Source organism: Scardinius erythrophthalmus (assembly GCF_964197995.2).
Source record: "Scardinius erythrophthalmus genome assembly, chromosome: 2".
Taxonomy (NCBI): domain Eukaryota; kingdom Metazoa; phylum Chordata; class Actinopteri; order Cypriniformes; family Leuciscidae; genus Scardinius; species Scardinius erythrophthalmus.
In genome coordinates, this window is record NC_138222.1 from 5789078 (window position 1) to 5922617 (window position 133540).

General features: G+C 38.4%; 3 protein-coding genes across 5 annotated transcripts; 1 reads left to right on the top strand and 2 right to left on the bottom strand.

The window, feature by feature from the left end:
• Positions 1-51364: 51364 nt before the first annotated feature.
• tpcn2 (two pore segment channel 2) lies at positions 51365-82673 on the bottom strand. 2 transcript variants are annotated; one of them, XM_081359552.1, is made up of 25 exons: positions 81979-82673; positions 79700-79758; positions 79519-79595; positions 77476-77653; positions 74793-74909; positions 72549-72592; positions 72300-72372; positions 65998-66097; positions 65610-65675; positions 65427-65491; positions 64046-64155; positions 63878-63959; positions 63720-63806; positions 61531-61650; positions 60798-60857; positions 60465-60593; positions 60305-60354; positions 60114-60213; positions 58469-58540; positions 58299-58372; positions 57473-57572; positions 56783-56865; positions 55454-55535; positions 54893-54984; positions 51365-52827 (listed from the first exon to the last, which is right to left on the bottom strand). In XM_081359552.1, the coding sequence occupies exons 1-25, from the start codon at positions 82112-82114 to the stop codon at positions 52749-52751; spliced, it is 2235 nt and encodes a 744-aa protein (XP_081215678.1). In that variant the 5' UTR covers positions 82115-82673; the 3' UTR covers positions 51365-52748. The 2 variants fall into 2 exon arrangements, with proteins under 2 accessions (XP_081215678.1, XP_081215677.1); XM_081359551.1 differs by having other exon boundaries at positions 72549-72655.
• Positions 82674-83531: 858 nt separating this feature from the next.
• Positions 83532-104581, bottom strand: nadsyn1 (NAD synthetase 1). 2 transcript variants are annotated; one of them, XM_081351707.1, is made up of 21 exons: positions 104364-104581; positions 104179-104239; positions 103808-103924; positions 103668-103721; positions 103461-103550; positions 103337-103388; positions 103116-103204; positions 100802-100919; positions 100286-100417; positions 100127-100198; positions 98983-99107; positions 98100-98148; positions 97843-97945; positions 97586-97754; positions 96938-97073; positions 93585-93691; positions 93355-93486; positions 91067-91136; positions 87504-87632; positions 86045-86221; positions 83532-85949 (listed from the first exon to the last, which is right to left on the bottom strand). In XM_081351707.1, exons 1-21 carry the CDS (start codon positions 104446-104448, stop codon positions 85932-85934), a joined length of 2085 nt encoding a protein of 694 aa, XP_081207833.1. In that variant the 5' UTR covers positions 104449-104581; the 3' UTR covers positions 83532-85931. The 2 variants fall into 2 exon arrangements, with proteins under 2 accessions (XP_081207833.1, XP_081207834.1); XM_081351708.1 differs by having other exon boundaries at positions 84022-85949; positions 86037-86221.
• Positions 104582-105491: 910 nt separating this feature from the next.
• Positions 105492-121381, top strand: dhcr7 (7-dehydrocholesterol reductase). Its single transcript, XM_081355271.1, has 8 exons — positions 105492-105598; positions 107113-107225; positions 109280-109502; positions 109586-109676; positions 110581-110794; positions 111648-111852; positions 112471-112602; positions 120011-121381. Exons 2-8 carry the CDS (start codon positions 107122-107124, stop codon positions 120473-120475), a joined length of 1434 nt encoding a protein of 477 aa, XP_081211397.1. The 5' UTR covers positions 105492-105598; positions 107113-107121; the 3' UTR covers positions 120476-121381.
• The last annotated feature ends 12159 nt before the right edge of the window (positions 121382-133540 follow it).

Here is a 133540-nt window from a genome sequence, read left to right on the forward strand (position 1 = left end):
CAGGTCCCATCCAGGATCAACTCATCCAGCAAGGAGAAGTATGAGCCGGCCACTGGTTTGGAGTCAGCTGTTAGCGGTGAGCAATGGGACAGTTGAAACCTCTGCATGACCTTGGGAAGATGTATGGGACCAGATAGGGAGGGGTGACTTGTCTGCCACGATTGTTATGGCTTACCTCAGGCCGGCACCCTGTGGGCCTCTGGACACACAACAGTGGAAAAAGCAGCTGCATACAATTATGAACAGCCACCAAGGAAGAGGGTATACCTTACCCCTAAAACCAGGTGCAATCTGTCACAGCGAAGGTCTAAAGGCTGACCTGGGATCAGGCCCTTGTTTGCATGACCAAGAACCTGAGTCATTTGTCAAAGAGGGATCTTTGAGATGGACAAAGCCGCCGGTTCTGTTTAGGCTGGTCTGCCCTTCCGTTTACTCGTAGCTGAGTTTAACGTGCATATCATCATTCAACTTGTGAAAGAATACAAGAGAAGGTGATGAGAGACCCCTTCATCATTAATGCGTTGTGTAAATATGACAGGGATTTTCTTTTCTCTCAAGACAGACTTGTACATACACAATTACATGGCTCCGTGTGAACACACCCCAAAGTAAAACATTCCTCCAAGAAGACACAGAAAACTGGCTTTGTTCATAATAAAGCTACAGTATACGCATTTGAAAAAGCTCCACACAGTGCTATCATAAGACTGAAGGTCGTATGGATATTCTTATGGAAATTCTAAAGATAATCCTTTCAAGGATTGACGCTTGCCTTTTTTAAAAGAGATATATGCAATGCCTTCGTTCAAAGCTGTGGCTGTGATGTTGCCCTATATCACTTGAACTGCATCTCAGTTTCCTCAGGAGTGTGTAAGAGGAAATGATGAGCTGTTTACATTGTTCTTTTTGTTAATCAGGTACACTCAGTGGTAAATGAACCATAGGTAAACATTAATAATAGCGCCGAACGTTTAAGTTCCTCTATGTTGCCATCCGCCCCTGTTTGAACAGTTTAGGTCAGGTGACTGATGGTATAAACATTTCTGAATGAAAGAACGAGCTGCTGATATGAAGAGGCCTCCATTCATGCATTCCAGCCTCTTAGGGAAACATGAGCCAAGGGCAGAGGGAGGGATCAGGATCCTGCTGTACAGGCACAAGGCTATTATCCACACTCAACATCACATGGGCAACCGCTAAAATTAAGAGCTGATAATGAATAAATGAATGATTGAATAACTGAATGAATGAATGAATGAGTCAATGGATGAATGAATGGTCAGGCAATGCATGAGTGAGTAAGTGACTGAGTGATTGATTCTTACATACATCAATGAATGAACAGTCAAGCAATGAGTGAGAAATAAATGAATGCAATTTAATACATGGATACGTAAGCGAGTGAGCAGGCATTCAATTCAATTTCTTTCTTTTTTTCAGTCAGGATTTGAGTGAGAGACTACATAAATGATTGCAATTAAATTAATGGATAAGGCAGTGATTGAATGAATTCAAACAGTCTGAATGAATGAGTGCAGTTGAATGAATGAATGAATGAATGAATGAATGAATGAATGAATGAATGAATGAATGAATGCAATTTAATCAATGATTTTATAAATGAATGAACAGTCAGGCAAAACTGAATGAAAAGTAAGTGAATGAAGGAATTACAATTTAAAATGAGTGAGTGAATAACTGGTTTAACAATCAGTTAAAGGAAAGGACAAATGAATGAATGAATGAATGAATGAATGAATGAATGAATGAATGAATGAATGATCAGACATTCAATGAGTGAGTGAGTGAGTGAGTGAGTGAGTGAGTGAGTGAGTGAGTGAGTGAGTGAGTGAGTGAGTGAGTGAGTGAGTGAGTGAGTGAGTGAGTGAGTGTGCGTGCGTGCGTGCGTGCGTGCGTGCGTGCGTGCGTGCTGTGTGTGTGTGTGTGTGTGTGTGTGTAAATGAATTAATGAATTAATTAATGAATGAATTAGTGTTGCTTAATCAAAAGATGAATATAAGACTAAACAGTCCAGATGAATGAATGAATGAATGAATCTATGAATAAATGCAATTTAATCAATGATTTAATAAATGAATGAATGAATGAACAGTCAGGCAAAACTGAATGAAGGAATTAAATTTAAAGAATGAGTGAGTGAATAACTGGTTTAACAATCAGTTAAAGGACAGGACAGATGAATGGACAAATGAATGATTGATTGAATAAATGAATGAATAAATATGAACAGACATTCAATGAGTAAATGAATGAATGGGTAGATGACTGAATAAATGACTTGTCAGTCTAGGTGAACTAAATGAATGAATGAATGAATGAATGAATGATCAGACATTCAATAAGTGAGTGAGTGTGTGTGTGTGTGTGTGTGTGTGTGTGTGTGTAAATGAATGAATGAATGAATGAATGTATGAATGATCAGACATTCAATGAGTGAGTGAGTGAGTGAGTGTGTGTGTGTGTGTGTGTGTGTGTGTGTGTGTGTGTGTGTGTGTGTGTGTGTGTGTGTGTGTGTGTGTGTGTGTAAATGAATGAATGAATGAATGAATGAATGAATGAGTGTTGCTTAATCAAAAGATGAATATAAGACTAAACAGTCCAGATGAATGAATGAAAGAATGAATGAAATTTAATGGATGACAAGTGAATGAAAGGTCAAGCAATCCAGATGAACCGAATAAACAAACAAACAAAAATGAATAAATCCAAAATGGATATAAATAAATAAATCGGGCAACGAGAGTAGATGTAGATCTTTTGTCAGAGCCTCGATAAATAAATGTTTGCGGCTCTTCCTGTCTAGGACTAACAAATGAGTGTGTTTATGGCATGAACATCTGTCTGCATATGCTTGACAGCGCTGGCTTGTCTATTGTACAGTATGAAGAAGGTAACCCAACTCCACAGCCAGCTGTTGCTCAATGGGTGTTCTGATGTCAGGAGAACATTACTCTTCACACTGGCCCCCTTCAGCCAGCACTTCTGAGGAGCAGTTTATAAAAACTGAGGCACCGTCTCAACAAACCAGCTCATTCCTGCACTCCTGCCTGACCTCTCCAAATTTAACCTTTGGCCCGGAAGGCCAATATTAACTCTTGGCCAATTGTGGGGGTCTCCTGACTTCCCCTGCGCAGCCCGTGAGAACATTCCAAGAGCGGTTGCCTGGCAAGATTGGGTGTTAGAGCGCTGACCTCCAATATGTCCCGGGTTACCCTTGATCTTCTCGGCTACCCCCCGCGGGTAAACCCCCTGCTACCACCACCGTTTAGAGGAACTACTATTCAGACACCTTCACAATCATCCAATTATCATTTGACACCTGCAGACATTTTCTGATAATCATAATCACCATTAGACTCAACTTGCAGACCAGCCGTTATTTGTTAAAGGGATAGTTCACCCAAAATGAAAATTCTGTCAGTAATTACTCGCCCTCATGTTGTTCCAACCCCGTGAGACTTTCGTTCATCTTCAGAACAGAAATTAAGATATTTTTGATGAAATCTGAGAGCTGGCTCACTCCTGGCTCACTCACGGGGTCGGCCCAACATGAGGGTGAGTAATTACTGACAGAATTTTCATTGTTGGGCGAACTAACCCTTTAACATCTAGCGTTAATAAAAACTTGTCTGTCTGTATAAAATATATCCATGCAAAAAAAAAAAACTAAGTATGCATGTTCGATCTATACACTTCAATAGGAGCTCATAATTTCACCTGGAGTGAGATTATCTGCACTGATATAATTCACTTTCCATTAGATAATTACAAGTAAACGAGTCTCTTCGGTCACTTGGCGATCGCAGGATCTGTGGGAGGAGATGTTTTGCCAAGTCACTTTCTGCCTCAGACTGGGAAGGACCTCGGAGAACAAAGGCCATCGCCGCTCTATCGCTATGTGGGAGGATGAAAGGCTAGTCCCTATCGGGCCTGAGCTAAGGGCAGCTGAATTCAGCTGAAAAGAAAATATAGCAATGCGTATTGCAACACAAGCAGTCCAGCAGTCAGCTGACAGAAGTTTGCCTTTGAAAAAACAATATACAAACGGTCAGCGCCACAGTGGAAGGTTTCCCTCAAAGTGACAAGCTGGGAAACAAACCATCAGAGGTGGGCTATGCGCTAATCAAGTTTTCCTCATTAGCTTGACAAGCAGACAGGGGCCGGTATCTGAAGAGAACAATAGAGCACTGACAAATTAGCAGCACTAAATGTTCATTTGTCACGTAAATAATCAATGATGCCAGGCTTAAGATTAATGTTATCAGAGGACGGCACGGTTCCGTTTCAAGTCAAGGCCCATGCAGATTAGCTGCAAGCCCATTCAAAGAAGAGGTGAGAAGAGGGAGGTTGTGTAAAAACTCATATGCGTGAATATCAGAAAAGACATTCTAGTGTAAACCACACAGAAAAGTATGACTTCATGTATTACTAGTCGATAAATAGAGTCAACAAAAATTCTATAGGCTTGCAGAACTCAAGCCAAATCTAGAAACTTGGAAATTAATCAGAAAGCACATTACACACTGCACTAAAATCATGCAAAACGTCTTAGCAATCACTTAGAAACTGACAACCGCCACATTGTGGCACCACTTACATTTTGTTCAGAAAATGCAAAAAAAAAAAAAAAAAAAAAAATTGCATACTGTTTTTAAGACAACATTGACAATGTAGGACAAATTACACAATCATCTTATCAATCCAGTGGTGATATCAATATGAGCTGGTTTCTTATCAGAATATAAAATGATTTGTCATGTTCCCTTGCACCTAAATATCAATTTGGAGTGATTAAAGATCTCTTATTCACAATTCAGAAGTTTTAAAAACATCTGTACAATATATGTGTTAGAGTTATGTTTGGTTTAGTTGTCTTTTCATTTCTGTTTCTTGTGCTTCATTGCAGTTTAGTTCTGTTTCCTTCATTGTTTATTATGTACTTGTTTGTTACTATGGTTACCTATGATTGTCTTGGACTGTGTGTTCCTGTATCTCTCCTATGATCTCCTAAATATTTTGGTTTGTTTATTTAAAAAAATATGATTCGATATGATTCATATGATTCGAGTCTGACACAACGTGACACTATGCTGTATAGCTACCTTTGATTTGTTTTACACATTTTCAAACACCTTCTACAAACACTGGGCCAAATATTAGCCATATCAAATGACAGATGAAATTGTGCCAAAATACCATAAAGTTTGACTGACTGTGACCTTTGATTTTAAACAAACAAAAGCTATGGAAGCATTTTCTCCTCTCTTTTAATTGTTGATGAGCATATTTCTTTAGTTATACTAACTATGCATGATTATATGGTTAGTGGCATTGCATTATTTGTTTACCCAAAAAATGTAAATTCTGTCATTAATTACCCTTATTTCGTTCCAAACCCATAAGACTTTCATTTATCTTTGGAAGACAAATGAAGATATTTTTAATGAAATCTGAGATATTTCTGTCCCTCCATTGACAGTTTAAGCAACTACCACTTTGTCACTTCAAAAAGTTCATTAAGAGACCATATGAATTTAGCTGAGAGACTCAATCACTTTATATGATGAACAGATTGGATTTAGCCTTTTATTCACATATAAACACTCATCAACTCACACATCAGTTGTGGTAAACAGAAGTTCAATTATGTTCGCTTGTGACCAATGAGGTTCATTCTTGTGTTACGCAGCACGTTTGAGCTTCAGCAAGAACCAATGAGGTTCATAAAGCGATCGAGTCTCTTCAGAAAATATTGGACTAAACCGCTCAGTTCCTATGTATTCGTTTTACGATCTCTTTATGAACATTTTGAAGCATCAAAGTGGTAGTTGCGCAGCTGTCAATGGACGGACAGAAATCTCTCAGATTTCATCAAAAACATCTCTATATGTGTTTCCCAAAGATGAACGAAAGACTTACGGGTTTGGAATGACATGAGGGTGAGCATTTTCATTTTTTGGCCTATCCCTTTAACATTTTTCCTGTTATCTGCTGGCAGAACAGACTCCCACCAGTTCTAGAAAAAAAAAACGAACCTCTAAAACATGCACTGCTATGCTAAACTCAGAGCCAATCAACCTCTCAGCACATGCTCAAACTCATGACTCGTCAATCTATGACATTTACACAGCAGCCCAGTCAGTCATTTACACTTCAGCTTCAGCTTCCGCATAATAGAAATATCTTCAAAGACTTTTATAAAGGTTAGTTAATGATCACAGATGTGGGTGAGTGGCTCAGATATCATGAGCACAGGTCGATCATTCGGTGAGAAAAGAGTGAAATCTGCAATAACGAAACTAAACGTATCATAAGGTGCAGGATGTCGCAACGACTTGTTGATAGTGTAAATGAATATCTAACTGTATTTGATTGTGCAGTGGTTACTGGCCAAATCTCACTATTTCATAATGCTGCTGAATTTTCACATGGAAGAATCTTTTTGAATTTGTGACTCATGCTCAAACAAGTCATAACTTCCTTCCTCGCAATTTGAACAAGAACAAAAACATGACAAAAGAATGAATCATTTTAAGGGAGAACGATAGCCAGAAATGCATCTATCCTGCTGCTTCCCTGCCTATCCTAGGCTTTTTAAATTTAAAACGCTTGTAAATCCCCTCAGGATAAGATTTAACATGACTAAAACTAAAACATAATTATATTATATTAAGTATATATTTTTTATTATTCTTTGAAGACTGGAATAATTGCTGATGGATCAATTTTCCACAAAGAAAGCGGAGTGATGTGTTTGCAATATACCTTCTGACAAGTTAAATAGGTAAAATTGGGTTCATTTTAGGTCAAAGGGTAGTTAAATAGGTGGAATTAAAGCAGCAGTCTTTACTTGCCCAGAAAGCATACTAAAAGTAAAATGGACCATCGGTGTGCAGCGTTTACATATTTAGTCATGAATATCCAATAATTCCACTGCCAAAAATTAATTGCAGTAATATGTAATGACTTTATCAGAAATATGAATACAATCTGAAGTATGATCTTTGAGGATTTTTGTTGAGTGAAAAAAACGTGAGTTTACTAACTAACTTTAGATGTTGAAAAGAATCAAAAGTATGAGGTGTGATCCATGTTTTAATAGAGTGAGTCATTCACACTTTCCTTTATAGGCCGCACAGGAAGATTAACAATGGAACACATTCCCTGCAAAACAATGCTATGAGACATTCGAACTCAAAAAAGGTCAAACTATTTTAAAAAGCTGGTGATTCAATGTTGTATTTTGGAGTGCTTACTCAAGCAAGTGTGAACTGGAAGCATGGGATCCGATTCGTTCTGTTTGTCATTTCTACATTACATCTGGAAGGGCTACAAAGACTCTTGCGGTCAGGCCGGATCGATCACAGGGGAATGACCGTCAGGGTGACACAGCGGTTCTGACTGACGGCTTTCTGAAGGGGACTGTGAGTCAGCAAAACCCTCCATTCATTCCTCCGGAGCAGTGATACGATCATAGACAGGAAGGTGGGCTGAAGAGACTGGTGTAAAGTGACCGCTTGAGGTTTCTTTCCCTGATGTATAATCATACGCTAAAAGCAACAACAAAAAAATCCTGAATTATAGTTCCATCAGCTGACAGCCTCAAGAATTTTTCCAAACACGATTCCTAGAAAACAAAGCTGCACACACTTCCACACAACCAGTGAAACGTTTGGACGCACATACTTATAACTAAACTCTTCAAAAATGTGGAAAACCACAATTGGAATTTCTGGAATTATGTACAAAAAATCTAACCAAAAGTTTAACACTCTGAAATATAGGGGAGAGCGGGGCACAAAGTAACGCTTTTTGATTTTCTCAGTTTGTGTAAATCTACTTATGGTTCAGAGTATTTATTTTTTTCCCACATTAATTTCCCACATGTCTAGTACAATTATGTGGTTTTGTTTTATTAATACAGTATATACTTTTTTTCTTGATATACCCCGAAAGAATGGAAGTGAAATGTGACAACATGCCCCATAGGTGGGGTACATTGTAACATAACATATGACAGCTTAAAATGTTATCTGATCTAATAAAAAATCATCTAAAATAAAATAAATCTAAATAAAATACAATTAAAAAACTTTTTCATATAAAATAATGGCAATTTTTAATAATTAAATATAAACTCATTTTTGAGTTTTGACTACGAACACATAAAGACTCAGTCTTTATTCACCTTTTTCTCACGTTTTCTCAATAAAATTAATAAAAGTATAGAATATAATAGCATATTTCTAATAGGGGCACATTGTAACGCAGTGTTACAACATGCCCCCGCCTGCACAACTGGGATTTAAACCCTGCTAGTGTCTTCTGCTAGTTGGCGAAGTATTAAATAACAATCTCAACTGTTAAATAACATCTTGGAGATTAAAATAATATCAGATTTGTCTTATTTTAAATAAACACAAAAAATTGAGATGAAAAATTAACTTAAGTAAGAAATGTACTTTTGCTATGGTTTAATAAAGGTCTATGGATATCTTCCAAAAAAAAAATATTTTTGGCGGATTTTTTTTTTCTATATAGTGTTGATATGGCAACTAGTAAATACACAAAGTTTCGTCATCCAAGCATGTGCGGAAGTATTTAAAACAAGCGTGTTACAACTAACCCCGCGTTCCCCTAATTCAATAAATTAGCATAATACATTAGGTACTATATGTATATACAAATATACATATATACTAAACAATAAAATAAACACACAATTGCTGATTTTTAATTCAAGTTTGTTCATAATGAAGTAACTAATGTTAATTTACACATCTTGAAATGTTCATGTATATGTAGAAACTAACATTATATCAATACATGCATTAAAAGTATTTTATGGTATATTGCAATTACTAATGTTATATTATATTGTAATGAACCATACATTAATATCTTATATTCACAACACCAACTTCTTGAGGTGCATCCTAGGATGCTATTGAACAGTATTAATGTGCCCCTTTTAGTTAAAAAAATATATATTACCTTTAATGCAGTGTGTAATAAAGCTGTTTGTGAATGTAAAATGTCTGCAAAGTTTTGAAGATCAAAGTGCACGATAAATAAAGTTTTCAGAAAGACTTGATTCTGAACTGTTAAAACGAGTCGTCAGCAATTCCAGTCTCACTTCCTGTTACATATCTGTTTAACATTGAACAAATTTGCACAAGGTCAGCCTGTGGTCTTCATTGGCTGACGGTGAACAACATCTACTGTGCTTTGACCCGCCGTCAAACACTGTAGGTGTAGCTGAGACTGGAAGAGTTTGGTTCATGTTGTTGAAATAATGAAAAACTGTTTCAGATATAATTCATATATGGTAATAGGCGTGATTCATTAACCAATCACAACAGACGGGGCCGTCTGACCAATCAGAGCAGAGTAGGCTTGTGGAAAGGAAGGGTTTAGAGAGACTGAATCCTTCATTGAACTGTTTTCACACTCTTTGAGAAATTAGTTGATGTGCAATGTATATTATGAGAAAATCAAAGTGTTTTTTGACCTAAGATGCATGTAAAACAGCATAATAGCAAATAGGGACACCTTAAAGTGTCTTTGTATGCTGGACACTGCTACTATCTGGTCCAATGTGGCTATTAAATAAAAAATAAATCAAATTAATTTATTAATTTATAAAGAAGAAATTCATCCATAGGCATCTAGGCACTATTCATATTGGCCAACAAAATAAATGTCACGCTTTTAAGCATAAGTTTTTAGATCATAAGTCTGTACTGATCATGAGAAACAGTGTCTGCTGTTGTACACAGGGCAACTTTTTGAGCAATTGTTGCTTGGGCACTTGGGCAATACATTTCTATCTGGATAATTTAGATCGGCCATGGGCCCTGTGTCTCATCCGGTTGCCCGTTGACGGCAACATTGCCCAGCAACATTGCTCAAAAAGTTGCCCTGTGTATCATCACCTAGTGTGTCCAGACGTTTGACTGGTAATGGATGAATTTCCAGTTGATTTTTGGTTCTCATGTTAAGGCATTGAAGTGTGAGAAGAGGGAGTGACTCGGAGACGGCCGATTAAAGTGCAAAGGGCTTCCGCAGCGCCGATAGAGAAAGCTTCGACCCATGTTTGTTCAGCCAAGAATTCACTGGCCAGGTGAGAAATACACAGCTCTGACAACCACACAGCGGCTGTAAGAAAGACATTCCTGTAGTGAATGATTGAAAGACCGGTGGCTTTCGTGGCTTCGCCTGAGCCTGCAACTTTCATTCCCCCGTTTCACACCGGGCTCGCTCAGGCTGAGGGTTAATGTGCACAACTCTTTTGATCACATTTTATAGATACGGCAACAAGTAACCTTGTTTTGCCTTATTTTCCCTGAGCTTGAACATTAACCTCCAAATAACCAGACAAGAACCTGACTGACAAATGGGCAAAGTCAAGCTTTGTTTTGGAGAGAAAGGCTTTCTGTCAGCTGCTGTTTACTTAAGGTCTCTTGGGGGGGGGGGGAGCAATGTTTTGTGAATGCCTCAGCATTAGTAGATTCCATAGGCTTTTGCAGCAATGGTCATTAGCTGACCTGCTTTTAAGCAGCATGAAACACAATGACGGACAAACAGCAAAAGATCCAAAAACTCACATCTAACATATAATAAGAGGTGGGTCAACCTCCCAAGATAAAGGTTGGTGTATAACTAGAGGTCAAACCCGATTACAAGACAGACAGAAAAAAAAAAATGCATGATGGCCATCTGTGGGAATCCTTTGAGCAATGTTTGTACATCGTTTTATGTAATACCTACCCATTTCTACATTATGTTCTTCCCACTGACCAATCATAAAAGTGGCAGGGAAATGAAAGGAGTCTAATTGAGAGGGTGTCGAGATCCCACCCCTCTCATGTTCAGAGTTAAGTGGTCCACATGGCCAGCTGTTCGTGTGTAGAACCTGATAATCATGGACCACCCCCTCTTCTGGGCCAGAGATACCACAGACAAGCCCCATGATCCCAGATGAAAGGCGTAGGTGGAGAACTTCAAGCTTCACAATGCGACTGTGCGATATACACCTTATCATCCAAAATGCATCAGCTGTCCGTTGGCGGCAAGAAAAAGAAAGACAGAAAGAAAAAAAGAAAGAAAGAAAGAAAAGGCGTCCGTGGGCAAGCCAGCAAAAGGCAGTGAAGTTGCAGGCCTTCTGTTATAGGACGCTTAATCCTGACTCTGAGAGGCTTTTGCAATAGGTCGGAAAATATACTTAACCCTGTAAAGCCTGAAATGATATATATATGTGGAACAGTTTAATGAACCTTTTTATAAAAGCTTAAAAAAAAAAAACATCAGGATTTTATAGCTCAAATAGTATGATATAGGAGAATATGGAGCTCATACTGGGGGGATGAGCAAAAAATGCATGCAATTTGGTGCAGTTGCTGATATTTATATGGCCAAAAAGTGAAATTCTGATAGCTTGTAATCTATATCAATGAGATCTTTATAACAGTATAGAAAACTTTTTACATAAAATGCTTATTAAAAACAGTTGTATGTCCTAATAATATGTTTTAGTAAGATGATATTTTAAATGCTTAGTTTTTTTATCAAAGCTCTGAAATGTTTATTGTGCGGGACAGAACATAAAATGCAATGCAATACAATAATGAGTGATACAGTAGATGTACAAATAAATGTTCCTCAAGAGCCTGATGGATCATACTTACGGAAGGGACATTGTGATTGGAAAAAAATTGAAATCACAGGGGAAAAAAATCAGTTCATTGCTTTTGCGTTCTTGTCCCAAAATATTTGCGTTCCCCTGAGAAACTTTGCATTCGCTCGCAAAACCAAAAGGTTTTTTGGGGGAATGCAAAACTTTTGCAAGAGAAATACAAAAGCATTGACATATAAATGTTCCTCCCATCTCATATTTTATTCCATCACCATGTGGTACATACTTGATGCTCACATTTTAACAATTTTTCTGAAAAATGATGTATGGATAATCAAGTAAAGCTTGATTTTAAACAATTCTGAAACCATTTTCAACAATATTCTAACAATATAAATGTTTTATATATATATATGATCAAATCTGTTTACCTAAAAAGATGCATGAACCACAACCCGAAGGTGGACATTTTTACAATTATACTAAAATGCATTTTACCTGCTAAAAAAGTGTAAACTATCAATCGGTTGACAGAAGACATTTGGAAGATTGTGGACAACAGGTTGTTGATAATGTTTATAATTTAAAAGCTTTAGAAATCTGCACATTAAATATAATACAGTAGGCTTTATAGGGTTAAAAATGTAAATATCAGGTTGGAGCTTTGTTTTGTTTTTGTTTTCCTAATTTTCTTCATACAAATTGTTACTTATGTAGGAGATCTTTTCCATAAAAAAATTAATGCATATAATTTCAACATTCTATGATTCTCTGAGCGGTGTACACACTGTAGATAGAAGTACAGACCTGGCAAGAGTTTATGTTGATTTCTTTCAGTGTATTGTACATTTCTGTTTTATCTTTAGTAAAACAAAGGCATACACTTTAATAATGTGTGTATACTGTGATTATTAGATTAGGGGAACCAATAAAAGTCAAACTAAAAAAGAAAAAAAAAAAAGATTAATTATTTATACTGTAAATTATTTTAATAACTACATCATCTGGAAATATTATAAATATTATAAGGAAACATGGAATTAGTTTCCATTGTTATGCTGATGACACTCAAATATATATTTTATCACGGCCGGATGAAAACGCTAAATTATCCAAATTGACAGAGTGTGTAAAAGATATAAAAGATTGGATGACGCGCAATTTTCTTTTATTAAATCCAGATAAGACAGAGGTAATACTTATCGGTTCAAAAAAACGCCCACAAAACCTCTCACTATACAACTTTAACATAGTAGGATGTCCTGTTACTTTATCCTCTACAGTAAAAGACCTGGGTGTTATACTAGACTGCAACCTGTCTTTTGAAAATCGTATTTCATATGTTACAAAAACAGCCTTTTTCCACCTTAGAAACATTGCGAAGCTACGTAACATGCTATCTGTTTCTGATGCAGAAAAGTTAGTTCATGCGTTCATGACCTCGAGACTAGATTACTGTAATGCTTCATTAGCTGGTTGTCCTGCATCCTCAATAAACAAGCTACAGTTAGTCCAAAATGCCGCCGCTAGAGTTCTTACTAGATCAAGAAAATATGATCATATTACACCAATTTTATCATCACTACATTGGTTACCTATAAAGTTCCGTATTAATTACAAGGTATTGCTACTGACTTATAAAGCCCTAAACGGCTTAGCTCCAGTTTATTTAACGGATCTTCTATCGCCCTATAATCCATCGCACTCTTTAAGATCACTAAATTCGAGGCTTTTGGTCATTCCTAGGATATCTAGGTCCACCAAAGGAGGGAGAGCATTTTCACATTTAGCTCCAAAACTCTGGAATAGCCTTCCTGATACTGTTCGTTGCTCAGACTCGCTCTCCCAGTTTAAAACTAGATTAAAGACGCATCTCTTCAGCCAGGCATTCATATAATATTTTTAATCTTACAGTTAAATCCGGTCTCTAGTTCATAAACGCCAGAGGAGAACTGGCCCCCGACTGAGCCTGGGTTCTCCCAAGGTTTTTTTTTCTCCATTAGGTCACCTGATGGAGTTTTCCGGTTCCTTGCCACTGTTGCCTTTGGCTTGCTTAATATATACTTAATTTAATTAATCAATCAACAATACTATTGATCAGCATTACCAAACGTGGACGTTTTACACTAGAAACAAACACTGATGTACTATTTTATTTAATACTGTGAAGCTGCTTTGATACAATCTGTATTGTGAAAAGCGCTATATAAATAAAGTTGACTTGACTTGACTTGACTTGACTTGACCCAAAATATAAAAACGCTAAAGTCATTCTCAACAGAAAGAGTTAAAGCAACATATGGTTTGTTACATATATGTAATAATTTTAAGTTTAATGTTTGATATGCACATGATATTGAATGGCTGAATGAATCCACAGAATTAATCTCACCTTCTGACCAATTACTGTTCAGATATGGGCCGGTTAAAACCGGAAGTTGAGGTTGAGGTGAACCCTCATAAATATTCATGTATGATCTAATTAATTACATTATTCTTGTACTGTAGGGTCAACTGATTAAAGAAAATGAAAATGTAAAAATCGTTAGAAAATGTGAAAATCCAGCTGTAATATTTTGAAATGAAGTGAGGAGGAGGAACAGCGTTAGGCTGATTGTGAGCTCTTAATACGACACTGTGGCTCTGTTCACACCTGGTATTAAGCGATTAGGATCTAAAGCGTTTTGAGCTCATCCACTTTTGACCTCTTCCAGAGGTTGTGGAAAACGCATTCGACCGGATTGCTTTCATAGTGTAAACGCTCATGTGGTCGAATGTGTTCAAACAGCCACAAAAGACCGTCTTCTCTCCGTCTACTGATCTAATGCGGGAACATTATGGGAAGAGCTCTAGCCAGACGGGATTTAAACTTTGACGCCTGAAGAATCAAGTTTGGTTTGAAGATGAAAAATGTACCAAGCACAATGTTCTCTCGCCATTCCTGATTTCTTACACACACTCGCGGCTTCAGAGCAGAAACGAAAGCTGATGCTCTCTGTGTGTTTTTCTGTCGTCTCTGAACTTATTTCGTCCATTACATTGAAAGATCTGAAAAAAGCCCATACATTTATCCGTCCTTAGACTCTCCCCTCGAAGAAATCAAGCCAGAAGTGGTGGAAAGTGGACAAAAGAGACGGATTAAAACACCAGGTGTGAACGGGGAATGTGTCTCCGACGTCTACTTGTGATCCGATCGACCAAATGCAAATCTTAATACAAGGTGTAATGTGAAAAGCAACATCATATAATAAAATAAATAAACAACTGTTTCCTTATCTCATGCAGTGAGCAGGACGGGATCTAGTTTGACCTCCTGCTGGCTCACTGAGAAAACGCAGCAGTGCATGAGTGAATGAGAGAAATGCGTCCCAGTGTCTGAAAGAGGACCATCCTGAGGACCAGTGACCCAGAGCAGGAAAGACTGCAGGTCAAAGGTCGTGACCTAAACTCACCCACAGCATGTAGACACAGCGAGAAGGTTCCTGAGCAGCTCAGACTGCCGTTGTGTCCGGATGTACAGATGAACTTCATTTGTCCTGTAAGAAAACATTAAACATGCAAAGCCAAATATGTGAATTCAACAAGCAAGGCTTTTTAACAATAGCAATATGTCATCCCATAGTTGTGGTGACATTTACATCTAATAATAATAATAATAAATAATAACTATTATTATTATTTTTTATGGTCACACTAAATAATTTAGGATTTTATAACTATATTTAAAGGGATAGTTCACTCAAAAATAAATATTTAAATCTGTTCATCATTTAAAGTGATCAAATCTCTTTGGAAAATTTGGACTAAACCGATAAATTCACATGGCTTAGTTTTACGATCTCTTTATGAACTTTTTGAAGAGTCAAAGAGGAAAGTTGCGTTGCTGTCAATGGAGGGACAGAAATCTCTCAGATTTCATCAAAAAGATCTTCATTTGTGTTTCAAAGATTAACGAAAGTTTTGCAGGTTTGGAACGACATAAGGGTGAGTAATACATTTTCATTTTTGGGTGAACTATCCCTTCAATGTACCATTTGCTTAAATGCTCTTATACGCGTGTTATATGGAGTTAAGTAAGGAATATCGTTATAACAAAAACAAAAACGCTATCATTTATCTCTATACCAAATATTTACCAAACTTTCCAGGAGATTTAATGGAGATTTTTTGATTACATAACAGCATAACACCATGTATAACCTCTAAAAATTACCCTTCAAATAATTTTTTTTCCAATTCAGTTTTCCTCCCCTCAATGCAAAAAACCTTCATCCTCAGAAAAGAGTTGTTATAAAACCACTGAAATTAAAAATATTATTATTATTTAATATTATAATATTAATAATGATTAATGTTTTCATATGCATATCAAAAACATTTGGTTACACTTTACTTAAAGCCTTTATCCATGATATATGTTATAATGCATTATATACTTCCTAAAGGTTTATTGATGCATAGATAAGTATTATAATGTATTATAACTGGTTGCAATTATTCAAGAGAGCAAACAATACATAATTCATTATGAGGCATAATTAAGGCATTAAACATACATATATATATATATATATATATATAGGCTTTGTGTAAATTGTTCTTAAATATGTTAAATCATTTAATTTTGAACATATTTAGAGTTAAGTACTGACATTTGTAGAATGACCCAATTATCCTCAATATGGATTTTTTTCCTGCCTTCATGCGTTACTGAACATCCTTTTGACTGTTAAAAAAGTTGATCCCCTTCCCAGCCTTTATTTGTTCAGCAAGCACGTCTTTAAAAACTTCCGCTGTTCAAGAGGCACTAAAGGACAGATGGCAAGCGCTTATAGGTAGAATTATGAAGTTGTTAAGAGGAGAGTTTGACATTTATATTTTAAACTCATGGTCTCTCTTTCAGTTGGGAATTTACTTATCTGGATTTACACATCTGCATTTGGATTCATAAGCTGGAGGTAATTCTTAATGGGCATGTGTGGCAAACTGTGAGGAACCACCTTTATTGACACAACACTGATTCATCAGATAAAACATGTCTTACAATTTTACCTGCAATTTGTTATGAAAACAGCAGCAATTCCTCCTTGAAATTAATCGTTAGTGTGCTCATACATGTTATATTTTGTTTCCTCTTTATCAAAGTTATGACATTCAACACTCCATACCTGAATACTTTATAAATATACAAAATATTTCTTATAATTATTATTATTAAATATAATTAAATTTTTTATATAGTTTCACATTTGTTTGCATGTCTCTTGTCAACATGGTCAGATATTTATAAAATATTAAAGTTAGCTTTTATCTTTAAGGTTCTTTTCACAAATATTTTACATGCAATATGTTTAAAAATTTGACACAGGCTTATGTCATTCATTCATTCATTCATTCATTCATTCATTCATTCACTCATACATTCATTCATTCATTCATACATTCGTTCATGCATGCATGCATATATTGTAGTTATGATGAACCAACTTCATCATACAAACTGTAAAGAAATTGATTGTAATTTCATATAATTTGCCTAATTTTAAGTAAGTCCTATTAGTAACAACCAACAATTGACATGACATTATGCAACGGGAACTGGAAACATACTTGAACGATAGCAAGGAAAACACACATTTTGTGAAAAACAATGGAAAAGTAGCGCTAGTGGATTGAAAAAAATGCAATCAACAGATTAATCTAAAACTATTCTCGGTACATCGACTTATTTTTTGTTGCGTAACTGCTGAATGCAATGTCTACTATTGTTATTGTTTTTATAACTATGTTTATTGAACTGGATAAATGAAACAAATGTGTTTGATCTGCAAAAAAAAAGGAAAATAAAAATTAAAGCCACATAAGTGCATATTACAGCTATATCTGCTTTATTATTTGTAAGGAGAAGAAAAAAGTGCCCCAACACAGATTTCAGGGTACAAAAACAGTTTGTTAAACATTCATTAAAAAGTCTATCCACTGACTCACGATCACACTGATGCCAAACTGTGCTGGTCTCTCAGAGACTTTAATATAATGCCTAACGCTGACCAGATCATGGTGGTTTAATCCTGTTATGAACTACAGTATACATTCATTTACTCTCAGCCACCTCAACCACACACTGTGAGAGACAGAGAGAATGATTCACAGGGCAAAGTTTCCCGCTTTCCCCAACACAATTCAAATTGTCATTTTAATTTCCAGATCCACGCTATGGAAGATTACTTCTAGCTCAGTGGCTGTGATCAACAGGTTGCGCTGGTTCATAGGTGGCATGTCTCGAAAAGGACAGTCTCTCACACACACACACACACACACACACACACACACACGTGATGTCAGCGATCCTCACAGAGAGGAGTCCCGCGGAGTGCGCCTTTTCTGGCCAGCTGTACCCTTGCTGCATTTGCGAGTGTGTGTTTGTACGTGTGGATAGAGTCGGCAATCGGGGGCCGCATGCCACTCATATGTCAGGGGACAATACGAGGGCCAGGACAGATATTGGTGAACAATGGTCATCTGTTTGGTAGCCCCGAGACAACGCACCCATAAAAAGGAGCTGTCAAAATTATTCAAACAAACCCCACGGTCAGACAAGCCTTTGTTTTTGTGAATGGACAAGGTTGAGAATAATGAAATGTTGCCCTCATTTTCAAACTGAAATTGAATTACATATTCAACATATACTTGTACGTCTTCAAGCAGCATTCTATACAACTGTCGTACATTCACGTCAATCTCTTACAAAAGAATTAATAAAACTGCCATAATGCAGGCAGGCTTGCTAACACAGCTGTCCTTAGCACAAAAGCCAGGCTCATCATGCATCGCCACACCAACCTGTACTGTACAAGGTCCCGAATAAATCAAAATCTCTATGGAGCGCCATGCGGCAGGCTTGCCTCGTTACTGAAAGGTAAAAAGGTGATCTCACTCACAAGTATTGCATAATCGTCTACATGCGATGGGAACGGAGGTTAGGACGGGGCCACGGATCCCTGCTCTGTCTTCAGTGGCAGGTAGCGGAGGTGGGGTGGGAATCATTCCTTTCCTGGAAACACGATCCGCGAGGAATGTCTCTCTCCATAACTGAAAGCATCCGTAGCCTCTGAACCTGGAGAGGCAGTCAACCCGATTCAATTCACCCGTGATTTGCAGCACAGATCCCTCTATTGTCTGAACCGCTCCGCTTCAAAAGAGCACTCGGGGGCAAAAGGAGCACAGACCGATGTTGACCAGGTTTACAGAACTGTCATTTGCTTTGCGGGGAAACGATAAGCATTTAAGAATCTCTAGGCAGGGTGTCCAAAATGGGGGGTTTGTGAGCTGATGAAAAGCTAAGGTAACACTTTACTTTAGTGTCCTTGTTACATTACATGTATACAGTAATAACAGTCAGTTTGGCATAATTACATGCAACTAACCCTCAACCAAATTCTAATCCTACCCTAACCCTATAGTAAGCACATGTAGTTAATTAATATTACTCAGTACTTAAATATATAATTACACCGTAACAACACCTAAAAATAGAGTAACCAAAACTAATAATTAATCAAAAGTACACAATGTAACTTTTGGCCCTCTAGTGGTTAAAAAACAAAACTGCATGCATTTTGTGGAAGAACATTGTTTTGGTTGTGCTTTAGCTCTGCAAATCTGCTAGAGAGCTACATATGGCAATTTATCTGTTCAATAAAATACCTTACTCACCTGTTCAGTAATAAAAACGGCAATACTTGCATTCCTTAACAACATTTATTTTAACTTAAATGTTAAAAAAAAGTTTGTTATTTGAAGACTTCCACATTTTGTGGCAATAATGTTATTTAATAATTAATTCTCTCTCTCTCTCTCTTTTAAAACACAACAGATGCTTTTCAGTTTTGTAGCTGATTGTGACCAAATTCTTTTTTTTTTTTTTATCAGTCCTACACAAAAATATGGCCTATGCAAGAGTGAATTATGTTTACTGCATAGTGCTTAATACACTAAAGGAGGCTGAACTGTACCAACTACCTCAGGGGGTCTAAACGCCGCTAGGTGGAACAAACTGTAATTTGGACAATTGTCTGTTCAAATTAAATGAAAAGAAACCTAGCATTGGGGATTTGTTGCTTTTTCCTGTTGTACTTATCGAACCGTTACTCAAAACCGAGGTACGTACCGAACCGGGACTTCTGTGTACTATTACATCCCTATTATACAATTCTTTCCATTAGCAGAGTATTTTTATTTTCTGTCCCACGATGTCCCAGCAGTAGCAATTGTGTGTGTGTGTGTGTGTGTGTGTGTGTGTGTGTGTGTGTGTGTGTGTGTGTGTGTGTGTGTGTGTGAGAGAGATTTTAAAATAAAAAGAATTTCAAACCTGTGTCCAGACTTTTTTGGTCTAGGAATAATAATAATAAATGTTTTCTGTTCTCAGTTATCATTTCTTCAAATAATTAATTATTAAATAACATTATTGCCACAAAATGTGGAAGTCTTCAAATAACATTTTTTTTAACATTTAAGTTTAAATAAATGTTGTTAACGAATGCAAGTTTTGGTGTTTTAATTTTCATTCCTCATTATTTCATCAATTTTCATTTTCATCTTTTTTTTTTTTTTTTTTTTTTTTTTTGAGCTTCACAGCCTGTGATCGCAATGATTTTCCATATACTGGCACAAAGAACTTTTTAAAATGTTACAACATATAAAACCCAACTCCCATCCATTGCATCCATCATGGATCAACCTGCTAGTTGTTTTTCCCCAATATTATGAGGTCCAATTAGGGTCCAATCTGGAAAGCCATTCAATGGACAGAAGGACCTTAGTTCCAACTAATTGAGCACCTTCAAACTTCTCTGATGCTGTTTTTGTTTGAAAGTTCTCTGACATGATGTGAGGCCAGCGCGTGTCCCTCATTAACTTTGTAGACCCTGCCAAGCATCTGCTCGTTTTGCCGCAAGCCCAAACTCCGAGCTCCATAACACCAAATGACTCTGGCCACTGCCCGCCCGGAAGAGTTGCCACCTCCTGTGACCAAACCAAACTGGACCCTCCACCAACAAGGGGTGCTTGGCCGGTCTGGTGTCTGTTCCACCTTCTCCTCATCTGCCATCTGTTTCGGACTGCGGCCGCACGCTCCAGCAGCCCGCCAACCGTGCCAGAACCTCACGGCCATTCATACACACCAGCTTTGATTCCCTTTGTTGCTCCTAACTGTACTGAGGGGCTGACATTTGTTCTGGAATAAAAGAGGTCCTTGTATCTTTACTCAAGGGTGGGGCCAGGGTGCAGCAGAGGGAGTGAGACACTGGACTTGTGTTTGTTTTACGTTTGTTTACCAGCACTTCAGACTAGTGTGCACCCCCCCCCCCCAGCCGACACTTACAGCTAGTGTCTCTGTATAGTTCTGGCAATGCCCTCTCAACCAGAGATGCACTTCAGCAATTATTCTATTCAGGCACAGTTCAAAGGCTGCCATCACCGTAAACAAGGCAGGCGGACAAGATGACTAGATAACTTGTGTTTTGAACCATTTATCGCTGACTATAATGGCCATTAGCACACAAAAGGTGGCAGAAGGGTTGTTTGTTTTCCACATGGTCAGGCAAACACTGAATGGATACAAAGTTGGTAAGCTTGGTATGTGCATAAGCTATGCATGACAATTGCAGACAATCCTCAAATATATGTCTATTGTTAGTGTTTTTTGCTAAGGCAAGCATCACTATACCATCACTTTTATCAAAAGTTTGGGTTTTAAACAAAATTTGCTGCATAACTCGCCCCGAACCGTTTTGTTCTATGGCGGTTGAGGAGAAGTGAGAAATTACTCTTTCAAGGGATTTCACATGGATTATAAAACTGGGGAAAAATCTCACATATTTATATTAATATAGAGCACCCTAGCAACCACACATACCACCCTAGCAACTACACAGCAACCCCTAGTAATTCCTTTGCCAACACCAACAACCGAAGCAACTACCAGATCTCTATTGCAATAACATAGCAACACCTTGGCAACCACTCAGAACACCCTAGCAACTACATGGCAACATGCTAAAACCATTCAGAATTCCACACCCTAAAGGCCCGTTCACACCAAGGACGATAACTATAAAGATAACGATAAAGATATAATTCTAAAAATCGTTCTCCATATTAAAGAATAACAGAGTTCACACCACAACTATAACGATAAAGATATGAGGAACGATATCGTTGGGATCACTTTCAGAACGATTTTTTTTCAGCTGTCAAACGATAAAACACTGACAGTCAATCAGAATCCATTCTAATTTAAAGGTCTCGCGCATTTAAAATGGGGCGCGCGCGCGCGTGCTTAGAATAAAAAGACCGTTATCGTTCGTTGGTGTGGACGCATATATAGTTATCTTTATAGTTATCGTGCTTGGTGTGAACGGGCCTTAACAACTACACTGTAACATGATAAAACCACTCTGAAATTCTTTGGTAACTCTTTCGCATTGACATACCAACACTTTAGAGACACCCTAGAATCTACATACTGTACAGTAGCAAAATCCTAAAACCATTCGGAACTCCTTTTACACTGCATAGCAACCCCCCGGCAACAGTTAAACTTTTCATTGGCACTTAGTTGTAAAAAAAAATACTACCAGTAATACTAACAGTAATGGCTTTCAAAGTAAAAAGTATCTGCAATGGATTATCTCGGAACTGGTGCCTCACTAGACTAAAGCATCCAAAATAAAAAAAAGTGTCTTTGGAAATTAAGCGCAGTAGGCTATAATATTCTTGTGATAGAGGTTCCTAACTGACAAATGTTACATATGAGATGTGGAAACTTCAAAATGACTACGGGTGGTCAACCCAAACAGTCTTCGCGTCCATAAAGGATTTAAGAGTCCCGCTCACAAGGCGCAAAACAAGTGCAGCTGATGCAATGCACCACCGCTCCCCCCACCCCTTTCGGCTTTCTTTCCCTTTAAACTTTTATTTTTCTACAGCTGGTGGAAGGGACTCGGGGCTTAGGGAGACGGCTAGTAAGTGTTTGGAAGGGCAAGGGGGCACAAGAAATGAGGACAACAGGACGAGCCACTATTAAGGAGTTCTGACAGGCCACTGTCTTGGACTGAGCATTGGCCGCGATCCCCCACTGGGCTCTGTCAAATCTGTTGGAGAGGGAACTCATCAAGTGGCATATTGGGGCTGAGAGAGTCTGTCTTATTATGAAAGTGGACGGGGGATTACCAGTGAGAGAGACACTTTGGACTTGTTTTACTCGTTTTCCCTCCTTTAACAAGCTTGACAATCTGTGGGCAAGACCGTTTGAGTATCACCTGCCTGATGAAAGTTTCTGATAAATCTAGCCAGGTGCAAGATCACATACAGCAATAAGACCTGAGGTTGTGCATTACTGCAAATGCAGGTATGATGTTGTCATCTAGGTTATGCAGGAAAATACTTTCTACGGCGATGCCTGCACATGTAATGTGCCTTTTTTGATTTGTAGAGCTGTGTATAGGTTACAATGAAATTTAAACAAGATAAGCAATATCTTATATAAATAGCAAACTTATATGCATACTATATAAGTCTACTGAAAACAAAAGATGCTATTCCCTGAACTAAATTATATTTTCTGAGCTATTTTGAAGTTACAGAACTTTTAACCAATTGTTTTAGTGGCTATACTGTATGAAGTCAGTTCCTCTCAAGTTCATGCAGGTGTCCTGGCAAAGTAGGGTGTAGACCATCACCTCATTTAATGTTTGAACAAGAAAGTGTCTAAATGCTATTTGTTCATTTTGAACAATCTATTCTTTTATATGCAAACTTTAAAAAAAAAAAAAAAAAAAAACATGTTAAAACTGATTATTTAAAAAGTGAGCTTTGATATTTTGTTATTTAATGCCAACAAACTCATTCATTTTTGAAGTGCGGCTAAAGCGTTTCAAACATGTATGACACTCTTTCTTCTATGAAACACAAAAGGAAATATTTTGAATACTGTTTTAGTGACCGCTGACTTCCATTGTATAGACAAAAAGTGTTTTCTCTCAAAATATCTTATTTTGTATTCTGCATAAGAAAGAAATACATACAGGGTTGGAACGAAACAAGGGTTAGATAAGAATGACATCCTTTTCAGTTTTGGGCACATTATCACTTTTTGAGGCTACTAATATTTGCATAAAAAAAAACACATTAATTCTATTTGGCTCTTTTCATTCATAATTCACTTGATTCTGGTGTCACCTACATGAGATTATCTCAGTTCTAAAAGCTTCTGTGTCCGGTACGCCCAAGGCCTTCACAAACGACACATCAGCGAGTACAGCGACAGGGTCAGGGCCATTGTCTGCAATCAATTCCCTTGAAACAAAAGAAGCACCTGTCAGATTAGTTCCCTGATGACCCATCAGCGAGCATGAGCATCCCCCCCCCCACACACACACACTGGCCAGCCATGCGCCGGACACAAGGCCCCCTTGTTAACCCAACCACCCAGTTCCACAATTCCAGGAAACCCCAGGGGACTGAGTTTAGCACGTTACACCCCAGGGTCATACTGTTGGCATACAACGTACAGTATGTGGCTTCATATCAGCTCTACTGTCTACACTCCAGGAAAACAGGTCCCCCTGGGCCATGGACACAGCGGGGAGCGCAGAACACATGCACACGTCCTCCATCTATAACAAGCAATAAAGGATGCATTATGAGAGCTTTTACTGTACAAGTGGCCAATCTGTCCATGGCCCTGCTCATTGAGCCCAGGCCCAGAACCATCGCATTCAGGTGCAGGTGTCATTTTCTCAGGCTACTGCCAAAAAGGGCAGCATGGACCAAAGGACATATGGCGCAGGATTTGGCATGAGGCTTTCCAAAGGAAATATGTCAGACACTTGTTGCACATCTGTCTTAGGCTCCAATGCTTTAGTTTGTAAGACTCTCTCTTATTGCCTGTGCTCAGTTTGCTTGAGTACTTGTTAATCGATGAAGGATCTTAATCTTCATGTTAATTAACAAGAAGGATCTGTGCAAACTTGCTTATACCTTCCAGTAAAATAACTTTGTTAAAGCATGCCATGAATGTCCACACATAGCCGGAGGATCGCTGAGACGAAATCCTCTGGATGTACTACACAAGATCGAACGCATAAATCAAGCTCAACATCTGTGGAGAATGCAAACAGATCACCATAACTTTTCTTTTAAGCTTATGTAAAATTAAAACCACACCCATTTATAGTTGTTTTTTAATAGGCTGTAACCATGCCTTGCATTGCATGAATGCTTTTTCATCCCCCGCGAGGGTGTTCCTCTTTAATCTTATTGCGATTTTCTCACAGTGGTGATTTTCATGCCACAATAGAGAGCTCCTTTACATAGCGATACCAGTTTGACACTCATGTGAGGAAATGGTGTGAGAATAATCTATATCATTATTCAGATATCACATAATGTTAAACACTCAGTCCTGTCATGCAGTGCTTCAAAGCAGTGCACACATGACCTGAAAAAAGTGTGTGGGTGAAAGTAAAGTAGTGTAACCATAAAATGCTATAATGGATTGCAGTCTGTCGGCTATTTCAATCAACAAAGCCGGCTATTTGGTAACAAAGTGGCAGAGTGCATCAGCTGATAAGGATGAACACAGGTCAGCACGCTCCACAGCAAACTCAGGTACATGTGCTGCACTGCATTCTGACGCCCACGCCGTGATCACAGGTTAGAGGGTGCCGTCAGTGCGGAGCCGCCTCAGCAGAATGCCTATTTGTTTTGGAGTGTAAATAGAGACCAATTACCATGCGATAACTTTGATCAGCCCTCAATGTTGTTTGGGGAAAAAGAGACTTGGTTATAATTTTCCCACGTCTAACTTGATGGATACCTCGTTGGTGTTTGGAAGTATATGACAAAAGAATAGCCATCGAAATGAATTAGATGTGTTTTCAATTTTCATTATTTCAAAAGTGGTACAGATGAAACAGTAACAATTTAGAAAATGTTGAACAAATTTGAAAATACCAAACATTTATGTATGTGTATGTATATATACTGTATATATATGAGACAATGCCTATCAGAAAGCAACCTAGTAACACAAAATATGAGCACATATAAACAAAGTAGATGCATGCAGAATTTCCACAATTAGAGACAGCAGTTCTTTTGTAAGTGAGCGCCACCCATTGGTAAATGAAGGCACTGACCAGGATTCAATTTCCAAAGGATACAAATTAAGAGGGACATCACTTCTGAGCTTTATCCCGCACTACTCGCAGAATCCGTACACAAAGCTTTCTTCACTCTAAGACACATTTAAAGAAACTGAGGTCTCATCAGAGACTGAATGAAGGCAACAGCTAACCAGACAAGCATGCTTTCACGAGAGGGAGTTGCTGAACGCGTAAATCCGCCATGCTCTTTTTGATAGAGCTTCAATTCAGAGGCCAATCGTGTAACAACAAAAGCAGAAACAACCTCAGGACCCCCGCCACCACCTCGTGAAAAACACAAGATCTTACGACAGGCTTGAGAAGATGGGCGAAAAAGAAGGCCATCTTGTATTTCTCTCACAATCAAATTACTCTAATGCAAGTGGACAGGCAACCTCCATGCTATAGTTAGTGTGCACAATGCACTGTAATTACTTATTCACAAAATGCAAGCATCTTAAATGTAGGTGTAGGAGAACTATAGGCTTGGAAAACCAAAAACAGGCACACACAGACGTGAAAGTAAGCGATCTACCCTTAGCCCCCAATACTAAACTGGGCCCAGTGTGTTTGGTGAATAGCTGAAAGTTAGGCATGATACAGAGTTCAGATAAATAAACTGATTTGGTGCCTCTTACATCCCAAAGGTCAGCACAACGAATTCAAAGAGGCCCAGAAGTTTACCACGGCTGTGTAATGTGGGTGGTTAGACATTGTACGCTTTTAAAAGAAGTGCTTTCCTTTCACCAGCTGAAGAAGGGAAGAGGCAAAGTAAGTGAAAGGATAAGTTATAGCCTGTTCAAAAGACATGTGTACATGCAAATAAAAGAATAAAGAGAAGTACCTCTAAGAAAATGAATGTTGTAAACCGAACCTTGCAGATCGAATTAAGTAGGATCAAACATTCAAATAATACAACTGCAAACTAAACAGAGGTTATAGATTTCCTAGAACTTGTACTCTGGGAAGTTGAACTAATAGCTCCTTTGGAAAGAATGGCTACTTTACATGCTAAAAATAAGCCACAGTTATCCTAGTTAGTTATTAAGCTAGTGCTAAGTTAACCTAAGTAATCGTGCCTATTTGTGAGCGTAAAACACGTTGCATGACATTATAATATCAATGCTGCTAATGCTATAACAACTAATGCTTTTCAAAAGTAGCGAGCAGAACAAAAGCTTGCTTTTGTTAATAAGGGGCAAGTTACAGTCAAAGAATAAAAGCTGTAGAGGGTCTATATTTTCTTAACAGATGGGTGTTCTGCTATGCTAAGCTGCGAGGGAGTAGCCCTTGTGGAGTATATGTTCAGAGATGCAAATGGAGGCCGCTGGCAGATGTGGCTTTAAATAGCGTCACACTGAGAGCTCAACTGCTGGAACCCACGGGGTTCAGGCCTAGCCAGGGCTTGGGTGGGGGAGCGGCCCACATGAACATAAATGGATCTCTTTGGGTTAGAGTCGGTTCTACGGCATTAAGGCCTCTAGCTCGGAGACAGAGAAGTCGGCAGAGGGGAAGGGAATGGTAAAAATGTGCATTTAGCACTAATGTATGAAGACTTCAAGGGTGGTGTGGCGAAAGGAGGGCAGGGTGTTCCCTTGAAAACGAAAAATAATAGAGAGAGCACTTCTGGTTAGCTAGGAAAGTGACAATTATAGCTAAATCAATTATGAAAACACAGAAATTGCTTTGTTAAACATCAATTGTTGGCTTTTTATAACCAAAATCAGCATAATTATGGATAAAAATAAAAAAAAAAATATATATATATATATATATATATATATATATATATATATATATATATATATATATATATATATATATATATATATATATATATATATATATATATACATATTTAGGCCTTAACAAAAGCACTACCCTGCAGTCTTAAACTGCAGCAGGAAGTGATCAAAGTTAAATAAACATTTCTCCCAGCTTGCAGTGCTCACACAGAGGTCTCCCAGACGCAGCTTAAATGGACCGGAAGATTCCTTTTTTTCACCTTCTGGATGGAATTCCCATTCACAAAAAGATGAAATGTTGTAAAACAAGGGCCATTCCTCTCATGTTTCGAAGGCGGATGAGGCAATTCTGTAATTCAAGAACTGAGCTCTCTAGCTGTGTGCCAGGATGAAAAACTAATTAATAAACAACAGAGAGGGGGAAAAAATATATGGTTCACAGCTGTAATTTAACTAAAGACTATTTGCTATTTAGAACAAAAAAGACCAAATCTTTTGATATGTCTCGCCCAAATTTCCTGTTTCAACTGGAAATACATCAACAAAGAAAACAGATGATTTCAGATAGCCTTAGCACCAGAGTAATATGTCAGCATCAAAGCAAATTATCTTGAACAAACAAACTTGACCAATGGACCAATAAATGACTGTCATCAGACTATTTGCTCTGACTCAAGACCAGTAGATATTCTGACACTGACAAAACAAGTCAACAAAAAGTATTGGTCTGGTAATGAAAAGTTCAAATAGACCGTTTAACATATTTAGGTCACTAAGAGATTTTAGAGAATGCAAGTGCATTAAACTATGTTATCTATTATCAATTTTAGAAATTCTTTATTTGACCTGAGGATGTCACACTGGACTGAATACTTCACAATCTGTCCTCCATCTCACACAATCACTTGCAAACATTGGTATCTAGCAGATAACTCACTCTTTAGCTTCCAGACTCTTTGGAGACCATTAGCCACTGACCATTAGGTCATCTGAACTGGGGACTTACAAGATGACTCAGAACTTCAGCGGTTCTCTGCGGTTTGAGTTGTGTTAATAGTGTGCCTGACCAGAACAGCTGCTCTAGGGGTTGAAATTACCAAGAGTCTACACAGCCTAGGTCATTTTGATAAAGATCACCTGCAGAAAAGCAAGGTGGGACCTGACCCCTTTCAAGCAGATAAGCTAACCGAAAGGATAAACTAAACAAACAGTTAAATATCTCTGAAAAATAGGCGACATATTGTTTACCCCTGAACTGCTTTCAGGGATAGGCCTACATCTGTTCATGGTTTCTGGAGTAGGTCAGAGACGCTGTTAAAGTAACAGAGCCTTTTGAGAAGTGTACAGCTTAACGTCCAATAAAAGAGGCCTCAACTTCATTCATAAACTCATTCCTTTCACATTAGCATTGTCTGGACGGGTCATGTGTTCCTGGTGTGCCAGGAGTTGCCAGCCGACTTTGCTACAGGCAACTACTATCCATGGTGGTCCCATTAGGGGCCATTAGTTTTACTGACAATTTTTAAGGCCTTGGTATCCAAGTTGACCTGAAGTCTAACTGCAGTCTGGACATCCACCATCACTGACCACTCTTATAAACATGGCAGGAGACACTTACACCCACCAGTATCATCAAAGCACTGAGGAGTGGCCATTTGGACACAGTTTGGCATTGGTATCTCTGGAATCCCTTTTAGGTTTGTTTACGACTCAGAGAGGTGACAAAGACATCAAGAAAGCATTTAAGGAAGTGAGGGTGACCGGAAGACAGAAGGTAAAAAGATTACCACAGATCATCGGTCTTCTCACGGTCAAGTACTGTACGTCTTCATCTTTGTGTCCGTTAACTGATTACGATTGATTACGAACTCTGAGAAAGTGGCAAAGGTATAAAACTTTTTCAGTTGTCTAGATAAAGACTAATATCGAATTTGCACTTAAAACAAATAAAACATGGCAAAAATGGTCAGGTCCTCTGAAACTATTGGAGTACATGTGAATTGTTAAGATTATAATGAAGCTGCAATTATCTAAATTTACTCTGGCCAAATCTTCTTATCCTTAATCTTGGTGTTGGTGTTTGTCCCCAATACACATCTAAAAGTAAAGTACCTCTAGCCTATACCATTTATCTGGAGTAATTTGTATGTATGTTGAATTAAGAGGACAAGTAATCTGGAGGACAGGAAAAGGATGAGAAGCATTCTTAACCCTGTCTCTAACTCCACACTGTTCTCCAACAGAGCCATTATTTATAATGAATGCTGAAGGCTCTATCTATAGGACAAGGTAAATCATATTGTTGGATATAATTAACAGGAGATCTGAATCAAATCATCAGTTTGTGTTGTTTAGCAAGATTGGGATACCATTGATCCAAAAAATCAGGATTATACTGATCCCAGCAGAAGAGTGGATTTCAGAAACAAAGAATTAATAAAACTTTAAATAAAAAAAAAAAAAAAACATTTGTATCCAGGGCTTGACATTAACTTGTTTGCTCACCAACCACTATGCCTAGTGGTTTTCCAAAGTTACTTCTCAGCATTTTCACTGGCCACACTTTTGACATCAATACCAATGGGAAAAATGACATTAATATCATCTCATATATTTTATTCTGTCAATATTTTTGACAACACTACATTGAACAGTTTATTATTTCAGATGCCAAACTACAATTGAAAAATGTATATATTATATATAAAATTCAACCCGCCAAAGTGGGTAGTAGGTGTGACTGCGTTACACGCCATTGCTAAAATACACACGCATTTGGTGGGCTGGTGGGTGTCAATGATGTTTCTATCATACACACACATATTTTTTATTTCGCTCTTAATTAGTTTAACTGTTAAAGTAGGAAATTAGAAGTAGACATCAGGCTACCTATTAAGCCTATCAGCGGCCTACAGTAGAGTAAAAAAGAGATTTTGGCGCCATAAAATAATCCCCAAAAAGCTGTAAATATCAAACAAAAATATTATATGTAACTTAAAGTGTTTTTATTTTATTTTATTTTATCACGGTTTGTAAACTACATTGGCACAATCATAAGAGAACAAACAAGTCAAAAGTTCTCTGCGAGCTAACACAAAGTTTCTCAGGTAAATTATAAAGAGAACGCAAAAGCATTTTTTTCACCCCCATCTCATATTTTCCCATCACCATGTCCCTTTAGAGGCTCCGTAGACCACTAGTAATCCAGATTTGGTAATCTGAAAAAGTGTGTATCTGGATCAGGGTGATCCAATCCAATTTTGCTTTGAAAAACCGGCACAAAAGTAAAATGGATTACCTGATCCTGGATTGGAAGCATGGGATTTCCAAATCCAGATCATTCTGATCCAGATTAAACGTTTTGAACAACTGGACCCTGACCTTAAGTCATGTGGCATTCAGTGAGCCCAGTTTATACTACAGTTATGGCAGCCTCTATCACCCTATCCATGAACCTCTGGCAGAGGTAAATACTCAGAGAAGGCTAGAAAGGGCAAGAATGGAGCAAAGGTCACGACTAAGACATTGGAACTCCCCAAGACCATCCCCAGAGTTTGATATTACACATGTCTGTGTGTTTAGATGTAGGTTTATCACTATGTCCATGAAAATGTACCCTTTATTAAGAGAAATTCCAGATCTAATCGACTGTGACAGTAGCTGGTTTGTTGTAAGTCCAAAATGGTCTACCAGTCCAGCCAGGTCATCACTTTTCAGGTTTAAAGTCATCTGTCCATTCCTTTATGATCACTTTCAAATGGTTCCTCTATTGACATCATGTTATGGTTTGGTCTGGACAAGAAGAGACAGAGGTGGGGCATTTCAAAGGACGAGCCCTTGACTTTGGAAGCCAATAAAACAATAAAAAGACACTAAAAGCTATCACTAAGAATCTGAAGGAGGGGAAGGGGTCACATCCACCAGCGTCACAATGCAGGGTGCACTTGTGCTGATCACTTGGAGCTTTGTTGAACAACTCAGGGGTAGTTTCATCATATAAGTCACAAGACAACAGAAAAGAAGCAGGGTGAAGGAACGGTCTTACAATGCCCCTATTCTTAACTCAATTGAGGTATACATTCTCTCAAAAGCCATTTGAAGAAAAACATCCCAAGAAGAAAAAGAGAGCATTCTTGCCTTGACATCCCCTCGTAAAAATTGATCCTTTTTGTGTGAATTATAGCGCCATTCTCTTTAGTCAATCAAATCCCGCTCTTGCTTCACGGGATCCGAACAATTGCCAGTTTCTATCAACACCAAATGAGAGAGTTTTAATGCTTTAACCTTTAAATTCATGAAAGGAAAAGGAAGCTGAAGTTTGGTCCTTCTAGAGTGGAAGTAGAATTGTGTGGTGCTTAAGGTCTCTCACCTTTCAATGTCCACTGGAGCATGGACAGCACAGCAATCAATCAGTGAGAAAGGTCAGAGCCAATGCAAAGGAGCACATTCCAGGGAATACTCTCCCATGGCTAAGCCCACAATCCATGTACACTGCTAGCTATAATCATACAAAGACAACTGTATCAGTCCACTGCAAACAACACCTTACAAACCACATATTTGCAGTCAGTGTCCTTATCAAAGTGCCTTCAATCCATTCCCTGCACAACTTTCCCTTCCTCTTGATGGTGAAACGGCAGTATAGATTACAGTGACAGTTTTCATAATGACATTGATGGTCTCTATAATGCCATATCTGTGTTGTACATCTGTTTCTTTGAGAGAAATTATTGAGCTCAATGATTGCATTTTTCTTTTCAATTACATTTTCGACTGAGAGAACAGCAGTTACACAGAAGTTTTCAAGATTACCTGAAACCAACATCAGAAATCCTTTAAAATTACATGATTAAGACACAGGGTGACTATGCAATATTTGCCATGCACAATATTTGATCCATAGGATGTTATGAATCAATTACACTACACTATAAAGCAGACAAAATATCTCTCTAAACTGTCACACATGTTATGCTAAAATAAACGGATTAATACTTACATTTCCAGCTAGTTTAAGAATAAATAAATTAGGTTATAAAATGCTTCTATGGTAATCTTCATAATTTTCTATTAGTTTCTTTCAGCAAGAACACATATTGTATATGATCCTGTGACACAGCAGTAAAATGATCTAAATGAGATCAGCAGGAAACATTCTGAAACTATAAGGTGCTGATTAACTTGGCTTTAAAATGCCAACTTCCCCCTTTTCCCCAGTTTTCCTTGATCTTCTGTGCTTGTTCCTTCTCTCTGCCCGTTTCAATGCCAGCGATTGCCAGCCAAACAAAGATGTAGGAGTATTAATTCCAAAGGGGGGACAGGAGTGGGTACCCGGAGCAATGTGATCTCAGCTGCATGCCATCCACAGGCGCGGGCAGCTGACAGGGCCAGGTTGGGTTGCTGTTACTGTGTTGTCAGGATGTGGTAGTAGGGGGTACAGTTTCGGGGGGTGGGAGGGGGGGTCCCGCCACACTATTGAGCCCTGGCTTTACCCACTTCAACCTGCTAACAATGACAGCTCTGTCCTAGAGAACTCCAGAGCGAGCCCCGACCCCCTCCCAAAATAAGAGCCCTGATTTGTGGAGTGTGCCCCGCTCCCTTCTCCCTCTGATCCCTTTTCTATCCGTCCTTCGCTCCTTTCTTTCCTCAGCACTGATGTAATCCAAAAACATCCAGAGGAGCAGCTGCACAGCGACACTGTCCTCTCTAACTCTCTCCCTCACTTTCTCCGTCTTTCTCTCAGCTGCTTTATTTCCTTTCTTTCTCCAGTGGCATGCGAGGCTGTCACGGGGAGGGTGCGATGGGGAGCGGAGACAATCAGAGCCTTTTTCTCCACTAAAATGGGCTATCACTTCAAATCTCTTTTGCCATCTACCTCTGTATCCTGTTTGAAGAGCCTCCGGCGTCTGGGTCGAGGGCAAAATCAAAATCCTCAGTTTAGAGTTTTGCACAATTAACAGGAATTCAGTGCACAATAACGGCATCAATAAATCAGTCATTGTAATTATGGTATTGGTAATGTACAAAAAAGCTCAACCAGAGAGCCAAAGGAACAGACAGAACACGTATGAATCCATTACAATCTCAGGTGTAACTAAGACCTTGGACACCGACAATGGTAAATGCATCATACCTTCAGTCAGTTAATGAAATCCTGTTTAAATAATATAAAAATGGACTGTAAACTTTACAACAAAGGGAACACATGGTGTATTTCTCTGTTCTCACATGCAGTGACTTGGGTGGTGTTTTGAAAGGCCTGAGGGCTATCCTGTGTAGCAAACACTGATACATCACATCTTTTGAGAACGCCAGATGTGTGTGTGTGTGGGGTAAATAAACAGTGCATTATCGAAGCCCTACCTTAAACGTTTTTAAAAACACATATTCAAATGAATCTGTTCAAGAACTTTTTCAGATCTTATCATAATAGGCCTAGATGTCTTCCAAAAACCTCCTGACTGTTCGAACCTCTTTGACCTTCCTGAAATTTGAGTTTAAGCAAATGTCTGTGCAGTCACAGAGTAAGCCATTTGTGGAAACACAGAAGCAGGTAAGGGTGTGATTGGTTTAGAAACAGGACCCCTGTGCGACTGCAGGACAGGAAGAACAAACTCAGTGGCACAAGGGCACATTTGTAGTATATAAACTTTGTTAAAGCGCTCAATAAAACCTAACAACTCATGTGAGAGAGAGCTAGAGAGAGCATTTCACTACTAGATTTGCATTTCCTTTAGAAAAAAAGAGAATAGGGTAAGTAATAAGTGATAAAGTTTATAAGCTTAGATCTTAGTAGATGACATTCAATGTGCATCAAAATCACTGTAAAAGTGCATGGCTACTAGTGTTTAAACATATGCAAGGAGGACAAGACCAATCCACATTTAGTATGCAAATATTATGATGATGTCATCGCTGTCTATTGTATTATACTGTATTTTACAAGTTGTTATGGTCTTTAAAGGTCTAGGTGATGGAACGCAACATTCAGATTTCACACGACTGCTGGTAGATTGGGAAAAGCAGAAAAAAAGTGTTGGAAACGTGATAATTTATACAAAAAGCCGAAGCCACTAGATACAGTGAGTGCGCTATGTACAATGTAAATGAAAACACACAAAAGGAAGAGGAACATACGAATAATTATAGGGAAAGGGAACTTAAGTGGCACCAAATTAAAGAACCAAATATGACAAAATAATTCCTTTAAACCATTCCCCACAACCTCTAACCTAATAAAAGAAAAAGTGGAAAATAAACTGAATTCTTCAGAAGAGCAGAAGAGCCGTCCTGATGATGATTGACAGCTGATACGGCCTATCACAGGAACTTGAGAGCGAATAGGAGGCGTACAAGAGAGGGAAAACAAAAAGTCAATGGGCTAGTGTTACTGTAAGTTCGTTAACGAAAAGTGTGACAAAAAATGTTTGTCAACAACCTTTTTTTCCATGACTAAGACAATGAAAAGAAGACACCAAGGTCATTAAATAATAACTGAATATATTAACATGCAATATCGTAGACGAAAAAAGACGAGACTTAAATGTAGTTAAAAAAAAAATTAAAAAGACAAAATTTTACAGACTGCTGTTCAAGCCTGGGTTAGGGTTAGGGCTTTCATTATTGTGGTTGCCAGATAGCTCTTAAAGCTTAAACTTTTCTCTTAAAGGGATACATTTTTTGACAGGTGTTTTACTAAATCTTTGCAATCTGGCAACCATGCGCACTTGCTCTCTCTACACTGTGGAAGCGCCGCAGATGATGTGAAAACACAAACAAACAAGTAAGCTGGAGTTCAGCGATCTTCATTGAGTTTTTATGCTAAAATTAAAGTGTAGTTCAGTCAGTTTGTGTTCCTTAACGAGCCACTTGTGCTGTTCACTGCGACTAAATCTGTGATCAAAACTTTCTCAGTGATGAACTGTAATAAATCAAAACATAAATCTCAGCTATATTTGTCATTGTTGATGCTGAATAAATGCACTTTGCACTATGGACACTATGAACAAAAACACTGTCTGCGTGACAATACAGGCTTTTATGCTGTTGTTATAATGTAATATGGAATTATTGGAATTACTATTAGGAATTTCACCATTTTAATTTCTGAGAGAAGTTTCTTGATTTGCCCGTTTTCATAATGTAGATGTGTGTGTTAATGTATATAGTATATGATAAATGATCAGGAAACTAGATGACCATTCATATGAGTTGGCATGATTGGCGTGTGTGAAAGAGTGCAGCATGACAAGGTTGACTAAATATGATAAAACAAAACAAAAAGAAGTTTGACACGGAACTAAGACAAAGACTAAATTACATTAACACTACAATGAGCAATGAAAAATTATTCTTAAAGTTCTTAAATCTATGATTAAAATTAGCTGCAACACAAAGTTTGAATAGAGATGAATTTATTAATACTTACGATTAGGAGGTTTAGAGCCAACCCTAACCAGAGGGTTTGAGGAACATAAATGCAGTAGTACTGCCTAGCACACAGTGTTATTATTTATGGAGTGCACTGTTTAGGTGCCAGTTAAAACTATTCCAACTGTTAGACTGGGAAAAATTCTTGCTTTCTGTTCTTCAGCAGTTTTAATAGGTGCTTTGCACATACTTTGAAGTCTAAATGCTTTTTTAAATACACAACCAGAGTGTCGGGTTTAGCCTTGTTGTTGGCTACAATAAGATGTATTATAAATATTTTAACTTCAGCCCCTGAGGTATTTACCAGTAGTCAAATGATATAATATTGCATTCCAGAAGTGCAGTCGGCTTCCAGGTGAAGCACAAGGCAGGGTGAGTTTGCCTGCAGTGGCTTGTTCTATTATCAGTCACTGATCTTCACACACACCCAACCTATTCAAAAGCTCCATATCCTCCTCCACATCTTCCCATAATACATATAGACTTTACTTTAACCGGCACTGAGAATCTGCATAAACAAAGAGTAATCCAAAGAGGCTTTCCCCTTTTTCTTAAATGGCAGCTATTTCGGATGTGATCTTCACAACTTTATTTGCCAAATGACCACATAAAAAGACAAAGATCATGTTTGTGATAAATTCATATTATAGCTCAATAAATGCGTGTGGTTTCTTTTTTTTGGGGGGGGGGGGGGGGCAGGATTAGAGTGAGATAGAATTTAGTCTGACAGGAAAGAAGGCAAATAGAAGCAAATAGAAGAGGAAGTGGAACATGAGTTCGACTGGCAGAACTTGACAGCAAAGGACCACTGTGGCCCTACATGCAGCAGCCATCTTGGTTCCTTTCCAAGCCATGCACAAGTGCCAAGAGATGAGGGCACAGGACCCAGGATGTGGGCTGACTCAGCAGTGTGGGTGGGCTGACCCAGCCTCTCCATATGCCTTTGGCCCCTGTGGATAAATGGGCATCAGGGCATGGCTATCCTGATCTATTCCCACTTAACCTCCATTGCCTTATTGCAAGTTAGCACTTTTCAGTGTTATTTTTTCTGCTCATTTGTCAATATTAGATACGTGTGAATTGTGATTGTTGGAAACTCTTTTCAAAATGGACAACTCTGAACTCTGTGCTTAACCACTTGGATGAATATGAAGTAGTGCACACCGTGTAGTTTACTTACCAAACCTTGGGTTCAATCAGGAATAAATTCCTTGTAATCCAATCCATGAAGAGCTAACTTGCTGAAATGTATCCCACTGAACTGCTTTCCTGGCAATACACACCATGCTACTTTCTCATGGCCAGTCAATTCAGCAGCCAGATGCTACTCTTTTTCGCTAATCTCAGTGCGTGTTTTTAAACAGGAATAATTGGGCCAAATTACAAGGCAAGTAGCACACTAATGCACAGCTCAGTTGACAAGGAAGTTTACTGTCAGTTCAAGAGCCTCTCATATCACAAATTCTAAAGGCGTTGGTTTCATGCCAGTCTAGTCAGTACAGGTACAGTTCCAAATGAACTAGTACAAATCAGACATCAAGAAATACCCCCAAAATGACAAAAGATCAAATAAAAGCTGGTTAATTATAAATGACTTACAAATTTTTTTGATAATTAACAGTGGACAGTGGTAACTGTGATAATTAGGCTACATGCATCTTTATTTCCTTATCATCATGTTTACTGTTGTTGTGTTTTGCCTGTTCAAAATTGTAATATATATATATATATATATATATATATATATATATATATTTTTTTTTTAACAATCAGATGTCCTTTCTGTCTGAGGCATCTTACATTAGGGACATTGCAGTTTATTGCTCTGTCCACACCTGCAGGACTATGGCACAGGTGATCAGGGACCCTGGACATTTCTTTCTGGTGTTTTTTCCAGAGTCAGTATAGAAATGTCTCGTTAACGTCCTAAGTTATTGGAACTGTGACATTAATTGTCTATCTCCTGTAAACTGTTAGTGTCATGAGGACTGTTCCACAGGTGCATGTGCAATAACTGTTTATGGTTCATTGAACAAGCATGAACAACATTGTTAAAACCCTTTCCAGTAAAGCTTATATATACAAAATATCTTTAAAATACACTATCTTGAAAAAGTGATGTTTATTTTTAATAAAATGCTTTGGGATTCCCCACTGTAAGATGAATAGGAACATGTATTTATCAATCATCAGTGCCTGCCGTTGCTTTATGCAAATCACATCTTAACCTTTGTGTTTTGAAAATGTTCTTCAGAGGCAGTGAGGTGTAGACACCTTGATACAGTAGTTACTGTATAAAAATCCCCCAAAGTACACAATAACCACACCTGAAGATAAATATATGAACAGGATTAGAGGTAAAGTGTGTAATTCTATACATTTTGAATGTTGATCTTTTCTCTTGTCACAGCTTAATATGTGGACAAAGCTATAAGCCAAGCAACCTATAGGTTGATTTTCCTTAAAGTCCAACTGAAATCAAAATTGACCCTATTTACTTTGTTAGCGCATATTACTAGTCTTGTGGTGAAAAATGTATCCGTGCAAGTTAATACACAGAAAAAATTTGTTTGCCGTGGTAATCTTTAATTAAAGTCTGAAAAGTTACTTCCGGTCTGGAATGGTGTTCCTTCTCTGATGATGTAGGTTTTTACAGCTTGGGTTGGGAAACGCTTAACCACTCCCCTCAAACCGTTAGTCTGCTATGAGCGAGAGATGGAGAGGAGGAGTGCTAGAGTAAAACCCTGCCCTCTGTTCAATATTCCTTTTCACTGGGAAATACGCCACAACACTGGAGAAAAGTCGTTTGCAACATCCGGTTCCCGTGGACTTAAAAAAAAAAAACATAAACACTGTGGCGCCACATTGATATACCAAGCATGACGTCAACCAATGGCGTGACTTTAGGGTGGCCTGTTTGAACGACTAATGGCAGATGGGAGGAAGGTTCAGGAAGGTTGCCTAATTTAACTTGCACTCATTTTTTGTTTATATTGCACTGGCCGACATGGTAATCATTTTAGATATACACTGACACCTAATCACACAAAAGCAAAAGATTTAAATTCAATTCCACAGCAGAAATGCTTTATTTGCAGTCAGCCATGATTTATTCCATGAGTGAAAGTGTCCAATAATTGGGCGTTACTGAGATAAAGTAATTGTGGCAAGCAGGGCGAGGCCGAGAGCTGTGGAAACGGAATGAGGCCAAAGGCGCGAGTGCTAATGATCGTCACATGCGTGCCATACCGGTCTCGAGTCTCACAGAAGAGCACAGGAAGAATAAAAAGGAGGGGTGACAACAATGCAAAAAGAGAGAGGACCAGGCCTGGACTAATTATGTTGCGTTTCATTATGTTTATATGGGGCAGTCGTCTGTAAGGGTTGTTGAAGAACAACAGGTGGGCTGGAGAGCTAGCTGCCAGTGTCCTGGGGCGATGAGGGGTTGCTGCCATCCATGAGGGGATGGAGGAGTATGGAGCTGTCCACCGGGAAGTGTCCAGAATCATATGTTGTGTTTTATTATGTTTAAATGCGGCAGTCGTCCGTGCTTTTGTTTTGTTGTTTGCTTATTTTATGATTTAAACTTTACTCTGATCATTCACCGGTTCATCCTTCTTCCTTTATCAACGACCTTTGTTACAGTAATATTTAACTGGTCATGTGATCTCAACATGTCCGCCCCCATGAGGCAACCCACTCCATGTAAAATAAAACAACTTTTATTGGGCTACTAATGTGACTGAAGTCGTCTAATATGAGTGTAGATGATCTCAAACATATTTTTCAAAAGTACTATTGATTTCTGTAGGGATACATCATTTATAATGAATTCAATTTTACATTTAAGAAAGTAGACTACACTCCTCGGAGTATAACTGTTGTAAACATCAAAAACACATGGCATAAAAACCTTTAAAAGGGTTCTGAAAACCCTTCTGAACGTCACTCGTCCTTCATCTCATGCTCTTTGTACTTACTGTATTTTGATGGCAAATCATTATTTCTTAATGCTTGCTGATCGATTTGTTTAAATCTACTGTAGAGATTGGCACAAAAAAAAGGTGGGGGGGAAAGGGTCTGTTTGTGCGAGAGGAGAGCAAGGAGGCGTGAGTGGGGGTTTTGGGGAAGCAAGGGTTATCGACAGGCAGGGCGCAACGAATAGCTGGCGCCAGACGAGCTCCACAAGCCTGGGGAAGATTTAGCACCAAAGAGAGCGGAGTGTCGCAGCGAGTGTGTGTGTGTTTGGGAGTGTGTGTGAGAGGGTCAGGCTCTGAATGCAGTTCTGTTCAGGGCAGATTTCACGGCTGGCTGATCACAGGCGTCCATGGCTCGACCCTCGCGACAGCTGCAAGGCCCTGCCGTAAGGCCCGCTCGCCCCCTCCTCCCTGCTCCGGCACAAAGGGGGCCCTGCCTGGCCCAGCGCAGCCCAGCACGGCCCAATACAACGCAGCAGCGGCTGACAGGCTGCGGTCACTAACGATGGCAACTGTGTGAGGTATGCATGTGTCGTGTCGGGGGGTTGCGTGGGGCGTCATGCTAATGGAGCAGGCAAGCGGGAAATAGAGCGGCCTCCCTCTTGCCCTGTCCAGTCCGAGGGGGTTACCATTCCTATGAGATTATTTGTCTTTATTCTCTCCATTTACTTGGCTTATTTGTTTCACTAGCATTATCTTATCTCCTTCTCAGATCTTTTTCTCAAAGATTTACTCCATCTGCATATCCTCACAGCCATCCAAAAAAAAAAAAAACTACACATGGATGCCATGGCCTCTGTACAGGGGGGTTACACTGTGTCAGAAGACAGGCTGATGTCACCGAGAGCTAGACTTACTGTGTCTCATCAATGGGACACAGCACCAGTGAATGACAGGATGATAAAGATAGGGCATGAATGGCCAAAATAATTGATAAATGATGGCTGACTCGGTGCAAACGAGTGGGAACAATCTGAAAACTGCTGACCACAAACTTTTGAACCCTAAATATATCCTACCATATTTTAGGTACAATTTAGTAAAATTTCTTATACAAGAGACAGTCACATAATACTGCTTTTTTCAAGTCTAAGTCTTAAGTTTACTATTAAAACAAAACATTAAAATATTTCCAATTAAAAACAATTAAAATTTTCCACACACATGCACCAGCCCTTCTCGCTTTGATGGGATATAACTAAGGAGTTTTCATTCAGATGCCCTTTGTATTTTGACCTTGAATCTGGATACTGTACATCTGGATTTGGTTGACTGTCAGTCGGCTAACTCCAAGTGTAATTTTATCGATTGATTGACTGTCCCGGATTCGCATTCCCATTCGGATTCCAATTCTATAATCTGACTGCATATTTTCCATATCTAATTTCTGCAGTTTTAATTTACTATTTATTTGAAATTGGAAGGTTTATTCCCATTTGTTTCATCGAGGTGACATCAGCAAAGTACACATTCTCCACAAAGAATAAAATCTGACTCATGGTCATCATAGCAGCAAAGTCTTCCTCTGACCCAAAAGGATAACCCCTCTGACCCTTCAGGGTCACTAAACTAGCCAACACAGTGTGCCTCAAAATACTGTTATGAGCTTAGACTGACCTGACACTCATGGTGGAGTTTACTAGAGCGCAACTAAACCACTAACAGCCTTAAACGGTTCGGATATTAGCTTTACACTGAACAATCTTTTAACAGGACACAGTTGGATTAACTGCAACAAACAAATACCAACCCAGACAGCCCGTTTTTAGCATAAGCTAACACGTTTTTAGCTACACATCCTTTAGCACCTAGTCAACAATAAAACTGGAGGGAGTAATTGAAAATGCTAATATGCTAATATACACAATGCGTTTTACATGCTGGTTTTGAAACCCATTATTGGGAGTTACACAATAAGTTTCCAGAGCACATTTCAACAAACTTACTCAATGTAGCAGCTTTATGCACCTACGGATACAGTGCAAGAAGTTGAATTCGAGCCGACACATGCATTCCATACACCAGGAGAGCTTGGATGGGCCGTGCAAGTGGAGAGAGCAGGTAGCTGAGTTTCACTGCTCAAGACTGGGCTTATTGTCCTGTCTCTGTGGGAAAGCCACATTACTTCCTTCAAGGGCGATTACCAGGAAACTTAAGATGCTGTATCAATGACGCTTCTCACATTTGCCGCAAGAACACAGAAATCTGCCCCTCATATCTACACACACGCACTGAAGGACACATACACACACAAATGATGAAGACCAACTGGGCTTTATCACTTGGCCTAGGTGTGAACGTCAATTTTCTCAGCGTGGCCTACGGACGTGACCTGTTGCTTCTCGGCTTGGAGACAGATAAGTCTCTCATTCTGATAGGGCGAAAGATTAGAAGATGCGACAGTAAAAGGTCACTGTTATCTTACTACATAGGTGGAGATTATACAGCTGTGCATCTTTATCTCTCAAGCAGACTGTGTTTGCAGCATGGTATGGCTAAATGGCTTGTTTAGCCAGGACGCAAGAGTCAAATGCGAACCGCACCGGTGGGTTGTTACATAGCAGGGTGCGCACATGCAAAACAAAGCAGAGAGAAGTCAAAAAGAGTTTTTCTAGTCTTTTGACATGTAGCTCTTGCTCAATTAATCAACTGCCGCCACATGCACAAAACTTCTACGTTTATTTAGAACAAAGGGAGCGTGGGCTGATTGGCGCACACTTGTTGCTCCTGACACGGTGCATACTGACCTCTAGTGGTGGCCAGAGTAACAGCACTGTCCTTGTGTGAGACAGAACAGTGTTGACAAGGACTAATGGCCCCCTTTGCAGCTAATGATGGAGCTATGTAGACAGCTGCTGCGCAGTCTCTTCAAATGCCAGCACTGACCCAGGCCTTTGAGGATGAGGGAAAAAAAAACTCTCTCTTTCTTATTTTCTCTTTCTCTCTCTCTCTCTCCCGTCCCCGTGCATGAAAGTATCCCTCTTTTGCTATTCAAAGCTCATCACCCCATTCGCTTCCTTTATCTAGACCTGCTTCTTTTGGCTTTTTCTTCTTCTCACCTGTATGCAAATTGGCCAGCATTCTGTTTCATTAATCTGGGAGAGGTAGGGTGAGATAGCAGCAGATTGCTTCCGCTGCTGCAGAATGTTCGCTGCACTTTGGCCACAAGTTAATTTATTACTGGAGGGTTTGGAGCGCCTGGCACACAGGGGATGTTTGTTAAAGATCCTTTTCACTCCATTCAGTCGGCCAGAGCACAGCGCTTTGAACCCCAGCTATTCCCCCTAAAGAGTGCCCATTCAGAGAGCGCAGGCAACCTGAGGAACGAAGCGAAGGGGCTGTTCTTGAGAAAGAGAGAGACATAGATGGAGTAGAAAGAAAGAAAGAAAGAAAGAAAGAAAGAAAGAAAGAAAGAAAGAAAGAAATGAACGCTGTATTTTACACAAAGGGTTATTAGTGCGACGCCAGGCGGAGGGGTCTTGTATTACCCTGAATGGTGTTTATTTTGCAATAATGACCAATGGGCTACACGTTATCCTAGTTATTACATGGCTAAGAGACTATAGAATGACACAAGAGAGAGTGAATACAACATTCACTTACACAGTTTAGCGGATATTATGACCAAAAAAATAATGACCAATCCAAATGAAGTATTCCAAAGATTCATACAAAAATATATTATTTAAAAATTGCAATCCTGGCTTCTGATTGCGTTCCAGCCATGTTGAAATCCCCAACACCCATTTACCGCACTCATAGCGGATCTTTCTTGCACAGCAACGTTCTGTCCAACGCTATCTCACGACCAATTCGTACGAATTCGTACGAATGATAAAAAGTTGGCTAATTCGTACGACCTCACTCGTACGAATTTGTACGATTTGTCTAAACCCACGTGATGGGTAGGTTTAGGGGCGGGGTCAGGGGTAGGTCATTCGTATGAATTCATACGAATTGGACAATTCGTAAAATATGTAAGATTTTGCAAAAATCGTACTAATTCGTACGAGTCAGGTTGTATGAATTCGTACGAATAAGCCACCTCGTAGAATTTGTACGTTTTCCCGTGAGATCGGGCTGTTCTGTCATGTCAGGGACTTACCCTGCATCCAGATATTATGAAAAAAACACCTGAATGATCTACTGATTCACCGAGATTCTACATTTTGCACCCGATGGACACTTTACTATACCTCGAGGCTACACTAGAGGAGTTATGTGCGGAAATTGGACTGAATTTTTAGTGATATACACGAAAATGTTAACGGAAAGCACGTAAATCCACATCCAGACATGTGCCTTGAGTTCACTGCGCTAATTTGGTGGGTCCACTTAATGCGAACACTCAAAAGTTAGGTTTTGCTTTTAAGAACAGAAAAAAGCAATAAAAATAGAAGACGAATGTAGAGAACCAAAATCTTAGTTTGTATCTGAAATTGCATACAGAGAAGGTTAGCTACATTTGATGAAGAACTTACTCTGCGACCATTAAAAATGTATGTTTTATAAAGTATGAGTGATTGTAGTATGAATGAAATTTGGACATACTACACCACCCATGTTGTCATTCTCATGTGTCTTTACTGTAAACATTTGCTGCCATTCACAACTCCTCTCCTGTGGCCTCATGGGATAGTAAAGTGTCCATCAGATTTGCACTTCAGATTTATGAATACCATATTTTTTTTTATTAGGAAAGTATGGAAGTATTAGCGAACTACGCATATTTATATGCAGAGCTTTAGTTTTAAAGACTTCATGTTCAGTTGTGTTCTACTGTTCTACTACTGACAACTTTCTAAAGTCTTTTTCAAATGCCAGTTCCAAACTATTCTTATCACTCCAACACATTTTGATCACACAAAGACTCACACACACACACACACACACACACACACACACACACACACACACACACACACACACACACACACACACACACACACACACACACACACACCTAAGCAGCTGCCGTCCACAAAAGACCAGGCAGCGGGAGAAAGGTGTGGGCTGAGCTGGAGCTGAAGTGCTGAACTTTCTCTCTCTTTGTCCCTCGCTATTTCCCGCCCTCCTTATCCTCGACCAGGCCAGAACAGGGAGCGGCCGGGTGATAAAGCGGCACCTGGCAGACAGGTGTTTGGGAGAGTCTGCCAGGGGTCGCAGGAGATTAACTGCCCTCGCTCACCTGAGCGGAGGAAGACAGGGGACAGGTGCATCTGCTGGGGCTGCCGCGCACACCGAACGTCAAAGGGACAGCCACCTAATTACAGTTAGGGAGGTGTGCGGAGAGGGCGTTGAATTGCAGCAGTTGAGGAGAATAGAGGAGGAGCAAGAGGAGTGGATGGTCCAGTCTCTACGTGTCAAATCGAGGACCCTCCTTGATCCAACTTCATTGTGTAGGTGCAGAGACACCCTCTCCTTTTCTTCACCATGCCCTGCCAGAGGGTGAGGTTGGACATTTCTTTCACTCCTATTTCAGCAGAGCCTGTCTAGCCATCTCCTTAATTACAGCTTGAAAAAAGATGGCAAGGCCGGGTTTTCAGGAGCGGTATTCGGGGGTTTGGGGGTCCAGGTGCTGGGCGGGTGATCGGAGCGAGCAGAAATAGAGGGAGGTGAAAATGAGGGGCATCATTAGTGCTTAAAGAGGTGTTTAGCTGAACTTCCCGCCGAAGACAACAGAACTGTTAAATGTCCCCAAACAATGGGTTTACACCAGCGTCCAGCAATACTGAAAATGTTAGGGTGACAGTGATAGCAGCAAGTTGGCAAAAGATCAATAAGCTTGATGAACTTAAAGAATGCAATTTGCCCTGGTTAGTACTGTGAGTGAAACCGTGAACTGCTATTGATAAAATATCATTTTCATCTTTTGCTCACTTATTATATAGTATGATCAATGCATTCCAAAACCAAACAATACAGTGAATGAGATCAATCGAATCAAGAAAATTTAATGCTGATGCGTGTGATTTTAGTGTTAGTAGTGGCAGCAAAAAGTAAGGACCTTTTTTCTTCCCGTTTACAATGTTTTCGGGCAAACAGATAATCCCACCCCAATATCATGCTATTGGATGAGCCAATATTGTTATGTTGGTCTGCTCAAACAAAGAGCAATGAGCGGTTTACAATTTTTGGAGACCTACAAATGGTTAATTGATTGTTGTCTCAGCACAAACTGTGTTAAAAAGTCTGTTGACCCTTAACTGCACTCATAAGCAGGTGAGATGTTCCTGCTGAAGGCCCAATATAATTCTGTTGACCTAGCTAACATCAGCAGCCGCAGGTGGAAGTTGAAGCTTAAGGAATGTAAGCCAGGCTACCTGACAGGTGACAGCTGAAAGTTTAAAGCCTTCAACGTTATGAGATCAACGCATGCCCAAGCTCCGCTTCAATACCTTCCTGACAACCATTAGGATTTATGATAAAACTGAATGATTTGCATGGTGACTCAGGCTTGCAGCACCTCTATGAAGTTATAATCCTCCTATCGGCATGTTTACTCCCTACGAACACCAATTCCAAGCCACGGTGAGAACTGCATTTCTGACTGGCTGCTGTAGCTGACAGAAATGGGGTAGGACACTTAAAATACAGCGCTGTGTAATGAGAACTCTGTGTGTGAGCAAGTAAAGAATGCGGTGGGAGGCAAGGCCTTACAAGCTGCAAATTCCACATGCAAAACCCTCAAAAGAACTAGTAATGGGAAAACTCTCAATCATCAAACAAGCAGGTTGCCGAGACGAGATAAGCATGGGAGAACTAACAGAAAGTGGCATTGCTCACATACCTGACATCACTGTGATGTGCCTGACATAACTTTTTACAGCTGTCAGCATTGTTCAAACCTGTATGGGTTTATGATGGGGAACCCACCCCTCTGACTCCGTTTGAGAGGTATGATAATGAACCGAAGAGGCTTTATGTCGAACGTCACAGGAAAACTGGTTTCATCGCATCCGGTTGTCTGAGAAAGTGTTAGAAGCGTGAATTGACAGCAATAGCTATGGACTTTTAAGATGATAAACTAACTTAGCAAGATTTTTTTTACTGTTGCCCTGTTATTTGGTTTTAGCTCTTTCCCCGCTATTTACAGAATTTTCCTGCTTTCCGTGTCTTCACTGTAATGCGGTAGGAGGCGCTATTACACATCTTCTGAAAGAGTACAGAATCTCCTGATCAAAACATATGCGAAAAAAGAAGCAGAAACAAGCGATAATATATGTAAGCAGATGCATATGTAAAATTATGTGATCTTCAACATAACAGCATATAAATTAAAACTGCCTAATGTTACTGAATGAAATGACCCAAGACTGTGAAGCTTTGGGGGTGTTGATGGACTCGATCTACTCCGTCTTTGTTTTGATCCTCGTTCTGAATACGATGCGCACGTAGTCTTTGACAAAAATGTGATTTTCTCAGCTTTTTGCTCAAAATGGTGCTTTTTATGAAACTTACCCACATTAAGTGTTGATGAATAAGAATGCATGAAGCTAGAGTAAAACTGTTTTGTTGTTGTTGTTTCTTTTGTGAAAATGAATTTTTTTTGTTTAAATGCTGGGGGTGGTTGGCTACTTTTTTCAAAAACTTTGGAGGGAAAAGAGTTAATTTCTGAATGTTAGTGAGAAGAAGAAAACTTTTATATGTCAACCGGCATATGTGATTGACATTGGTTATGCTCATCTTTGGTAGCTCCTTTAAAGGCATCTTGAGTGAAACATCTCAATATTTAACAGCATTAAAGACCTAAATCGGAAGCGAAGCGAATTGTTTTACAGAATACGGTAGTTTGTTGCGAACAACCCACATCAGCAAAAAATAAAACAAGACAATACTGCCACCTGAATAATATACTCCCACCTGTTGACCTGTGCTTGAGAGAAGCATAGATATATAATTGGTCTTCGGTGCTCTGCGAAGCTGCCATGAATGTTTAGCTTGTGAAATAAAGGCAGTTTATACTCCATGGGAAAACAGCCACCGATGAGTCTTTATCTTGCATTATTTTAAGCTTGTTTGACAGAAGTACTTTTATTTCTTTAGGGGTTTATTTAAAATAATGAATTTGAATTTAGCACTTAGGCAAAGAGTTGTTATTTGACAACTGAGTTGAAAATCTCTTTGGCAACTCCACACATTCCAGAGCAATATGGATCTCCTCACAGCTGACAAAGGCATTCCTCAGAAGAACAGCTTGTTTATTATTTAAAGCCTTCACAATCAGGCTGTGTAAACTACACTTCAGAAAGATCAATAATCTAGTTTTGAATGTTTAAGGGAATTTATGAAAGCCCTGCTATCTAAGCAATTCTGACAATGACAGTCCTGATTTAAAGGGATACTTCTCCGATTAGCATTAAGCTTTGCATCAGTAGAAACCCGGTAGTATTTTCGAGTGACTGTGCTTCCCTCCCTCATGTCCCCCTGAGACAAGAGATTTCTGTATTGTGTGTCTGGAAAAAACCTCAGATGACGCAAAAATCGTCATTTAGCGTCATCGGAGGCTTTTCTGTCCAGAGGCGAGAGACTACAGCCAGTAGGAGGAGCTCGTTCCGCATGTCTTCAACCCGCCCATAGGGGGATCTCACGATCAAACGCCGTCTTTTCAGTTTCGACAGAGCCTGTCTACGGAGAGCCTACCCACTCCCTATTAAGTCCTATTGTACTGAAATTTGGTTGTAGTTCCACCAGAGCTCCACTGGGGGCGATCGCCATGGGTGCAAAATGAATGGGAGTCTATGGGGCTAGACGGCTAAATTTGTCTCTTTCACCCGATTGCCGTTGAGAAATCTCAGATTTGAGTGTAGGTTTTTCAAGTTCAACATGGGTTATAGGTCAAAAGTTACATGAACGAGTACTTGTGTCCTTTTGATTTCTTACAGGTTGAGTTGTTGTTGCCCATAACACGCTAGCATTCTGCTAATGAACGCTGATTGGTCAGTGAAGGACTGATTACGACCAGAGATACCACTTGATGGCATCGTGGCATCAGAAGCGGGACCAGAAACAAACTAAACAAAAACTCTTCTAGCACGTGTATTTACCTGTGTCAGCTGTGTTGTCGATGCCTCGAGAGAAAAGAAAGTGCAGAGCGCGAAAGCACCAAAGTGACCGAAGGATTTCCGTAAAGCAGTATCTCTGGTCGTACGATGTGTATGATGTCATTGACATTTTAAAACATTTTTTTAAGCAAATAAGTGACTCTAAAAAATCTAACACCCAGCAACGTGTAATTTTTTGGCATCTCCTTTCGAATACTCAAATTAAATTCAAATTACTAGACAAAAAATTATATCCTGAGAAAAGTGGATTTTGACTGGTATAGCGCCAATGACCTCCATTCATTCTGCACTCGTCCTGTGAGCGCCCTCATATGGAATCAAAGTGGAACTGCAACCAGTTCAGAAGCACGGAGAGTGAAACTTCTCGCCTTATTAGACATTCTCTGGTTTCGAGTCAACTAGTAGCCTAGTCTTATCATTTCTTCTGATACTGCCCTCTGTAACCGGTAGGCGTGGCTTGGGAGTGGCCTCGTAGGGCAGCGAAGCAAGTGCATTCTGGGAGTTGTCGTCTTTCATCCACATGAGCCAAAAATACATTCCCTGGCTTTTCTCAGTCTAGAAGGCACCAACTTCTAAAATAATTGAACATTTCTACTACATAAATGACACAATTTAAATACACATTCATCTTTCCAGTGGTGAAATATCTCTTCAAGTTTGACAATCTCACTGAAATAGGTGGACAAATAGCATGGTGTAAACGCATTAGTTGTATAGTTGCATAGTTGTATAGTATAGTAGCCTAATAGTGACAACGCTATCTCTATATGGTTCTGAATAGGCTTGCTTGCTTACCCTAATCTTTTCAATGGTAGGCTAGTGGTTTCCACAAAAATATTAAACTGTAACTCCGCCAATTTTCAACACGCTTTGTATTGTTACAATGTCTGCAGAATGTAAATGAACACTGTAACTCGTTCTCTGTATTAACTGGACCAAGAAACTCACGTTTATTTGTCAGCAAAATTGACATTTAATTTTGACAGCTCCAGCTTTTGTGAAAACTACAGATTATACCTCCGCTTTTTTGTATCCCTGCCCACAGACAGCAGGATTATTAACAGAACAGTTATTGTTAGAGTAGGTTTATCACTAAAAATTGAATCGTAGGCTATACTCTTTAAACAGCATTCTGGTAGATAAGGAACACTATGGCAACAGTTTTCTTACCTGTACATGACGGCGTTTCACTTCGGGAGGTTGGGCGGAACAGCACGTTTCTGTTTGGCCTCATGGTGCGTTTACACTAGCCTACAACGATATGCTTAACCCGATGAACCCTTCACTGGAAACCGAAAGTAATCTCACTCCCGCTAAACGTTCACTCTTTAAATTCTTGCACCCGGCAACAATACACGACACCATTAGTTTGCTAAGAAGTATTTCCTACTAAAGCAAGGTGGCAGCCAAGATTTTTTGAAAGCTTAGCTGTTAAGTTCCCCTTTTAAGCAGCAAAAACTGTTTTCAACATTGATAATAATTAGAAATATTAAATATAATACTCAAATAATTTTGAGCAGCAAATCGAAATATTAGAGAATGATTTTGAAAACCCTCACTGAGGCCACAGCACATATAGAGGAAAGGTAAACAAACCGTGTAAGGGAACTCTGTGTTTGTTTGGAAGATGAGGGGAATGATTGTGTCACTCTGATGTGTGTTCAACACAAGGTCAGACAGACTTGCATTCTGTTTTAGGTGTGTATGTTTAGCCACTTAATCAGTGGAAAGTGTGTGTATGTGTGTGAGAGAGAGAGAGAGAGAGAGAGAGAGTGTGTGTGTGTGTGTGTGTGTGTGTGTGTGTGTGTGTGGACATGTTTTTCTACACCGGTGGCGACTTAAACCTGAATGCACACAGACTCATGGGGACTCGTGTCACCGTGGGGACCTAAATTGAGGTCCCCATGGGTACAAAAGCTTATAAATCATACAGAATTAGTTTTTTTTTTAAATGTAAAAATGCAGAATGTCTCCTGTGATGGGTAGGTTTAGGGATAGGGTTAGTGTAAGGAGATAGAATATACAGTTTGTACAGTATAAAAACCATTACGTCTATGGAGAGTCCTCACAAAGATAGTGCACCAGACGTGTGTGTGTGTGTGTGTGTGTTAATCTACTTTCCTGGAGGCTGAGGAAGTCCATAATGACCTATAAAATGATCTTGCTAAATAGACTTGAAAATTTGAAACTTGTGTAAGATCTAAAGCATAGGCTTGTGTGGCCCTCTTATAAAATGTGATTTCATATAAAGTTTGTTTGATACACAGCATGCTACAACTATAATAATGATAAAAATCTGATTTGCCTGTATAGACAGTTAACAGAGACACTTAATCAACAAGTTTCTCTTTGAACAGGAAGAGCAAAATACAGGTTTGTTATTCAACCATTTAAACCAATTTCATGTATTGATAACAGTAAAACACCATCTCTGATAATATTGAAAACATGGAACATATCCCAATCATGACCAAAATTATTGAAATTCACTGACTCAACAGTCCAGGTCACATTTCCCCAAATCTCAAAGAAAAATAAGACATTAAATTTTGCACCGTTTGCTTTGTGACATTTGCACGATAATAAACCAGAAATGTACTATTTATAATAATACAAAACAACAAACTTCTCAATCCTGTCAGGACACAATGACTGAATTATTTTTATTGCATAAATTAAAGGCAGTGTAAAAAAGAATACTATCATGATGTATGCTTACAATTGTACTTTGAAAATTGAAATAATATATAAGGTTTTTTTACATTGCAGAATTGAGAATTTTGGATGAGGCATTTGCTTATTTTTTTTTTTATACAATATATGGTTACACTTAATTTTACGGTGACAGTTATATTGTACTTACTTAAATATGTTTGGAGTAATATTAATTACCTACATGTACTTATAGAGATATGGTTAGGGTTTGGTTTAGGGTTAGTTTCTTGTATTTGTGCATAATTTACTGTTATTACTACCGTATAGTAAGTACGTGTAGTAACGTGTAACTACGTGACCTTAAAATAAAGTGTTACCCAATATATTTATTGTGTCGATTTACTTTTCTTTTTTAATTTTTGGGGTGAAATACGATCTGGACATTTCTTGAGAGATTCACCCATAAAAATTTCTGTCAAATCTAACATAAATAAAAGCACTGAACAAACATAATGGCACAGTCAGAAATATAGAATTAATAAAAAACAAAGCTAAAAAACATTTAATACATTTATGAGTCTTGTCCCTTTGTTTCCATGATTTTTTTAAACAAAAATCTATAGATTGTTATTTTGTTGTTCCGATTGTAACAGCCTTACAAAAAATAAATAAAGAAACATTGGTTATGAAATGAATTTCCAATTCAGACAAAAACGGTGGCACTGATCCCACTATTATTCACAGGTTGTAAGAACTCTGGGACTCCAGCAACAGGAGTGACTTGAGCTAAAACTTCTTTTTAAATTGAAGTTCCTCTGAACATTAATCATGTGACTCTCTGTTAGAAAACACATACATCCTTTCCCAGGCCGACCTGAAGCAACACCGATCCTATAATGGGAAACAGGCCCTCCAAAACGGATGGATATGTAAACATGAGGCCTACACAGACGTGATGGAGTCCTGGAGGATTGTGGGATTGTTTTTGGAGGTGGAGTTGAGGGGGTTTAGGGTCACCAGGAGAGGTGGAGATGAGGATGTTGTTGTAGTTGAGCAAGTAACTCTTCTTCTGTCGGCTCTTGGACATGCTCTCTGAAAACAGAGGATGGGCAAAATAAAATAAAATAATCAGATATTTTAACCACACTCTTACAAACCTATCACTTTTCTCTCACTTTCATTAAACAGTTATAGTTAGTGAAAGTGTTTGGCATAGGTCTGCTATCGTGGTGATGATAAAAAGTGAGTATCGATAGAGATTTTACCACTTTGTTTATATTAGGGGTATTCAATTAAAGTTCCAAGAGGTCCAGTCTCTATATTTCCTTTCCAGCGTAGGTTCAGACAATACTTTTTTGGAGTAGTTATATATATATATATTTCCATCTGGGCAGAAGTAGTACACTGATTTAAATAGGCAAATGTTTAAGAGTGAAAGAGTCTATGATTGGATCATTATCGCAGTGATCATTATGTTTCTATCATGTTTGGCAACAGTTCTTCTAACCCTAACTGATGGAGTGTGTAGATTTTCATTTGTTAAACAACCATGTATGAATCATGAAGAATCATTTTCACACATGAATCGGCCAGAGCTTAAACTCATTGAAAGTCTTTGGGATGTGCTGGAGGAGACTTTACAGAGTGATGGACTCTTGCATTGACAATACAAGATCTTGACCAAAAATGTATGCACCTTTTGATGGAGATACATTTTGTGATGTCCATCTAGAGGTTTTGAGCCTAATGGATCTTGACATTGTCATCCTCGAATATGGCCATGATGTGTCTTCATACATGGTTGATTAAAAAATGAGAAGCTACACACTCCATCAATTAGGGTTAGAAGATCTGTTGCCAAACATATAACATGATAGAAACATAATAATCACTGCAATAATGATCCAAAATCCAACGCACACAGAGCAGAAAGGGCTTGAATGAAGCGCGTTCAAATATTAGAGGATATAGCACATAATTATCATTACCATAAACTACTCTGAGTGCTTGTGGTGTGAACCACTCTGTTGTTTTGACATGCTGCTCACTTTAATCTGTAGAAATGATAAAATGGTAGCCTGGGAAAACCCAGACAACTTTCGGCAAATTTAGATTTGCCCTGCAAGTAAGTCTGGCAAAGAGCTCATTCAAGTCCATTTCCCCATGCCGAGAAATCAAGGGACCAATCAGAAACGTTGAGGCGGGCTTTACACATGACGATCGCTCTGATTGGTTTTAGGTCTAGCCTATCCAGAGGCATTTGAGCGACGTCCGTTAGTGAAGCGCACCAACTTTTAAATGCATTATTATATTCAAATTTCAAACACATGAGGACAGTCTCCATGAAAGACCCACTGGCAGATGAACGTGCTACTACATTTCTCTCCGAAACGGTAGGAAATTAAATTAGATTTAATAGAGGATTTTAACTGTGACAAGATGATTGACAGGGCAGTTTACGTGACAGGATGCACGCGACAGATCCGTCTGATAAAGATGACGAGGTAGTATGTCCCAAAGTTGCCTACTTTTTTGCCACACATTCAAAAGTAAATACCTTTTCTTCACAAAAAGAGTACATACTTTTATGGCGTAGTGTAACTTAGGCGAATTGGGACGCAGCATATGGCTATGCACATGACGATCTCTGATTGGTTTTAGGAGTTTTAGGTCTGTCCAGTTTCGCCCAGAGGCATTTGAGCGACGTCCGTTGGTGACGCCCGTTTGGAAATGAGTTATTAAAGGAGCTTTGCCAGACCATAACTCAGTTACTACTGAGAATGGTCTGGTTTTAACCAGGCTAATAAAACGGTGCTAGAGTTTTTGTCTCGCGGTCCGCTATATGAGGATGCCTGGTGTATACCGTGGTGTGTACTGTAAAACTGGGGGACACGTTTTCTCCCATTTCTCAAGAAACTTTGAGACGGAAATTGGTAGCACTTTACTTTCAGGAGACGTTGTTACAGTGTAATTACACAAATAGGTGATTAATTACATGTGCTTACTATAGGGCTACGGTAAGGGTTTGGTTTAAGATTAGCTACTTGCAATTATGCATATTTACAGTTAAAGCTGTAGTAAATACATGTGACGAGTTACTGCATGACCTTAAAGTGTTACTGGGAACTTATCGATGGCTTTTTTCCCACAGTCTTACCTGAACATAAACTGCACAGTGCTTTGATAGGCGATTCTCTCCACATCCTCAACAGACAGAGTATTACTGCGGTCCCACTTATAGGTGAAGTTCTGAACACACGAACAAAAGAAAAACACACAAGGTTAACTAGCATGCTTAGAAACAGATTTATGAACCTGTCAAGAAAAGGTCAGACTTTATGGATTCAGTTCAGGATCTCATTATGACAAACAGTAATGCTATGTAAAAAGGTGTGCTTCCAACACTACATTAAGGTTAAGGTTAGGGGTTAGTATTTGACCTTAGCCCTATTTCAGCGTTGTCTAGGTAGTCGGCACTGTGACTGACATGACCAGTGAAGTCTTTACAATCTGCCTGGGGTGGGGTGTGCACTTCACTAAAACAAATCAAGCTTTTGAGAATATGTTCAGTAGTTCATCAGATTTCAGTCATTTGATAATAATAGGGCTATATATATTTTATAATGTGCACATAATAATGTGCATGTGATGAATTCGCAATAAGACCAGGAAAGTATATGGTCGATCTTGAATTATTTAAACCAAACAATCTACATACCTCCAAAATGAGTGCCACAAACAGGTTGACCCACATGACTGAAGATGTCATCCACCAGGCCACAAAGTACACCAAAGACCACCTGGCATGGAAGAGTTATGGGTACAAATTTACAAAACCCTGCCCAGCCAAAGCAACCAAATATGTTAAAGATAGCCAGAAGAGAGTGTGTGTACTTGTGTACCAAACTAACAGGGGGAAAATTGTGCGATAGCAGTTCGATTGATTTTACATTTATAATTATCTCGCATTTTGTCTATCTTTGAATTTAATGGCAATGCTGAAAAATGTGATAAGGGACCAACAGGAACTGTAATGACATTGCTTTCTAAATACATAGACATTAATATGGAGTTGGTCCCCTCTTTGCAGCTATACCAGCTTCAACTCTACTGGGAGGGCTTTCCACAAGATTTTAGAGTGTTTCTGTGGGAATTTTGCAGATTCATTAAGTAGAATATTTGTGAGGTCAGACACAGATGTTGGATGAGAAGTCTTGGCTCGCAATCTCTGTTGCTTTACAGCTGGCACAATGCATTCTTAATGACATGAACTTTTTTTGCTCACCAGCCACTGTAGCTAGTGGTTTTCTAAAGTTACAAGCCACTCAGCACTTTCACTGGCCACAATTCTGACATTGATACCATGGGAAAGACTGGCATACAGATATTTTTAATATTGCATAAATTGGCAGCAGGTTTATTAGGCTGCTGTCACTTTAAGACTTGATGCAAGGATCCATTATACTGTTACACATGCGTTTTCTTTCTCAACTGTTTTCGTTCACTTGAAACATTGTTTATGTGAATACTCGCCCAGACTGGCATTTTGACATTATTTTGTGTGTATTTGACTTGTTTTAGTGCAAAAAGATTTAGTACTGAGAGACGGCTTTATGCGCCGCACTTTTTGTGTCTGTGAGCATAAAATCTACGGAAATGAGTAAAAAGATTATTATTACATAGTGCTTTCATATGTACTTCTGTACACCCAAAGCACTTTAAAATCAATCATTGCACTTAGTTTATTATTTCAGATGCCTTTTTAAAAGACTACAATTGAAAAATGTATATATTATATATAAAATTCAACCCGCCAAAGTGGCTAGTAGGAGTGAACGTGCACCACTCCATCCCACTCTTGGTATTGTACTTGGTGATGTGGGGCGATGGAAACCGTATGTCAAATGTCATTTTTGCTTCTTCAAAATGACCAGAAACACTGGTCCACTCTTGGTCAATGTCCAATGACGGTCCCGTTAGTAATATTGGCATGTAAATGTGTTTGTGTGTGTGTGTGTGTGTGTGTGTGTATGTGTGTGTATCTTACTCTGTAGTGTATCTGGTGTATGCATCTGTGAAAACATGCCAGTTATTCACCACCATGATGTTATAGAGCAGGACCAGAGAGGACTGGAAACATGTAACACGAAGAAAACAGAGTTACATTTATTTTGCATCAAGAGTTCAATCATTTACATTCATTTTTGAGTTAAAAAAAATGTTTTCCTTAATTTTATGAAAGTTTAAAAAATAAATTACAAAACAGAAATAGATTGGGCAGAAACCTTGTATCTCCAAAACCAAATAATCAAATAAAGCCTTGTCAAAGTCGATATTGTGGCTTAATATATGGTCAGACACTTGCATGTGTCACTATATTATTAACATTTTACCCAAATCATGCTCAAATAGAGCTAGAAACTTCATTAAAGTTTGAGACGAGTGGAGTTATGAGGTTTTAACGACAGTTTGAGGATCCAATGGAGTTACAAGGTTTAGTCATAAGCTCTTTTTAATACTTTTCATTGGTTAGACTTGAAAAAGGTGACCAATAGTAACGATTTATGAAATTTGATGAAATTATTGCAATTTGGTCAAATCCATTGACTAGTTCTTCCTCACAAGTGCTCATTTTAGCATTCTGGGAACTTGTTAGAAACCTATTTGTCATGAACCTATTCGGATGTGTATGATTCGCGAGGGTGTCATGGGAGGCTGAGACATCTGTGCAACTTACAGCAAAATCATCAAAATTGTTTGGCCAGTACTCCAGCTGTTCAAAAGTGCCACAATCCATGCTGTAGGGACCCGTGTCGTTCTCTGTGCTGGCGTTCAGACTGAAAGGAGAGCGCATAGAGACAGAGAGAGAAGATGTAGAGCGCATAGAGTTGTCAACAAGGATTTACACAATATAACTAATCACACTACTGGTCAAAGGCATCATTACTCTAGTCTTATGATCCTACAGAAGTCATTCTAATATTATTATTGGTGTTTGTTTGTTGTTATTAGTTCTAATTGACCCAAACTTTTGAATGGTAGTGTATCACCACAATAAAAAAACAAAATTGATAATAATCAGAAATGTTTTGTTAGCAGCAAATCATCAATCAGTATGATTTCTGAAGGACCATGTGACACTGAAGACTGGAGTAATAATGCTGAAAATTCAGCTTTGATCACAGGAATGAATTACATTTTAAAATACATTCAAATAGTAAATAAATCTTTCAAATTGCAATAATATTTCACAATATTACTTTTATTTTACTGTATTTCACATCAAATAAATGCAGAGACTTCTTTCAAAACATTTTAAAACCTTAATTATTCCAAACGTTGCCATCAAAGGAATAAAGCACAATTTAAAATATTATAAAATATATTCAATTCTAAAATGTTCAAATAGAAAACCGCTTTTTTTAATTTGTAATAATATTTCACAATATTACATTTTACTGTATTTTTGATCAAATAAATGCAGCCTTGTTGCGCATAAGAGACTGTTTTCCCCAGTAATATTGAGATATGTTTGTGATAAATGTGCGGTTGATGTACCGTACCTCATGTTTGGCGGAGGGGTTATGGCTCCCTGGAAAAGCCAGATACCAAGAACTGCAAACACATAGTACACCACCTGCATCAGAGACGACACATGTACAGGTGAAGAGACTGATCTCATCATTAATGATGAAACAGCATTGTGACACTGTAAAACGGGTCGCTCACTCACCAACAGAATGCCAGCAAATGCCCGCAAGTTTTTCACCAGGTCCACGAGAGTGCTGGCCACCACAGCCATCAACTAAAGCCCAAAGAACAAAAACATTATTAGTGCACTTGATACATGTCAGATGACAATGGGGGGTAGACCGATTATGCCAACTGTACATGAAATATAGTCATAGCCAAAAATACTGGCACCCATGAATTGTTTTTTAAATAGTATGAGCATTAATGTGTTAACAGTACCCCCCATTTGCAGTGTTTATGTTGTTGTTGCTACAGTAGGTTGGCTGTTTTATATGACTGATGTACTACTTCTCAAAGACAATATTTACCCCTGGTTTCACAGACGAGGCTTAAAGGGATAGTTCACCCAAAAATGAAAATTCTGTCATCATTTACTCTCCCTCAAGTTGTTCCAAACCTGTATGACTTTCTTTCTTCTGCTGAACACAAAAGAAGATATTTTGAAGAAAGTCGGTAACCAAACGACTGATGAACCCCATTGACTTCCATAGTAGGGAAAAAAAATACTATAGATGTCAATGGGGACCAGCAACTGTTTAATTACCAACCTTCTTTTAAATATCTTCTTTTGTGTTCAGCAGAAGAAAGAAAGTCATACAGGTTTGGAACAACTTGAGGGAGAGTAAAAGATGACAGAATTTTCATTTTTGGGTGAACTATCCCTTTAAGCTAGACTAAAACGCATGTTTGAGCTGTTTTAACTGAAAGCAACTTGCACTGAGATATCTTAAAATATGTTTGTTTTGTCTCATGTTATTTTTTTCTAAGACACATTTATAAAACCTACTTAAATGTCCTAATTGAACTAAGGCTTAATCTAAGCCCTGTCTGTGAAACCGGGCCTTAATGTTTAATTAGTTTTTATTTAAGCTGTGTCTCTGTTCTGCGGCCGGTTGCATAAACATAGTCACAATGTTAAGACAGTGTCTTAAGTTCTAGAATTACCTACTAGCCGTTAGTCAGGGGCAGTCAGTCTTAGTTTTCGTTATCTACGTTTTTATGTAACTGATTTAAAAAAGCTATGAACCATCGTAAAGAAAATAAATTGATGTCTAACTTGTAAGTCTAGTCTTAGAGGTTTATGCAACCGGCAGTGGCAAGTAAGTCCAGATTAAACTCCACCTAAATACCATGAAAAGAGACGAAAACTGCAGAAAGAAGAAAGAAATCACATTTAAATCAGAGAGAATTTGAGTAGATTGCAAATGGCCGTATAGAGATGTACTGTATGAACGTCATTAATGGCTATTAGAAGCACTCATGTACAGTTATGTTTCCTAAAGGTTGCGCTACCAAAATTAAAATATAAGGTGATATATAATTGTCCAGGGCTGCGTTTCCCAGAAGCATCACAAGCCTAAAGTTGATCCTAGAACAATTGCCACCAATGATCTCTCTATGCTTTTGGGAAACACAGTTCAGGCCATTTATAATACTAATAATTAATAATTTGTTTATGGTTTTCGGTGGGTTATAAGCTAAGTGCTTTGCAGTGTTCTGCAAATATTCTGCTTTTAACAGTGATCTGCTAGAAACTATTTCTAGAAAAAAATTAGAAATGCAATGGTGCAAGTGTGTTCAGCTTGTAGAAGCAAGGTGTTTAATGTGAGTATCCTGACACCAACCTTGATTTCTGGAATTATCCTGAGGAAACGGAAAACAATCAACATGTTGACCAATCGCACCATCTCCCACAAAGCTATCACACGGTGTGGAACCGGATCCCTGTCAAAATGAGAGGAAAACATCAGATCAAGGCGTTTGGAGAACAGATTTATTCTGTGATCTTATGATTGTAAATCCCACACACACTCACACTTCCTCAGGGGGATTTTTGTATGTGATGAGTATGGCGATCTGAAGAGCCTGTTGAGGATAAAAGAACAACATAACGTGTCTCCAGTTATTGCATGCATGCATGTACGCTGCATAAATCCAAGGATTATTATAAATAGAATTAAAATCGCAAAAATTACCAGCAAAAGAACAGTGAGAAATCCATCAAAAATGTTATTCCTGAAAGACAGGTAACCTCTCCAACCAAAAGCCACTATTTTCAGTAACATCTCAATTAAATAGTACAGGATGAAAGCACAGTTGATGATCTAGAAGGCAGAAAAGATATTCGCATTAATACTAATTGAACCACATTCAAAATTCAGAAAACACAATAAATCAACTATTGCTAAAACAATACAAATAAATAAAAACACAAGCCAAACAAAAATTTGATTTATTAGTTTTGAACCAGCCAATGAAATTTCATCATTGCAGCAGCATAAATAGTTTTCAATGCATGAGACGGTCACCTCCATATAGAAGTAATTCCTCTCTGAGGCGGATTTCTCTGAATTCAGAACCAAGGCGGTCTGCAGAAAAACAACAGAAATCAGAGATGAACTTCAAGTTTCAGAGAGCCAGAGCAACCAAGCGCACGGTTTGTGTTCAGTGTACAGGATTGACCACTGTAGTCCAAGCTATAACTTTTGTTATGCATATACTATCCACAAGATGGCACCATTTCACAACAAAACAAAGAAATATCATTTTGATCAACAAAGATTTTGTAATGCATTTCTGTGAGCTAAATTCTTTACCCCTGATATTTCAAATAATGTTCTAATCTTTCAATAAATAAAATGAATAATACAATTATTTTGCTAATATAAGTTCTAACCTGATGCAGGTTTTAAATTATATTAATTGTAGAAATAATTGATGGTATGTATGATCACTTTTAAATTTATAGATTTTTTATTTTTTTTTATCTGTGGTCAATATTTTTCTTGTTTATATCAAAAAATGACAGTAATAAAAATGACTAAAACTTATACATTTTCTAATTTGTAATTTAATTGAATTTTCCATTTCTATCACAAGATCTATCCCCTTGCAGGACCATCATGAACCACTGGGTGGTGAAAAAACTATTTGGGAAAACCTTGTTTAATGGACTGAATTCTGGAATTGTATGTGATTTTCTTTATGTACATTGGGTAATGCGATAATTAAAGCAAGTGAAAAGCAAATAAGGTTTCTTACACAGATACAGATGACATTGGCCAGGGCGACAACGTTTCCCAGCACTGTGATATAATAGTGGCTGTAGATATACTGGATTTGCTGCAGGGCAGTAGAACTGTACTCTGGCTTTGGTGGATGCTGCAGGGAAAAGACAAAAACAATATGTTTGTTGACACACGTTTCAACTCTGTAGCAAACAGGATGCAGAACTGAAATTTATATTTGAATCCAAGGAAGTAAAATTCAAAGAAACTCTGCTGTGAGTGCCGTTTAAATAGTTTAGATATAAATATTACACTCAATTATCCAAATGACTTTGAATTTGAAAATGAAAACCCATAAACATGACCATACACAAAACATGTGGGGCATTTCCAGTGCAATTTATATTATTTAATTATATTATTGGATTCAATTATTTCATTTAATAATAATTTATTCTATTATTTATTTTACTATTTCATGTATTTTTTATTATATGAATTCAACTCATTTTATGGACCTAATAGCACATTATTTTCCAGAATGTTTCCTTAATCAAGTCAAGTCTCCTTTATTTATATAGCACTTTTTACAATACTTAATGTTAAAATAATGCAACAGAGAATGTTTTGGCTGTACAGCAGATCTAGAAGAAAACAGTGTCATTGTCCAGCTTAAGTTAGTTCCGTGTTGATTCATTTACGTAGTAGTCTGATAATCGTTTGCCCCTTGGGACCTGTTTCCGGGAGTGCGTTCTCGAGACACCAGGCACTGCTGTTGTGCGAATGAGCGGGTTAAGGGTTTTCTGTTAGAACGGTGTCATGTTACCGGCCCCTAAGTTAATAACTAATGATCTTCGCAACGGAAATCAATCAAAACTAACTTTAGCTGTATGATAACTTTATTCTAGAGCTGCTGTAAAGCCAAAACAATCTCTGTTACTGTAATTTCCTATTATCACTGTAAAGCTGCTTTGGAACAATTCATTATTGTTAAAAGCGCTAAATAAATGAGGGTGACTTGACTTGACTTTTAAAGGATTAGTTCACCTCAAAATGAAAATTTCCTGATAATTTACTCACCCTAATGCCATCCAAGATGTCCATGTCTTTCTTTCTTCAGTGGAAAAGAAATTACGTTTTTTTGAGGAAAACATTTTTCTCCACACAATGGACTTCAATGGCAACCAGAATGTTCATAAGTTCAAATCAATGCCGTTTCAAAGGGCTCTGCACAATCCCAGCTGAGGAATGGGGTCTTATCTAGCGAAACGATCGGTCATTTAAAAAAAAAAAAAGAACATTTATATACTTTTTAACCACAATTGTTCATCTTGTGCTGGTCTGCGACACGCCACGCATTGCGTCATCACGTTGGAAAGGTCACGCGTCATGTCATCTTTCTAAATTATTTGTCAGGGTACTCCGGTTCAAAAAGGTAGGGAAGGGTCTCATTTTCTCCTCCAACTTCAAAATCGTCCGACATCTTTGTTTTAATTTATTATTATTATTTTCTTCTTTTTTTTCGTGACCTTTCCAACGTGATGACATAATACGTGGCGTCACAGACCAGCACAAAACGAACAATTGTGGTTAAAAAGTATATACATTTTTAATTTTTTTACAAAATGGCCGATCGTTTCACTAGATAAGACCCTTATTTCTCGACTGGGATCGTGCAGAGCCCTTTGAAACGGCATTGATTTGAACTTCAACATTCTGGTTGCCATTGAAGTCCATTGTGTGGAGAAAAATGTTTTCCTCAAAAAACTTAATTTCTTTTCCACTGAAGAAAGAAAGACATGAAAATCTTAGATGGCATTGGGTTGAGTAAATTATCAGGAAATTTTCATTTTGATGTGAACTAATCCTTTAAATGTCCCCAAAAAGTTTTCAAAATGGACCCAAACAAAATGAAACATGCAAACTTTAAACAGTCGTATATTCTTGCCCATTTTGTTGTAGTTTTGGACTAAACAAAATTCCTAATTTCGTGATTGCGTCAAGTTTCTATGAACTAATTCCTCTTCTTGTCCAAATTACAACTAATAAAATATAAGGGAGGCAATTCTTAACTTGTGAATTATGTCCAACCCTGCTATGCACCATCTTCTTATGATTCAAATACTAATTTAACTGACCTTGTACTGTTAAAAAAGAGACTTCCTGTAAGAGTCTGGATTCACACTGTAATGTAAACTGATCCACACATAGATGGTCACACACCTCTTTCATAAAATCCTTGTCCAGCTCATTAAAGAGCCTCTGGAAGGCCTCGCCGTTGATGAAGCCGTCTGGAAACTGCTGAGCAGCCTGAGAGAAACAAGACAGGTCAAACAAAAATCCTGCCTACTTTATTAAACTACTCTGCAATCTGTATTCACCTTAATAATATCTTGTCTGCAGTAAGACTTCATGTGGACTCTACTCATGACCTGCAGAAACATGTTCACCGCCACCCGCTCCCTGAGCAGAAACAGGAACAGTCATGTGATCAGAGACAGGAATAAGAGTGAATGTGTGCAGAGAAAGCTGTAAGGAAGTGTTCTTACACATGGCCTTCAGACTGAGTGCTGGTGTGTCCTCGTCCCGGACAGCACAACACCTCGAACGCAGCCCGAATACCCAGACGCCTCCTGATTATAGACGTCTGAACTGACATCTAAACACAGATCACACCATCAATAATTAAAGCAAGAGCTGACCCAACATTAACATTCTGTCATCATTTACTAACCCTCATTTTGTGTGTATGACTTTGGTAGAAAAGGAGAAATTCTGAAGAATATTTACGCCACTCTTTTCCATTTAATAAAAACGTATGGCTTCAGAAGACTTGGGGAAAAAAGGCACTTTTTGGAGTTAGACAGCCCCTGTTTTCATCTGAAGTTGCACATTTAACGTGCACAAATTTGGAATATCGCATAAAACATCTGCGAATAGAGCACCGTTTCCATACCATGTGTTCAAGAGAACAAAATCGTCACTTCTTGGGAAATTGGTGCAGAACATCTGTTATAAAAATGGAAGTTGCTGCAATCGGGGAAGAAACTGTGGCTCACTTGCACCTCCGAACGTGCAGATGAAACCCAATAAACACTGTCTTACGTTATCTTACGCTTAAATGCCTGATGTTTGTGAACTCAAATGTGTGAGACACTTCTGTGAGGACATTATACCTAATCATTTTGATGACAGACTCAGGGTTGCCAAGTTTGTGTCAAAACCCACCCAAATGCCATTCAAAAACCACCCAATCATGGCCAAAACTAGCACAATTGTGGTCCGGTGGGTTCCCCGGTAAAAAATCACGTTCCAGGGGGTAAAAGTATTGAGTGTTGTGGTTCGCTTCAACACGCAGAAAAATAACCCGTGGCAACAGTGTAAAAGTAACCCAAGTCCATGGGAAAACCACAGACTTGGCAATACTTCTTTGGCTCAGGCATTTCAAAATGACCAAACCAACATTTGAGATGCTGTGCAATGTGATTGGTCCACTGGTTAGTCCAGTTGTCCAATCACATACTCCGTTGAGGCAAAGTCACATGACTTTTTTTTTTTTTTTGTGCATCAAAGGATTTATTTAATTTCACATTAAATGTGTTTCCAACATATTTCATATGTTTGTCTTCTTATCATTTTTTTATGCACATTTTTAGAATGTATGCACATCTTGGCATTTCCATCCAGATTTTTTTTTATGTGATATCCCAAAATTCACATTAAAATAGGTGTATGGAAACATAGCTACTTTTGTTGTAGGAAAAAAAAGGAGATTGGAAATTACGTTCAAAATATGTTCTGTGCTCCATAGAAGAAAAAAGTCATTTGGGTTTGGAAAATAATGACAGAATTTAAAATGTTGAACTATTCCTAATAAACAAGCCACAAATTCCTAAAAAAAAAAAAACTATTTAAGATGACGTCACTCACCAGTAAATATCCCCTGAACTGGTTATAAATAATAGCCGTCATTAGATTCATCAACAAATACGTTCCTGGCAGAAGCAATAAAAAATGTAAATGTTTAATGCAGGTGGAGAGTCATAAACGCAAGTATTATTTACAGCACTCTACATGTACAGTGCAACTCATCCCGAGTGCCATAAAACTTACCAAACACACTGAAGAGTATAAAAAATATCGAATATCCACGGTTCAGAGAGTATGCTGGAATCATGACTGTTGAGAGAAAGACATGTTGAGATTACAAACACAGATTACAAGAGAAGGTTGAAGGACATTGGTGCGGTTTCACATTTGAAACACAGATACCTGTGAAAGTTTAACAGAACGTTGTGACAAGTCACAAGACATCATATCATGTGGTTAAAGCCAATGACGCACAGCTTCTGCTGCAATGAGCCAGAAATGACGGAGAATTCGACACAGCAGTGCCAAAATGTAATTTGTGTCACTGAACATCTAACACTTGACTGAGTCATTCAGAGAGTCGCAGCTCCTGAGAGACTTCAGCAACTTTTACAGTCACATACAGACGTACCGTCAGGGTTATTGGCGGTGGTGAGCAGCACTAGCAGAGAAGACAGGGCTTTTGGCAGGTTTTTGAAGTATGTTTCCCATTCTCCATTCTTCTTAAGGTCCTACAGAAAACACACAGAATAAGTCAACTGGAGAATTTGCATTGTTTATTATTTGCAAGGCAATGTGTTGGCTAAATTAATCAAAATGTGAAGGTTGTTAGATGTTATTTAACAGCCAGATTAAATCATTCCAGATAGTGCATTTAGTACATTTTTAACTTATACTGGAGGAAATGAAAGTGGTTCTCGCTGCCAGTGTTTCAGACGAGTGCTGTGTGGTTGCTGAGCTGTGGGGTTCAGCTATATATGTGGTTTCAACCCTGTTCTACTAGGGTGATCTGCATGGTTGCTATGTGGCGGCTTACTGGCCCATGTCAAAAGAGCCCCACACCCAAGCTTCTGTATTCTGGACTCTAGATATGACTTTCAATGTTTTACTTGATCTTAGTGCTGCGTTCGATACTATAGATCACACAATACTCTTAGATCGACTACAAAATTATACTGGTGTTCAAGGACAAGCATTAAGCTGGTTCAGATCATACTTATCTGACCGCTACCATTTTGTCTATTTAAATGGAGAAAAATCGATCATAACTCCAGTAAACTATGGAGTGCCGCAAAGATCTGTGTTAGGCCCTCTGTTATTTTCAATATATATGCTGCCACTTGGAAATATTATAAGGAAACATGGAGTTAGTTTCCATTGTTATGCTGATGACACTCAAATCTATATTTCATCACGGTCGGATGAAAACGCTAAATTATCCAAATTGACAGAGTGTGTTAAAGATATAAAAAGATTGGATGACGTGCAATTTTATTTTATTAAATCCAGACAAGACAGAGGTACTAATCATCGGTTAAAAAAAAACGCCCACAAAACCTCTCACAATACAACTTTAACATAGTAGGATGTCCTGTTACTTTATCCTCTACAGTAAAAGACCTGGGTGTTATATTAGACTGCAACCTGTCTTTTGAAAATCATATTTCATATGTTACAAGAACAGCCTTTTTCCACCTTAGAAACATTGCTAAGCTACATAACATGCTATCAGTTTCTGATGCAGAAAAGCTAGTTCATGCGTTCATGACCTCGAGACTAGATTACTGTAATGCTTTATTAGCCGGTTGTCCTGCATCCTCAATAAACAAGCTACAGTTAGTCCAAAATGCCGCCGCAAGAGTTCTTACTAGATCAAGAAAATATGATCATATAACACCAATTCTATCATCACTGCATTGGTTACCTGTAAAGTTCCGTATTAATTACAAGGTATTGCTACTGACTTATAAAGCCCTAAACGGCTTAGCTCCAGTCTATTTAACGGATCTTCTATCGCCCTATAATCCATCGCGCTCTTTAAGGTCACTAAATTCGAGGCTTTTGGTCATTCCTAGGATATCCAGATCCACCAAAGGAGGGAGAGCATTTTCACATTTAGCTCCAAAACTCTGGAACAGTCTTCCTGATACTATTCGTTGCTCAGACTCGCTCTCCCAGTTTAAAACTAGATTAAAGACGCATCTCTTCAGCCAGGCATTCATATAATACTTTTAATCCTACAGTTAAATCCGACCTCTAGTTTATAAACGCCAGAGGAGAACTGGCCCCCGACTGAGCCTGGGTTCTCCAAAGTTTTTTTTTTCTCCATTAGGTCACCTGATGGAGTTTTTCGGTTCCTTGCCACTGTTGCCTTTGGCTTGCTCAGTTGGGGATATTTGGGGATATTTAATTTAATTAATCAATCAACAATACTATTGATCAGCATTACCAAACGTGGACGTTTTCCACTAGAAACAAACATTGATGTATTATTTTAATTTAATACTGTGAAGCTGCTTTGATACAATCTGTATTGTGAAAAGCGCTATATAAATAAACTTGACTTGACTTGAATGTAAGTTGAATGCCCATTTTACTCTCTGCCCAGTGAAAATCTTCACATGTCAAACTCCACTCCTGTTTCCAGTAATCATGAAGACCTTGATTAGCTGGTTTAGGTGTGTTTAATTGGGGTTGGAGCTTAACTCTGCAGGACAATGGCCCTCCCTGGTCTAATCCCTAAGATAAGTAATAGCACACCTCTCCTCCACAAGTATTAATTCTAGGCTCTGTTTACACCTGGTATAAAGATGCGTTTTGGTCGATCGGATCACAAGTGGACGACGCTAAATACAGGTGTAAACGGGGACTAAAGCGTTTTGAGCTTGCCCACTTTCAACCTCTTCCAGAGTTAGTGGAAAACACATTCGACCGGATTGCTTTCATAGTGTAAACGCTCATGTGGTCGAATGTGTTCAAACAGCCACAAAAGACCGTCTTCTCTCCGTCTACTGATCTAATGCATGACATTATGGGAAGAGCTCTAGCCGGACGGGATTTAATCTTTGTCGGCTCCCACCATTCCTGATTTCCAGAGGTGGAAAGTAACGAATTACATTTACTCGCGTTACTGTAATTGAGTAGTTTTTTTGTGTATTTCTACTTTTTTAAGTAGTTTTCAAAATCTGTAATTTTACTTTTACTTAAGTATGTTTTGTTTAAAGTATTGTAATTCGCTACATTTTAAAACGTATCCGTTACTGAGTAAAAAAAAAAATCATTATTTAAAAAAATGAACTAGCCTACAGCACGCGCGCTCGTGCTCAGCATTGATTGATTGAAGGGCGGGAGAACAGACACGCAAAAACCACAAAAAATATGGAGACGGACAACACAGATTCTTTACACACACACGTGAGGCGAACCCCAGGTAAGTATGGGGATACTTTGGATATAGAAAAACGAACGCGTGGTTGTCCTCGAGGCTCGAGCATAGCCTATTCATTTTGCAAAAATTGTGGACGCAAATTGGCTGCAAAAGAAGGAAACCCATAGAACGTGTTCGGGAACACCATCCCTGCGTGCAGATTAAGATATGTCCCGTTTATAATTTAAGGTCGAAGGATTTCTGTGATGCAGAGGGAATCCCGGAGTTTCATTATTATCATGAAAATGGAATTTAGCCTACAATAACGCAGACGTCACGTAAAACACATGAAAGTAAAGCTGTACAATAAATCAAATTGCGACATGGTCTGTAGTCTATATATTAAAGCACAAGAGACTGCTATATAAATGTATAATCTGCGTGTCTGTGTGAATCAGTGCGAATGAGACGAGCCGTTTCGTCTACTACATACTCAAGTACGCGACGCGCTAATAGTGTTTTCAGCAGCTCACAAACAATATGAGAACATGAAAACATGAACATCTCCAGAGCTGCTCTGAGAGAATGACCTTTGAGAAAAACCTTGTCAAATAGCCTACACTCTGAAACAGGACTTCATTACAACCCATCAAAATAAAAGTTTGGTCTAACTGCGAAGAAATGATGACATAACTGTTGTGGGCCTACAATAGAATGTACTTCTCATAATAATATTAACAACAACAATAATAATACAGATTATTTAAACATTATTTAAGGATTTTTGTCCATGGTTTAATTGAGTAAATCTGTTTTGCAGCACTTTGCCAAAAAATAAAAGGATAAAAAAATGTGTTAAACTTTTATTTGATAAACCACCGTTTTGGATAATATATTTGTTTTAAATCATAAAAACAAAAAGGATTTTTCTGAATTAAATACATTTCATAGAAGTCTTGTTCTTGAACATTTTAATAAATTATTAATGATAAAGAAGTTGTTAAATGAGTAGTTCACATTAAAATGAAAATTACCCCATGATTTATCAGCCCTGAAACCATCCTAGGTGCAGGCTATTTAACTTTCTTCTTTGTTCTTTCAGACGAATACAATCAGAGTTATATTAATAAACACTCTGATGCTTCTGAGCTTTATAATGGCAGTGGATTGCAACCATCAGTTTAAAGCTCAAAAAAGTACACCATACGCAGTCTACTTACACCTTAAACGCAACTCATGACGTCAGAAGTAGTGCGTCCTGGCGTAGCATAAATATCAGCAGTACGTCGCATTACTCGCATAAGTTGCGCTTTAGATTTAAGTCGAATACATATGTTCGTTTGGCCGGAAACTAGTTATTTTACTTCATAAAGATTTAAATATGAATATCTTTCTTACACAAACTCAACGTTTTGTTTCAGAAGGCCTTTATTAACCCCCCGTTGCCATGTGGAGCACTTTTATGATGGATGGATGGATGCACTTTTATGAGCTTCAAACTGATGGTTGCAATCCACAGCCATTATCAAGCTAGGAAGCGTCAGGGTGTTTATTAATATCAGAGGCTTCCTTCACCTCTGTACAGATAAAACATTATCTAAATGATTCCAGTTCGCATGGAAATTTTTTTTTGTATTATGCAGGTCAGACAAGTAATTTGGTGAGGTCAATTTGTAAAGAAAGACTACTCGCATGCACACATTCAAATGCACATACCTATAGATTAAACACGTAATACGCATGTGAACGCCGTCAGCGTTTTCACAGATTCACATTTTTGAAGTTTAGACAGAGATGATAGCGTTTTTCAAAAATTTTCAAAGCTTGCACCTTGTAACCTATTTCAAGGTTCACATTCTCGAGCTCCAAACACTGTTGTCGTGCAAATGAACGGCCAGAACACATTAAAGTTTTCTGTTTTCTGTTAAAGCGGTGTCGTGTTAGCGGCCCCTAAGTTAATAACTAATGTGCTTTTCGCAACGAATCAATCAAAAATGAATGAATCAAAAACTAACTTTAGCTGGACAATAACTTTATTCTAGAGCGGCTGTAAAGCCAAAACACTCTCTGTTACTGTAATCTCCTATTATCTCTGTAAAGCTGCTTTGAAACAATCTATATTGTTAAAGCGCTGTATAAATGAAGGAGACTTGACTTAATATAATTCTGATTGTATTCGTCTGAAAGAAGAATGTCATATACATGACTTGAGGGTGAGTAAATCATGGGCTGGTTTCATTTTAAAGTTAACTACTCCTTTAATCAAATTCATAATCATTTATTGAAATTAGTTGATTAGACATGTTTTATTGAAATTTTAATAAACAAAACAAATGTTTCCAAAAATACTGTTTTCATCTCATTTACTGTAACTGTCATTTTAACTGATGATAATAATAACCCTAATTTAATAATACAGTTTTTATATTTAATAATTGTTTAATACCATTATATTAGTCGGTTATCATACTGTGAAAATCTCATACCTTTACAACCCTACTCGGGGGACTCCCCAACCCACCCCCGCTGTTAAAAAAGTAACTCAGTTACTTTTACTCTGAGTACATTTTAAATGAGCTACTTTTTACTTTTACTTGAGTAGATTTTTCGACCGGTACTTTTACTTGTACTTAAGTAAAAAAAAATTGTAGTAATAGTACTTTTACTTGAGTAAAATATTTTATTACTCTTTCCACCTCTGCTGATTTCTAACACACACTCACAGCGTTCGGCTGATCTTGCGGCTTCAGAGCAGAAACCAAAGCTGCTTCTCTCTGTATGTTTTTCCGTCGTCTCTGGCCGCGTTCATATGTAAATTGCACGAGCTTATTTTGTCCCTTAGATCGAAAGATCTGAAAAAGCCCATACATTTACCCTCCCATAGACCCTCCCCTCGAAGAAATCAGGACAGAAGTGGTGGAAAGTGGACAATGTGTCTCCCTCGTCTACTTGTGATCCGATCAACCAAAATGCATCTTAAAGGGATATTTCACTGGAAAGATGAATGTGTATTTAAATTGGGTCATTTATGTAGTAGAAATGTGAAATTATTTTAGAAGTTGGTGCCTTCTAGACTGAGAAAAAAACAGAAAATGTATTTTTGGCTCATGTGGATGAAAGACAACAACTCCCAGAATGCACTTGCTTCGCTGCCCTACGAGGCCACTCCCAAGCCACGCCTACCGGTTACAGAGGGCAGTATCGGAAGAAATGATACAGCTAGGCTACTAGTCGACTCAAAACTCAAAAGACGGCGTTTGATCGTGAGATCCCCGTATGGGCGGGTTGAAGACATGTGGGACGAGCTCCTCCTACTGGCTGTAGTCTCTCGCCTCTGGACAGAAAAGCCTCAGATGACGCTAAATGACGATTTTTGCATCATCTGAGGTTTTTTTCCAGACACACAATACAGAAATCTCTCGTCTCAGGGGGACATGAGGGAGGGAAGCACGGTCACTCGAAAATACCACCGAGTTTCTACTGATACAAAGCTTAATGCTAATCGGTGAAGCATCCCTTTAAGGGACGAGTTATTTGGCAAAGATTATATTGTGAGCACTTATTACATCTGATTTGGCAAATATCAGCATTCCAATCATGGTGAATATGCAGAGGTGTAAAGCCAGGAGCAGGACAACACTGAAAGAGAAAGAGAAACATAGAGAGAACACTTTTGGTCAATGTTTACTGTCATTATTTTAAAATTGCAATATTAGAACGAGACGTCATCCAAATTGAGAAGTGAAAATAAGTCTTGAATTATAAAAAGGCACACATGGGAAAAACCCACAAAGGAAAAAAATATATATAATTACCTCGCTATCTCTGGAAGAGTCCTTTTGATACATTTTAGAGTTTTCTTCATGAGGGAAGAGTTTTGCAAGAGGAAAAATGGGCGAATCAGTCTCCTGACTCTCAAATTCTGTGGGACATAATGACGGGTCAATGTTACAATCGGTCCACTGCTGATTGAGTCAATCCTGCTTCCCAAGACAGGCTCAGTGTTTCCTTATTGAAGACTTTAAAGCAGGGGTGTCCAAACTCGGCCCTGGAGGGCCACTGTCCTGCAGAGTTTAGCTCTGGCCTGGAAGTTTATATTATGCCTATTAAGAGCTTGACTAGCAGGTCCAGATGGGTTTAGTTACTCTGCAGGACAGTGGACTTCCAGGATCAGGATTGGACAGACCTGCTTTAAAGGAATCGATCACCCAAAAATGGAAACTTAATTTAATTTCCCTCATGTCATGTTTGATGTGAATTTGTAAATGAGATCTGAGATTGACAGTTGAGGGCAAGATTTTAAGGACTTCTTTAAATGAGTAAATTATTCTACAAATGTGTAAATTATGAGTTTTTAATATATGGGTTAACTACGCCTTTAAGTGTATGGAGGACTGTAAAGTACTACTTAAATAAAATGAAGAAATCAATTATCAATGTATAATTTCAAAAATAAAAATGTGATCATCAAATTGACAAATAAGCATATTTAAAACTGTTTATTTAATTTTTTTTCAAGCTTAAAAATGAAAGACTATATTTTTAATCAACTTTTTTGACTTACTTATTGAATTGATTATAATTGGACATAATACGGTAAAATGAATTTATATAAAGAGAACCAGGTCATTGTTAAGACACTGATGTGAATCGAAAATGTTTTATCTTTGGATTTAAATAAAGTATTTTTTTGTAAAAAATCTTCCACTACTATGTGTTTGAGCTCCTCTCTTTGTTTAATTTTAATTGAAAGAAAAAAAAAATCCATATTAATGAAGATTTTATACAGAGTTGGGCAGATCACATTTGGGGACTTTCGATTAAATGATTTAATTTAAACAGGTCTATTTCTTTTTGAAGAGTTATTTACGAATTAATTTCTTTAACGTCACATTTAACTATATTTTTAAATAGGAATCATTTTAAACATGGCTATTATTATTCAATTAAAAAAAACATCGAATTATTTACCATGTAAATTTTCAATACAGAAATGTATTTATTCTTTCATATCATTTTTAAGTGACGCTAATAGTCAATAATAAAGAGTTTGGTATCACTATAATACTAATATACTAGGAATCTTTCATTGCAGAAGCTTTAAAGCTCTTCCTGGTCCCTCCTGTGCAGCACTGTACATGTTTGATGTCTCCTTTGTTTAACAGCTGAATTAACTCATGTCCTCCATGACCTGAGCTAGGTGTGTCCATCCGAAAAAACACTGTGCTGGGAAGGCTCCAGGAACGCTTTGAAAACTGCTGTTATTAGTGTAGGCTAGGCACGATTAAAGGAGAACTCCGGTCAATTTTAACACTGAGCTCATTTTTTTGTAAATTTGGAGTGCTGTCAATACAGAGAACAACGACAAAAATCGGTGTTGCCCACACCATGTTATCCTCTTTTTAAAATTCGCACCCTGTTGACTTCAGTGGGGCAAGTTTTAAACCTGCTTTTAGCCTCTTAACATCCTTGATGTGTCATTACAAGTGCACAGGTCATGTGAGTGATTCCTTCAGAGTGATCACGGGTGAATCTGACTGCAGTAGATGTGAAAGATATTAATAAAAATGATGTTATTTCAGCCAGCGCACATACCTGTATTTTCTTCCTGTTTTCGGTCGAAGTCCATAGTAATCGATTATCGAGTTCACGCGCGTGATCATAGGTAACTAAACCTATGCGTGTGAACTCGACAATCGATTACTATGGACTTCGACCGAAAACAGGAAGAAAATACAGGTATGTGCGCTGGCTGAAATAACATCATTTTTATTAATATCTTTCACATCTACTGATTCACCCGTGATCACTCTGAAGGAATCACTCACATGGCTGGGCACTTGTAATGACACATCAAGGATGTTAAGAGGCTAAAAGCAGGTTTAAAACTTGTCCCATTGAAGTCAACAGGGTGCAAATTTTAAAAAGAGGATAACACGGTGTAGGCCACATGAATTTTTGTCGTTGTACTCTGTATTGACACCACTCCAAATTTACAAAAAAATGAGCTCAATGTTAAAATTGACCAGTTCTCCTTTAATAAGCAGATTTGTACTCACCTCATTGCACATCATGCTAATGCTCAACATCCAATCAACAACTGATGCTGCAATCACTATTACATAACCAATCAGCCATTTGTTCATGCGAAACTCCTCCCATCCTATCAGATAGCTCTGAAAAACAAACAACACATTCAATATGTTCCTTAATACAGTATTAAGCAACGTATTCCACATTAAAAAATTAATAGTAACAGTTTAGTTAAAAAGGGTCAATTTAAAGTCACCATGAAATCAAAATTGACAATTCTTGATTTTTTTATGGAATATTGAGTTTTATATATTTAAATTTCATGTTCCCTCATAAAACTTGAATCAATATAACTCGAGGGGGCGGGGCAACCTGTCAATCACATGAGATCCACCAATAGCAAACCACAACCATCCAATCAATTCCTCCTGGACAAATTCAGCTCCCTCCCTACATTTATTCTTGTTCGAGAAGCCATTTCACTCGGAGATAGGCACAATAGAGAAGAAAAGACTATCGCAACTTCTGTTTCATGCCGACTTTAACTCTGTTAAAGGGATAGTTCACCAAAAATGGAAAAACATTTTCCTAGGCTACGTTCACACTGTCAGTCCAAATCCGATTATTTGTCCATCCAATTGGATTCTTATCTAAAATGATTAACTGTGTATCACAACTGTTCAGATCCGATTTGTGTCCCATGGTGCTCTTTCGTTTTCCGGGATATATGCATTGACTTTTATGGCAATGACGCTGCGCTGGTAGGTACAGTACAGTGGTGGTCAAAATTGATGGCACCCCTGATAAATATGATAATACATGGCCGTAAAAAATAAATCTGCATTGTTTATCCTTTTGATCTTTCATTCAAAAAAATCACAAAAATCTAACCTTTCATTGAAGTAAAAGAATTGAAAGTGGGGGTAAATCATCATATTATAAAATAAATGTTTTTCTCCAAAACACGCTGGCCATAATTGTTGGCACCCCTTGAATTTTTTATGAGAAAAATATCTCTGAAGTATATTCCCATTAATATTTACCTTTTTTAGCACACCAGGGTGACTAGGAACATGAAATTGTCCAGCTATGACTTCTTGTTTCACAGGAGTTTAAATATGAGGAAACACAAAGGCCAAATTCCCTTAATCATCCATCACAATGAGTAAAACCAAAGAATATAGTTCTGATGTGCAGCAAAAGATTGTTGAGCTTCACAAAATAGAAAGTGTCTGTAAGAAAAAAGCTAAAGAATTGAAAATCCCCATTTTGACCATCAGGGCAATAATTAAGAAGTTCCAATCAACTAAAGATGTTACGAATCTGCCAGGAAGAGGACATATGTCTATATTGTCTTAATGGACGGTGAGGAGGAGAGTTTGAGTGGCCAAAGACTCTTCAAGGATCACAGATGGAGAATTGCAGAGATTAGTTGAGTCTTGGGGTCAGAAAGCCTAAAAAAAATTATCAAACAACCCCTGCATCCCCACATGTTGTTTGGGAGGGTTTCAAGAAAAATGCTCCTCGCTCCTCCAAAAATAAACTCCAGCATATTCAGTCAACAGACACGACTGGAACTTCTAAAGGGACCGGATTCTATGGTCAGATAAAACAAAAAAAGGGCTTTTTGGCAGCAAACCCACCAGATGTGTTTGGTGCACACAGGGATAAAAAGTACCCCATACCTACGGTTAAATATACTGCTGGATCTTATATGTTGTGGGCCTATTTATTTGCTGGAGGTCCTGGACATCTTGTTCAGATACATGGTATTATGGATTCTAGCAAATACAAACAGATAAAAAATCAAAACCTGACGGCCTCTGCTAGAAATCTTATAATGGGCCGTGGTTGGATCTTCCATCAGGACAACGGTCCAAAACAAACATCAAAATCAACACAAAAATGGGTAACTGAGCACAAAATGAAGCTTCTGCCATGACCGTCCCAGTTCCCTGACCTGATGAGTGGAGTGAACTGAAGAGAAGAAGCACCAACATGGATCTGGGAATCTGAAGGATATGGAGAGATTCTGTAAGGAGGAATGGTCTCTGATCTCTTGTCAGGTGTTCTCCAAACTCATCAGGCATTATAGGAGAAAACTCAGAGCTGTTATCTTGGCAAAAGGAGGTTGCAAAAAGTATTTAATAACAGGGTGCCAACAATTATGGCCAGCGTGTTTTGGAGAAAAACATTTATTTTATAATATGATGATTTACCCCCACTTTCAATTCTTTTACTTCAATGAAAGGTTAGATTTTTGCGATTTTTTTGAATGAAAGATCAAAAGGATAAACAATGCAGATTTATTTTTTACGGCCTTTTTTATCATATTTATCAGGGGTGCCATCAATTTTGACCACCACTGTATATGCCAAAAACAACAAGTGCAACATGGAGGGGTTTGAAATACAGATGTTGTCTTATTTGCAACATGACATGTTTAAGTTAAACCACACAAAATCCGATCAGAGAAGTCAGACTTCATGTGCTTGTTTGCTGTTCACACTTGCTAAATCTGATCAGATTTCAATTGGATATGCACAAAAATCGGATTTGAACTGTTAGTCTGAATTAGGCTCTAAACGGTCCCTCTTGTGTTTCACACAATAAAGTTTGAATGACAAATACTGACAACATTTTCATTTTTGAGTGAACTATTCGTTTAATGCTCTCCCCGTGGTCAGTTGAATATTTCTGGACGTCTACCTTCACAGTGACATCTAGGATGAAGATACAAAGGCAGACAATCTCAATCCCCTCCGTCAATCCACAGGGAGGCTCCCAGGGCTTGGGTTTGATACGAATGTCCGAAGTGTAGGTTAGAGAGGAGGGTCTCTCAATGAAGGCCAGTGCCAGTACAACAGCAATAGTGAACCCCAAACCCCTTCGAGAGAGAGAGAGAGAGAGAGAGAGAGAGAGAGAGAGAGAGAGAGAGAGAGAGAGAGAGAGAGAGAGAGAGAGAGAGAGAGAGAGAGAGAGAGAGAGAGAGAGAGAGAGAGAGAGAGAGAAAGGAAAAGAAAAGCAGATCCAATAACAAATCCATGTGTAACAGATTCTGACAGAGATATGAAATATATTTAAAAAAATATATATGTTCAAAAAATGTGTTCAAAAAACCATATACAGTAAGCAGCTTAAGCAGGGGTTCTCAATTATGGCCTTCGAGATCCACTTACCTGATGTAACTAAGTACTAGAGCTGTACGATTCTGGATAAATTGAGAATCACAATTTTCTTTTCTTTTTTTTAAAATAGAGATCACGATTCTCGTACGATTCTGAATAGACAACTAAACAATATACCATGTAATTTACTAGAGGTTCTGACAAAGTGTTGCAGTTTATTTTAAAATATTTAATCAATTTTAATAACTTATTGGAAAAAAATGGAATGAATGATTCAATGACTCACTTATAAAGTGACAAGACTTCACTTGTTTCATTACTGGATGAATCAGTGTTTTCGAACAAATCTATTGAATGAATGATTCAATCGCACATTTTTTTAACAGTCACTTGTCGCCACCTACTGGTGTAACAATGTAATTTATACAATCGTCATTTAAAGTATCAAGTTACTTTGGTGATTTACTGTATTTAGTAAAAAACTTAATTAATTGTTTTATTCATCAACAAGGATACATTAAATTGATCAAAAGGGACAATAAAGACTTTACATTGATACAAAAATATTGTATTACAAAAAAAAGTATCACAATACAAAATAAATGTATCTGGTTTTCACAAAAATATTGAGTACATTGATAATTCAACATTGATAATAATCAGAAATGTTTCTTGAGCAGCAAATCAGCATATTAGAATGATTTCATAAAGACTATGGAGTAATGATGCTGAAAATTCAGCTTTGCATCACAAGCATAAATTAAACTTTAAAACATATTAAAATAGAAGAGTTATTTTGAATTTTAATATTTCACAATATTATTGGTGAGCTTAAGAGACTTTCAAAATTATTAAAAATAGTACTATTGACCAGGAAGGATTAAGTAGCCAGTGTATGGGCTTTTCAGTGTTGGGGGTAACTCCTTAAAAGTAACTGGGTTAAGTAATCAGATTACTTTTTTAGAGTAATGAATAAAGTAACACATTACTTTTAAATTTACAACAAAATATCTGAGTTACTTTTTCAAATAAGTAACACAAGTCTAGGATTTATTGACCACTACTATACAGGCATGCATTTATATTTCCTTCAGCCTGAGGCTTATTCATTTCACTTTTGGTGTGACAGAGACTTTGCATTTGCCAAAAATATATAAAGAAATTCATTATTAAAAACAAACAAGCAACCCCAGCCCAATTGTGAAAGAGTATGAAACTGACATAACACATTACTTTCCATAAAAAGTAGCTAAGCAATGCAAATAGTTACTTTTTTAGGGAGTAGCACAATACTGTAACGCATTACTTTTAACACAGATTGTTACAGAAGGTCAACTAAGATCTGCTGGTACAGTAGCTATTGCTATCCTGTGACGCATGAAATTAGGGAGAGGCACATTCTCTTTCTAAACAGCATTAAATTTGCCAAAATGCCCATGGATGCAAGATGAGTCATACATTTTCTGTTTGTTTTTCCAGAGGGAAAAAAAGACTTTTAAACTGTATATAATCTGATACAGGTTGATTTTGGCAACATTTAGGAGCACCAGTCAGACCAGCTGTTCATGTGTATGGGACATAGTTGGCAAAAGAATTATTAAAAAAACTATTTCTGCTTGCTTACCACTGACATATCCTGGAGTAATACCATCTATATAACTGTAAGGACCCAGAATCAACCCTGTGATTGATGGATCGATACTGTGGGAAAAGAGCACACAGGGAAATTAGACAGACAGACAATCAATCAATATATAAAAACATAAGCCTAAATGTGGAAAAATAAAAGCAGAAATATTTTTCACCTGAATTGCATCTTCAATAAATACAACTGCCTGCTGGATATAGAGTTCTGAATCTGCATCTGTGTCATAGAAAGAAACAAAAAGTCTTGACTTTTAAACTATTTTTATTTTATTTTATTTTTTGCAAAATAGTCCCTAAAAGATTGTTTTGCATTGGAGATCCTGTAATATTAAACAAAGTAAAAATATTAAAAGCTCTGTTATCAAAACTAAAAAACTCCATTGAAAGATTATCGCTCCAAAAAAACATCATTCCCATATGCCCTCCATTTTACCACTCACAGAGCAAAGTGAGTGGGCCAGTTGCAAAAACAAAGCCAGTGTGTTAAAACTGTGTCTTACAGGTGCAGTAAGTGATTTCTGAGAAACGCTGTTGATATTTGAAATCACCCCAAACAAACACACTCCCCCCTTCATTGCTCCACCCCCAAAATGCACAAGCGTGCCACACAAGAGTGGAGGTCTCTTTATCATAGCTGAAGCTAATGCTTCGCAAAAAACACGGTGAAGATGACAGTAAACGGCTAAGGACTTTGTTGTTAGTCGCCAGCAACACATCAGCTCCAGAGAAACAATGACACTCAAAACTGTCCTGTTACTAGAGCTAATATTACAGCAACAGCATATCTTGGTTCTGTGAAACAGCAAAAACAGTGTAACTCACGTTTGAAGTAGAATCAACGGGCCTTACCGCTTCGGTCTCTCCAGCACTGGACAGTTTTTCTAATACTAACGTGGGTCCTAAAGCTCTAGTCTGATTATAACTCTTCCTTTTCCCAGTGATATTCCCCTGACCTTTTCTCTTTTTTAATGTCAACAAACATTTGAAAATGACATTTTCATTCCAAAACGCTCTAAGTCCAAATCTTCAAGCGTTTTCCAAAAGTTGCTCATCCACACTGAAACATCTAAAAATGCTTAAATCACCTTCCTGCGCATGTGCAAGTTATCATGCTATTCTTCTGGCACGATCATTTTATTAGCAGAATATCCCACCACTCAGTGTTGCGTCCAGGTTGCACTTAAAATCGCAAGGTCCAAAATGCAATTGACATCATGTTTTGCCGCAGGACAGCAATTGTCATCTTTGCAGGACTGTAATATGAAGATTCTACAAAGGAACATTTATCTTTAGCAACAATATTAAAGTAAATAGCAGGCACAACAATGCCAGTATAACCATAGATATTTATGGGTACAATATGCGTCACATCTGTCATCCTTTTCAAATACCTCCGTTTTCACAGTCCAGACTACAACACGAAAATGGCGCTTTTAAAAAAGCTCTATCTTCGTTTTTCTCAAAACGCCTTCTCAATGTGGGCGGACGGCCAAAATGGAGAGAAAATTATGCTTTTTCAAACTCACTCTCTCCTCCCCCATAACGAGTGGACACGCCCCCTACTGCTGATTGGCCACAAAAGTGTTGTGGCGCACACTTTCTACAGCGTTTCTCAGAAATTGCTTACTACACCTTTAAGAACTAACAGTTTGCCCAGGAGTATCTAATCTTATTTTTCAGATTCAAATTAGATCAATCTACTGTTTTATGTAACTGACTTTTAAAAAAAAAGTTATGAAATTAGATTATTAACTTTTAAGACTTGTCTAAGCAACTGACCACAGGTGCGAAATTTACTGGATCATCCTATGTCCGGTACGTGTACTCTGAATATATATATATATATATATACACACATATATATAATCTGAATGTAGTGTATATCTCAGATTTCAGGTCCTGAAAGCACCAATGTCACAGGATATCCAGGAATCTTTTGCCAAACCTGAGCTTCTCAACAGGACATGAGCCAGCAAATCCAAACCATCCTTGAGTGATAACGCTATTGTGCCCACAGAAAGTTTCATTTGACTTTGTACTGGGTGTATATGAAACCACATACTAAAACATAACCTGTCAGCTTAGCATTCAGGATAGCCTGACATAAAGTTTGAGTTTTATATTGCAACACTTTATATAAAAACATCTCCAGGGTACTAAGAGTACTGAGAATGAAACTGGTAACGTTACAACATGTTTAATCTCTGTAATTTGATACATGCTAGAACGCAATAACAGAATATTTCAGGTCAAAGTGACCTGAAAGAGCAACTCGGTCAATAAGGAGACAATGGTGTGTCTGTCTGGCAGCAAAAACAGAAAGTTGAGGTGAATATGACACCAGCCTGGACAGAAGATAAGCCTGAACAATGTTATGGAAATGTTTAATAGTCCAGGACACTTGTCGTCTCAGGTCATAAACTAAATAAATACATACCCTGCTCTTCATTATCGTCAGTCACTGAATAGGACAGCCGCGATGATTCTTTATGTTGATGTAGATCACTATCATGAGATCCATAGTCTCCTGAGCTCCGGTTAATGCTACCAGTAAGCAGCGGTTCTTCTTCCATCTAGACAATCGCTAAAAGTCTCCAAATATTCCAAATAAATCCCAAACAGGGTGTTAAATGTGTCGGTAGTGACGAAGGACCAAGCTAAACGAGACTTATGTCCATGTCAAATAGGGTGACAGTCTCGACAATAAACATAGTGGAGACGCACTTGGTTTCATTCCCACGGACAGTAAGTCGGTGTAAAAACATGTCAGGGAGGACGACCGTGCTCAAAGTGTTTTTAGGAGACGTCAACTCCTCCCATATCCTCTAACTCTCTCACATAAAAGCTTCTGCTCGCTCGTGTCAGAGGTTCAAAGCACTGACATTAGGCGAGTTTCACTTTAACGAATCGGTTCGAACGATTCTTCACAATGAACCAGTTCAAACATTCACTTTGTTAAATCATCACCAAAAGCACGCGTGTTAGTGAAATGTTGGTGTTTATCGCTGTTTTAATTTCGCCAAACGCTGCAATTAAATGTTCGAGCTCTTTACTCTGCTGGGTTAATGATGTACTGCGTCGATTAAATAAATGTCTGCTTTTGTTTGCTGGTGTTTAGTCTCGGTGGACGGTGGGGAAATGTGAGTGTAGAAGCTTGTCCTTATAGAGTTCATTTGCGTCATAACATAATGAGCTGCAAAAGGATTGAGCAAGCGTGGGAATTTACAGGCGACCTAACAGTTTTAATGCAGATTCTGAACGGTTATACTTATAATATAGGTTATTAATGAAAAAATGTTTCTTTCTTCTCATTATAACAACATGAAAAGTGTTTGTGTGTGTGTACTTGTACAACTATCTTTGTGAGGACCAGTTTGAGTTTTAGAACATTGGAGTGAGGACAAAAAGAGTAAAGTGAGGACATTTTGGCCGGTCCACACTTTCTGAGACCCCTTTAAAGGCCTGTTTGAGGGTCAGGACTTGGTTTTAGGGATAAGGTTTTAAGGGTGGGTTTAGGGCAAGGGTTTGGGTTAGGCTCTTAGTTGTGATGGGTAAGGTTAGGAAAACGGCTAGAGATTGCATTGTGTCAGTGAATGTCCTCATAAAGATAGATGTACAAGAATGTGTGTGTGTGTGTACACTTGCTCAACTATCTTTGTGAGGCCTGGTTTAAGTTTTAGACCAGCTAGTGGAGTGAGGACCTTTTGGCTGGTCCTCACTTTCTGAGAGCCATGTAAAAGGCTTGTTTGAGGGTCAAGACTTGGCTTTAGGGATAAGGTTATAATTCGGTTTAGGGCAAGGGTTCAGGTTAGGCGCTTAGTTGTGATGGGTAGGGTTAAGAACTAGAGATTGCATTGTGTCAATGAATGTCTTCACAAAGATAGATAAGAATGTGTGTGAGAGAGAGATAGAGAGAGAATGATAGCATCAATTGAAAATGATTGAATCAAATGTTAAATGCATTAACCAAATTATTATTGAATCAATGATGAAATTTAACATAAATCTTTAATCAGGTTTGCGCACTGAAATAGTGTCATTTCAACAATGACAAATAGACCAAAATAGACATGAAATCAATATTTGTTCAACTTAAAGGAATAGTTCACTTAAAAATGAAAATTCTGTCATCATTTAGGCTACTCTCCCTCACGTTGTTTCAAACCTGTATGAGTTTATTTCTTCTGCAAAACACAAAAGAAGATATTTTGAAGAATGTCGGAGAACATTGAAGAACCAAACAGTTGATGTACCCCATTGACTTCCATAGTATTTTTTTTTCTACTATTGAAATAACTTTTTTTAACATTGAATCAACATAGAAACAATATAAAATCAATCTTGCTTTATGTACAGCAGGATTCCATGCCCGTTAATTGTCTTTTTTATTTACCCCTTTAAATCAGAGACCATTTAGGGCTGCAATTAATTATGGTTTTGAATCAAAAAGTCACTCAAAGTAAACAACATTCTTCATTTTAAATGCAAATGTATTTATTTCTGCCCCCACGCTGTTTGAACAGGAAATAACATCACATTAAAAAAATGCATTTTGTGGTGACTTAACATATAAAGCTTAAAATACTATTAAGTACAGAATATAATAAAATGGATGACTTTTACATTTACAATGGAATTGTTATATCTGAATTTATAAAGCAAATGCCAGGAGAAGAGCCTGGAAAACCATGACAACATCTGGAAAATGGCAGTAAATGGAAACTTACCAACAAAGACAGAAACAATTCAGTATTACACACTGAAACATTACTCTGATGAATAACATTACTCACTCTGAATAAACTCAAGAGTTTCCACCACAAGCAATGCACACTTTGTGTGTGCGTGTGTGTGTGTGTGTGTGTGTGTGTGTGAGAGAGAGAGAGAGCAGCACCACTACTGCCCGCGCGTGTGGCTGAATGTGCAACACCACTGCGAGTGTGTGTGTGTGTGTGTGGGTGAACGAGCAGCACAACCACTGTGCGCGTGTGTGTGTGTGAGTGATACCTGCACTAACATGTGTGTGACTTAAGTTCAGACCGTTTCACACATAGGCCTACAAAGAGGAAGTCAATTCTTCTCAAACCCCCAACTCATCCACATCCGCCTCATGCTTCATGCCTTAACAGTGAATTAACTTAACTTTCAAATATCTACGTTTGCATGCCGTGTGTTTTAAAATGTTGGACAAAATATGAAATTTGTATTCTTTAAAGGATGTTTTCTAGGGGCTATTGTTTTAATTGGTAATCAATATATGGCATTTTTGTACTCAATATCACTTTCCATTTTATTAGTCTTTTGTAATATCTAAACAAAAAGCCACTTCCAACATCATTCTCCAGGAAGTGACATAATTTTTGCTGGGAAAGCCAGTGGGTTTGCAATAACAGACATAGTAGCATTAGCAAACAATGATTTAATGTATTTGTTATCTCACTTTAAAACATGTTTGTTCACCATTTCAAAAATTACCTTCAGGTTAAAAGAATAGTTCGCCCAAAAATGTTCTTCTGTGGAAAATAGAAGATATTTTGAGAAACGTCTGTTTTGTCATACAATGGAAGTCAGTGGTAAGCAAAACGGTTTGTGACCAACATTCTTCAAAATAAAAATATCTTATTTTGTGTTCCACAAAAGAATGAACGTCATACAAGTTTGGAACTACATGAGGGTGATTAAATGAAGACTTTATATACTATCTGTTTACGGTCCTCGTGACTTTTCAGATAATCTAGCTACAATTTACTAAGCTTAAGTGCCTGAGCTTTACCACAGTCTATTTCTAGAAATCTGCTACACCTTTTTATTGAAGTACTTCTAATATTACACCACAAGCATGAGGTACAGCACAACAGGAATGACCCAGTAATCATTGTGATTGCATTGGGACGCCTGCATACTCATTTAGTTATTTGCTTTGAATCCCAATGAGTCAATGCCTCAAAAATACAGGATATCTGGCACTAAGTTTATTTCCCCTTCTCACTTCTCATTTTGGTTCTCAAAGTGGGGTTTCAAATAGAAGGACCTTTTTGGTTCCCCAAAGAACCTTTCAGTTAACAAAGAACCATGATTTCTTAGTGTTTCAAAGAACATTTTAATAATCTAAAAAACAGTTTTCCACTATAAAGAACCTTTTGTGCTCCATGGATGTTAAACATTCTTAATTGAACCATGAATGCCAATAAAGATATTCATAAAGCATGTGAATATCTTCATATGCAATGTATCATACAGTACTGTATATAAATAATACTAAGACATGGAACTCGCTGTTGAGACTGAGCGAGTGTAAAGAAACTCTGCTGATCACATCAGTGGCCGAGATGAATCTCTGGACCGAGGATCAATGGATTCTGATAAAAGTTGGTACTTGTGCCCTCCATATCACTCCATCATAGCCACCTATACAACATTATAAAGAGTGGATTATATAACCAGAAACACTACATGCAGACAAGCATCTCTACTCGATCACACTGTTGTGCAGACCTGCTGACCTCATTGTCGATGCAGCGGAACTGCCAGGCCCACTGTGTGTTGTAGAGGAAAGGACGGAGGTCAAAGCGGTTGTCATCTGGACTGTAGTTTTCAGCATGATAAGAGGGTGTTACTGTTGTCATCTTATGTCTGTTGATTGAGTACATCCTAAAGAAATGTTTCACTTTTGTAGCCACCTGAAAAAAAAAAAGTATATAGTGTTCAACAAAAAGCAGATAGTTAGGCAATTTAAAGGGATAGTTCACCCAAAAATGAAAATTCTGTCGTTGTTTACTCACCCTCATGTCGTTCCAAACCCGTAAGACTTTCAATCATCTTCAGAACACAAATGAAAATCTTTTTGATGATATTTCTGTCCCTCAATTGACAGTCTACGCAACTACCACTTTCAAGCCCCAGAAAGGTAGTATTTCACTTCAATTTTATGAAGTGACTCGAGTGCAAAAAAAACGTAATTTACACCTAATTTACAAATACTATCATGAGAGCGCCCGCAAGAGCGAACATTGTTAAGTGAACGCGTGTTGGATATTAATATTTTGTAAATAAAGTGGTAAATTATGTAATTTTTTAATTTTTTGTTTTTGTTGCACAAACTTAGCGCTCGAGTCACTTCATAAAATTTAAGTTAAAGGATTAGTTCACTTTCAAAAAAATGTAAATAAGGGTCTTACCTAGCGAAACAATCTGTCATTTTCCAACGTGATGACGTAATACTTGGCGCATCTCAGAGATGGTACAAGACGGGCATTTGTGGTTAAAAAGTATATATATATATATATATATATATATATATATATATATATATATATATATATATATAAAATATAAAATGACCGATCGTTTCGCCAGATAAGACCCTTATTTCTCGACTGGGATCGTGTCGAGACTTTGAAGCTGCATTGAGTCGAACATTTGAACCTTCTTTGAACATTGGTATAGTTAGTTGCCATTGAAGTCCATTCTGTGTAGAAAAATCCTGCAATGATTTCCTCAAAAACCTTAATTTCTTTTCAACTGAAGAAAGAAAGGCATGGATATCTTGGATGACATCGGGGTGAGTAACTTATCAGCATTATCAAAATTATCAAAACATTTTTTGAAAGTGAACATCCTTTAAACCACTGGAGTCACATGGATTGTTTAATGATGTTTTTTCTACCTTTCTTGGGCTTTAAAAGTGGTAGTTGCATAGACTGTCAATGGAGAGACAGAAAGCTCTCAGATTTCATCAAAAATATATTAATTTGTGTTCTGAAGATAAACGAAAGTCTTACGGGTTTGGAACGACATGAGGGTGAGTAATTAATGACAGAATTTTCATCTTTGTGCGAACTAACCCTTTAATTATACTACTAAAGCCACTACCCCTAAAATAGCCTAGATAAAACATTAGTATTTACTGCTTTTAAAAGTATTTTCTAATCTGAGTACAGTGATGTTTAGGGCATGTTTGACCTGTGAGGGAGAGAAGGTCTCTTTCCATGAGTGAATGAGCTTGCAAAACATGCTGTACGGGCCACACTTGGAGATCTTCCTGAGTCGGCCAATCACAGACAGCTCTGAGTAGGTCATTCCCATGTCGGCCTGTGGGAGAGGGACACAGAACCACATGAGTGAGGTCTCAGTGCTGTAAAACAATCTGTCTGCACGCACACAGTGGTGGAAAGAGTACATAAGGGCTTTGCAGCAGACTAAACATGCTCTATTAAAAATAAGGACAAGGGAAAAAAAATGCCTATATAGATTTTAAAACATAGCGGTTTACATGCAAATAGTCTGTTAGTGATCGGATTGAAAAGCCTTCATGTAAACACTTTAATTGATCAAAAAGAAATTTTAATTGGATTACAGGGGTGCAAACAGCGCGCTTTTCGGCGCCTCCCGCTTTTTTCACGTGAGTTTGGGTGACTTGTGTGAATCGTGCAGATCCGAAGAGTTTTTTTTAGGGGGGGGGGGGGGGGGTTGAGAGGGTCTGATTATAATTTAACCAACAGTAATTCTGGATTGCGTCCACCAACAAGTAAATAGGAAATAAGCGAATCAGAACACTGTGCGCCAAACCAGCATTATGTGCGCATTAAGCGGGAACCACTAACGTTAGTGTTTCTGTCTCACTCTGGATCTGCCACTGCATCACATTTCTCTCTGCGTGGCGTGGAGTGTCCGTTTTTATGTCGGCTCTCATGTTAACTGGTTAGAGCTTGTGTTAGAGCACAATGCCTGCGTGACACACACACTTCTCGAGCCGCGCCGAAACCGCGTGCTAGAAATAGAACCGCAACCGACGCCTATTTTTCACGCGACACGCAAGAGTGTTGGAAGTTTTCAGACAAAATAGAAGGCGCAAAATACATATTAATAAATTACATTTTGATGCTTGAAAGTCTCTCGGTTTTGACAAATGCATATATAATTGTAATTTAAAAAAGACCTAATTATCGATTTTCAAATATTGCCCCTGTCAATAGGCCTACAGAACGAAATATTCTGTAGCCTATTTTTCCGTCAATACTGCCGACGTTGTCTTTGCTGTATCAGGCTATATATATTATGTTTAACATCCAAATGTAGATGGTCTGTCGGCGCACAGAGCCACGCAGTCGCAGACAGCACGTGAAGTCCGTGAACACCGAATTCCCTTTTCTTTCTTATCTATTTGTTTGAAAAGACATGTGCACGAAAAAATAAGCCAGTGTCCGTCTCAACGAGTTTCCACGTAAACGCAGTCAAAATAAAACGGATGCGTGTCATTGCCGGTATTAGATACGCGCATTCGTCTTAAAGGGACAGCACCCAATATACCTGCAGCTGTTTGTGTCACCAAAGTTAATTAAACAACAAAAGAGAAAGAGAAAAATCACGTTTTGTCAAAAGATAAACTGTATTAATACTTAATACAGTTCATTAACCTGAAAAACAAAGCACTGCTTTATTTCTCGTGTATTTGTGTTTTATTGTATTTATATTTGTATTTTGTTTATTAGTTTCTATGCAGATGCACTAGGCCTACCCTACACAATTACCCCAATCATCCTAGAATTATTAATTCTTTACAAAAAGAGCTATTCAAATCATCAGGTGAAATTGTTTTCAGGAAGTAGCAGTAAAGCAAGAAGAAGACGTGCAAGATAGTTTTTCTAAATTTCATTTGACTCTATGTGCCTATAGGGGTGGGTTGGGGAGGGTGGCAATGTGGATATTTGCCGCGGGACGAGGGCTTCGATTACCTCTCCCTTTTTTGACCATACATGTGTTTGCACCCTGGGATTAAAAGGAGCTCCATATAGAACATGGAATAATCCGATCAATAAGAAAAAACTAAGCATGTACATGCTCGAATATGACTATCTTCTAAATCGAATACAAAAATACCTTTGCCGTGATGCATATTTATCAGAGCCTTATATATAATACTGTGCAAACGTCTTAGGCATCTTAATATCCCCCCCTCCCCCCAAAAAAATGGTTTATTAACATGCCTTTAAAAGACTTTTGCACAGTACTGTATATATATATGTAAATATATATATATATATATATATATATATATATATATATATATATATATATATATATATATATATATCTGTGTGTATATATATATATATATATATATATATATATATATACATACATATATATGTTTACATATATAATGTTTACATACATTTTACTTCTTACAAACTTGCATATGTTTATTTACATCTTACGAACTGGTCAGCGGAGGAGAAATAATAAAGTCTTCTGACATATTTGTCAGCTTTACTTTTAGGTGTGTCATTAAGGCCAAAATGACTATTATGCTAATAATTTTCTCAGTTTCTGAAAGCGGGGACTAGGTACAACACATGCACGGAAGTTTTGTACGAAATACATAAATGCACAAGTAAACAAAAATGTGAATGAACTGCAAAGGTTAGGGTTCATATAAACACAACTTTTTGAATTTGTTCGGATTGATGACAATTAGTGCATGTAAGCATACGGTGCTTTGCAAAAATATCTGACATTAAGCAAATCTGGATACATTTTTTTATTTCTTCACAAGGATATTATATATTGTATTTATAGTATAATTAATGCATAAATATATTTTTATTTGACCTAAAACTGAAAAATGTATAGTTTGTATGTGATAATTTGTAAAATATTACCGAAACGACTTAATATCAGTCATATTTTGTTTTTCAATGAAATAAAATTGATTAAAAGTTACTTATCAAACAAAATATTTTCAATTGCTATTTGACCAATATACAGGTGAAACTAGAAAAATTAGAATATCGTGCAAAAGTTAATTTATTTCAATAATTCAACTTAAAAAGTGAAACTAAAATATCATATAGACTCATTCCATGCAAAGTGAGATATTTCAAGCCTTTATTTGTTATAATTTTGATGATTATGGCTTACAGCTTATGAATTTTTTTTAAATTTCTGAGATTTTGAATTTGGGGTTTTCATAAGCTGTAAGCCATAATCATCAAAATTATAACAAATAAAGGCTTGAAATATCTCACTTTGCATGTAATGAGTCTATATAAATATATTAGTTTCACCAGTTGAGTTACTGAAATAAATGAACTTTTGCACGATATTCAATTTTTCGAGTTTCACCTCTACATAGTCATCATTTGCAGGTGGGGCATGGCCCTTACCACTTTGCCAAAAATGATTCTGTCTCCACCACTTCTTGAAAGCCACTGAAAAAATTGCTTGCAGAAGCCATATAGACATAAACACACATAAAAAGCATCTCCAACACAACATTTTTATTTTAATTCATGCATGTAACACAAAGCACATTTGCGCCATCCAGAACATCATGGGTCTGGTGTGTAAACCTTGCCTCAAACATTATATTATAAAATATAAGATGTAAATATGTGCTTCTTTTGAATTTTTTCCCCCAGAACGTGCTACATTTTACTGTTTAAAAACACATTCAATCTGTCTGTGCAAATGTTCCGTGGCGTTTCTTGATAAGTGTATTAGTGAATGAGGTTGATGATGTTTACCTCATCGGTCTGGACCACCTTGCCATCAGTCAGTGGCTCAAGCTCTGCAGTTGGTGGAGCATCTAAAATGCTGCACAGAAGATGGGCACATGTGATCATGTTGCTGTTTCTGACTCGCAAAGTGCTGCAACCTGACGTTCTAGCAGAATCAGCTGCTTCTACTGCGCTATAAGCTCATATACACTTACAGGGCCCTATCTTGCACACAGCGCAATTGACTTTGTACACCGACGCATGTATCATTTCTATTTTGAACCAGACGCACAGCAGACTTTTCCCTCCACAGACGCACGTTGGTAAATTAAGGAATGAACTTGCGCTCCCGGGGGCGGTTCAGCGAAAAGAGGAGGCGTGTTCCGGCGCAAACGTTCCCTGGTGCTATTTTGCAGTTTCAGAAAACAATTCCGCCACTGACCAGGAAAAACCTAGTCTAAAGTCAGTGGCGTGTTATGAGTGACGCGTTATTCAGATGCTATTTTAATGGCGCATGCTTGGCCATAATGTAGCGTGTGCACAATGCGCATACACTTTGCTTCTCTATTCTACACAGACGCAGCAGTTGACATTTTTGCAAACCATTCACAATTACAAGGAAAAATATTACCACATGAGGGAAATCATTGTGGTGTCCATGAAGATGTGAAAAAATAGGCATAAATCTAGCTTGCACATTTACCCAAATTATTGGGTAATTAAATTAATTACCCAAATTATTGGCCCTGGCGAGAACGTCGGTCTCCTCGGCTGTGAACCGCTCCTGGCGTGCGCCTGGCAAATCCGCCGTTATAATAGCAAGCCGCCATGGAACAAGCACGTCTGCTCTTAAAGGGAATGTGAGATGTCGCTCTGATTGGTTTATTTCACGTTACGCCCAAATAGGGTTGCAAAGGGGTGGAAAATTTCCGGTAAATTTCTGGAAAGTTTCCGGTAAATTTCCATGGGAAGTTAAGCTGGGGAACTTTGGAAATATTCATTACCACGGCAACCGCTTGCGCGTCCACTCTGAAAGTAACTGTACACATAAGAGACGGATAGATACATTATTTAAACATTATTTCTATTCGTTAGAATATTGATATATGAACTTGTTGTCAAGTAAGCCCCGTTGCGAGCATGTGCGTCTCTCTAAACTTTCAGTGTGCTGCACTGCTCTAGTTGACTTCTGCGCCTCCCCCCCCCCCCCCGAAAATATCACGTTAATTTTGAAAACGTAATTCCTTTTGTGGATCCTCTTGGTCTTTCTTCATGTTTCGTTGACAAATATCAGTGTCTCAGTCTCATGCACGCTGCACGAGAGTTAACCACGCCTACTTATTTACATGTTGCGGTATACACGGAATAAAATAATCTGTTACGGTTGACATTTTCTTCCGCGGTAACAATATATACCGTCATACCGCCCAGCCCTACTTATGTGGTAAATAAAGTTATGCTAGCCTATTTAGCATCTAACTTATCAGCTTGCTATCTACTAGACGAATACATTTGTATGTGATATTTTCAATTTAAACATTTAATAAATACATTTCCCCATAATATCATCAAAACTTACTTCACTTTGTTTAGTCCACAGGCTCAAATGTGTGCCTTCAATAGTCTTGTGTTTTGGGCTTCTGTACATGTGATGGAGGCATGCACTGTGCCAGTAGGGGGTGTGGTCTCAATAGCCATGTAGCAAGCAGTGTGCTATGTGCATGTGATTGAGGAATGGCATGGATATTCAAGTGTATTTGAATGGCATCTGTTTGTTTTAGTCAAGATTATGCTAAAATATACTTTCCTCAACTATATTTAAGTTCCCTATGAAGAGCCAACCCTCAACTTTGAAAATTCCCAGTTTATTCCAGTTTATTCCCATAAATTCCTGTTAATTCCCTTAAATTCCCATTAATTCCCATGGAAAGTTTCCATCTTTGAAAATTCCCATAATTTTGCAACCCTACGCCCAAACCACACTTATGAGTAATGAAGCGACTTCAGACCAACACATTTTAGATTTGCGTCGGGCATAAGAGTAATTTATCCCGCCGGTAAAATAGCAACAGCGTCCAAGACCCGCCCACAAAATACTTGCGTTTCAGATCGTTAAAATAGGGCCCTTAAAGTGTGAAACACAAAACAGACACACTACTGTGAACATGTAAGATATGCTGCTACTGGATAAATAGATATAACTAATTCCCATAGCAGATCTAGGCAGGTGCAGCTTCATTTTGTTGTTCGCCAGGCCAGAACTAAAGATCTGTGATCTGATCAGCAAATGTGGGACAAAAGGAAAGATTACACACCTTACGAGGGCAGTGAGCTGGAAGCGTTTTACACAGTACTGCAGGAAGCACTTCAGGTCCATCTTACTAACACCTCCAATTGGATTGATATCAGCGCTGGAGCAGTCGTACTTTGTGAAGTATCCAGTCAAACTGAAAAGTCAGAGAATGCTTTCTTTAAAGTGATCTCCATTATTATTGATATTGGGATGCTGAGAAAAAATAAATAAATAAATAAATAAATATCACACCTCTCATCCACGTTTGCTGAACCAAGAACTAAGAGACCACCAGGTTTTCCCTGAGCCCACAGGCAGAGCTGAGCAAAGAGGTAGGCCAAAATCATCCTGACACGTGCCTGTAGTGGAGTAAACACAGACACACACACACACACACACACACACACACACACACACACACACACACACACACACACCATGCATTTACAGCATACTTTCAGGTTCAAAACAATATGCTATTTAGGTAAAAATGCAGATGTGAAATAGTTCTGAAAGGTATGAAATTCCTAATCTATTGCATAATTCACACAATATTTCATCATCAATGTATCATGTAAAGTCACAATTCTTGCTTTTTATGGAATAATGCAGTATTTACAATAAAAGATTTATCTGTGCATTTATCTTTTTTTAAACTCATGTTTTCTCATAATTTTAAATCAAAATAACTTCCACTCCCTCCTGCAGCATCTCTTCTCTTCTCTGATGACGAGGGCGGGGCTATAACCTGTCACTCACATTCAATCCACCAATAGCAAACCACAACCATCCAATCATCCAATCAATTCCCAGTGGACATAATCAAGCCCCGCCCTACATTTGTTCTTGTTCGAGAAGCCGTTTTACTCAGATATACGTCACAATAGAAAAGAAAAGACTATCGCAACTTACGTTTAATGCCGACGTTTAAACGTTTAATGCTTCGTTGACCAGAGAGATTTTAATACCTACAATAGTCATGGATGCATTTTTTCCAAAATATTTTAGAAAATCAATAATTTTCAATTACCCTTACAAGGGGTTTTCAAAATAGGAGCTTCACAAAAATGCAGTGAACAAATAAAAAATAATTATTTAAACTATTTTTGAGGCTGTCAAACTATGTTAAGATATTAAATGATTAATGCAATAATTCTTAATAAATTTGTCAAATTGTATATTGTTACCATTTAATTTAGCTTTCTAACGACAGGTTAGAAATCATGACACTAATCATGATTATTTGATTCTTTTGATGGACCTAGTTTTTGACAGTAAGAAATAAAACATAAATAAAATTGGATAAAACTAAGAAATAAATGAATCCAAAAATTATACATGGAATTTTTTTTTTTTTTTTTTTTTATCTACTCGGCATTGTCTTGGTCAATACGTCTGTAATGCTGTTATGGAACAATAACAGCATTTATTGTGAAAAGAACAATTTAAATAAACTGGAATTGAACTGAAATGTTTATATTTCTATACTCTTGTTTATAATTTTCTACTCCACTGATGTGACTAGAGTCTTCATCAGTCAAAAGGGCTATTCATTTCTTTGCAAACCTTTTCATCTTTCAAAGCTGTGACGCATCATATTTGTGCGAATGTGTTAAACTGGCAAAATGATGTTACTGTGTTACTTATGTTTTGAAATAGTGAAACTCAGCAGATTTGTAGGTCATTTGGCGCTTTCTTGGGGTGACTAACTGCAGTATTTTTTTTTTTGTGTGAAAATTGTGGTGGTTGTGTTACAATGCAAGCAAACGGCATATTGAAAAAGTCAGCAGAAGTATCACTTTCATAGAAACTGCTTTCTCAAGCCCGCACTTTTGTTATGTCATGGGTCATATAAAAAAAAGAGCCACATAAAACATATTATCACCATCTATTTTAATTAAAAATGGCCACCAGCAACTAAATGCAACACTCTAAGCATTGCACATTCATGGACTGTTACTGCATAATGCTGCTTTCCATTTATCAGTATGCTTTTGGTTATTTCTGAGGCTTAAATGGAGAGCTGCACGATTAATTGTTTAAAGACTGATCTCGAGTCAAATACCCATGCGACCTTATTCCTAAATGACAATGATTTGGCTGTGTTTATCAAACCTTTGACAAAATCACAGCGAACATTCAGATCTGCGTTCTGAATGAAGATTGTATCAATGCCATTGTTACACAATATATTTGTCATTGAATCATTAATTCAAGAGATTCATTCAAAAGTGCTGATTCATCCATTAACGAAACAAGTGAAGTATTAATGAGTGAGTCAGCGAGTCATTCCTTGAAACCAATGATTTTTTTAATTCATTCAAAAGTAACTTGAGTTACGTAATCAGATTACTTTTTTTCAAGTAACTAGTAAAGTAACACATTACTTCTAAATTTGCAACAAAATAAATGAGTTAATTTTTCAATGAAGTAATGCAAGTTACTTTATTTTTCCATTTATTGACTGAACGCGCTCCTGTCCCTATGTTGAGAGAAATCATAAGTGCAGATGTGTGAACAGATGTGTGAAGTGTGTGCGATGTGTGAACATGATGGTTATTGTAGTTCTGGACTAAATGTGAGCAGGCATTTATTCATATCACTTGCAAAAAAAAAAAATTAGAATTATTCAAAATGAATAAACAGTGAAATGCAAACTCAGCATATTATGCAAACCTGTAATAATTAAATATATTAAATAACACAAATATACTTTATGTATTTGATCTTACTTTATTAACCAGTCTCTTTGCTGCTGACCTTCGATGATCCACTTCAACCATACTAGTAAGCAAAAATGACTTTAGATAAACCACATTTGTGTTTCTCTTTTTTTTTTATATATATATTGCTAAAGCATGTTGAACTTCAACTACATCCTATTCCTCTTTAATCCAGAATAGCAGCACAGCTGAAAAGTTTTTTTTTTTTAACTGTGCCCTCTACTGTACAGGCATGAATTTGCATTACTTTCAGAGGCTTATTCAATTCACTTTTGGTGTGAAAGGGCCTTTACATTTGGCAAAAATATATAAAATAATTATAAAAAAATATAAAAAAATTGTTATTATTAAAAAACAAAATAAGCAAGCCCAGCCCAGGTGAGAAAAAGTAACGCAAAAGTAATTTAACACATTACTTTCCATAAAAAGTAACTAATGTAAGTAATGCAATTAGTTACTTTTTTTTTTTGAGAATAACACAATATTGTAAAGCATTACTTTTAAAAGTAATTTTCCCCCAACACTGTATATATATATATATATATATATATATATATATATATATATATATATATATATATATATATGTTTGTTTGTTTAAATAGATTGCAGCAATTCATATCTTATTAGAACCTCTAGTAAATTGCATGTTATTTTGTTTTATTTTCTATTCATAATCGTGTGAGAATCTTGATCTCTATTTTAAACAAAAACATGCAGAAAAACATGCAGAAAATCGTGCAGCTCTACTTTAATGGCAGTAAACCAAACCATTTTTGCTGAAATATATTATATATGCGGTTCAGAAAATAGGCAACAAGTCCCTAATAAAAGGAATCATGCATTTAATAATAGCATCCGCGTCTACGGCGAGTGCTGTACCTGGACGTTCTGAAGAGCCAGGTTCTCTCGAGCACTTCCTCCATTAGCTCGGAACTGAGGCCACTTCCCTGTGACCACGGAGAAGATTCCCAGCATGCCTTTCACTGCCATGTCAATGTTGATATTCAGGTGATTGCTGAGAGGAGAACAGATATAAAATCAACATCTTAATTGCACAATAATACATTTTTAAACTACTACTATTAAATTGCATACTTAAGAAGATTATATAGATTATATCTCGCAGTTCTGACTTTTTATCTCAGAATTGCATGATATTAAGTCGCAAATGCGTGTTATAAAGTCAGAATTGTGAAAAGAGTATTTTTTTTCCTTAGAATTGGACTGGAGGAAAGAGGTCAGAATTGTGAGATATAAACTCGCAATTGTGTGTTATAAAGTCCAATGACTTTTTCCCTCAAAATTGCGAGTTATAAACTTATAAACAACAGTGTTGTGAGATAAAAAGTCCCAATTATCTTTTAAAATGTTTTATTCTGTGCCGGAAACAAGCTTCCATAGAAGAGACTTCTATGAAAATTTTAACTATTCCAGACTTTTGACTGGCAGTGTATGTCTGTGTGTGTGTATATATATATATATATATATATATATCTCAATCAAATGTTTGCCATGTCATCCACTGACCTGCCAATCTGAGCAGCGAGATCTTTGGCTCTGTTGCGCGTGTCCTCAGAAGAGTTTTCACTAGCCATGTAGCATGTGGTAAAGAGGCGTCCACACAGCTCACGCGGGTCCTCAGGCCTGTAGGACGAATCGCTGACCACCCGCTGCACATCGTCCAGAACCTGAGAATCTGAGACGAATGGTGCACACGTTTAAGCCTCGAGATCACGTGTTCTTATGTTTTGAAGAGCTATTGTGTGTGTGTGTTTTGGACTTACTGCCATCTTTGACGGCTTGGCAGATCTGCACACACATGGAGTACACAATACAAGCAGTGGATGAACTGTCCACACCACCACTAAGAGGAAGAAGGAAGCCAGCCTGAAAACAACAAAACACACAAACCTCATTAACACATCTTCACATTCACTGCCAAAAGCATAAAATTAGCTAAGAAGATCGGTAACAAAACAAGCACAAAGAGTAAATCACATAAACATTCATATTAACATGCATAATAAAAAAAACAACATACCTGTCCACTCCTCCTTAAGTAGTCCCATAACCAACAGGCAGGACCAAGGCTGAAATAACACCCAAAATATATATTTAATATTGTAATAATTGATTTAATAAATGCTGCATCAATTTATAACACCAAACAGTGCATGCCCCCTGGTTTACTGTATCGTGTTTTAAATAGATTCATATTAGGGTTTTACACTTCTCCTCGTTTCTAAACAGATATGATAAAAACAGTCAGGAATAAATTTGTGTCACAAGGTACTCCTAAACCTCTATAGTAAAAATAGACTCTCTGGAGGACCAGAACACTAATTTGGCGTGTTATTTCATTTAAACCACATGGCAATTCTGGGTGAACTGGCTGCTCTTTAAGTCATAATTGGGTTTACAGGACTCTTTTTGTTCGGTTTGATGGTGTATTCATGTACAGCTCCACTAGAGAGAAGCTCACACATCTGTTTCTACCAAATGTGCTGAAAACATACTGAAAAAGTGAAGCCAAAACATTTCGATCGCCTCCTGGTGGCTGGCTGCATTATAGGTCATAAACCCCATCCTCTTCATGTAATCAAATGGGGCGAGAAACACTAAAAAATCCAATTACACTTCAAATCATTTTTTCCCAAAGATGGTTTCTGTCATGTAGTTCTTTTCACACACACGTATGTTCAAGTGTTTTGTTTTTCCAAGAAGAATAGATGCTATAAAAACAGGGTGTAACATCACGATTGAAAGCTGTGCTTGTGGGAGTGTGGGCGGGACCTTCATATTTGGTTTTATATTTGACGTAATGGGCGAAAATTATTTTGGCTTAATTTTTCAACTCGTGACTTTTGCACCCCACTGGTCATGCATATATACTAAAGTTCATTTTTCTCTGTGAACACAGTGACCTGATCTCTTCTTCCGGGGTGTTGAAGATCCACTCCACAGGCTGGTGCGTGGGCAGACACCTGTCATCACAGTCAGACAGACAGAAGTCCGTTTTCATCCTCTGATACGGTTTGTGCTCATATTCCTGTACAGTGAGAAAAATATTTGAAGCATGGTAAGTTACTTAAAAAAACAAATAAAAAAAAACAAGGAACTCCCGCACACTATCAATACTTGCAAATGAGTATCAGCATTGTATTAGCAACGTTTCGGTCTCACGACCTTCATCAGGCATATGACTATATACTCATTTGCAAGTATTGATAGTGTGCGGGAGTTCCTTGTTTGTTTGTTTTTGTTGACCTGACTCATTTGGTCTTGCAGGTGTGCGATGGTAGCCTGGTTAAAACCAGACCATTCTCAGTAACTGAGTTATGGTCTGGCAAAGCTTCATTAATAACTCATTTCCAAAGGGGCGTCACCAACGGACGTCGCTCAAATGCCTCTGGGCGCAATTGGATAGATCTAAAACCAATCAGAGCGATCGAAGCCATATGCTGCGTCCCAATTCGCCTAAGTTACACTACGCCATAAAAGTATGTACTCTTTTTGTGAAGAAAAGGTATTTACTTTTGAATGTGTAGCAAAAATTAGGCAAGCTTTGGGACATACTACCTCGTCATCTTTATCGGACGGATCTGTCAAGTGCATCCTGTCACGTAAACTGCCCTGTCAATCATCTTGTCACAGTTAAAATCCTCTATTAAATCTAATTTAATTTCCTACTGTTTCGGAGAGAAATGTAGTAGCGTGTTCATCTGCCAGTGGGTCTTTCATGGAGACTGTCCTCATGTGTTTGCAATTTGAATATAATAATGCATTTAAAAGTTGAACGGACGTCGCTCAAATGCCTCTGGGCGCAATTGGATAGACCTAAAACCAATCAGAGCGATCGTCATGTGTAAAGCCCGCCTCAACGTTTCTGATTGGTGCCGCGATTTCGACTGATTAGAAATGGGCTTGAATGAGCTCTTTGCCAGACTACTTGCAGAGCAAATCTAAATTTGCCGGAAGTTGTCTGGGTTTTCCCAGGCTAGTGCAATGGTGATTGCTAATTAAGTTACTTAAAAAAATAAAATCTCATGTCTTTCAATGTCCTCTCACCATATGTGGGTGGCATCTCTCTCCTCGATAGCTGCGCACATCTTCCAGATCGAGAGTGGCCGTGACAACCTCCTTCAAGCCAGAAGAAACGCATCAAACTGAAATGTTTAGCATGTTTCTCAAAGCCTCTTGGGTGAGTTTCAATATTCAAGCACTTACTACATCCTCGAGTGAGAACTGCGCTCCTCTGGCAACAATATCTCCATTAATGGCAATCATAGCACAGCCATCATAGTACAGCCGGTCTCCATCACAGCCCTTCTGATTGGCAAACAGATAAATCCCTCCGCTCTGAAACATATTCAGAACATGTGAGCGTCACGAACTGAAAAAATAGCTGAAATATATAAAGTTCAGTGTCACCTTTGTCTTTGCAAAGGCCACTTGAAATTTAGTTGGCTTCCTGTACATACATTACCGGTCAAAAGTTTGTAAACATTAAGGTTATTTAATGTTTTTGAAAGTAGTCTCAATCTCATTTATTTGATCAAAAATACAGTAAAACCAGTAATACTGTGAAATATTATTACAATTTAAATGAACTGGCTTCTGTTGTAATATATTTTAAAAAGTTATTTATTCCTGTGATGCAAAGCTGAATTTTGTCTGCACCATTACTCCAGTCTTCAGTGTCACATGTATTACACACATGAATACATGTGTATCTATATATACCTTTGTGGTGGCAGATTTGACCAAGTTCACCCTGTGGTCAGCCTTGCGTAGCTCATGGTAGCTTGCAGAGGAATTGGTAAAAATCTCAATGCCATCTAAACCCATGTCAACATGTGGACTGAAGAAAGAAGTAAAAGAAATTTTCAATTCCTCATTCTAAAGCAATTATGAAACTAAACTGTTTTATTTCACATCATAAAACACATTTAAGAACAACCTAGTGAGAATTCATTAAGAATATTCATTTGTAGGGATGCACGATATATCGGCCACCAAATCGGTATCGGCTGAAATATGATAACTTTTAATGTTATCGTTATCGGTCTGATAAGAAAATTTGGCCAATATATTAAAGCCGATTAATAATGGATTATTTCCTTCCTACGCTTCTGATGCCATGAGTTCGCCATGATGGTTTTGAATTGCTTGAAATATGATTGAAATCACTTCAAAAGAGAAAGAAATTGTGTTTAGTGCAACATGCAGCACAAGTCTACCCTGGTAATCCAGAGTTCTTGCGAGAGCACAAGTTGAATTTGCTCAGCGTTAATCTTTTAGATTTAGGTCTAGCACAAGTCTGTCATATAGGTTACATAAAATTATTATGAGAACATTATAATTGTGTGTTTGGGACATGGCTTTTAAAGGCGAGACTTTTGTTTTTGTAATCAGGATCTCAAAATGTATTTAAAAATTCAGATTTAGATTGATCTGCCAATATATCAGTTATCGGTTTTCAAATATTAAAGGGATAGTTCACTTTGAAATTAAATTTTGGTATGTTTTAGCTTACCTCAAGGGCATCCAAGATGTAGGTGTCTTTTTTTTCCGCAGTAGTTTCAATTTTGATATTTTTAGCGGTTTGTGTGAGAAAACGAACAGTATTTATATCGTTTTTAGCTCTTATACACAGCACACTAGATGTCGCATTAAAGACATTCGTTCCAATGAACTGCCGTAGACAAGGCGACATCTAGTGTATATATCTATGCACCAGTCTGCGCACACGTCACACACCAGGATGCGCCCGCGCCCTCAGATCACTTGGACGCGGCTGTGTATAAGAGGTAAAAACTATATAAATACTGTTCGTTTTCTCACACAAACCGCTCGTTTCGTGTCTTAGGCCATCAATGTGTACTTACGATGGGGAATTGTTTCATTTGGACGATGGGGAATTGTTTTAATTTGGACTCTGTTCATGCTCTTTGAGACAGTGACCATAGACCTGCATTATATGACTGACAGACAAGAACCGTTTGACCTAAAAATATCAAAATTGAAACTACTGCGGAAAAAAAGACTTGGATGCCCTTGAGGTAAGCTAAAACATACCAAAATTTAATTTCAAAGTGAACTATCCCTTTAAAGCTGCAGTCCGTAGTTTTTCCTCTTTGTCGCCCTCTCTGTTCAAAATCTGCAATTGCAGTTATTTGCGGAATTATCAACTAACTTTACGTGGGTTGTGCCTCGCCACGGCACAATGCGGATTAATCCAATGTTTTGAGGAGAATGTGCGGCTGTCAGTCGCCGCCGGTGTGGATTCTGGCATTCGCAATCACAGATTCTACTTTTTGGAAGTATGACCAACATAAGAGTTTTCACCGGAAAATGTCGTCTGAACAAGTAAGTAACATCCACTTTTGTTCTGACCAACTAAGGGGGAAAAAGCATTGCAGTAAATCACGCTGATTAAATCTAACGATCGCTTATCATATCACGTCAAACTGTGCAAATTATACTTTGTTCTCAAATTGTTAATGTTAACAACATCAGCATTGCGTGACTACATTTAATGCCCTTCCGATATTTATCCTTGTTTTCGCATGGGTCCAGGTGGAGTCTCTTTTTTTCTCTGAAGTCTTTCGCGTTTTACAGCGGGTGAATCTCCTGGTGATTGTTGTTTGAACCTTTCTGGTCTGCCATCAAATTGATAAGTTTAATTATATCAAGTGCTGCGAGAAAAGGCTATAAATCTCCACCTCCAACATCCTCACACTCATACTCTACTAGCCGAGACTCTTCTTTATGTGGACAGATGTGAAGTAATGACACAAAGACATGCTCCACCAGTACCACTGGAACTAAAAACATTATTACAAGCTTACCGTTTTGCATCGAGCTTAGGCAAGCGGATAGTTTTGAACACTGGCTGGTTATGTACTTGCTCTAAAAATTTATTTTGGATAATTTTTAACCCAAAAAAGCTACGGACTGCCGCTTTAAGAATTATCGGTTATCATTATTGGCCTAAATTTTCATATCGGTGCATCTCTATTCATTTGCCATTCATAAAGTATTTGCAGAATAATACCTCCTGGGGTTCCACAGCTCGGCACAAATCTCACTCCCTATGCAGGTGTCCTTGGTGGACAGCACCCCGTCACCAAACGGCACTGTGGTCTACCAATGAGGACAGCTGACATTACTATACATGCCTAGTACAGTTTATATTTTATGCATGCAAATATTAAATAGTAGTTCATAGTTTCATGAAAATTTAAATTTTTGAAGTGACGAGGAAGCGTACTTTACCTGCCCTGTCACGTCTTGGATCATTCTGGGTAGGAAGTACTCCTCAATATGTCTGCAAATATGTCATTGTGATTTATCGCTGACTTTGCAGGGAAAAGATTTAACAAATATATACTTTGCATACCTGGGTCGACTCCAAGGTGAAAACCATCGGAATTCCCTGTTGTTGCCGTAATTAGCCAAGAGCATTTTAGGACGGATTAACAGTATCTTTCTGTCGGATATAAAAACTTCAGACGTAAATGCATATTATTGTGTTATCATAATGATACAGTCATAAAGCAGCAGTAATGCAAATGCTTTATACTACTGTGCTGTAGTAAAATCATACTTGTTCAAGAAGATGACTCTGCAGTTATATCGAACGTTGTGGTGCATGACAGGCCTGCGGAAGGAGCACATTTAATAATGTTTAATGCATTAGAAATCATAAAACATTAAGAAATGACTTTTTCCTGATGTTTTACTTACATTCCCACATCACAGATGATATCGTGGGTCAAAGGAGACTCCAGTAGAGACTTCAGAGCCTGGAAACAGTGTAGTAGTGTGTCTGACTCGTAGAAGTGATCAGCACAGCCGTAGCCACTGATGCAAACAACAGTATATCATCATTTTACTGGATTACTTCTTTGTTTACTGTATTTTATGCTGAGTTGATCTATGTATTTTTTCTCTAATTAAAAAAAAATAAATACTTCGTTTGCACATGACAATGATAATTTTAATTAAATACATCATGAGCATATGCCAATACAGTGTGTCTATATTCTCATCTGTGCTTAAATGCATCCCACATTCGTTAAAAATCTACAATCAGTGGAGGGCAATATTAACGTTACCAGATTTCTAGCTCTGGTCCCAGTCTGTACTTGGCTCCTTTCTGCTTGGCTATCTCAATACCTGTTTTGGAGACAAAGGTAGATTTAAAAATGAGGACGAGGTCACTTTAAGATCATAAGAACTTTAGCAGTACTTTAGTAACGGATTACTAGTGATATATTGCAGATGAAGAGTCGGAACTTACTTTTAAGTATCCTTGACAAGTTCCCTTCAAAATCCAGAGCCCATTGATTCAAGCAGCAAGTCGCTAGTGTAACCTTGCGACCCATTTTGCATTTAGCTGGAAATTATTTAAAATGTATCAAAGCAACTCTGCACCTGACTGTAGTTGCGCAACAGCACTCTCGAGTCAAACTTTTACTTACTGTAGTTCCATTTCCGGACTGTACAATCACGCACTTCAAAATAAAAGTTTCGCGTAAGGAACTCCACTGAAGTAGTGCTTTTGGAATAAATATTGAGGATTTCCATAAATAATATGGATTTTTTTAGTTTAAACACTTAATTGAGTCAAGCTGCTTTTTCACTAAAAAGCACCAGAATACATTTTAAATAAATAAATAATACATTTAATAATAGGTTTTATTATAATTTGTTATTTTACGTCCAAAGTAAAAAAAAAAAAAAAAAAAGTATTTTATATGGCAGTTACATTTATTATTAATTTTTTGGCTCATCCACCCCATGCGATAATTCTTCTACTTATGTGCCAGTGGACTAAATAAAGCTTTTAAGTGTGTTAATGAAAAGGCTGATATTTTCCTTATTAATAAATTATTTGTAAATACTCCTTGTTGTAAACTGACGAATTGCAATTTGACATTTATCATTTCTCGGCACTTAAAAATAAAAGTTTCACTTAAGGAAAACAATTTAAATATTTTGAGGTTAAACATTCTTTGCTCGAGAACATGCAATCTGGTCTGTCAAATTATTAAACTACCATCAACCTAAAATATAGTTTCGACGTATTTAAAGATTTAAAACAAACAACAACAAAAAAAAACGCATAAAATGGAGTCAAGCTGCCTTTTCAATAATAATAAAAAGTACCAGGATTATTTTTTAATTGTGTTTAGGAAAGGCCAGATATTTTAGTTTCAATAATTATGTTTGATTATTTGTAAATACGCCTTTTTTTTAATAAACTGGCGAATTGCAATTTGTCATTATTTATCATTTCTGCGTAAATGTGGTGCAGCTTTGCCCATCATGGGCTGAGCTCATCAGGCGCTCATGGGTTCAGGTCTCGCTTGTCCAATCACTAACAAGAGGATGCAGCTCGTCTCTCTCTGATTGGATCAATTGTCATGGGCGTTGACTATGGGTGGAGTTTGAATTGGGCCAGAGTCTCCCCTTTGCTCGTTACACTGTGAACATCTGGGCAGCGTGAAGTGGCGCAGCATCACCTCTATAACTGTAAGCATTATTTTACTTCTTGAACAGTAGCTTTTATGCATTTGAAATCTACGTTTTATTTTAAGTCGATATTTCAAGGTTGCATGTACAGATCTCTCTTCTGTTGTGCGTACGTATGCAGCGCTTAACTATAGATGGATGGGGTAATTACAACTGTCACATTGGAGACTGACATTGATATGATAACTATAATCTTACACTCTAGTAAGCATGTTAGGGCAGGAGTCGTGTTTCACTTTCATCCGGTTGGTTTATTGCGGATTAAGCTCACACACACAGCACCTTTCTTGGCAGAAGAATGACGCACGGTAACCCTTGACGTCATCTCTGCGTGACACATGATTGGCTGTTTTTGGCCACTTTCAGCTTTGTTGATTTTCTGACAATAAACTCTTTAAAAGTCATGAAATGTTATTGAAATTTAATGAACGTCAGTTCCACCAAATCTCTACAATAACGTATTGTGTTTAATAATAATAATAATAATGACGCATAGCCTATAACTATGTAGTAACTAGCATTTTATGTCCTAAATAGACAGGACAATTTTTGTACGACACAAAAGTGATATTTACCTTTCATTTCATCTCAGCATTGTCTTCACTGAAAATGTTGCCTTTTTGGCAACTTTTTATTAAAACTTTATTAGCGCAAATTTCCTTCGTTGTAGTGGAAACTGCCACAACTGAATTGATTTTGATTATTTTTTATATTAACAGTTTTAAACATGCTTTGTTTTTATTATCCTATGCACCTTTTTATTCAATTTTGTACCCATTTCATATAAAGTGTCTTTAACTACTATGTACTAACATTTAATTGAATCATCATTTGATACAATGCACTTATTGTGTACATACAAGTTTTTACATTGTATTTATATTTATATATATATTGCAATGAAACACGAACAACATTAATTACTATCAATCTTTTTTTTGCACACAAGTACATCATAGTAGTCAATAATTTTTTTGTTGCATAAATTATTACGATATTGCATATTTGAAACCATGTAACCCTGAATGGTACAATTATCTGCATGTTGTTCCTATGCAGATGTTCATATAATAAAAGACGAGACAAGTTTACAGTTGACTACAGTACAAACCCATAAACCTAAAAAAAAAGATTAAAAAAAAAGATTGAGATAGACAGAGGAACCATCTTTGCTTGCATAACATAACCACACAATTCATAACCTCTTATCAGTTGGAGAGATAGATAACATTATATGTCACCGCTCTAATTGCAACAACCCCGTTCCTCTAAAACTGATATGTTATATGATAAACTAAGCTATTTAAAACCATTGATTGTCCCATTAACATTTTCAGCTAATGCAAATGTCATTTCTTAACATATTTAGCACATATATACATAACACCTACATTGTGTTATCTGTTATCTACAGTGCACTTTGTTCTCCACTAATGCCAGACACATGTTTGCCATCTCAGAGGTTATTCTTATGCTCTTCCCCCCCATCTCTCTTTCTATTCTCACTCCCGCAGACGTCCACGATGGCAGCCGACGCTGTGAGAAAGCGCCAGAAGGGAAGCTCTAATGGAGCACAGGCAGGGCTGAAAGACCGGGGAGACGAGCCGGCTCAATGGGGAAGAGCATGGTAAGTCACTGCACACACACACTGCATGTAGACGGACAGTAGTAGTTTCAGTAAGTCAGGCATACTGTGCATAACACATGGTTTGGTCAGGTTCAATATTATAATGTACACTACTGGTCAAAAGTTTTAGATCAGTAAGATTTTTTATGTTTAAAAGAAGTCTCTTCAAGGCTGCATTTATTTGATAAAAAAAAAAAAAACAGTATTATTGTGAAATATTGTGACAATTTAAAATGACTGTTTTCTCTGTGAATATACAGTAAAGTGTAATTTATTCCTGTGATCAAAGCTGAATGTTCAGCATCATTACTCCAGTCTTCAGTGTCACATGATCCTTCAGAAATCACTCTAATGTGATTTTATGCTCAAGAAACATTCATTATTATTATCGATGTTGAAAACAGTTGTGTGCAATTTTATTTAAAAATTCTTTGATGAATAGAAAGTTCAAAAGAACAACATTTATTTAAAATAGAATATTTTCTAACATTATAAATGTTTTTACTGTCACTTTTGATCAGTTTAACTCATCCTTGATGAATAAAAGTATTGATTTATTTTATTTCTTTCCCCCAAAAATAAAAATAAAATTCTTACTGACCCCAAACTTTTGAACGGTAGTGTTTAATGTTACAAAAGCTTTAGATTTCAGCTAAATGCTGTTCTTTTGAACTTTCTATTCATCATAGCATCATGAAATAAAAAGGTAAAAAACTGTTTTCAACATTGATAATAATCATAAATGTTTTTTGAGCATCAGATCATCATATTAGAGTGATTTCTGAAGGATCATGTGACACTGAAGACTGGAGTAATGATGCTGAACATTCAGCTTTGATCACAGGAATAAATTACACTTTACTGTATATTCACATAGAAAACATAGGTTTTAAATTGTAATAATATTTCACAATATGACTGTTTTTTTTTTTTTATCAAATAAATGCAGCCTTGGTGAGCAGAAGAGACTTCTTTTAAAAAACATTAAAAATCTTACCGATCTAAAACTTTTGAACGGTAGTGTATGTGTGATAGTAGTTTTATTTTGAAGTGAATTACTGATTTAACCCAGAATTCTGAAGATGAATTAATCTTGTGTGTGCCACCCTAAGGAATCTACTAATCAATAACACTGGCGTTATGAATGCATTATTTACAGTTATACAAGTCATACAAGTTTCAAAAGACATGAGGAAATAATGACAGAATGTAATTTTTTTTATGAACTATTGCTTTAATAAACTTTATGCAATTGTTAGCGGACCAGACACATGTAGATTCAAATACACAATTATATGCGTGTATTTCATGACAGTTTGAATATAAATGAACTAAATAACTGTATAATAAAATATACTAATGGACAACATAGTGTAATGTAATTTAATAATGTTTGTTAATTGTATCAAATAAAGTGTTTTTAAAATGTAAAATATCGTCTTTTTTTTTTAATTACACTTCAGTAATCGGTTGCAACACAAAACTCAGACACATAAATTACGCTATAAAGTTGAATCTTCAGTGGAATATTTGGACAGCTGTTCGTAAATGTATCTAGGGATGCACCGAAATGAAAATGAAAACAATAATTCTTTATATTTGAAAGCCGATTGCCGCCGATAAATCTAAATCCAGATTTTTATAAAATTTTTGAGAGCCTGGTTGCAAAAACAAAAGTCTCACCATTAAAAGCCATGTCCCAAACACACAATTATAATGTTTTTATAATAATTTGATGTAGCCTATATGACAGACTACTGCCGTATTTTCCTTTTTGAAGTGATATCAATCATATTTCAAGCAATTTAAAACCATCATGGTAAACAGTGCGCATTTGAAGCGTCTCCGCTGAAGGAAATAATACATTATTTATAGACATTAATATATCGGCCAGATTTTCTTATCGAACCGATAACGATAACATTAAAAATGAACATGTGGTGGTCTGGTCGATATATCGCGCATCCCTAAATGTAACAAATTATTCTGACAATGTCGTCAATTCTAAAAATCCGATATCCTGGAATATCCTGATAACCTGTGGCTCCCTGTAGGGAGGTGGACTGGTTCTCTCTGACCGCTGTGATCCTGCTGCTGTGCTTCGCCCCCTTCATCGTGTTTTTCTTCATCATGGCATGTGATCAGTACCAGTGCTCCATCAGCCATCCGTTACTGGACCTCTACAACGGTGACGCCACCCTGCTCAGCATCTGGACCCGGGCCCCTTCCTTCACATGGGCCGCTGCCAAGATCTACGCAGTCTGGGTCACATTTCAGGTGTGCAGAATTACAGAACAAATGCCATTTGTAGTGAGAAAGATCAGGCCTTGAACTGTGAGGTCCGGTTGTCTCTACACTAGGTGGTGCTGTACATGTGCGTTCCAGATTTACTGCATAAGATCATTCCAGGCTACGCTGGAGGAGTTCAGGACGGCGCCCGAACACCTGCAGGTCATACACAATACATCATTCATTTATCAGAAATATTCATGTACATTTACTCTTCTGACTAGCTTTTGGAAGATGTGGTACACTGGTGGACAAAGGTTTGGAATAATTCAGATTTTAATCATTTTACTCTCCAAGGCTAAATATATTTGATTAAACATTTTAAAATATTTGTTTTCTAATTGAATATAGTTATGCCTGTGATCAAAGCTGAATTCAGCATCATTACTTCAGTCTTCACTGTCACATGATCCTTCAGAAATCATTCTAATATGTATTATTGATATTGAAAACAGTTTTTGCTGCTTATTTTTTTGTGGAAACTGTGATACAAAATAAATTTTTTTTTTAAATAGAAATCTTTTTAACATGTATCTTTATTATCACTTGAATCATGAATTTCCCTGTTGAATAAAAGTAATATATATATATATTATTTTTATTTAGTTAGTTAGTTAGTTAGTCATTATTATTATTTTTTTATTATTATATATATTTTTTAAGATCTTACTTTCCCCAGACTTTTAAATGGTCGTGTATCACAACTTCCATGAAATATTAAGCAGCAAAAACTGTTTTCAAGATTGATAATAATCTGAAATATTTCTTGAGCAGCAAATCATCATATTAGAATAATTTCTGATGGATCATGTGACACTGAAGACTGGAGTGATGATGCTAAAAAAAATTAGCTTTGATCACAGGAATAAATTACATTTGAAAATATATTCAATTAGAAATAAGTCATTTTAGATTGTAATAATATTTCACAATATTATATTTTTTTCTGTATTTTTGATCAAATAAATGCAGCCTTGGTGAGCAGAAGAGACGTAATTATTCTTGATACTTTAATTCATATTTCACTGATGTAATATGGATGTGTTGCCTTCTCTCTTATTGTCAGGTTTGATTAATAAGTACGAGGTCAACGGTCTGCAGTGCTGGATAATCACTCATGTTTTGTGGGTGGCTAACGCTCAATACTTCCACTGGTTTTCACCAACCATCATCATTGACAACTGGATCCCTCTGTTATGGTGCACCAACATCCTCGGCTACGCCGTGTCCACTTTCGCTTTCATAAAGGCTTATCTGTTCCCTACCAACCCGGAGGACTGGTGAGAAAACACATTCTGATTATTTACTGAACATACAATAGTCTACACAGATCCTCAACGAATGAATCCACGTAACATCATTTTAGATCTTTTTCCACGTATAATTTCAATTGAAACCAAAAAGAACAAGAACAACGCACATTCTTTGTAAGCTATTTCCTAGACATGGCTTCAGTAATAAAAAAAAAATATTCAGGGTTAATCAGCTTCGATTAAAGGATGACTAAAGTCTTTAAAAGTCTTAATTCCACAATTTAAGGCCTTAAAATCATCTTAAATCAGAGCAAAAGGCTTCACTTCATAAAGTCATGGCATTAAATGATGCATGCACTGCAAAAAAGTTAATATCTTCCTCAGTTTGTGTGTCTTGTTTTCCAGTACAGATATCTAAACATTTTTAAATCAGGATATATTTACTGGAGAAGCAAAATTAAGATATGAACTCTTATTTTCTGAGACATTAAGACAAAATTAAAACAAAAACAAATATATGTCAATGGTTTTGAATTTATTTTAATCATAAACTCACTTCATTTTGATCAATTTAACAGAAAACAAGACAACTTCTTACCCTATACCACTTTGCTTCTCCAGTAAATGTATCTTGATTTAAGAATCTTTAGATATTTGCACTGGAAAACAAGACACAAATACTGAAGAAGAACCTCAAATACTGAGGTTTCTCCCTCAACATTTACATGTAGAGCACATGTTGTGTTCCCTTGACTTTATTCCTTAGATTTTCTTTACTTGGTCTTTAAAAAGTCTTATATCGACCTTCCTAAAATCTACAAAAACCCTGTTGATTCCTGTAATAAAATGTTCAAACGTCTTGTTCGTGTTTGATCTGCAGTAAATTCACAGGCAACATCTTCTACAACTACATGATGGGAATAGAGTTCAACCCTCGTATAGGAGAATGGTTCGACTTCAAGCTCTTCTTCAATGGCCGGCCGGGAATCGTGGCGTGGACTCTGATTAACTTATCCTATGCTGCCAAACAGCAGGAGCTGTACGGTTACGTGACCAACTCCATGATCCTGGTCAATGTTTTGCAAGTGAGTCATGGAGCCTCTAGGTGGCGCTATAAAACAACTTAACTATTGCTCATACTTCAGTACAAAATACAATACACTAAAAGTTGATGTGTTTTGTACTTAAGTGCATTCATTTAGTTGGCTTAAACTCCGCCCCTTTCTCACATTCAGCTAATTTGCATCTATTTCTAAAAAAAAAAATAAGTTTGGATAATCAAGTAAACCAAAGTTGATGATTACTTTATGAAAGATTTCACAGTAAAACGCATACCGCAACATTTCCCACACAAACCACAACATGTTTTTAAAAGTATACTAAAAAGGTTTTTACCTGCTAAAAAAGTATAAATATCAATCAGTCGACAGAAGCATGTGTGCAACAGGTTTTTCAGCAAAGTTTTGATCATGTTGGTCATTTAGAGGCCTTAGAAATGTACAGGAGGCTTTACAGGGTTCAAATTTAGCTAAGGTTTAGTGTTGCATAACATTTAATTAGTCACAATTGATCAGATTATGGCTAGATTTAGCAAAAAAAAATCTGTATTGATTCATAAAGTGTTTTTTTTATTTTTTTATTTTTTATCCATATTATTCCCATCACTACCTCATATGACTAATGTGCCCTCTTTCTTCTCTAAGGCCATCTATGTATTGGACTTCTTCTGGAATGAAGCCTGGTACCTCAAGACTATAGACATCTGCCATGATCATTTTGGCTGGTACCTGGGCTGGGGAGACTGTGTGTGGCTCCCGTTCCTCTACACACTGCAGGTGTGTGTGTCAGCGCTTGTCTTCTGTTGGTTGTGGCGTCTGTAATATTGGATTCACTATTTTATCGAGCTGCACGATTCTGAATACATTTAGAATCACAATTGACCGTTCGAAAAGACCCGCCCTCTTTAGTTACTGTTGCTACGTCCGACAAGCCATGGCTCTCTCACGCCACACATCATGTTCTCTTGAAAAATACAGAGTGGAGAAAATTTAGTCCTTTCTTGAAGAAATTTAAACAATAAATACCTTTTTGTGGCTCTTTAATGTGTCGTGACAGATCGCTGTAGCGCCAATCGTGAACCGATCATCTCTTCCTTCTAGTTCATTTATAAGCATCAAATAAAGCATGAATGAACATCAGAAGGTATGTTGTTTCAACCGTGAAAAGACGTCAGTACACACCGTTTTTCAAGTTCAAGTCTACCGACGTTAATCTACTAACTCCTGACTGCTTTGTCTGACACAAAATTGGTGGATGGCGGATTATGATTTGTCAGATCGCCTGTCAATCAAACTCTTGGCGAAGGGTGAATTGTTTTTGTTTACAATAGAGAGCACGATTCTGAAGAGACGACTAAACAAAATAACGTAATTTACTAGAGGTTCTGCTCTGACAAAATGTTAATTCCTGCAGTTTTAATTCATTTTAATTAATGTTTTTTTCTTTTTTTAATCGGGTTGAATGAATGATTCAATGACTCACTTCACTTGTTTCATAACTGGATGAATCAGCAATTTTTGAACGAATCTCTTGAAAGAATGATTCAGTGACAAACACTTTTTAACAGTCACTTGTCGCCACCTACTGGTGTAACGATGTAATTGAACTTTGCTCAAAAACTCAACAGAATTATGTAGTTTTATCCCAGTCCTCCTGTGATCATTTGTATTATTGTAACAGAAATAATGATCCTGTGTGGTTCAAAAGACTGTTTGTAAAGCTGTTTCATACCTATCAAGTGTGCCGCACACAAACCAAAACATTTTGATCACCCCCTGGTGGCTGGCCGCAGTATAGGGCATAAACCCGCCCTCTTCATGTAATCAAACGTTGCGAGCCAAACTAAAAAATCCAATTGCACTTCATATCATTTTTTTCAGATGCAGATTTCTGTCAATTAAGGTAGTTTTTATCACACAGACCCACAGTATGTTCAAGTTTTTGTTTTTGCAATAACCTTTTTCCAATGCGACTAAGTCTGCGGGAATATGGGCGGGACCGCGATACCACCTCACGATTACTACTGCTCAGACTTAAGATGTCAGTAGTTATTTCTAAAATATTTTGGCTTTTTTTCTACAGTGTAAGGATGTAGAGACACGTCGTACTATGGCAAACGTCTCGGGTTACTGGATGTAACCCTGGTTCCCCGAGAGAGGGGAACGAGATGCTGCGTCGAATACAACGCTACGGGGAATGCCTTCGGCATGCGTTATCTGAAGTCACTATACAACTATTCCAATCTGGATTGGTGTGCGTCATCGTGCGTCATGACGTTGCATGTGACGGTGACCCGGACGCTATATAAGGGTCACAGGAACAAGGAAATGACAGCTTCGAAAAAGGTTCAAAGCAGCTGTTCTCAGGGCGCCCCGAAGGTGGGGAGAGGGGACGCAGCGTCTCGTTCCCCTCTCTCGGGGAACCAGGGTTACATCCAGTAACCCGAGACGTTCCCCTTCGTTACGGGGAACTCCCGCTGCGTCGAATACAACGCTACGGGGAACGAGTACCAGCTAGCCCCCACAGAGAACAAGCGCCCTGGGTGTGAAGCATCTGGCACACTCAAGAGCACTAAAGCAAGGGAGAGTGAAAGATCCAACTGTGCTAAGAATTTTATTCTTTCTTGTTTGGTGTACAAAGGGAAGGTCGCATCAGCAACCTCGATATTAAGGTCCAAGTAGATAGGCCTGATTAATGACAGGCAGAACACTTAACTCCTAACACCCCTTTTTAGTGGATAATCTCTGGAAGCCTAAGAGGCTCTCTTGCTTACACCGTACATGCAACGAAGGATGAAGAGTTGAGGAATTTTTAGAATAGCCTCCGGTACCTTGGTCACCGGGGAGAAATATCTCAAAGAAAGCTAACAAACTCCCATTTAATACCCTATATAGATATACTCTGCGGAGCCGAATAAAGGCTCTAAGCAATTTAATATGATAGCCTGCAGAGACAGGGTTCATCCAGATTCTGACGCAGCATACAGAGGCAGAAAGCACTCTGAAGGTGAGGATCATTGCTAAGGACAGGGGAGAATTTATAGAACCCACTATACTAAGAATTTTATTCTTGTCTTTTTTGGTGTAAGAAAAAGGCTGAGTTAACAGCCTCAGAAGTGAGGTCCAATATATACATATGCCTAAAAAGGCAGGACACTGACTCCAAGGCACCATTAATGGATAACCCTAAAAGCCTAGAAGGCTCTCCTGTCACACTTATAGCAACGAAGGATGAAGAGCCAGAGGAAATCATAAGATAGCCTCCGGTACCCTTATTGGTGACCGGGGAAATTTCCTACTAGAAAGCTAACAGATTTCCAAAATATGTAGATTTTCTTTTAATCTGACATATATACACGTATCCCGCAGAACCGACAGGGGCTTTTCTTTCCACAGACCTGTCAGCCTGCAAGGATAACAGGATTCATCCTAGAAGGCTACAGGGAAATATGGAGGTCATGGGACGACCCGGGTGGACCACCCTGAGAGCATACGGAGGCCGTAGGCGCCATAGCGGCTCTGAGCGTGGACGAGAGGTCCCGATTAGAGTATAGAAGAATCCCAGTACTGAAGCCATAGGGCAGTAAAAGGCTGGGTCCAGCTAACTCAATTAAAACTTCCTGAGCCGGGGAGTTCTGGAGGTAGCTGATCTGATGACCTCGGCCACCAGATCACCCTATTCGAGAAGGCCAGTGTGGTTTTTCGAGAATAAGATCTACTCAAAATCCTCTGACCCTCTCCAGAACTCCAGGGAGTAGAGCGACCGGGGGAAAAGGCGTACAGACGTTGCCTCGGCCACGTCTGTACCATGGCCTCCAGACCCAACGGGGCTGGATGCGAGAGAGAGAACCAGAGCGGGCAATGAGAATTCTCATGAGAAGCGAATAAATCTACCTCCGCCTGGCCGAATTTCTCCGATATAAGCTCCACCACCTCGGGGTGGAGCCTCCATTCCCCTGGCCTGGGCCCCTGCCTCGACAGGGTGTCTGCTCCCACATTATCAACCCCAGGTATATACATGGCCCTCACAGAGAGAAATTTGTCCTTAGACCATAATAGAATATGATGGGCCAATTTGCACAGAGGACGAGACCTCAAGCCCCCCTGATGGTTGATGTAGAAGACCACCGATATATTATCAGACCTAACAAGGACCTGATGGCCTCTGAGGTCTGGAAGGAAATGCCTAAGGGCAAAGAATACTGCCAGCATCTCCAGGCAACTGATGTGCCATGCGAGGTGATGGTCCTTCCAGACCCCGCGGGTGTACCGGCCCTCCATGACCGCACCCCAGCCCATGCGGGAAGCATCCGTGGTCAGAATTTTTCTGGGACACGAAGCTCCAAGCACCTGGCCTTGGGACAGGAACCGTATGTCTTTCCATATGACTAGAGAACGAGGTTATCTGGACGTAACTCTAATCGTACGGAAGGGGTTGCCCCTTGGGGAAAACCCCCTGGTCCTGAGCCACCACTGTAGGGCCCTCATATGAAGCAAGCCGAGTAGAATCACTACTGATGCGGTTGCCATAAGGCCCAAAATTCTTTGAAAATGTTTGACAGTGATGGCCTGGCCTAACCTGATAGCTCTAACTGCAGCCACGATACTTTAAATACGTGGCTGGGTCAAGTGAACTTGCATAGATTGCGAGTCCCACTCAGCTCCAAGAAATGTTATTCTTTGAAGAGGAGACAGAGAACTTTTCTTGACATTGAGCCTTAGCCCCAAGCACTGAAGATGACGCAAAACAACATCTCGATGTTGGATTGCTAGCGTCTCTGGTTCTGCCAGAATAAGCCAGTCATCTAATAATTTAGGATGCGGTTCCCCTGAAGTCTCAGTGGAGCAAGGGCAGCATCCATACAGAAAGTGCAAGGGGATAGAGTTAGGCCGAAAGGAAGAACCCTATATTGGTAAGCTTTTCCCCCCAAAAGCGAACCTAAGGAACTTCCTATGATAATGGATGATGAAGTTATGAAAATAAGCATCCATGAGATCTATGTCACAAGCCAGTCTTCAGATCTGATTTGCTGAATGATACTGGGTATAGTGAGCATATTGAAACTAAATCTCCTCAAAGATTTATTCAATACTCTAAGATCTACAATAGGATGAAGTCCACCATCCTTTTTCGGAACAATGAAGTAACGGCAGTAAAAACCTGAATCCCTCTCCTGATTAGGGGCAATTTCTATTGCTTTTGCTAAAAAAGATTCAACTTCATTTTCCATCACCTGGCGCTGATGTGAGAAAACCAGTGTCTGAAATACCCCGTTAAAATCGGGTGGTCTTACTTTAAACTGGATTTTATATCCTTTAACTATACCCAGGGTCCATTTAGATATATTCGGAAGGCCTGACCAGGCGTCTAAACAATCTACAAGAGGAATCAATTTCTCTGGGTTAGTCTCAGGTGATATAATGTGCTTATCGGTGGTCTGAAGCAGTTTACTGGCAGGACGTAACCGATGAATAATCTAATAAGGAGATCAGTCCCTCGAGACTGACCTCAGGTTTTGAGATTCGGTGACCTGAAGCGATAGACCGGCAGGAACTAACCGAAAATAATACTTTTTTTTTTTTTTTTTTTTATGAGAACGTCTCCTCTGACCCCGAGCCCTGTACAGGGGGAAGGGGAGGGGAAGAGGTGACTTCCCAGAATATGAGGAGCTGGTGACTGTCCTCCATATAAGCCTTCCCTACCAAATTCGAGATAATATTTATATTAGCTCCACTTTAATTTTAGAGGGACGTGTCTGAGTCATCAGAGGTAATACGATATCTGGGAGAAATATTCTTCTACCCCCTGCATCATTAAATTCCCCTTTAATTTTCCTCTTCAATTATTCCACAATCTCAGTACCTCAGTATGGAGATCGTTTGAAAAAGGAAGACTCTGACACAAGGATTTTGACTGGGTTTGCAGGAAGCACTCTTTTTAGACGCTTCCTTCTTATTAAATTACCAAACATTTAATTTCATTACAGCCCCAGTCTTTCTCCAGCAACTCCTCATAATGTGGTGAATATTCGTGATTCAGTGTTGATAGTATCTGACTCCTCAGAATCAAATAAATCAAACACCGGGTCTTTAACACGGTCGGAAGAAGCCACAGTGACGCGGGCTTCCGAACCGTGCTCGAGACCTGTAAACACTGCTCCACGTGCGAACCCAATGCAAACAGACAACGCGCTGCCTCGACAGACGCGAGCTGATGCACTAGGAACGCAAGCCTATTTTATTATTTTTAAACAGGCTCAGGCGGGAGCGGAAGAGTACACTCAGAGTCTACACCCTGCAGACCTGTAATCTACGCGCTGCCTCGGCAAACGCGAGATCCGAGCCACTATAGATTCTGTATTGCAATGCAGACATAAACCTACGCGCTGCCTCGGCAAACGCGAGATCCCAGTCACAGAATCCTTTCAGTTTGCACAAAATAGACAGTGCCCTCGAGAACTGTCCGTGCAAGCTCCGCTCACAACCCAACACCACAAAGCAAGTGTGCGCCATCCTTGCTTCTTTAATTTTTCTTAAATCAAGGAGACGCACACTGCCTTCGCCATAGTAGATTTGACAGACAACACCAAATAAGACGTACAGTTTGACATAGAACGCTGCTGAAGAACAGAAGCTGTCATTTCCTTGTTCCTGTGACCCTTATATAGCGTCCGGGTCACCGTCACATGCAACGTCATGACGCACGATGACGCACACCAATCCAGATTGGAATTCCCCGTAGCGTTGTATTCGACGCAGCGGGAGTTCCCCGTAACGAAGGGGAACCGTTTTAACTTTTATTAATTTCCAGGAGATAGATTCTTGATATCAACAATTCAATTTTCACTAGTTCAAATTATAGTTATTGATATCAGGAATTAGATTTATACTAGTTGCAATGACAATTTTTGATATCAGAAATTACATTTCCACTAGTAACAATGCTAATTCTTGATATCAACAATTACATTTTTACTAGTTAAAATGCTCATTCTAGATATCAAGAATTGAATTTCAACTAGTAAAAACTATAATTCTTGATATCTGTAATTGTATTTTCACTAGTGAAATGTCACCATAGGCAGCCATTCAAAATCAATTGTTGATATCAAGAATTGATTTCTTACTAGTTGAAATTCCAATTTCACATATCAGAAATACAATTCTTGTGAAAACCTTTATTTTTGATATCAAGAATTCAATTGTCACTAGTTGAAATGTCTATTCTTGATATCAACAATTGAATTGCTACTAGTAACAATGTTCATTTTTGATATCAATAATTCCATTTTCACTAGTGACAATTTTAATTTCTGATAACATGAATGTGATTGTTACTAGTAAGAAAGCCATTTTAGATATCTGAAATTATATTGATATCAGAAATACATTTTCAGATATCAAAAATTAACATTTATACTAGAAGCAATTCAATTGTTGATATCTAGAATAGACATTTTTACTAGTAACCACGTAATTATTGATATCAAAAATTATATTTCTACTATTAAGAAATACAAAGCTGATATGTGTATTCGGAATTTTAACTAGTAAGAAATCAATTCTTGATATCAACAATTGAATTTGAGTGGCAGCCTATGGTGACATTTCACTAGTGAAAATACAATTATTATACAGATATCAAGAATTATAGTTTTTACTAGTTGAAATTAAATTCTTGATATCTAGAATGAGCATTTTAACTAGTAAAAATATAATTGTTGATATCAAGAATTAGCATTGTTACTAGTGGAAATGTCATTTCTGATATCAAAAATTGCCATTGTTACTAGTATAAATCTAATTCCTGATATCAATAACTATAATTTGAACTAGTGAAAATTGAATTGTTGATATCAAGAATTCATATCCTGGAAATTAATAAAAGTTAAAACGGCTTGCCATAGTCGTCCATCTTTTTTTACAGTCGAATATACCTGTTCAGGACTACTGCTCTCTCTGGGTCAGCGGCAGCGCCAATGCAGATGTTCGCTGTGATCGTACTTGTCAAAGGTTTAATAGACATCCTCAATGTCATTTAGGAATAAGATCACATGGTGTTTGAATCGCCATCGCCATCTTGTAATCGTGCAGCTCTAATATTTTAGCTGATCCTTCACCTCATACACAGCTTCAATAGGAGAGTAATGACATGTAGATCTTGATTCATGTTCTTGTTCTTTAGGGCCTTTACCTGGTCTACAACCCCATCCAGCTTTCTACGCCCCACGCCACAGGCGTCCTCATCCTGGGTCTGATGGGCTACTACATCTTCCGCTCAACCAACCACCAGAAAGACCTTTTCCGTCGCACAGAGGGGAACTGCAAAATCTGGGGTAAGAAGCCCACCTTTGTGGAGTGTTCCTACCGATCGGCCGACGGCGGCCTTCACAAGAGCAAACTGATGACCTCGGGGTTTTGGGGAGTGGCTCGCCACATGAACTACACGGGCGACTTGATGGGCTCACTGGCGTATTGCATGGCCTGTGGTGGAGATCACTTACTGCCCTATTTTTACATCGTCTACATGACCATCCTTCTGGTGCACCGCTGCATTCGTGATGAGCACCGCTGCGGAAACAAGTACGGCAAGGACTGGGAGCGCTACACCACCGCTGTGCCCTACCGTTTACTGCCGAACATCTTCTAGTGCGGTCCACCGTATCCCAGATCGCTTTTCAGCCACGTGCAGGAAAACACTTTGCCGTGTTGTTTTCTGTGGCTCTTTGTGCTTGTTTTTTAACAGCTAGCTCTTTTATGGGAGTGTTTGTGGAAGGTTTTACAAAGATTATTTTGCCTTTTAGTGAGTGAGTGAGTGGGTGAGTGCGAGCGTACATGTACTATATCAGTACAATATTATCAAAGTGACACTACACTACAGAATGAAAAAGATACTGTTCTCAACTCAAGTCTTAATAAGCTCTATCTGTTTTTCAGATAGATAGAGAGATAGAGAAGATAGCTCATTATTGTTCTGGATGTAAATAGATAAAAGTCTATAAGTCCAGAAATGCTCGGACTGCAGCTTATCATTTCTATTCATATTTTTGAATACCAACCAAACTACTGAAATAAAAGTTTCTCACTTGGTCTTTGTTTTTTTTTCCTGGTGAAAACCTTTTATTAAAAAGGTGGAAATCATAAAAAAGTAAAATAAAATAAAAAATCAGTGCAAGTAAAACGTCTGTGATAAAGCATTTAGAAAAAAAAAAGTGTTCAGTAACACTTTTCCTTTACTAAACTATGTTTAATGCATTAATTACGCCTTTTAATGCACCTTATAATGCATTAATAAATGTAACCACACTTTATCTATTTACTGAACACACCTTTAGAAAGTATAATGCACTAAAACACATGACAAACAACCAATTTCAGATGTAACAACGAATCTGAAATATATTATAATGAATTTTAGCTTTGCTCACAATTATTTATTAAAGATATAATGCATTATAAAGTACATTATGTATACCTTTAATGCATTATGCATAAAGGCATTTGTAAGTCGCTTTGGATAAAAGCTTCTGCTAAATGATTAAATATAAATGCAAGTAAAGTGTTACCAAAAGTTCAAATTCATTCAGTATTAAATTACTAAAGGTTGACATTACTTGCATAAAAAAAAAAAAAAAAAATATATATATATATATATATATATATATATATATATATATATATATATATATATATATAAAAATGAAATAAGTGAAACTGTTAATACACACATCCTCAGTTTAAGCAGCAGGTGGAGTCAGAGAACAGAGAGAGTCGGAGAGCAACAAGCCTGACACAACAACACACACAGTCACAAGCATTTAGTTTATCTTGCATATAATAATACACTTTAAACAGGTTCACAGTAATAATATACCACTGAAGCTTTCTAAAACAAATGACTGATTTTGATCACTGAACCATGAGCTTGGTCATTCCAGGATGGACATCCCAATATAATGGGATAATATCCCAAACACACACAAAAAAAAACAGATCAAGATTCATAAATACACAATACACTCTCTCCTATGGAATACACACTCATAATACTATACTTGACGAATTGGATCATGAATCTCTACATTTTAGAACAGAGCCCTGACATACTTGAAAATGTCGAAACATCGAACCCCGTATTAATATCCGAATGTATGTATGACAAGAAATCACCTGCAAATATCAAAATACTGACATGTATGTGTGGTACAGGTAATAAGTCAACGTTTTAATGTTGCTTTGTGGAGCACACGATAAGATTCTTCACACTGACTGTAATGGACATAAGCATGTTATGGTAATGGGGTTTGCATTGATTCCCCACTTTATCTTTCTTACAAAGCTAATAGAGAACAATAGAGAAGGCGAAATGGCTATCCAGAGGTTGATGAATGGATGAATGGGCGTCAGAGAGAAGGGAAATACATCTTCATTTGTTTTACTTGTGGTGGCAATTCCTGAATGTCTTTGAAAAGCAGATGACAACATGGACAAGACCAAACTGAGCACATGTACTGAGTGCTGTCTAATGCAAGCTTCACTATCTCACATTTAACATTTTGCTATTCATTATATTTCAAACCATGTGGCTTGATGAAGAGAGATGACCTATTACTGTCCTATTATAACCGCCTATCACCACCCAAAACACAAAATCCGAAGATTTAAAAACCTTGTATTTATCTGTAATTGAATTGTTGCAGACATTTTCTGATGAAATGCAAAAAATACAATGACCAATGAGAATGCAGTCCCTTCAACAACACTACTTTATTTCCTTGTTTTTATCTGACATGCTCGTTACAATGAGCAAAGGTTATATCTGTTAGAAAGCAAATAAAGAAAGGAAGAAATGAGGGTTGGGTTTTTGGTGCGTGGGAGTTTACACAACCTTGTTAGTGGTTTGGCTTATTTTCAGACAGAAATTAAAGAGAGAATCGATCAATAAAAATAGTTTCGTGTACACGCTCTGGAGATTTTCCCACACAGATACGGCTGGTGTGAGAGAAGGCGTTGTTGGCTATATTTGGTTTCATCATGTGACCTTGAGATGTCAACACACACAAACTCAAAAAATCCCCTCCATCTCCACCTAATGTGTGACAATGCTTTACTCATAGTCTGACAAGTGGCGTTCAGACGCTCCCACTCTTCCATCTTGCTTTGTCCTCCCTCTCTCTATGCTTTTGTCAGGTGCGAGCTCTGTGTCTATCTCTTGAGGAATGATCAGAAAGGGCAGACTAAACAGACCTGACACCATGACCCCAAAGGTCACCAGACTGCTCCTCTAAGACTCCACCCTGTGTTAAACAATACCACACACACGAGTCTGGCTGTGTTCAAATCGCCCCGTACCCTCATTCACTATTCCCTACCTACATTACTCCACTAATACAGTTGAGTTGAAGGACTGAATGAAAACGAGTGAGTGAATTCGGACACTCAGTGCGAAGAAATGCCGCTTTTGCTTAGTTTGTGGTTGTCGTTTAATAATCATTGAAGCAGCTATAATGAAAAGATTTATCTGGAAACTACAAACTAGCATGTATAAACTTAATTAAACAATTTCATAATCAATCAAAAAGGATTTTATACCTGTATGTTATGCTGTAGCCATAAAGAGAGCCTCCCTCCCCTCAGAAAAAATGACAGACGTCAGCTTCAGTAAAGTTAGCTTCATTCAATGAGAGAAAAGGTATGGCGTCACATGTGCGCCTTTTGGGTTTGTAGTCTTTGTAATTACGTATTTTCACAGTCTTATACCTCAGCAGTTTTACATCAAGCTGCGACTTTCTTGACTTTAAAATGTATCTTTTAAATTGACAAACATCATATGTGTAATTCAGGGCACAATTCAAACGAGATCAAAATATTTGTTGTGTCTCGCCATTGACTACCATACAATATTTTTCTGAAATAAGGTCCCATGGTGGTCGACCGGAAGGGGAGGGACTTAGGCTCTCTATTGGACCAGCGGTTTGGAGAATTAATGGATGGATGATTCAGTTGCGAGCGCCATCTTCTGGTGAGACGTGGGAATTCATTCGCCAAGCAACTCTCACAGTGCATTATGGGTATTCTCTAGCCATTGAGCGTATTTTGGTTGTACACTGGTTATTGCAGTGCATTGTGGGATTGAATGAGTGCACTCGATAACGTCCACTAGGGTTTCGGACACCACTTAAAATTTCTGTTCCCTCATATAGTGCCCTATTTAAGGGTAAAGGGGGCGATTTTGGACACAGCCTATGTGAAATATCAAAATTGTTTTTCATAGATGGCTATGAGATTAAACATACCAAAGTCTGCAGCATCACGTGCATGACACAACACTGTAAAAACGCGGCACTCAAAAAGACGCGTATCGAGACGTGTGTTTTCTAGTGGTGTAAATATACCCTCACGTCACGATTTCGGTATTGTGACATATCACAATACCGAACTCACAATACGATATTATTGCGATACTCCAAGACATATAGTAAAAGGTTAATAAAAATGTAGTTGTTTAAAATGCTAAATTTGGTTTTACATTGTGTGTGTAAATGAATAGGCTTGGACATAGGCTTGGTGCTGGAAACCCAACGCACAGGACAATAGAGACTCCAGAATAACAATATTCATGATTCTGAAGCTGAAAATACAGAATTATTTTAGACGAATATGCTTGCACTCTTTCACTGAGTAGATATATTTAATATAATGTAGGCCACTTTATACCAGTAACATCAGACATTTGGCATTATCAGGACCCACAGATATTCCCCCATTGCATTATTATACATTATATTCAACATTACTGTATATATAGTGGTTTAATGTAGTACAGACACTAAAACTCTGAAAACTTGAATCTGTTCACACACAGTAATTTTTATTTTGGGTGAACTATCCACAATACATATTTTCACTATCCACGATACATACTGTTGCATTTTTGTATTGTGATATATTGAAACACGATATACTGTAACATATATTGTAAAACTGCTTTCTGTGTGAACCGGCTATAAGAAGCAGTATTTCCATCGTGTCTAGACCTGATGCAAATATAGCGGTAACTTAATTCCAGGTAAGATAACCATCTAATGTCAAACTAGCCTAAACAAGATAGGCATACCACACATATACCACTGAGCAGAAAACGGGAAAAACAAATAGCATGTCTATAACCCAGAAATAGACGTATATTTGTCAGAGTAGAAGTATAGGCCTACTAAATGTCTGAATAGAACATTTGAAGATGAGTTTAACTATGAGTATATGATTTTAAATGATGCAATAGACAAAAAGCATAAATGGATCAATTCAAGAATAATGTTTGAAAGGATTAATCATAGAAATAACCTTAAAAAAATAATATACGCATATCTTTTTCTTATACACCACGTTTAACAAGATTTCATTTTTAACATGAATGAGTATGAATCATTTCTACTTTTTATTTGCATTTGTTTGGTTCTTTGTTCATCCTCAAACAATTATTTTATTTTGATTATTAAGAGGTTTTCACAAGAGTTAACTATAATAACCTTATTGATTAAATGATAATGGTAGATAACACATGAGGATCAGCTGAGAGAGAGTGTGTGTGTGTGTGTGTGTGTGTGTGTGTGTGTGTGTGTGTGTGTGTGTGTGTGTGTGTGTGTGTGTGTGTGTGTGTGTGTGTGTGTGTGTGTGTGTGTGTGTGTGCGTGCGTGTGTGTGTGAGTGTGTGAGTGTCCCCTTTCTTTCAGTTGTGTTCAGTCTTGAGCCTACTATGCTTGTGTTTTCCCTGCCAAGAAAGCTAAGTCTATTGTATTTTTGGATTTGCCTTTTGCTCAACTTTTGTTTCTTTGATTTTTTCTCTGGAAGCTCGGCTTCCTTTTTGTTGTACTTTTGAACATATACTCTTCAGTAAAAACTCCTTTTGTTCAGTCATCTAAGTCTGCAAGTCATTCTTCTGCCCTTGGGTCCATCCACTGTTTGTCTTCCACATTGGCTCAGTGGTAAGGAAGCAGTTCAGTTGAATTGAAGACCAGAGTTCAATCCCAGCCTCAGACACCCATCACAGCAAGACTGAACCCTGGAAGTGGACCCAGCGGAAGATGCCACACCTACCTCCAATGTTGATCGTATTCTAGCTGCACTGTCTGGCCAAGTTTCCACCATTCACAGACATGAGCAGATCCTATCTGAGATCCTACAACGCTTAAGTGAGCAGACTGCATCTCAAACCTCTCCAGTTTTAACCACCCAATCTGTGCCAGCTGTCAGACCCACACCTCCATTGACTGGCCTTCTACCTGAGCCGAGACTGCCAGCACCAGAGAGGTATGATGGAAATCCTGAGAGATGTCGAGGCTTTATCACCCAGTGTACTCTGGCATTCGGATTACAACCTAACAGCTTTCCCACAGAGAACAGCAAAGTGGCATACATCATCACTCTCCTCACCGGAAAGGCGCTGGACTGGGCTACGGCCTTGTGGGAACAACATTCCCCACTTACTGACAGTTGTGACCTGTTTGTTGCAGAAATGAGGAGGGTCTTCCATCACCCTACCAGTGGGGGAGAGGTTGACCACAGGCTGCTTCAGATATCTCAAGGGACAAGGAGTGTGGCAGAGTTTGCAATAGAGTTCCGCACATTAGCCTCAGAGAGCGGTTGGGACCAACGAGCCCTGAAAGCAACGTTTCACCGTGCCCTGTCCTCTGAACTGAAAGATGAACTGGCCTTCTGAGACCCAGCTCCTGACCTTGAATCCCTTATTGACATTGCCATCAGGGTGGACAACCGCATTCGAGAGCGCAGACGGGAACGCCGTGGGGGGATCAGGCTGCCTGAGCCCCAAGTTTCTAGCAGTGCCATTGAATTGCCTCCACTGCCCATGAATTTCGAGGAACCCATGCAGTTGGGAAGGGCAAGACTGTCGCAAGCTGAGAGGGAACGACGCATGAGGGAGAAATGCTGCTTGTACTGTGGAAAGCCAGACCACTTCAGGTCCAGCTGTCCCGAGTTGATGGGAAAAGACAACTCTCGTCCAAGAAGAGGGGGGCTGGGACGAGAGTAATCACCTTTCCCCAACCAGCAGCTTCTGGGGTTTCACTCAACGTTTCTCTGCATTGGGGTAACCAGCATCACAAGCTTCTGGCCTTCCTTGATTCAGGGGCTGCTGGAAATTTTATGGACTTTACTTTGGCCAGACATCTGAGCATTCAGCCCATCTCTCTTCAAGAACCCCTGACCATAACCGCATTGGACGGGAGACCCCTGGGATCTGGTCAGGTAAGCCAGTGCACTAAACCCCTTCATCTCCAAATTGGTTGTCATAATGAGAAGATGCAGTTTTTCTTGATCCATTCACCAGAGTTCCCTTTAATTCTTGGCTTCCCATGGTTATCCCTTCACAATCCACATATAGATTGGACCGCTAGAATAGTAACTGCTTGGGGCACTAATTGTGGTATTTCAGGTCTCTCTCTCTGTTATTTTTCCGAGTTGCTGAAGACACCTACTGATTCACGACCAACCACCTCCAAGCTGCCGCCCATTCCTCTCAAGCCACCAGCCCAATCCACAGAGGTACTAACTATTCCCAAGCTTAAACCTGTGGCCTCCAGAGTCCCGGTGCATCCTCCTGAGTTGTCTCGAGTCCCCTCAGAATATGCAGACCTCTGTGAAGTCTTCAGCAAGACCCGCGCAGCCTCTCTGCCACCCCATAGGCCGTATGACTGTGCAATCGATCTGCTCTCGGGAACCTGCCCTCCTCGAGGGAGACTTTTCTCCCTCTCTGCCCCAGAAAGAGCTGCCATGGAGGAATATATCAATGATGCTCTTAACAGCGGATTCATCCGTCCATCTACCTCACCGGCAGGGGCTGGCTTCTTTTTCGTGGGGAAGAAGGATGGCAGCCTTCGGCCTTGCATTGATTACCGGGGTCTTAATCGCATCACGGTAAAGAACCGCTATCCACTGCCACTAATGACCACAGCCTTCGAACTCTTACAAGGGGCGACCATTTTCACAAAGTTAGACCTTCGAAATGCCTACCACCTTGTTAGGATACGAGAAGGAGACGAGTGGAAGACTGCTTTTAACACTCCAAATGGCCACTATGAGTATCAGGTAATGCCCTTTGGGCTAGTCAATGCTCCAGCCGTTTTTCAGGCACTTATTAATGATGTGGTACGTGATATGCTAAACAAGTTTGTATTTGTTTATCTTGATGACATTCTCATCTTTTCTCGTTGTTATCAAGAGCATGTCCAACATGTCCGACTCGTCCTCTCTCAACTGCTGAGGAATGGACTATTTGTCAAACTAGAGAAGAGTGAATTTCATGTCCCCACTGTCTCTTTTCTTGGATTCATTGTCTCTAGTGGCAACATCCAGATGGATCCTGGCAAGATTCAGGCGGTTCTGAACTGGCCACAACCGGGCTCCGTCAAAGAGGTCCAACGTTTTCTGGGATTTGCAAATTTTTATAGAAGGTTCATTAGGAACTTCAGTGCTATTGCAGAACCCCTGACCACTCTTACCAAGAAGACGTCAAGCCCATTTAAGTGGACCGAAAGGGCTGATCATGCATTCGACCGACTCAAGCAGCTCTTCACTTCCGCACCCATTCTGACTTTTCCAGATCCCGAGTTGCCCTTTGTGGTGGAGGTGGATGCTTCGGACGTCGGGGTAGGAGCAATCTTGTCGCAGAGAGCAAGGAATGACCACAAACTTCATCCTTGTGCTTACTTCTCACGTCGACTTTCTCCAGCTGAGAGGAATTATGACATTGGTAACCGGGAGCTGTTGGCGGTGAAGTTGGCACTTGAAGAGTGGAGACAGTGGCTGGAGGGTGCCAAACACCCGTTCCTTATCTGGACGGACCACAGGAACCTCACCTACATCCGGGAGGCCAAGAGATTGAACTCACGTCAGGCTCGTTGGGCCCTCTTCTTTAACCGCTTTGACTTTACCCTTTCATATCGTCCAGGTTCCAGGAATTCAAAGCCTGATGCCCTCTCAAGGCAGTTTGATCCACCAGAAGTGGAAGGCAAACCCGAACCAATCCTACCCAGCTCCAAAGTGGTGGCGTCAGTCCAGAGGGGAATCGAAACTGCGGTGAAGAGGGCCCAACAACAACATTCCGACCCAGGTAATGGTCCTCCGGATCGCCTTTTTGTGCCTAACTCCATGCGTTCTGATGTGTTACAGTGGGCCCATGCTTCCCTTCCCTCGGGCCATCCTGGGAGTACAAGAACATTGAAACTCATCCAGAGAAGATTTTGGTGGCCCAACATGCAACGAGACGTTCGAGCCTTTGTTGCTGCCTGTGCTGTGTGTGCCCAGAACAAGGAACCCAGAACCCACCCTCACGGCCTACTGCACTCACTACCTATCCCTACACGTCCCTGGTCCCACATATCATTGGACTTTGTTACGGGTTTACCAAAGTCTCAAGGTAACACAGCAATTCTGGTGGTGGTAGACCGATTTTCTAAAGCATGTCATCTTATACCATTACCCAAGATTCCCACAGCAGGTCAGACAGCGGACCTATTGATGCAACATGTCTTCAGAATTCATGGCTTCCCCCAAGATATGGTGTCCGACCGGGGATCACAGTTCACCTCCCGGTTCTGGAAGTCTTTTGGACGTCTAATTGGGGTATCCATCAGCCTTTCCTCTGGTTTTCACCCCCAATCAAATGGACAGACCGAGAGGGTCAACCAGGACATTGAGAAGACTCTCAGATGCCTGGTATCTAACAATCAGACTGCTTGGAGCTCCCATTTGATCTGGGCTGAATTTGCACACAACACTCTACATCACTCATCTTTAGGCATGTCCCCTTTTGAGTGCCAGTTTGGTTTTCCTCCCCCTCTGTTCCCTGAACAGGATCCTGATGTCTCTGTACCAGCTGCTGCTCAACTTGTCCAGAGGTGTCGACGGACATGGCGGAGAGCACGAGCAGCCCTGCTAAGAGCCACTCAACAGCAGCAGAGGTATGCAAACCAGCACCGTAGAATTGGACCATCACTCCGACCAGGACAGAGAGTGTGGCTGTCTACTAGGGATCTCCCTCTGCACGTTGAGTCACGGAAACTAGCACCTCGCTTCATCGGGCCCTTCAAAGTTCTCAAAAGGATCAACCCAGTGTCTTACCGTCTTCTTCTACCCAGGTCCATGCGTATTCATCCCACATTTCACGTCTCCCGTTTGAAACCTGTTGTCTGTTCTCCTTTGTCCCCAGCCAGGAAACCCCCTCCAGTACCTCGCATTATTGGTGGTCAGCCAGCCTACACAGTGCACCAACTGCTGGACTCTCGGCAGGTACTGGAAGACCCAGTATCTTGTGGATTGGGAGGGTTATGGCCCGGAGGAGCGGTCTTGGGTGCCAGCTCGAGACATTCTTGACCCAAATCTCATCAGGGAGTTCCATCGCCATAAGCAACGCAGCTAGGGGAACGTCGGGAGCCGTTCCTGGAGGAGGGGCTCCTGTAAGGCTCCAGCTTGTAATGACTCTCCCTGCCTCTAGTTGGCGCTTAGCTGTAATTACTCTCCCAGCCACTAGGTGGCCTCAGCTTCTGTAAATTTCATTGTTGCCACTCATTATTATTTAATTTCTCCCACCTGTGGGGTTCATTAGCTTGTTTGTGTTGGCCTATTTAAGCATGCCCCTTTCTTTCAGTTGTGTTCAGTCTTGAGCCTACTATGCTTGTGTTTTCCCTGCCAAGAAAGCTAAGTCTATTGTATTTTTGGATTTGCCTTTTGCTCAACTTTTGTTTCTTTGATTTTTTTTCTCTGGAAGCTCAGCTTCCTTTTTGTCGGAGTGCACTAAAGTCTGCAAGTCATTCTTCTGCCCTTGGGTCCATCCACTGTTTGTCTTCCACATTGGCTCAGTGGTAAGGAAGCAGTTCAGTTGAATTGAAGACCAGAGTTCAATCCCAGCCTCAGACACCCATCACAGCATGCCATTTTAATTTGCTTCTACAAGCCTCCCAGACAGCAGCATAGTGTCGGCCCAGATCCGGCCCACATCTGGCACACATGGCTTCCACTCGGCCTGATCTGGGCCGACACTATGCTGCTGTCTGCTTTGAGCTCTTTTATCATGACTCGTGTTGGACAATCGCATTTCAGCTGGAAACTGCATTGAATTGTATGTATAGATGCTTTTTTTGGAATTTATACTCATTTAGTATTTATCTGAGCTAAAGTATATTCATTTTATGGGCCCTATCTTGCACCCAGCGCACTTGAATTTGTACACCGACGCATGTATCATTCCTATTTTGCACCCGCGTACAGCAGACTTTTCCCTCCACAGACGCACGTCGGTAAACTAGGAAATTAACTTGCGCTCCCGGGGGCGGTTCAGCGCAAACGTTCCCAGATGCTATTTTGCAGGATTAGAAAACAATTCCGCCACAGACCAGGAATAACCTAGTCTAAAGTCAGTGGCGCGTTGCACATGTTATTCAGATTCTATTTTAAGGGCGCATGCTTGGCCATAATCAATGTAGCGTGTGCACAACGAGCATCCACTTTGCTTATCTCATCTACACACAGACGCAGCAGTTCTCATTTTTAGAAAACCATACATTATTACAAGTAAAAATATTACCACACGAGGGAAATCATTGTTGTGTCCATGAAGATGTGAAAAAATAGGCATAAATCTATCTTACACATTTACCCAAATTATTATACGCCTGTTTAACCGAAGCTAATTTGGGTGTGTTTCTCCATCCCCATACAATGTCACTTCTCTGTGTTTTACGGCCCTGACGAGAACGTCGGTCTCCTCGGCTGTGAACCGCTCCTGGTAAATCCGCCGTTATAATAGCAATCCGCCATGGAACAAGCGCGCCTGCTCTTAAAGGGAATGTGAGATGACGCTCTGATTGGTTTATTTCACATTACGCCCAAACCACACCTATGAATAATGAAGCTACTTCAGACCAATTCATTTTAGATTTGCGTCGGGCGCAAGAGTCATTTATCCCGCCGGTATAATAACAACAGCACCAAGACCCGCCCACAAAGTTACTTGCGTTTCGCGCTTGATACTTATACTGAGAAGGGTCATAGCACTTGCGTTTTGTTGTCCTACTGCTAGTTTAACTGCTTCTATTGTTCTCATTTGTAAGTCGCTTTGGATAAAAGCGTCTGCTAAATGAATAAATGTAAATGTAAATACTTGCGTTTTAGATCAGGTCACATCTGTTCCACATTTTTGCAGCTTCTTTGGAATCTTAGAAGAATAATCTTACAAAGTTGAATTCAATTTGCCATTATGTAATATATATCTCGACGGTTCATCTGATCTGGTGTTTCCCAAGAATAGCAGAGTGCCTGAGACCTCAGTTTGGTGAGGCTCTTCTTAGCCCTCGGGTTGCTCCAGGCGGATTATCCCTACAATTAGTGCACTGAAAGCTTGAAAAAGCATCTGCTAGATGGCAAGTAACTGGTCAAGTGTTTAGGCATGTGGCATTTAGTGTGGAATGTTAGTGGGTCAGTAAACTAGTAACCCAGAGATGATGTCAGATGATAATAGATGGTCTCTGTGAAGGTTGGAAAGTGGCTTGGATAAAGACCTGGCACTTGGATCTGGTCTGGGATACAGTAAGTCACACTGTTGGCTGACTCACTGTCATGCTCATCCATGGAGATAAATTGTGCAAACAGGTGAAAGTGAGCTTCTGTCACCATGGAGGAGTAAAACACATCATCATATTTCTCAAAAATGTGTTGGTCATCTCCTGTCACACAAAAAGCACACTGCACACACACACACACACACACACACACACACACACACACACACACACGCACGCACGCACGCACGCACACACACACACACACACACACACATACAAACACATTTGGATTATAATAGAGGAAGTTACATTGTTTTTAAAGAAATTAACACTTTTATTCAGCAGGGATGCATTAAATTGATCAAACGTGACAATGCTGATGTTTACACTGCTACCAATAAATTCTACTTAAAATAAAAGCTGTTCTTTTGAACTTTCGATTCATCAAATAATCCTGTAAAAAAAAAAAAAAATCATGGAGGATCATGTGACACTGAAGACTGGAGTAATGATGCTGAAAATTCAGCTTTGATCACAGGAATAAATGAAAAATGTATCCTCTTGTTGTTGCAATTCTCCACAATAGTCCTAATAAGAAAAATTTACTTCCATAAAACCAAATAAATACATATTCTATTATTTACATCATTCGTTCAACGAATATGGTTTTACCATTATGGTTGTGTCCAAAGATATTACTATGTTGTTTAGTCAGAAACTCTTATTGTAAGAGACATTTAGATAGGCCGCACAGATTCCATAACACATATTCATATAAAATGTCCTCTCTGTAACCTTTTGTTGCTCTTCTTTAAGCACACTTGATGTTCTGGATATGGAGGAGTGACTTTTATCATTCATCTTCATGTTAAACACATGGTCACGTTCAGGGTGCGGTCAGTGGGAGTTTGTGTATTTCTGTCTTTTTCCATAGCCCACACTCTTTATCACTCCTTCTACATCTCTCCCCTCCCTCCATCACTCTTTCTCTCTCAGTTGGGAACAGGTGGAGAGATTTCTGAGGGCCGTCGGCTGGCATCTGTGGTGGCGACTGATAGACATATTTACGCAGGAATGGAAGGGGACTGTGGGGATGGGCAGTGTGGGCGTAATGGTCAGCTGTCCACATGGGCCGGTGAG

What these genes read in the sequence shown, in the direction of transcription:
- dhcr7 (XM_081355271.1), top strand. Translation starts at nt 107,122, where the DNA reads ATGGCAGCCGACGCTGTGAGAAAGCGCCAGAAGGGAAGCTCTAATGGA. An exon ending in CAGTCTGGGTCACATTTCAG is followed by an intron (nt 109,503 to 109,585) that starts GTGTGCAGAATT and finishes TCTCTACACTAG; the next exon opens with GTGGTGCTGTACATGTGCGT. An exon ending in TCCTGGTCAATGTTTTGCAA is followed by an intron (nt 111,853 to 112,470) that starts GTGAGTCATGGA and finishes TTCTTCTCTAAG; the next exon opens with GCCATCTATGTATTGGACTT.
- nadsyn1 (XM_081351707.1), bottom strand. Translation starts at nt 104,448, where the DNA reads ATGGGTCGCAAGGTTACACTAGCGACTTGCTGCTTGAATCAATGGGCT. An exon ending in TCAAATCTGCCACCACAAAG is followed by an intron (nt 100,418 to 100,801) that starts GTATATATAGAT and finishes AATATGTTTCAG; the next exon opens with AGCGGAGGGATTTATCTGTT. An exon ending in TCAGCAAACGTGGATGAGAG is followed by an intron (nt 93,487 to 93,584) that starts GTGTGATATTTA and finishes CTGACTTTTCAG; the next exon opens with TTTGACTGGATACTTCACAA.
- tpcn2 (XM_081359551.1), bottom strand. Translation starts at nt 82,114, where the DNA reads ATGGAAGAAGAACCGCTGCTTACTGGTAGCATTAACCGGAGCTCAGGA. An exon ending in ACAAGGATTTTATGAAAGAG is followed by an intron (nt 61,651 to 63,719) that starts GTGTGTGACCAT and finishes TTTTCCCTGCAG; the next exon opens with CATCCACCAAAGCCAGAGTA. An exon ending in GGATAATTCCAGAAATCAAG is followed by an intron (nt 58,541 to 60,113) that starts GTTGGTGTCAGG and finishes TTTGGGCTTTAG; the next exon opens with TTGATGGCTGTGGTGGCCAG.